At 31.0% G+C, this 118,752-nt stretch overlaps 11 protein-coding genes and 2 long non-coding RNA genes across 34 annotated transcripts; 7 read left to right on the top strand and 6 right to left on the bottom strand.

The window, feature by feature from the left end:
* Positions 1-6,102: 6,102 nt before the first annotated feature.
* LOC118038790 (ABC transporter F family member 1) lies at positions 6,103-10,750 on the bottom strand. Its single transcript, XM_035045205.2, has 5 exons — positions 10,384-10,750; positions 9,741-9,814; positions 9,427-9,637; positions 9,067-9,301; positions 6,103-7,501 (listed from the first exon to the last, which is right to left on the bottom strand). The coding sequence occupies exons 1-5, from the start codon at positions 10,612-10,614 to the stop codon at positions 6,444-6,446; spliced, it is 1,809 nt and encodes a 602-aa protein (XP_034901096.1). The 5' UTR covers positions 10,615-10,750; the 3' UTR covers positions 6,103-6,443.
* Positions 10,751-14,385: 3,635 nt separating this feature from the next.
* LOC118038792 (uncharacterized) lies at positions 14,386-17,431 on the top strand. Of its 5 annotated transcripts, none has more exons than XM_035045207.2 (3): positions 14,386-14,642; positions 16,474-16,595; positions 16,838-17,431. In XM_035045207.2, exon 3 carries the CDS (start codon positions 16,850-16,852, stop codon positions 17,234-17,236), a length of 387 nt encoding a protein of 128 aa, XP_034901098.1. In that variant the 5' UTR covers positions 14,386-14,642; positions 16,474-16,595; positions 16,838-16,849; the 3' UTR covers positions 17,237-17,431. The 5 variants fall into 5 exon arrangements, with proteins under 5 accessions (XP_034901098.1, XP_034901099.1, XP_034901100.1 ...); XM_035045208.2 differs by having other exon boundaries at positions 16,843-17,431; XM_035045209.2 differs by lacking the exon at positions 16,474-16,595 and having other exon boundaries at positions 16,843-17,431.
* A 6,899-nt stretch (positions 17,432-24,330) lies between these two features.
* LOC118038789 (heavy metal-associated isoprenylated plant protein 3) lies at positions 24,331-26,243 on the bottom strand. The gene is made up of 5 exons (XM_035045204.2): positions 26,063-26,243; positions 25,758-25,941; positions 25,397-25,620; positions 25,176-25,263; positions 24,331-25,058 (listed from the first exon to the last, which is right to left on the bottom strand). The coding sequence occupies exons 1-5, from the start codon at positions 26,069-26,071 to the stop codon at positions 24,556-24,558; spliced, it is 1,008 nt and encodes a 335-aa protein (XP_034901095.1). The 5' UTR covers positions 26,072-26,243; the 3' UTR covers positions 24,331-24,555.
* Positions 26,244-32,846: 6,603 nt separating this feature from the next.
* Positions 32,847-34,682, top strand: LOC140955488 (uncharacterized). The gene is made up of 2 exons (XR_012169644.1): positions 32,847-34,217; positions 34,307-34,682. It is a non-coding gene; the product is annotated as an uncharacterized lncRNA (long non-coding RNA).
* A 4,989-nt stretch (positions 34,683-39,671) lies between these two features.
* Positions 39,672-43,746, top strand: LOC118038788 (lactoylglutathione lyase-like). Of its 18 annotated transcripts, none has more exons than XM_073408470.1 (6): positions 39,672-39,764; positions 40,163-40,230; positions 40,927-41,243; positions 41,414-41,491; positions 41,620-41,686; positions 42,331-43,746. In XM_073408470.1, exons 3-6 carry the CDS (start codon positions 41,183-41,185, stop codon positions 42,365-42,367), a joined length of 243 nt encoding a protein of 80 aa, XP_073264571.1. In that variant the 5' UTR covers positions 39,672-39,764; positions 40,163-40,230; positions 40,927-41,182; the 3' UTR covers positions 42,368-43,746. The 18 variants fall into 18 exon arrangements, 6 of the variants coding, with proteins under 6 accessions (XP_073264571.1, XP_073264572.1, XP_073264567.1 ...); XM_073408471.1 differs by having other exon boundaries at positions 41,183-41,243; XR_012169554.1 differs by having other exon boundaries at positions 39,706-40,043; positions 40,163-41,243; positions 42,331-42,436; positions 42,591-43,746.
* Positions 43,747-53,468: 9,722 nt separating this feature from the next.
* Positions 53,469-55,272, bottom strand: LOC118038787 (transcription factor MYB35). The gene is made up of 3 exons (XM_035045203.2): positions 55,043-55,272; positions 54,825-54,954; positions 53,469-54,413 (listed from the first exon to the last, which is right to left on the bottom strand). Exons 1-3 carry the CDS (start codon positions 55,176-55,178, stop codon positions 53,657-53,659), a joined length of 1,023 nt encoding a protein of 340 aa, XP_034901094.1. The 5' UTR covers positions 55,179-55,272; the 3' UTR covers positions 53,469-53,656.
* An 11,210-nt stretch (positions 55,273-66,482) lies between these two features.
* On the top strand, positions 66,483-67,909 carry LOC118038786 (uncharacterized). Its single transcript, XM_035045202.2, has 4 exons — positions 66,483-66,619; positions 66,731-66,837; positions 67,513-67,591; positions 67,691-67,909. The coding sequence occupies exons 1-4, from the start codon at positions 66,617-66,619 to the stop codon at positions 67,736-67,738; spliced, it is 237 nt and encodes a 78-aa protein (XP_034901093.1). The 5' UTR covers positions 66,483-66,616; the 3' UTR covers positions 67,739-67,909.
* Positions 67,910-69,505: 1,596 nt separating this feature from the next.
* Positions 69,506-70,716, top strand: LOC118038785 (uncharacterized). Its single transcript, XM_035045201.2, has 3 exons — positions 69,506-69,784; positions 69,881-70,001; positions 70,097-70,716. The coding sequence occupies exons 1-3, from the start codon at positions 69,599-69,601 to the stop codon at positions 70,270-70,272; spliced, it is 483 nt and encodes a 160-aa protein (XP_034901092.1). The 5' UTR covers positions 69,506-69,598; the 3' UTR covers positions 70,273-70,716.
* Positions 70,717-70,863: 147 nt separating this feature from the next.
* LOC118038784 (serine carboxypeptidase-like) lies at positions 70,864-73,565 on the bottom strand. The gene is made up of 9 exons (XM_035045199.2): positions 73,097-73,565; positions 72,800-72,968; positions 72,566-72,685; positions 72,306-72,449; positions 72,056-72,206; positions 71,851-71,939; positions 71,460-71,718; positions 71,248-71,381; positions 70,864-71,149 (listed from the first exon to the last, which is right to left on the bottom strand). Exons 1-9 carry the CDS (start codon positions 73,432-73,434, stop codon positions 71,027-71,029), a joined length of 1,527 nt encoding a protein of 508 aa, XP_034901090.1. The 5' UTR covers positions 73,435-73,565; the 3' UTR covers positions 70,864-71,026.
* Positions 73,566-76,747: 3,182 nt separating this feature from the next.
* On the bottom strand, positions 76,748-80,661 carry LOC118038783 (vacuolar protein sorting-associated protein 24 homolog 1). Its single transcript, XM_035045198.2, has 6 exons — positions 80,442-80,661; positions 80,188-80,264; positions 79,846-79,948; positions 77,847-77,968; positions 77,283-77,465; positions 76,748-77,196 (listed from the first exon to the last, which is right to left on the bottom strand). The coding sequence occupies exons 1-6, from the start codon at positions 80,551-80,553 to the stop codon at positions 77,116-77,118; spliced, it is 678 nt and encodes a 225-aa protein (XP_034901089.1). The 5' UTR covers positions 80,554-80,661; the 3' UTR covers positions 76,748-77,115.
* An 8,368-nt stretch (positions 80,662-89,029) lies between these two features.
* LOC118038782 (protein NUCLEAR FUSION DEFECTIVE 4) lies at positions 89,030-91,389 on the top strand. The gene has a single exon (XM_035045197.2). The coding sequence runs from the start codon at positions 89,555-89,557 to the stop codon at positions 91,232-91,234; it is 1,680 nt and encodes a 559-aa protein (XP_034901088.1). The 5' UTR covers positions 89,030-89,554; the 3' UTR covers positions 91,235-91,389.
* Positions 91,390-95,514: 4,125 nt separating this feature from the next.
* On the bottom strand, positions 95,515-98,048 carry LOC118038780 (uncharacterized). Its single transcript, XR_004685824.2, has 2 exons — positions 97,880-98,048; positions 95,515-96,628 (listed from the first exon to the last, which is right to left on the bottom strand). It is a non-coding gene; the product is annotated as an uncharacterized lncRNA (long non-coding RNA).
* A 6,607-nt stretch (positions 98,049-104,655) lies between these two features.
* Positions 104,656-108,375, top strand: LOC118038779 (uncharacterized). The gene is made up of 9 exons (XM_035045196.2): positions 104,656-105,156; positions 105,404-105,450; positions 105,671-105,779; positions 105,873-105,896; positions 105,994-106,062; positions 107,195-107,233; positions 107,335-107,431; positions 107,530-107,590; positions 107,920-108,375. The coding sequence occupies exons 1-9, from the start codon at positions 104,992-104,994 to the stop codon at positions 108,218-108,220; spliced, it is 912 nt and encodes a 303-aa protein (XP_034901087.1). The 5' UTR covers positions 104,656-104,991; the 3' UTR covers positions 108,221-108,375.
* The last annotated feature ends 10,377 nt before the right edge of the window (positions 108,376-118,752 follow it).

A 118,752-nucleotide genomic window follows, 5' to 3' on the forward strand; every position in this document is an offset into this window, starting at 1 on the left:
GTAATTACGTGCACACAACGGTGTGTTTAAGTAATTTTTTAAATATTTTTATTTGAAGATATATTAAAATAATATATTTTTTTTATTTTTAAAATTATTTTTAATATTAACATATCAAAACTATCTAGAAATGTAAAAATTTAATTTTAAATAAAAAAAAACACAATTTCAAATGCATGCGTTTCAAATGCATATTTAAAATTTAATTTTTCCACTGTGCTTGTAAGGAAAAAACTCAACAATTTATAATGATCGTTAGGATTAGTCATAATAGTCATTTATGGCGACGGAGACATCTCGGTGGAGGTTTGTATGCATTCGCGCCAATAATGGCAGGTCATAGGGTGACCCTATTAACTTTAATTAGTTTTTTTTTTTTTTTTTTTTCAAATCGACCAGTTTAATTTAGTTTTTCAGTTTCAGTGCAGTTTTAAAATTATTTTATTCGGTTTTAATCGAAAACTAAATAATGTGTGTGTTTATGTATACAAGTAAGTATGTATGTATGTATGTATGTATGTATGTATGTATGTATGTATGTATATGATTTAACATTAGAAAACCATAAACTACCACCTTTTTAGTTAATCGTTTCTTCTTCTTTTTTCATTCTTTTTTCTTTTAAGCTGACTGCTAAATAAGTTATTATATTATTTCAGTACCGGAAAATTTTCAATACCAAAAAAATCATTGACGAAAGTTTTTATCAAAAAATTTCCAATTATTATAGCAGCAAAATAATTTGGTCAGAGATTTTTAATTATAATAGCAGTGAAATTATTTTTGTCAGTAAATACTAACATAATCATCAATATAAAAAAAAAAAAAAAATAAAAAGATTTTATATGGGTGAATTCATCGCCAAAATGACTTGTTATCAATAATCAATGAAATTATTGATAATATATTTCGTTGCTATATTCCATTGACAAGTCTGTCGATAAATCTAAAAATTTTATAATCGACCACATCTTTATTCTCTCCTCCTTCTTCCTCTCTTTCTTTCTTTGCAAATCAAAATAACAGTCTCTCACTTCTATTTTGGCACAAATCTAAGTTCTATCATTATAAATTTCAGCCACCCAAATGTTCTATAGTGTGTCAACATCATTTTTTGATATAATTTTCTATAAATACTTCGTACATCAAGTAAGTTATTGTTTTAAGTTAATGTATTATTGTTTTTTAGTATTTATAGTGTTGTTCGCTTATATATTTTAGTGTTTTACAATTTTTTCATAGAGAATTAAAGTTTGATCTATATTTTAGGCTTCGCTTGTGATTTGAAAAAAAAATTGAATTTGTTAGTAACTTTATGTGATTAATTTTGATTTTATAACTTAAGGGTGTTATATTGAAATAAATTATGGGTTATTTAATGGGTAAGAATCATATTTTGTCAATTTTATTGTGAAGTTGAGAATTTTAGAGAAATTTTTTTTTTTTGGAATTGATAGTAATTAAATGATATTAATTTAGATTTAATAACTTTGAATTGAACAAATGAAACATAATTAGTTGGGTTAACGATTACTTACCATTAATTGAATTTATTTATTTATTTGACATTTTTACACATCTTTATATTTTTTGTATAAAAATAATATTTTATTACAAAAGTTAAATTTTGAATTGATTGTTACATTTACCTCAAGGGTTATATAGGGAAGATTATTCTAGAAGGGTTGAGGGTTTTATTGATTTTTCAGTTTCAAATCTGAAGAATATTAGTGAAGGAAAAATTGGATGTTTATATGTGAAGTGTAAAAACAAAAAGTTTCTCCAATCAGATGTTGTGATGATGAATCTTTAAAAAAAAAATTCATTGAGAAATATTTGTGTTGGTTTGCATATGAAGAACTTTATGCTCTTTACGAGACCATGATAGAAAGAATTGTTGGCTCAACATCTAGTTCTAGCAACATGTATGAAGTTGTTGATGAAAATACTAGTCATCATAGGAGTATGATGATGGATGCAATGAGAATAAATCATAGTTATTTAGGTGAAAGTTTATGTATAAATGAAGAACCTCATGTAGATGCAACTAGGGTTTTTTTTTTTTTTATCTTTTAAAAGATTTTGATAACCATTATAGGATGAGTGCACAAATCATAATAAATTATGAGTCATTATATGAGTGTTTACCATAAAGTCAGATTATGGTATGAGTGAAGTCGATTTTGATAGCGTAATCGAATGGGGAAAAAATATTTTACTTGAAAGGAATATGCTAAAAAAAAAACTTATATGCTGCAAAACCCATGATAAAACCCCTTGGCCTACGATAGCAAAAAATTGATATATGTCTAAATCTTTGCATGTTGTACTATGGTGGAAATGCAAATTTAATCGAGTGCAAAACTTTTGGGCATACTTGGTATAAACCTAATATAGATAGAGGAATGACATTTGTGGTATACAAAAAACTAAGATGCTTTCCAATCATTTCTAGGTTGCAAAGGTTATTTATGCCTTCAAAGAAAGCCAAACACATGATACGACATCATTCTCATGATACGGAGGATGGAGTAATGATACATTATTCTGACAGTGAAGCTTGTAAGCAGTTTAATAGGGTGCTTTCTTAGTTTTCAATGGAACCACATAACGTGCATCTTAGTTTGTGTAAAAATGGATTCAATCTATTTAGATAATTTGATACAGCCTATTCATGCTGGTCGGTCATACTAATAGTTTATTAATTTCCCTCGGGGTGTGTATGAGACTGAAATTCATGTTCTTATATATATATTAATACTTGGTCTTTACAATCTAGGTAGGAATATAGATGTTTGTCTTCAACTGTTGATTAATTAGATGAAACAATTATGGTTATTCGAGGATTTGGCGTATGATGTCTTAAGAAAACATAATCTTCAAATGAAAATAACTTTGATGTGGACTATAAATGATTTTTTTACTTATAGGATAGTCTTGGGATGAAGCACGCATGAAAAATTAGCATGTCCATGTTGTATAAAAAACAATAAGGCCTTCACCTAAATGAATAGTGGTAAATATTCTCTTTTTTTATTGCCACCAGAGGTTTTTTCCAAGTTATCATCAATAATAATAATAATAATAATAATAATAATAATAATAATAATAATAAAAACAAAAAGAACTTTTTGAAAGGGATAAAGTTGAAAGGGATATTGCACCACCGGTATTGTCGAGTAAAAAATTATATGACATAGTATTCGCATTACGAGAACATTGTATTTGATTTTCAATTTGGTAAGCACATTTTTTTTTGTTTTGGTGAGACTCATAATTACATAAAGTGAATTCTTTTTCAAGAGTTTATTTATTGGAAGACTAATGTCTTTTGCCATAATTTAGATGCCATATATGTATCAAGAAAAATATGTTTGAAAATATTTTTAACACGATCATGGATACCAAAGGAAAAAAAAAAAAGATAACATAAAAGTTAGAATGAATATAACTTTATTTTGTGAGCATCAAAATATGGAGTTGTTTAATGATAAGGTACATATCGCAAAGCTCAAAGCCACTTATGTCTTAGATGAAAAAAATCACAATTTATTGTCTATGAATAAATTAATAGTCTGTGATTTCTTGATGAATATGCTTCAAATATAGCTAGATTGGTGAATTTGAAGAAATACAGATTGTATGTAATGAAGTGTCATGATTGTTATGTGTTTATGCAAATACTCATTCTAATTGCATATAAAGATTTACTGTCAAAAAAGATATAAGGTGTACTAACAAAGTTAATCATCATTTTAAGGATGTTTACTCGAACAAGTTGTGTTCACAACACCTGGAACAACTTGAAAGGAACATCATTAAGACAATCTATATATTTAATGTGATTTTCCCTCCCTTCTTCTTCAATCCAATAAAGTATTTAAATATACATTTAGCATATGAAGCAAAATTTAAAAGGCCTGCACACTACATATAGGTGTATCATTTCAAGAGGTTAGGATATACACCATTTTGTTTAAAGTAAATTATCAAAATTTTCATCGAAGAATTATAGATAATTATTATTTGTTTTGGTGCACACCAATGGAAATTCCATCGACAAATGATCAACCTTTTTATCAAAGAGAGTTATTAACTTTTTGATCCATATTGATAGGATTTTTTGGTAAATGAGAGTTATTAACTTTTTGATCCATATTGATAGGATTTTTTGGTAAATGATCACCATTTTTCTTAGAGAATTATAGAGAGTTGTTAACTGTTTCAATATGCACCCCAATTGAATCACAAACAAAATATGTTGTTATTGATTATATCGATGAACTCGTTGGTGAGATAGATATATTGCTAATGGATGTATCCATTAGAAATCTATTTATTATATTCACCAATGAATTTGGTGACATATATTTGTCGACCCCTTTTTTAAGGATCAATGACAGTATGCAGTCACTGTATCCGTCGATATAAAAATTATTGATAAATATGACATCAGTGATGGCATGCTCTTTAGAGATATGTTTCCATCGATGACTTTTATGTTGACAAAATTAGTGTGTTTACACTGATGTAATATTATGTCAGTATTTTACTATTTTTTGGTTGTGTTTGACTTGGATGTTTAGTTCCTTAATGTTATTTAATAATTGATTGAGACTTTGAAATAATTTTTTGTTTTCCTTTATGCAACAAATTGATGAAGAAAAAATAAAAATGTCTTTAATATATAAATTATTATAGATAGTTTAACTCATGAAAAAATGATGTTAAAGGAACCAAAATCATAAATTATTTTCTATTTTATTAAAAAAAAAATTCAACTTGTCACCCAAAAATCAAATCACATTTCGGTTTGAATTTGATTTTTATTTTTGGAGGTTCAGTTAATTAAAAAATACATTAAATCTATCAAAATCAAAACTAAATAACCGAATACTCACCTCCTAGATATAGAGAAAGATTATTTTCCACGGAGATTGGTATAGAGGAAATTATATACCCATGCATAAATTCTGTATCGAGATGGGAACATGATCCTCTTACTCAATCAACCTTCATAACAACGTACATTAATTTATAATAAATTTACTTATTCCACTAAATATATGTCAAGACTTAGTTAAGTCCTTTTTTCCCATCATTTTCACTTGTCAGCCCAGTATAATATAAATCATATTTTTAATATTCATCTAATAATTCTTTAATATAATATTAGAGCTTTAATAACTAAATGATCATCAATTTAAATTTTATTTTTTTTTATTTTTTTTCTAATTAAAATTAATTAATTATACAGAATAGTAAGAGATTGTACTTAAAGGGCATGTATTAAAAGTATTGATGGTTTGCATTAATAATTGTTCATGTGGACAATTATGTATATGTTTTTGTTATTATCTTATGATTATGATTACATGAAAAACAAATTTTAAGAAGTTTTAGTCAATTATTTTTATATTTTTAACGTGTTCACGACATTATCATAAAAATATTATTTATTGTTATTGAAATTTACATTTATGATTTGCTAATTGTTTTTCTTCAAAAAGTTATTTTGATGAAAAAATTTCCAAAAAATGAAGCAAATTAATAGGATATCCAAAAGATCTTCCATAGTGTTTTGGATTTTTATTTTAATCACCTTTGGTTTTTATGAAATGAACTACATTGATAAAATTAAAAAAAAAAAGATTAAGAAAATTAGATCAAGCGCTTTCACTGTTTACCATAAGAAATCCTAGTTTTTTTTTTTTTTTTTGAGTTGTAGGTAATTCTCGGCGTACTATTTCTACAATTGTGCGAAAGTTGGGATTTTTGTATGGCTGTTATTGCACAATCAGAATATTTATTGATTTGAAAACTTTTTTGCGGGCAATGTGCCGAGACAGGGTGCCATGCTCCCAGGGGTTGGTGTTTTTTAAGGACAAGTCAGGGTTTGCGATTCGAGGAACTAGATTATAAGATGTTGGATGACTGGGTGCTTTCCAAGATCCAGGGGAGATCCAACTCTTCTGTTTCTAGGGAGAGTACTGGCTTAAGTTTGATATCTGATTTGTAATCTGGCTGTTCCCTGTCTTTCTTTAGGGTTTTTCCTGCTTTGATGCCGAGTGTTTCATCATGGAGATGCTGCAGACCATAAGAAACACTTTTAAGATTGAGATTTATTTAAGTAACTTAAGAAACAAGGTACCATATAATAAGCAATTCCTCGAGTACATACATACATATATATATATATAACAAAGGCACGGACAAGGGGATCAGGATCACATTGGCATCACCTCTAAACTATGTAAGTATCTTCTTGGTGAAAAACCAAGTCTACTAGGTCGTGGCGCCAATCGTAATCAAGGAAAACAAATATACTACCTGGTAATGTGTCGTCATCACCAGTCCTCCTCTACAAGCTTTCATCACGATTCATCCAGAAAACCCTACGTTGCGAATATGCAGCTGTTGGGACAGACAAAGTGATACAAGCTTTATTCAGACAAACCGGCCTTCATCTTGAGGTGCTTCTTGAAGTCCATAATGTCACCCTCCCACCGGGTAACAGCTTGATTTTCACATACCCAAATCTCCTCTGCTACCTGATTTATGAGCCTGAAATCATGGCTAACAAGAACAAGACCCCCATCCCACTCATTCAACGCCTCAGCCAGAGAGTCAATCGTCTCAATATCCAAATGGTTTGTTGGCTCATCCAGCAGTAGCAGGTGGGGCTGCCTATACGCCAGCCAAGCAAATATCACCCTGCTCCTCTGCCCATCTGACAAGTTCTTCATGGGCATCACCTGGGCCTTGCCTGTCAGCCCAAACTTCCCAATAGCTGCCCTCATTCTCTCCTCCTCATTCCCTGGATACTCTTTAATCATATACTGGAGGGCAGACATTTCCAAGTCAAGCTTCTCAGCCAAGTGCTGGTGAAATTGTGCAATCCTCAAGTGATTGTGCCGCCGAACCATACCATCTAAAGGAACCAAATCACCAGTCATAAGCTTCAGTAGGGTACTCTTCCCAGCACCGTTTGGCCCAACCAGCGCAATCCTAGAGTCCAGATCAACACCGAAGTCAATACTCCTATAGATGAGATTATCCGGTGTGTAGCCAAAGGTTACTTCCACAAACTGAAGCACTGGTGGTGGGAGCTTTCCAACATTGACAAAGCGAAAGACCAGAATCTTGTCTCTTGCAACCTTTTCTGTAAGCCCACCTCGCTCCATTTTTGCAAGAGTTTTCTCCTTGCTCTGTGCCTGGCGAGCTAATTTTGCTGACCCATGCCCAAATCGGGCGATATACTCCTTCATGGAAGCAATTTGATCCTGCTCCCACTTGTATTGTTTCATCTGATTTTCTTCCAGTTCAGAACGGGTCTGAACATACTGATCAAAGTTACCAGTGTAGATTTTCAATTTCCTGTTTTGCATATGGATAATGTTTGTGCAGACACCATTCAAGAAATCCTGGGAATGTGAGACCACAACTAGAATTCGGTCAAACTTCTTCAAAGTTTCCTCCAACCAGACACAGGCTTCTAGATCTGTCACAACAAAAGAAGATTAATCATTAATATCAAACCAACACTCCTCCCAAGTCATTCTTTTCTCCAATCTATGACTGAACTTTAAAGAGTTAAATACACTCATATACCAACCAACAAGAAAAAAAGACTTCAACAGATAATAATACCATCCAAACGTTATAGGGCCATAATTTTCAATATTTGATTTGGTAATAATAAAAAAACTCAGAATAGTATAGTGGTTGCTACAAGCTAATAAACAAAGTCCCCATGCTAACAAGCATCTGTGAATGAGAACTCCAAAAAGGCTTTTTATTATCTTAGAACGGAGGAATTTTCTTCTTTTTTTAGTCAAGGCCCTTGTACTCCATTTTTTAACCACAACAAAAGTCTAACTTAGAAGATCTCTAATAACCTGTATGGAACAAATTCAAGTGAATTGGTTAATTCAAATCAACTGGTAGAATTGAATTAAGATAAACATTCATATATTTGTTGAAAATAAATTGTTGTTCAATTTGATGTTCAAATTTCCCTTTTTTTTCCCTATAGATCTGGAAGCGAAGGGATAAAACTTGCAAAACAAAACACTAGTTTTCATGAATATATGACCACTGCATGGTGCAGGACCCATCCAGCAGTAATCCACCCTTTTCAGCACAGTTATAAGACCCGGCCCGCCGATCAGTCCACTTACCTAGAGCCTAGTCCATGTCAAGTTTTATTCGAACTAGTCTTCTTTACCAAAACAACATTGTTTTGGGGTTTTTGCTGTTTTTGTTTTTTTAAAAAAAATAAAAAATAAATAGTTTGAGTTGACTGGCCAATATGCGAGTCAACCCACCCAACCCAATACCAGGACTTGAGCGGGTTGTCTCCCAGGTTGGGTCTTATAACTATGGTTTTATGTGGAATTTTAAAAGTTGTTAACATGTAGAATTGAAGTTCTTAACAAATCCACCATTCCAAGCACATTCTACTTCACATAAAATTGCAGTTAGCATGTAAGGAGAAGTGGTAGTGATTAGGTAAAAATACAAACAAACCAATATATGATTAAAAATGTGCCAGCTGTTACAAAGCTTATGTTTTGGATGGATCCCAACTCAACTAATAAATTGAATAGAATCGAATTGAAATCAACAACACAACCAAATTTCCAAACAAGCAGTGACTAATTCTGATTACGCTAGATATATATGTCAAACAATGGGCGATCTTGATGATCCATCACTAATTTAATACTATGTTTTGAAAGGAAAAAAAATTGAAGATCTTATGAGGACATTTGAAGTTTATGCTTAAAAGTTCCTAGAAGCGTCATTGAGAGACTCTTGAAAACCTTCCACAAGTCAGCATGAATTGAGGAATTTTTTCTTCTTTTTTTCCCCTTAAATTTGATGTGTTTTTATGGCTTCTTATGATATAATGTGTCAAGGACTTCAAGAGTACTCATCCAATCTCATATTCAACAAAACAAGCCATGGCAGTCTTTTCTTATCTACAGTTTTGCTTCTTCTTCTTTCCATCAACAGATGGGAATGTTAGAAAACATTATGTGCTAGAGTGCAAGTACAACTTACCAAGATGATTGGTTGGCTCATCAAGCAAGAGGATAGTTGGGTTCATGAACAAAGCCCGAGCTAATGCAATTCTCATTCTCCAGCCACCAGAAAAATCTCGAGTTTTCTTTTCTTGCATTTTCTTGTTAAACCCAAGACCATACAAAATTTCAGCAGCACGTTTCTCAGCAGTTGATGCATCCATGGCCTCCAAACGCTCATAAATACGATCAAGAGCTTCTCCACCTCCATCATCCTATCTTATATCCAAACCAAAAATAAATAATCAATTATAGATGGAAGTCACAAAAACATCCATCATGTACAAGCTCTGGAAAAAAAAAAAAAAAAAAAAAAAACAATTTAGTCACAAGGATATACCTTTGCTGCCAAGACTTCGGCTTCCTTCTCCAATTTCAACCTCTCCTCATCACAGCTTATCACAGCCTCAAGTGAAGACATGTCAGAGGCTTCGATCTCCCTGGTGAGGTGATATATGTCCATGTGGTCTGGAATTGGAAGTTCCCGACACCCTATGGCAGCTAGGAGGGTTGATTTCCCACATCCATTTAAACCAAGTAATCCGTATCGTCTGAAGTGCAAAACAATGAACAGAAGAAAAAAAGAACAGAATGAATTTCATTTTCACAATGAAGTACTATAATACCTGAATCAAATAGGTATGAGTATCAAACCTGCCATAGTTAAGCTCCAGCTCAGAATCTACAATGAGATCATGTCCATGAAAAGTAACTGACAATGACTCGATCTGCAAGGAACAGCTAAGTTGGTTAATTACTAATACCACTCCCATTGTACCAAGATCCCACTCTACACAATAAGCAAAGAAAAGAAAACCCTTATCACTTGATATTACCTCTTCCAAAGAATCCCAGAAGGATGAGCTGAACAATTGCTTATATTCATTCAGAAGTGAAAATTTTTAAGTCTATACATTGCATGTTCACAGTTGTCAGAATGCCCTGGTGACAGGCCCAGCCGCTCGCCTAGGCACTTGTCTAGTAGTGGGTGCACCAAGCTAGCAACAATAAGCTAGTAGCGAGACTACCTTGTAACTTTTATATGATGTGTGAGAGACTAGCAATCATATAATACAAGTTGCAAGTGCGGTCCTAGATTATGTGAATTAATTCTAACTAAGCAAAAAATAGCCCAGATGAAAATAATTATCATCAAATTTCGACAGCATGTGATTAAAAACTCTTAGCATCTAAAAATCTAATGGAAATCAAATTAATTAATTATTAATTAATTAAAAAATAAGAAAAATAATCTATATTATTTGAAAAGAAAATACAGAAACATCGAGAAACTCACTCGAATATCTCTGGAAAGAGGATGGGAACAGAGGACGCCTGTACAAGTCCGATCGGATATCTGAAGGGCTCCAACTCCATTCGACAACTTATCAACGCCTTCATTCTGCGAATCAGACGCCGCCGTCGCCGCTGCCGTTTTTGAGGAGGTTGCTGCTGCTTTGCCACCTCGCTTGGCCGCCGCGGCCGCCTTCTTTTGAGCAGCCTTCTTCTTGCTGGCTTCCGAAACCATCTTTATATTAAACAATTAGAGAGATCGGAGGAGGGGAGATGGAGGTATCTAGGGTTTGATGTAGCTTCACGGATGGTTGTATCGGTGGTGTGATAGAAACTGTGTAAAGATGGGTTACGCTGAGAGAGTGTTTGGGAAATGTTGAGGATCAAGTATTTATAAGCCATTGGAATGACACGTGTACGGATATAGTTAGCCAACGTGTGTGGTCTTTTTAATAAATTATTCTCAAATTTATAAATAAATAGCATTGTCCCTGTCCGTATATGTTGACTCAAACTCTCGGATTATTCCATCTTACGAGATAATTTCGTACATCAGTCACAGTGAATGAGCAATGTGATTATTCTATTTAAGTGAGTTTGATGTCTTTGGGAAAAAAAAAAAAAACTTGTGAGAATCGGATTGTTATTTTCTTGAAAACAGAGTAGTACTGCAAAAATTATTGGATAAAAAATTACTTCATTAAACTAAACTTTGAATCTAAGCCATTGATCATGAAAATACATATATTTTGATTATTACTAGTTTATATGTATGCGATGATATGTTGGGTGAATAAAAAAAAATTAAATGTATAAAAAATATATTTTAAAGGAATTTTTTATATATTGTTATTAAATCTAAAATATAGAGTTGTTTTGAAAAAAAATATTTCTATTAAGATAAAAAAAATTTATTAACATATAACTTATTTATCTTAGTATTCATGGATGAGTGGAGTTGTGTTAATGTAGCTAGCACTGCTCTCGTAGAAATATTAAATATACTTACTAAAAAACATCATAAACACATGAGTTGTAGTTGTTGAATTAGTGTAGAAAAGTTAAAGGTGAATAAATAGATATTGGTCTCCTTTTCAATAGAGAGGATAGTGATAAGGTGTTTTGTGATGCTATTATCATGCATACAGGTCACATACTATTAGGCGAATCATGGCAATTTGATGGGAAGATTATTCATGATGGGTTTAAGAATAATTACTCTTTTGTAAAAATTAATAAATCTATGACCCTTATATCTTTAACCCAAGAGAGAGAGAGACTAAAGGCGAGAGGAGTGAAAAGAAAGAGATGACCGATAGGAGAGAAAAGAGGGGCACATGAAAAGAAATAAAAAAAGATTGTTGAGTGAAAAAAAAAGATGTTTGTGAGTTTTTTTAATGCAAAAAAAGGATGATGTTCAAGAGTGTTTTTAATATTAATCAACCTATTCTTATACTTTTGTATAAAGAGGCATGTTTTAATACTAATGATCTTGATCAATCTCTTTTTAATTTTGTTATTTCTTTATTACATGAATATGAAGATGAATCCTTGATGATGTTACTAATGGCTTACTGTTAATCAAGGAAATAAAACATTGAATTAATCTCGTATATAGAGCTACAATTCTTAACCGACCAATTTATAAAACTAATCTAGAGAAGATGAATGAGCTTCAAATGCAAATTGAGGAGTTGATGGTTAAAGGATACTTGAGGGAGAGCATGAGTCCATATATAGTGGCGGAGATAAGGGAGGGTTGGCAGGGGCCCCGGCCCCTACAAGAAAATTGTTTTTCCAACCCCTCCCTTAACAATATTTATAGCCCAAATAATAAAACAAATTGTAACCCCTTTTAATTTTATTTTCTGGCTCCGCCCTTGTATATGTGGTACTATTGCTTTTCATGCTGAAAAATGATGGGTCTTAAAGGATTAGTGTGGATTGATGGGTTGTCAATAACATTATAGTAAAATATAAACATCTAATTTCTAGGCTAGATGATATATTAGATGACTTACATGGTTCATGTATTTTTATGAAAAATTGATTTGGAAAGTAGTTATCGTTAAATTAGAATGAAAGAAGATTATGAATGAAAAAATACATTTAAGACTAAACATTAGTTATATGAATTGTTGGTTATGTTGTTTAGTCTCACTAATGCACTATGCATATTTATGAGATTGATGAATCAAATATTACATGTATTTTATAAATAGGTTTATGATAGCCTATTTTGATGATATCTTGGTTTATAGTAAAAGTGTTTGATGTTTTAAGAAATGAAAAATTACATGCTAACTTAAAAACATATACTTTTACATAGATTTTTTTTTCTTTTGTCAATGTTGTTAGTGCAAAATGCATAAAAATAGTGAAGAAACTTCATGAAAGTGTTTGACAACAAATAAAAAAGAAGAACGAATAATATGCATTTAAAGCCAACAAAGGTAGTAGATGTGTTATCTTTAAACCTGGTAATTGAGTTTGAGTGCATATGAGGAAGAAAATATTTCTAGCCTACAGACAATCTAAGTTGCAACCTAGAAGGGATGGTCTGCTCCAAGTCCTTTAACGGATTAACAGCAATGCATTCAAGTTGGAACTTCCATGTAAGTATAATGTTAGTGCTACATTTAGTATTTATGATCTTTCTCCTTTTGATGTAGGTCAAGATTAGAGATTGAATCCTTTTTTAGATAGGAGGAATGATGAGAATCAATAAGTAATACAACAGGATCCATTACATGTGCTGATTAAACTAATTACAAAGAAAAAATCTAAGAGGATAAATAAGGCCTTTAATAGATTGATTCATGACATTCAAGTCAAGCAAACTTCAAGAATTCTTTCTACAATGGCGTTAAACACAAAGTTGATTTATAAGAAGGATCAAGTCTTGATTAATATGATATAAGCAAGAGATGAGGTTGCTTACTATGTACAAGAGCTTGACTACATAACTTTATATTAATGGTCAAGCCTTTCAATTTAATCGTTGGATCAAGCTGAAAGTTTGTTAGAAGATTTTAATGGCTTTGTTTTCTATAGGGCTGAATTTTCATAGCAATCAGATATTGAGAAGATCTTTTGATAAGGTCCAGAAGTTACTATTTAAGAATATGTGCATTGGGATTTTATTTATACATGGCTTTGACTTTGTGTTTCATTTTACTCATTCTTTTAATTTAGTTATTTATTTGGATTTAATTTTCATTCCATAATTAGTTAGGGTTTATTTTTATTTAAGTCAAACATATAAACACCTTTTTTTTTATGTGAAAACATATTGGATTTTGAATTAAAAATTATATAAACACTCTTGTTTTTAGTTTTTCATTAAACTTTTTTCAGAACTAATCAAAGATATTATCTTTGTAGCGTTCTAACCATATACTTCTAGCTCTTGATTCAAATAATCAAAAGAGTTAAGGTTTTTTGGTTTAACTTTATAGGATAAGTATTCAGATTTTTTTTTTATTATGGGCTTTAAGGTTCTATCCTCCAAGTTCATATCATTCATGTTAATCTAATATGTCATTATTTCAATATTAAAAAAAATATATCATTTTAAATTTATATTAAAAGTTAAATCATGTTTTTTATTTTCTCAAGTTGAACCACCTTAGATTTTAAACTGAAATTCAAAAAAAAAATTGTTATTATTTCTTCTTTTTTAAAAAAAAAAAGAAAAAGAAAAAGAAAAGAAAGAGATGGGACTTCATTGTAAGAACATGATATGCAATGGTATTTCCATTTCTAAACGTGCTTATAAATAAATTAGTTAAAAGTTTTTTAGTGATTATCATTCTTAAGAGCTCCTGTACACTCTATTAAGTATTGAATAATGAAACGCTATTTAATTTTTTTTATTTCAATGTAGTTAAAATCTGTTTGTATGTTTTGAAATCAAACAAAATAATTTATTTATAAATGATCATGTCTTGCTCACACGTTTATGAAGAAAACTAGTTTTATAAAAAACCTAAGACCCCAGAAACAGCCGAACTTGAAAGCCTATCCAACTAAGGCGGATCAGGCCCAAATAAGAGAACCCACTGCTCTGCTATGCTCTTCCCCTCCCTTCCCTCTCTCCTCTGCAAGTGCAACCTTAAATAAACCAGAAGACACGGTCTGTCCTGTTTTCAACCGAATTTACAATTAGAGTTTTAGGATAAGAGAGATTCTGGGTATTGGGCTTAGTTCTAAACGGTGAAGCACCTATCCATTGGTGGGCAGACGGCTGGCTGACAACTTGAGGTATGCTAATAATTTGCCCATGTTCTTAGATGTATCAGTAAAAAAAATCTTGACTTATTAATTTTGATGTTAAAAACTGCTACTTTCCTTGTTTTTTATTAAAGCAGTGTTGGTTACATTTTGATTTTTGTTTTGTTCAAATATAGCATATGAATGTTCCGTTGAGCCCGCCAGTTAGCAATATTATAGTAGTTAAAGAGTTTTGTTATAATTTGGATACAAAAATTCATGGGGTTCTTGCAAGTGCAGGCCCAGTTTATGTTCCACTTAGAAAGGGCATTGATAATTGGTGAAAAGATGCTTAATTTGACATTGGTTCAAGGTGTTGCTTTTCATTGCTCTGAGAGTTTGCTTTGCTGCTCTCTAAAATAATTACTTTTATTTATTTATTTTACCTGTTTTGACGGAGATTTTCCTTAGTTTTCATCTGAAAATAAGGTAGCTATTCCCAAAATAAGATTTTCTAATTTGATCCCGAGTTAGAGATCAGTTCATGCTCCACTTATGTAATATGTTGTTTTTTCTATGATGCTTCACTGTCTCCATTCTTGAAGGGGAAAAAATGTTGAAGGCTGATTTGAGATAACTTGTTCCGTATGGAGGGAAAGCTGATACGGGTTATGTTCTTTTCTAGCCTATCTGAACATAGGACTTCATTTGTTAGTTTTAGTTTCGGACATCAATTTTGGCAGGTGATTATTATTACAAGACTTAATTTTGTTAGTATGAAAAGCATTTCTTCAATTGCTTCACAAGACTCCTCTCAATCTTCCCATATTCCTTGAGAAACTTATGTGATACCTAGCATATCAGGATCCATGACAGTTCTCAGGTTCTCAAAAATACTTAGATATCCTATATCAATGACTGGCAAGAAGCCTGGCAAATTTCCGATCACTCCTTCCCTCATTCTGATAACTTGGAGGAATTGATTCAATTGGAAAATACACTTTGTTGCTCCTTGTTTCTGGCTTCCAGTGATATTGTTTGTTTCTCATGCCTCTGCATTATGATTTCTCTCTTTTTTTTTATTTGACAACAAATTCTGAATCTAAATACACTGTTGCCACTGTGAAAAGTCTAGATGTACAGAGTTGGAAAACTTGTCAAATTATCTAATTAATCTGAGATTCAAGCTTCATGTCTTACCTTCTTATGTAGTCAAGCTATATCTCATACAGTTGTAATTTATTACCAGGACCAAGTATTTTTGGTACATGTATGCTTTGTTTGCTTGTTGTAATTGCAGTCGATGACTATTTGCCTCTGCAATGGATATTTGCTTTGAAGTCTGACTTCAATCATGTCCTGATCGTGAAGGTCAACAGTTGAATAGGGCATAAACAGGAAAAAAAAGTGACCTTGCATGAATTTTACACAAAGTTATATTACCTACTTGCATCATGTCTTGTTTGTCGCAATTCAATAATACTGAGTGTTTGACCATTAAGGAGCTTCATAATTAAGAACTACATGTTGCAGAAGATGCATTGAAGTTTCTCTTCTGCTTAATGTATAACGGGAAGTCTGCTGCTACAATACTCAATGCACTATATAGCTGTGGATAACAATCATAGAAATCCACTAAAAGCCACCCTAGTTCTTTATCTTCTGTTTATTGGCATGGTCTATAGGCTGCCACTTGTAGTTAGCATGTTCGTGCTTGAGCGTGTTTTTGTCTGGCATTTAATGTTTTCTTTTTGTTTGGATTTCTTAGAAATGTCTGTTGCCTTTCCAGTAGGAGCATAAAACAGATTTTTTATAATGACCACTATTAAATTAGCAATTATATAACTCTGCAATTGGTATGTTTTTTACTCTTATCTGGCAGAGAAAGTTGAGCTCTAAAACTGGAAAGTGAATTTGTAAGATAATAGGAATACAAATTTCTGCTAGTTGGCGGGGCTGAAGAAATAGACAAAGTGCTGCAAAAACAATACCTATATAGAAGAGGTATTAAACTGCTCAAGTTAAAATTTTGTTCCTCTACTTCCCTCCAAATCAAGTTTGAGATCTAAGAAAATGTTGTAAGTTTTTTCCAGGGGCTGAAATAAGAACACTAGTGGTAGTGTAGCTTAGTTAGGCTAATGCTTAGCTTCTGTGATGATATGGGCTGTGTTTGGTCGTCTCTATGTCAATTGACAATTAATTTTCCAAAGCTTATGAAGTCTTTTTGCTGTTAACCAAAATGTCAGCATAGTCAAAGAATGACGCTCTTGAAGAGATATGTCCTTAGGCTGTTTATATCATTGAAATACATCACAGCAAATGTTGTGGACAGAAACAATGGGAGAATTGTTGCAACAGCATCAACGGTTGAGCATTCCATCAAGAACACCCTTGAGTGTGGTCGATCTTGCAATGCAAAATCAGCTACAGTTGTTGGAGAGGTGTTGGCAATGCGACTCAAGGTGGAGGGTCTAGAACAGGGACAAGGAAGAGGGATTCATGTCGATATGGAGAAAGAGGTTGAGAAAAAAGGCTTCAAGAACCGCACCAAGATTTGGGCTATTGTTAATGCCCTAAAAAACAATGGAGTAAAAATAATTCTTGATGAGGATAATGCGAACACATCCCGTCCTGATTTCCGGTGAATAACCTTTCCAATTTCTAGTGTTTTGTTTTGTATTGTTGAGCGTGGAAGATAGTTTGCATGCATTTTACAAGGGAAACAGCAGAAATGGCTGCCGAGAAATACACGACAATAATGCTTATGAATTCAAATAAAAATGTGTTGATCTTTAGCCATGTATTCCTGTTGCAAAGGGCAAACATGGATGTTCTGAAAATGAGGCTCAACTTGAAAGAATGGAGGGACGCTAACTGGGCAGCAAATATTTCAAAGTTTTTTCTCCATATTTTCTGGTCCCCCGTCTTCTGGTATCCATGGAGCTACAAGATGGTAGCCTTCCAGCTACAGAGTCATCAATAGAATATATGCCCAAAATACAGGATATATTGGGACTTAAAGTATCCACATCCATACTCTTTATTTTTTTTATTTAAGTAACTAGAAAGTCATTTTAACTTGTTTTTGTTAGAGAATAATATAAATTATATTTTAAAACTTTACCTAATATCTTAAGCTTTTAAGTTGAGATGGTTCTCTGACATGGTTTCAAATCCTTGATGATCTAGTGGTCACGAGTTCGAATCTCATCATTCCTATTTATTTGATAAAATTAAGCACAAGGTAATGTAGTTATATGCAAGTTTCAAGCTCAAAAAGTTTTTATTTGAGGGAGTGTGTTAAAGAATAATATAAACCATGTTCTAAAACCTTGTCTAATAGCTTAAATTTTTGGATTGAGATGGTTTCTAACATTCTCCAACAAATGCTATCACATTCATGCTCTTTGAATGCGTTCACCAATCCTTTTATCACCAAAATCTTGTATAGATTTTGAAGGTCACGACTTCATCTTGCTTATTTCTTAAAACGTACACTAAAATAAACAAGTACAGGGCACAAGAGATTTATTATGGAGCCAAAATGAAATTAAGTAGTGGAATTACATGGAATTAATAATGTTTCGTTGTCATGCATACCCTATCGATTTATCGTCAACAACACTTGTGTAGAGGGGGGCTCGCCTTTCATAATTATGTCTGCTCGCTGATCTACATTGAAGGAGAAATTCTTGCCCTAGGTCTCTATCAACTAAATATCACCTTAGGACTTTTCTATAAAGTGATTATCAACTTTGAAAATTTACCTTTTAATAAAGACCTAATTCATTGTTTCGCTTTTCCTCTACTCATAGCACTAACACCTCCCACACCATATCTATCTCTCATTCAATCCTTCACAAAAAAAAAAAAAAAAAAAAAGATGATTTAAAAAAAAAACTTTAATAAATATTAATTTTTTTATGAAATCTAAATAAACCCAGATAAATTATCATGTTTTGGGGATGTTTGATTTTATTTTTTTTAGTATTTTAAGGATTCATGAAATTATAATGTATAATTCTAACATGGTAAACTTGTTTAAGTTAAAAAGTTTAAAGAAAATACTTCACAAATCTTAAGGTTATTGGAGATTTATATAATTTTTAATTTTAAAATTTATAAAATTAATTAAAATATGTGTAAACTGGTTTGAATATTGATATTAATCTTTAAAAAAAAAAAAGTTGAAAGGAAATAATTAGAATTTTGCCTCCAAAATGGAAATATGCTTTCTGTTTTCTTTGCAATCGGCTTATGAGATAAGCTAAAGAGAAAATCCCAAACAGCAATATCGACTCAAGAATCCAAATTATTTCATCTCCGTGCAAAAAATTATGATTTCAGACAGTCTTCGTTCAACATTTTGACGTACCATGAAGTCTGTGCCTTGTTTTCGAACAATCATTACAAATAAGTGGAAAAAAAGAAGAAAAGAGAAAAGAAGTATGCATAGCATGATGGGTCTCACTCACACGATTAGTGTCATTAGAAGAATCACAAGAACTGTGTTTTGTATACATGTACCCGTGTAATATTAAGATAACTTTTGTTTTTATATATATATATATATGTGTGTGTGTTTGCCTTGAAAAATATTATTTTAATTATTTTTTATAATTTTAATATACTGAAAATAAAAAAATAATTTTAACATATTTTTAAAAGAAAAACATTTTTAAAACACGTCATCTACATCGTAATATCAAATAACACGTTACACAATCTATTAGTCTTGTATAATTAATAAGTTATACTTATTTTTCAAAACTTATCGGGATTGAGAGAGTGATTAAACATTTACTAGTTATAAAACACGAATCGGTCTAGTTGGTTAATTTAAGATTTAGTTGACCCCAATCTGAACCAGTTAGGTAGAAAAAGTCCTATTAACATAGTCGGTCATGTCCTTAATCTATTAATTTTTTTTCTAGAATTGTTTTAATCAAAACTATATTATTTTAGTTTTTTTCAAAAATAAAATTAAAATCAATATAGACTAACTCTTTCTACTCGTATCTCAGGCCTTTTACAATATCTGCAACAAATCTGGTTTTACAGCTATATCATAAAGTTTAAAGTACTCTTTGGATGTAAAAATGAAAAGGACTTCTCCATCAAAACAAAGCTTTTCCTTTTTTATTTTTTTTTTCTTTTTAACCCTCTTTATTATCCACTTTTTTTTTTTTTTACACAGCCTGCATCTACGCTCACATGGAATGGAACTCATGCAATCATCACGGTTAAAGGAAAAGGATTTAAAAGAACTCCTTCATCACATGGGTATTGGAATCTACTTTTGTAATTTCTTTCAGTATAATATATATAATTCAAATATACAAAAGCATACTTTAATTTCATAGCGCGTAAATGCAAAGCATACGTTTAAAAAAATATATTATAATCTCTGATCAGGAAGACAGAGATTCAAGAAGGTGTTGCTCACTTTTTAGTCCACTGCGTAGAGTTGACAATTAGTTGGGTTTTTTTAATAGATCCTTTGTTTCTTATTTGCTTAATTTCCTTTTCTTTATATAATTATATATAATTTAATAAGTTAATCTTGTTATAGATCATTTACTCAAAATCTAGCACAAACTAGATCAGTCAAGAACTATTCTTTTTAACAATCTAGTAAATGATTTAGTGATAAGATTTTAAAATTAAAAGATTTACTTTTCCTGCGGTCTCAGGTTCGAGTTTTGTAGTTGCTAATTTTGATTACCGAAAGTTTATATGGTCATTAATTTAGGCTCGTTGGATTAGTCGAGGTATTTAAAAGTTAGCTTAAATATACACGTTAATAAAAAATATATATGGAAAGATAAAAAAAAAAAAAAAAGAAGAAATTATGTAATAAAAGATTTGGCAATGCTATACCTAAAAAATCAAGATGATTTATAAAAGTGTTTGAAACTGCTTTTCCCCATCTTTATGGAAGTTTCCTTTACCCTTCACAAAAGCAGACAGAGTGAGAGCATGCAATTCTCAATTAAGATAATTTTTAAAAAAAAAAAAAATAAAATATAAAAAAAAAACATGGAGCAGTGCATCATGATAATCACATCACCATGTATTTGCCACTCACGTAGATGATTGTTGCACGTCCTCTGTTTTTATAGGGTCACCATGTGATGCACGTGTAAGCCATAGACTAGTTAATGATGGGTAGTGGGGGCACCCCTTTCTCTACCTCTGGAGGTAATGTTTTATATAATGTATTAAAATAATATTTTTTTTTATTTCATCAAAATAATTAACAGAATAATGGATATTCATTGGTTAGATTAATTAGAATTTAGAATCAGATTTTAGTCCTATGGAATTATGCGGTAAATTTTATGATTGCAGTTTTAAAAAACATTTAAAAAAAGATATAAATTTAAAATATTCAGTAGAATTTATAAAAAAAAATATAATATATATATTAACTAAAAAATTTCAAAAAAAGAAGAACGATGGAAGTAAAATACAATTTTAACCACGCGGCGCTATACGGAGAGACAGGCACACAAGTTCCGGCTAGTCGCCGCCGCGCACAGCAAAGGAAGAGGCACAAAGATTGCCGTGCCCCCACAGATGCTTTTGATCGACATGCCAAAGGGGAGCCAATTAATTGCCGATTACTCAGAGTCAATCAGTGACACGCTCTGCATCAGGTTAGCACTTGATCATGACACCTGTACGTATAGCATAGAACCACTACCAACCTTTTATGGTGATGCCGTGATGGTGATGTGAAAAAATCTCATGTACATGCATGCATGCATGCATGTTTCGACTTGTATAAACTGGGGCATACGAGGAAGAGAGTCGAACCGGGGGGGTATGTGATTGGCCAGGAAGATGCCTTTGCTCAATGCCTAGGGGCAAAAGGACAAATAACACAACAATTTAGAAGTGGTGCTACCCTGTATCCTCCTACTCTCTCTCTCTCGCACGCGCGCGAATATATTTCTGTTTGTTAACCTATCGGCCTACTATATGTTCTTCTTTTTTGTCAACTTAGTAGAGCAAACTTTAAAATTAAAGAAATCATAATGTTCGAAAAAGATTTGTTAAAATAATTGATTTTATCATGTTTTTTGAAATATAACGATTATTTAAATATTATGTTTTTAAACGCGACAACTACATGCCACGCTTCTGAAGAACGACATTAACTAAATGTCATGCTTTTGAAGCTCGACATTAATAAAAATTAAACAGATTGAAGATATAATGTTATCTATCTCTCAGGAAAAAAACCACCGCCACCCTCACTTCTATTTTAAAAAACTCGTTAAACACTTAGATTTTGTCCTTAAATCAACCAAAAATCAAAACATTCTAGTTTCTAGGCATTCTTTGATGTTTTTGTTTTGAAAATCAGTTGTTCCCTTTGTTGCCACCACTACTGCTACCCTAGCCATTCTTATAGTCCTACAAGTAAGGTAAATATACATTGATATTAATTTATATTTGGTTTGGTTGAAATTAAATAATTATTTAGGTTAGGTTGAATTTAAGATTTATGGTGAAATTATGGTTTGTTGAATCAATGATAAATTAGTTAAAAACATATTCAATTGGAGTTTATTTGATATAGTTGAACATGAAAATAAGTTGAGTGAATGATGGATTAATTATTTCAATTAATTATGTGTTGTGTTTAATTTGGGTTAAGTTGTCAAATTAGAGATTTTGTGTATTTTGGTGGAATCGGCTAATAATATAATTCAATACACACACATGTTCATGCAATAGAGCATAAATGTGGTTGGATTATAACGAATTGCATGTTTCATTTAATTGTTGATAAGTTGACAAATTTAGTATTTTCTTGGAATTAAATTAATCTGCATTTGAATTAATGCAATTGAGCATGAAAAATATCAATTGATAATGTATCATGAATTATGTTTAATTTTTTGTTAAGTTTGCTTTAACGTTAAATTTTAAGAATACGATTGAATTTGCTATGAATTTTTTCAATTAGAGTTGAGTAATAAAATTTAGTTTAAATTACGTTAAATTGACTAGAATTCGATTTTTTTTTAAAAAAATATATCTAATAACATGTGGTGGACAATATTGTTCTTGAAGTGAACAATAATATCACATATAATGGCAAAAGTAGTTTGTTGTTAACTAGTAATTTAGGCATGTCGTATGTAGAAATGAAAGAAATCATTTGTCATGAACTTGAGTGGAATTATAATGATATTAATGTTGAAATGACTTGGAGGTGTCAAATTGATGAACAAAAATGTTACCATGTATCGATTGTGTTTAATGGTAGTTTTAAGACTTGATTCTTTTCATTCAAAATGCTTTGAGCATGATGATATTGTATGTGAGTAGTTTATCAAATTACATGTGTCTCAACTTCTATTGGTCATTCAAATTCAATTGGTAAAGGTAAAAATAGTTTATTATTGGATGATTTGCTGCAAGTGATTAATGATACTATGTTTGACAATACTTTCGTTGATCAACATAGATTTGACTATTTTAAACCTAGTGGAATATGTTTTGATATGATCTAGCTACATTGCCCAGATTGGTTAATGTGATGGTTTGGCTACGAACAACACATTCCAATTGATATCAATATAAGTGATACTTTGCATGCCATTACTTGTAGGGGTAAAAATAATGAATAAACTGGTTAGGTCAACATAGTACTTATGTATCATAATGGGATGCATGAAGGAATGTGATATTTATAGAGATGCATCCTATGATTACTGATGAGGAGTATATAATTTAGTACATGAGTATAACACGATAAATCATTACTCCGGATCTCGAGCAAGTTCCTCTACCTAGATATATGCAGTATGAGGAACATGCCTAGTGGATTCAACATCATGTAAGTAATAAAGTTTCTTTATGATTAATATATGTTAATCGTGGAGTTTTATGTATTTATTTTTTAATTTAACATTAGTATTTTATTAAAATTAGGTTGACTTCTTGTTATGAGAGGGTTAATAAACCGTATCTTATCTTAGTAGTATTGATGAAGAAAGTGAAGTTCACATCGTAATGTCCATGTAGTTAAATGTTTGCATCAAGTAAAGATGTATACGTAGATAAGATAAATATTTCAGGATTACTTATATTATATAGGTATAATTATATTTTGAATGCTAATCACCCCATTTATCGAATATGTTTGCACTTTGCAGTCCTGTAGTCCGCCCTCCTCCCCGAGGCTCTCCAGGACAACAGATAAGGACCCTTGGAGAGGGCGTGTTTCGCAGGCTGTTCACTTCTCAGTCCAAATTTTTTTAAAATAAGCCCTCAGATACAAGAGAAGAGACAGATGAGATGACTGATCTTACAGAATTTGGAGCATTAATCTGGTTGGTTGTTGTTCCATAAATACACAAAACTCAGTGCCATCTAATCTAACAACTGACATTTACATGAAAAGATGAGACCACCCACGTTTGTCTGTGTTCAATGCCACGGTCCAATTCTAGGTGTGATTGGTGGGTGCAGCAAAGCATGATTCCTTTTAGCTGGGAACCTTCCTCACTGTGCATGCATTATTTCTCTCCATTTCTCTTTGACTCTCTAGTCCATCATTAATTACAGGTCCACATCTTGGTGGTTATGCCTCGCCTGTCCATTTTTTAATGTCACAAGTGAAATTAAAAAGATTGTCATTTTAATAAACTTACGACCATAAATTTCTTTTATCATATGGTAATTCTAGGTAACATTCATTTTGTTAGCGACAAAACACATAGAGAGAGTAAAGTAGCAGTCATAAAATTAATCCTCAAAACCTTACAATATTCGAAACCGTCCACGCATCCCAAGAAACCAACCAACTAGATGGATTATCATAGTAATTGACATCTGTCACCACCCATCGACCCAAAATACCCCTCCCTGCTTGTTCTATTCATTATATACATTTTCACTTCTTTTTTTTTATTTTAACTAATGACTGCTCTAAAACACCTTGACCTCACATTATAGAGCAGGCATTCGGGTTCTCATCGTTGAACCGCAAATGATCCGGGTAACCCTGAACCGGTCCATGCCCGTATCCATACCCATACCCATAGCCCGGTCCATATGGAGCATAAACAGGGTGACCCACATACCCATTTCCATGGATTGGCTGAACCACATACCCATTTCCATGGATTGGCTGACCCACGTACCCATATCCAGACCCAAACCCAGGTTGCACCATGTACTCCATCCGATTCTCTTCCATTTTTGCAGCAGGAGCCGCAGCAGCAGCAGCAGCATCTTGCCCACCGTTTCCTCCGCCACCTTTCTTCTTCCCACCACCTCCTCCCGCGACGTTTTCCCCATCCTTGCCACCTTCCTTCTTCTTAGGTGGCACAATGTCCACTGGCCTCTTAAGCCTGGACTTCAAGGTCTCGGTCAAAGCCTTAACATCCATTGTACCTTTGACCGTCACCAACTCCTTCTGCTTGTCAATTACTATCTCATGCACACCTATAAGAATTAATCGTAATTACAAAGTTGATTAATTAATTAATTACCCAGCATTAAAAAGATAAGAAATTAACGCCGTTAATTAAACGGAAGGGAAGATTTTGAAAACGTGTATACCCTTGGTTTTGGTGACGATCTTGTCAATCTTCTCGATGCAACCCTGGCAGTGAAGTCCCAGCTTGAGTACCGCCGTTATCACCGGAGCCTGTTACCATTTAAATAATAACGGTAAGTCATTAATTAATTAATTAATCAGCAATCATTAAAATTAATAACAAAAGAATCCCCAGCATTAACCCCCAGAAAACAAAGCTCAGGCTGTGTTCTTTAAGCAATACCTCTTTTGGCTTGGCATCAGAGTCCGGTTTTTTGTCGTTGGACTTCTTGTCCTCTTTGTTGTTTTTGTTGGCGGTGGTTGTGTCTTGTTTTTGGGGCTGTGGAGAGATGAGTTCGACTTTCTTCTTGGTTTTATAGTGGAGATAGTCTCGGATTTTCAAGGGATCCACCTTCCCCATAACAGTAAGCTTGTTTGAAGTTGCCTCTGCTTCCACTGACTCCACGCCTAGAAAAAGAAACATCCAACAGAACCCATTAAAAACCCAGTAGCAAAACGGGAACAGCAATAAAATATTGACTAGAAACCAGAGAATTTTGCATCAAAAGGGGGGAAAGCCATAAATATCAAAGAAAAAGGGGTACCTTCAAAAGCGCGAGCATGTTTGAGGATCGTAGAAACACAGCCTTCGCAATGCATTTCGACTTTCAAAACCACAGGGTTTGGGCTATTTTCTTGTTTTTTTCCTCCCCCATCACCACCTTTCTTGTTTTCTCCTCCCTCTTTCTGCTCTACTACGTTGCTGCTATTGTTGTTGTTGTTTTTCTTCTGCAGAATAGAAAAGCAAATACCCATGATAACTGAACCTTAATTGGATTAGAGAGAAAATGAAAAGCAAGCAAGCAAGCAAACAAAAACACATTTTATTTTCTAGAGTTGGTTAACTCACCTTAGCCATTGTGATTCAGAGAGCGGTTTCTGAGTTGAAATCGAAGAGACTGAGGGAGGGAGTTGTGTAGAGAATGTGGAACTAAATTTATAGGAAGAGAATGGAGATGGCATTTGTTATATAAGTTGATGATGATAAATCAACCATATGCATGTTATGTTACCATACCAAACCATACCATACCATACCATAAGATATCGTACATGTTGGATTTATGTGGTTTTAAGGTTTTGGGTATTTTACATGGTGGGAAAGAAGAAACATCTGTGTAATTTCGTGGGAGGCGGAAGGAAATGTTGTAAATTCCATGGATCTGTTGGGTCGTGTGTTTCTCTCTCCGCGTCCGTCGCTTTCTGCGTATATGAACCGAATGCTTTCTAAGTGTCGGTTGTATTTTTTTCCTAACTTATTCGAAGTATTTTTTATTTTTAAATATATTTAAAAAAATTTATTTCTGATAATATTATATTAAGACAATTTTAAAAATAAAAAAATTGAATTGAAAATAAAGAAATTCAAGATTTTAAAAAAGCACAGCCCATGCATAAAAACAATCCCCCCGTGGTCATATACATTGCTGCATTTGTTGCTAATCAATAAAATTACCAAGTGATCTTTGTGTTTTCTAGCATGCATTATCAATATACGAATTTAATTTTAGAAATCTTAAGGGATTGAACAGTAATTAAGAAAGTTTGTTACTTTTCTTTCCTATATTTCTTTGTTTCCAACCTTAAAAGACAAGTCGTTTTTCCTATATTGGGTTTTAATTTGGTTAACCCCTAAAAAATAACAAGACTTGATGGATCCTCCGGTCCCTAGGGGGTGGGGGGGTTCTTAACGTGGAAGTGTCATAAAATTGCATTGATGGATTCCTCGAGTTGCAACTTGCAACCTTGACCTTGACCAGCATAGGTAGATTAGCAAACAAGACGTGGTTACCTTCGGTGGTCAATTATAAATAATACTTAGCCTCTTATAAATATAGTTATAGTTGTTTTTTAAATAATTTTTTATATAAAATTATTTTTGACATTAGTATATTAAAATAATTTGAAAATATAAAAAATATATTAATTTGAATTAAATATAAAAAAAATTTTAATTTTTTTAAAACGTTTTTGAAATGAAAAACAAACATGCAAATAAATTCATTGATTGAATATTTTGAAGTCTCCATACATAATACTTAAGAACGAAGAACAACGACATTATTATCTTAATTTGATGCTTAATATATAGACCGCCTTTGAATATATTTAACAAGAAGTGGCAATATTATTTATGCCCAACACCTTCAACTTGAGAGATGGATCTCTTGCTTGCATATCCAATTAGATTTAAGGTTCTTTTGTACTGTGCCGAAATCCAGATAAAAAGAAATCGCAACCAAAGGCAATTAGCCTATAAGTTGTCTAGTGATCATTACAAGTATCCAAGAGTGAAGAGTTTATGCATTTCAAGAAACTTAATCTGTTTTCCATGAGAGAAAAAGGTTTGAGATTATAAATTCTGGATACAAAATCAAATGAAGGATTTATAAAATTGATAGAAATTAGCTAACTTTCACCCTAAAAATGGTTGAGAGTACTAGGATATATATAGTTTCTTGAACACCAAATTCATCCCAACTAATACTTTGAGGTGATAATTCCATGGTCACTTATTTTTTTTAAGAAAAGTAATTTTGGCATACAACTGATGATGTTTGTCTAGAAATAGAACTCTCAATTAGATAATTGATTAATTAATTAATTCTAACAATCTCATTTATTTTTAATAATCATGGTAGTTAATAGCTTATAATCGATGTTTATAGACCAAAGTAATTTGTGGTTAGTACTTGTAAAAAAATATCTTTTGGTGGAGATAGTTTTTGATGCTTAAATAAGTATTTTTTTTGAGAAAAAAAATAAATAATATTCTACAAAAAAATGCTCTAAAATATATATGCAGTAGAGAATAAAGATTGTAAACCTTTATTCTGAACGTCTCAATAGTGTATTTATACCCATGAGTTTTGTTATTTTGTAAAGAAAATGGGCTAAATGTAACTTTATTTCTGTGATATTTTGAATTTTATTGTAAGCTATATTTCATTCATTTTATCCGGTTAAAAAAATAAAAAAATAACTTGTTATGAAAGACTTTAATATATGTAATGATCTTGATGGAGTATAAACTTGTATAATTAAGTATATTTGTTGAGAGAAAACATCCTCTATAATTTTATATAAAAATCTATAAAATTGATATAGACCCAATCATCTCTTAAATATGAAGACTAACAAAAAATTTCTATATTGTTAGACCCAAAACCTTTTGCCCATTTGAAGACTAACAAGACATTTCTCCTAAAAAAAAAAAGAAACGAAAAGAAAAATTGATTACCTTTGAAATTTCTACATTTTTCTTTATTTTTCAAATCATTGTAAGACCACTTGGAGTGGATGGCATTGGCTACCCAGTACATGAAGAGAGTCCATCATTATTCAATTACACTAAGTCAGCAAGTCAATTACCCCATTTGTACTTAAATATTGAAAAAAATATATATATAATAAGAAAAAACTTTAACAATAGGCGTATAATGCTAGATCATGCTATTAAAATGAAATCTATTTACAGGTCTCACAAGTTCAATAATTAGTAATCAATAGTGCTTTTGTATTTTTTTAATATTTAACATGACTCTAAAAAGAAATTTAAAATTAAATCCTCTTTAAGTGAATGTCTCAATCGGTTCAAGAAGAAAAAGGAGAGAAAAGAAAAAAAAGAAAAAAGAAGAGAGTAGCAATCTCTAAACAAATATTTAAAAAGGAAAAAATCACTCTATTAGATTCACAACATCCCTATCTCATCCAACCTAAATTTTGCCATCGGAATGGCCATCACTTTTAGACACAAAATGCCAATTTTTATCAATATCCTGCTGAATTTTGTGTACATTAACAACCTTTACTTTAGTCTCTAGGATCCCACTAACACATATCTCATTCTTTTTAATGAAACATTTGATTTTTTTTTTTTTTAAAAGGGTCATTAAGACCTCTAATATTCCAGCAAACATAAAACGTGTTTGGCAGTGTGGTAGCGGTTGTTTTTCAAATAGTTTTTCGTGCCGAAAAGCATACCAATGATTTTTTTTATTTTTTAAAAATTATTTTTAACATTAGCACATCAAAACGATCCAAAAAGTACAAACCGAACTTAATTTTAACAAAAAAAAAAATTCAAATTTAGGCAAAATACAGGTGCAAACGCAGCACCAAACGCTGCCTTGCAGCACTTGCTTGCATCTTCCCCTTCACTCTAATTTGATCTTAATTTACACCTCTCAAGAATATCTTCCTTTTTTATATGTCTTGCAGGCAAAGTAATTAAGGACAGATAAGACATAACATTGGACACCAACCCTATAATTGTAGCTTTACCTTCTTCAAATCATAGCCCAACCAAACTGAACCTGTCACCACTCCCCCATTGACCCAAGCCCATGATACGGCTCTAGTAAGTCAGATAGCTAACCCAAATAAGCAGACCACCTCTAGCTCTTATGGCCCGTGGCAGGCAACGTTCTGGCTCTAGATCGTTCATGTTTTCTTCTTTTAAAAAAAAAGAAATAAATAAAATTGCCTGCTCCCTGTATTTCTTGCTTCCAGCATGGAAAAAGGAACCAAAAATAGGTGATACCTTCCCATTATTTTTTCACCCAATCCTCTTTCAGGTTTCACAGTGCCTCTCACTCATCTCTCCTAGCTTTATTACTCTCCTCTTCCCTCTGTTTTTTCATCTGCAAAAAAATAAAAATAAAAAAGAAACAAAAGAAGAAATGTGATTTCAGAGAGAGAACAGAGAAAACTCAGAATGGGTTTTGTCATGAAAAACCTCAGCACAACACAAAACAACACATCCTTCAGAAAGTTTAAGGGAAAAACCGCGAGAGCCATCACATTAACCGAGTGTGTGTCCACAGTACACCACACAGCCACACATTTTAGTGTTTTTGGTAATTGAGAATATTAAAATTAAAATTAAAAAAAAAAACAAGAGTTATCGCATGTTAAAATAATTTGAAAATAATAATAAAAAATATTAATTTAAAATTAATAAAAAATAAAAATAATTATAATTTTTTAAAAATAATTTTAAAACACAAAAATAAATAGACTTGCTAGTTTTAAATGCAGACACTCTTGCACTGTGGCTACGGTGTAAAATTAATTATTCATGACTGTATTTTGGTTCTTAGCAGGATTTATATAAGTCTTTACAATATTTTTGTTTTAGGAAATTTATTTTTATTTGTTTTAGCCTTTAAATATTGTAAAATAAAAGAAAGTCATAAGAGATATAGATGAGAGAGAAAGATTCACAGTCAAACTTAAAAAAAACACGTTGTTTCCAACTTTATTATGAAAGGAAATTTTCTTTTCTGTTAACTAACAGATTATATGAAATATATATTTTTATAATTTTATAAATATATTATTTATCTTTAATATTCATTTAAGTTTAATTATTGAATTTGGAGTAAAAATAAAGTTCTTGGAACAAAATATTTTACAAAAAAAAATTACAAAGTTGTTATAATTATGAGGATTCATTTTGCATCAAAGCATTATTTTTAAATATTTATGGTCAATACTTTATTAAAACTAAAAATTAATTTGTTGAGATCAATACATATTATTCTTTCTCTTATTCAATTGTTTTTATAATTTAATTTGAAAGATACTTAGAACTAATTGTAGGTGTTTGTAAAAACTTATATGAGGCATATAATTAGATTCATCACTTTGATAAATTATAAAAAAAATATTTTATATGTTCTCTGATTATAAAATATTTTTTAGATTATATTCATGTAATCAATACCTATCATATTGAGAACAGATATGATTTAATAGAGTAATCACATTCCTTGTTCAAATGTCTAGATTAGAACATTCAAAATGAAAAGATAATAGTTACAACATGAATCTTGTCGTTAAAAAATTAATCATATATGAAAAAAACATGTTATTAGATGTTGTACTTAATCTTCAAATATAAATCATTGAAAATAAATTTTTTAATTGATCTAATCCAATTATAATTATGATCTATTAAACAGAAACCTATTGAGTCACACAAATGAATCATTGGTAAAAAACTAAACTGTGATGATCAAGCATAACTTAATAAATAAGAGAAATTAAAGACTAGAGAGTAATTAAATAGGAGGTTATAATTTTTTACCTAGAAAAATCAAGAATAGACTTGATTAGATAAATTTTTAATAATTGTTAAAATAAAATAGGTAATGTTTTTAACAGGGCGATATTCTATCATTAACAGAGAGAGGTTTACTATATATCTACAATGTCATGTATAACATATTTTTCTTAAGAATGATGTTATTATAGTATTAAAAATATGTAATACAAAGCATAAAAAAAAAAAAAAAAAGAGCTAGCAATTTAGAAAAAAGTTTATGAAATTTCATGGGATGGGGAATAAGATAATTTAGAAACCTGTTTGGAGGGAAAGTGGGAATAAGCATGTTAAAACAATCTAAAAAAAAAAATTTAAAGTTTGAAAAAAATAAAAATGAGAACAGTAAAAATAAATATATTGGGGAATAAAAGTTAATCAAATGAATTGTTTTCTTATAAAAATCCGGTTAAATAATGGATGAATATAAAAAAATTAAAAATTATAAAGCTGCGTTATGTTCATTCAAAAAACCGAGAGGGGCAGCTTGGATAATTTAGAATGTTTAGGATAGAATTATTTCAAAGTGTTTTTTGTTTGAAATTATATCAAAATAATATATATTTTTTATTTTTTAAAAATTTATTTTTAATATTAGCATGTTAAAACAATCTAAATACATAAAAAAAATTAAAATATAAAAAATTAAAAATTAAATTAATTATAAAAAAATATTTTTAAAAAAAAAAAAATATGCTATTAATTTTTAAAAGTTAATAAAAAACCCTTAAAAATTTAATCAAATCTAAAAAAAAAAAATTGTTTTCTTATAATCTTTCTCCAAATCCTAAATATTCATGATCTGTCTACTAGGATTCATAAAAATTACAAAAAATTATAATTATAATTTTAACTACGTTATGTTCTTTCAAAAAACCGATTGGGACATAAATAAATATCATGTAGTTTGTTTTTTTTTTTTTTTCCTTCTTTCTATTTCAAATTTGAAAATTGAAAGGGCAGACCGGCCCCTACTGCTATCCCTTTCACATTCGCCTATGATCACGAGGTTAGCAGTCAATTCAAGTGGACTGTCAGATGAAAATCGCCAGATGGCAGTCTGTAATTGGTGTAGACATCAAATCCCACGTGCTTGGGCGGTTTCCATCACGTGGCCTTGTGGGCATCACAGATTTTTTTAATGTTTTGTGCTATTGGACAGATATATATCTCCAAAGGTTCCTTCCTCCGCAGTCACTTTTACACTGTTGGATGCCATGGTGGTGCCTGTCAAATCCGCAGATAATGGCTTTTTACTTGATAAAATGCGGAAAAAATTAACATATCAGAAAAAATCCAAATAACATATATTTTTCAAATGATATGATTTTGAATCGACATATTTAATTTAAATTTATATTTTTAAATTATGATATTAATTAAATATTTGGGTTAGTAACTGGATTAAAATTCACATCATACTTCATTATCATAATATTAATTAAATTCAAAATCAACTGATTAATTAGTTTGTAAAGATCGTGACACTTAAATAATAAAATTTATAATTTTTATATAAAATAAAAATAACTTGATTAACAAAGCAACCAATTGCACCAAATAATTGATAATGAAGCTATATATTAAATTATATATGTTTATCTATGAAAATTTTTAACTTACTATACAATTTTTTATATAGAAAAAAAAAACCCCAAAATGCATGCCCTCTTCCCTCCGTGTTGTGGATCTCTCCCCCGACCCCTATAAATATCTCACGGTACTCGGGAAGATCGTCAAGGAAGAGCAAGAGATACCAATATGCTGCCTTTATCTGCATTTGCACCTGCATCTTATTGCTTTTGTTTTGTTCTTGACTCCACAAACAAAATCAAGCTCTGTCGATACAGTATGTGGGACAATTAGCTATGGAAACTCATAAGCTTAGTTGAGGTGCAGGTGCAAGTGCAGGTGAATGCCATTTTGGTAATGTTTTCCACTCAAATATATATACAGCAGTGCTGCCTCTTTTCTTTTCTTCTGTCTGTGGTTAATTTGCAGCTTCATGGTGGCAGAAATGTACCGGGAATCATCAAGGAGAAAGGGCAATAAATTCTTGTTCTTATTAATTAACTATGAGAGCAAATTAATGTGTTTTCAACAACGACAGGCCATGTGTAAAATTCTTTATGCAGGTGCTTGGTGTTTATAGAGGTGATGATGAATTGAAGTGATTGTGCAGCCACAATTCAATGGATGTGGAAGAATATTACAAGGGTTTTCCAGTAATCTTTGAATTAAGTACTTTGAGGACAGATCTTCCATGATCAATATGCAAGGCGCCTGTGCTAGATATGTAGCTCGATCTCTTGATCTTCCATTTGAAGCTAGGGTTTTCAAGGTAATAGGAAGTACATTCCCTCTCTCTCTCTCTCCCTCCCTCTCTCTCACACACAGGCAGTACCATTGCCAAATAGGGATTAAACAATGTAGTGTTAAATAGTAGAGTCGACTCAGCAAGCTAGATCGAACTAAGCACAGAAAACTAATCGGCTAATAAATTTCATCTCGAATCTAATTAGAATAGCATAGAAATGATAGAAAAGGACAGTTTGGATTAAATGATTCATATTTATCAAGTTTCAGATATTATTTATTATTCAACGTAAAATAATATATATTTCAGATAAAGTTTGGATTTCACAAATCCTACGAGAACAGCAAGCAGTGAATGATTGGATGATATCGAATATTTTTATCAAGTGATTGCATAACTCCAAAAACTAGGGTGCAGTTCTGTCCATGCTGCCTCTTAAAAAAGCGAGTAGAAGACTTGATGAAATTAATTAAACACCTTAACAGGAGGGCAAGGTACAAGTATTAGTCGGCAATGGCGAGCTTTAATGATTTGAATATCAGTTTACAAGTAAGAACAAAGAGGGATTAGACATAAATGATGGTACTTAATTAGCTGATTAATTACCCACAATTAATATTTCAATATCTACCATCGAGGAATAAAAACAATACTAAATTTTATGATCACAGACAGCTCATGTAGACACCCTGTTGCTCTTGCTGTCCTCTTTGCATCCGAGAAACTTCTAATTGCCTCTGCACTCTACCATCTGGTAAAAAGTTAAGAGAATAATATTCTCAGCTGCTTTCCTACATTGCTCATTCAAGCTAGTCGCCTAAGCGAAACATTTGACTTACTGATGTATCATTTCATGTTCTTTATATAGTTAATGTGGATCGAATGTATTGTAACTTGAAAGCAGTATGTGGAAGATGCAGGTGGAGAAAATATTTACAACTCTATCAATAAGATCTCCTGTAACAAATTTTAAATAAACTTGAATGAGAGCTTATCTGATGTGAGTCATCTCACAGATCAACATGTAACTTGAAAAAAAAAAAACAATTAAAATAACTGTTTTGTTCATCATTTTTGAAAGCAATTGAAGAATCCAAGCTTTCTGTGATTGTTTTCTCTGAAAACTATGGATCGTCCAAATGGTGTTTGGACGAGCTTGTAAGGATCCTGGAATGCAAGGAAATTAATGGACAGACGGTTATACTGGTATTCTACCAGGTCAATCCATCTCATGTAAGAAATCAAATTGAAATTGTTGGGGATTCAATCGGCGAACATGAACTGTTAACAGAAAATATAGAAAAGGTGAAGAAATGGAGAGCTGCCTTAAAGGAAATGGCTTCTCGTAACTGGGTGGGATTCGCGGAACATTAGACAAGACAAATACTAGGATAAGTAAGATAGGAATGCTAAATGAGCCACATACATGTTCGCTGTGATTTTTTTATATATAAAAATACATTAATTCTGTGGATTCGTATTCTCAATCGGAATAGCCAGGCCTTAAATCTGGAACCGAGTCCGAAAGAGACGCAGCAGCAAGAGCTCCTGAATCAAATAGAGCAAGCAAGTCCGTATTCTGTTCGGCTTACGGCTTCATTCCCAGAGTAAGGTGAAAGAAGACAGCGCCGGGGAATAGCTCCGAGAGGAACTTATGTTATATACACTTATAGTTGTCCAACTAATAACTAGAGTATATTAATTAATCGAGGTATATGTAAGCTGGTTTAATATTTATATTAATAAAAAAATAAAAAAATTAACTAGAGGACATCAATTAATACTTGCTGCTCGTTAAAACTTAGGGATTCTGCTTATCAATGCGATCAAAACAGTTAGTATGCAGATGTATCTAACCCATAATAAAAATATAAAAATAATAAAGGATACAATACGATATCTTGAGTTGGAAAAAATTTGCCTTAAAGACAACAAACTTTGAACTAATATACACATGATTGGTTTTAGTTCACAAGGTACAAAAAAAATGAAACATAAGAATCAAAATAGGTCTCAGTATAAGCAAGGTAAAGGAAAAGCTACTAAGAAGCAAATGTTTAACCAACCTATAAAATAAAAATGTTTTTTTAAGAAGAAAATGAAGAATATTGTAAAAGTCAAGTGTTTTAACTATGCAAATAAAGGATGTTTTGCTTGTGATTATAGCAAGCCCAAAAAGATAAAAATAACTCATTGTATTTATGAGTATAATAAATGCTTATAGTTATATTATTTTTAATTAGATCCAATCTTTTATAGAGTTTAGACTCCAGAACCATTGACCATGTAATAAAAGATAAGGGAGCTTTTGTTTTATTTGGGGAGTCCTATATATATAGAATACAATTGATATATATAAGAAACAAATATAGGATAAAGGTGAAAGAGATTGGTACACGTAAATTATGCACGAAGGACAAATCTTATTCCTATATGAAGTATTATATGTTTATGATATTCATTAAAATTTAGTTTTTATGTTGGTTTTACTAAAAATTATGTTAACTTGTCACCAAGAATAAACTTTTATGATACTGGATATTTATTGAATGGTTTTATTGTATTGAATGTTTATTTTAATGCTAGTAATATATGTTTTTTTTTCTTATTTGCAACTTTTATTAATTATGAGAATGATGTGACTTTGCGGCATGCAAAGCTAGACTATATAAACCAATAATGAATGAACAACCTAGACAAATAAGGCTTATTGAGAAACATTGAAAAAATTGATTTATCTACTTATGAATATTGCCTAACTAGAAAAACAACAAGAAAATCATTTGGAAAATGTACTAGAGTTAAATTCACATTAGAATTAATTAAATAATTATGACATTTATAATCAAATGAGAGGGCAAGGCATGATGATGTCTATTCATCACATTTATATATGATTTTACTTGATATGATTATGTTTTTTGATATCTAATAAGTTAAAAGCTTTAAATTGCTTTATAAAATACACATAATAAAGATTTTGAAAACCAATTAAGAATGCAAGTATTTATCATGATTATGTGATAAAAAAGGAATAGAATGATAATTGATCATTCCTAGAATTTCATAACAAAATATAGTTGATAAAAAAAGAAACGAAACCCTACTTGAAATGATTAAGTTAATGATGGCACAAATAAATTTTTTTATCATTTATTTGGGTGATGCAATATTAACTGCCATATATGTACTTAATCATGCACCCTTTAAGCCAGTTAAACTATGTCATATGAATTATGAGAAAAATGTAAAAGTAACTAAAGTACTCTTCTAATAAATATGAAAAACTAGGTTCAAGAAAGAAAATTTTTATCTTTATAAGATATTTTGAATAGTCAAAAGGACATGTGTTAATAGTTGAACAAGAAAGTAAAAATGTAACTAAATTTGAATCACGAGATGTAACATTCTTGGAGAATGATTTTGTTAAATAGAGTTAAGACTTGTCTCTTTATGAAACTCGAGACACCATAATGCTTTTTCTATAAAAATACAAACAGGTTCATTTCCTAGTAGGAGATATTTGAGGGATGATGAATTAGTTTCAGCTTAAACTTAATTGCTACCATGGTGAATTCATCGATGATTGTTAGTCTGATTGAGAGTAAACTGTTAGTCAAAGTGATTAATTTGAATGAAACTTTACTTTTTATTTCTTATCAATATTAAGAATTAACAAAATAATATTACCAATGATTTATTAATGAATCAATCTTAGTTATGATGAATTTGTTGTCATAACATTCATTATAGTTTCGAGATTGAAAGGGAAGCACTTATTGTTATTGCACATGATAAAGAGGAGCTAAGAAATATAAATAAAGTTGTGACATGTCCTACTAAGGAAAAACATATTAAATCTATGGAGAAAGATTTGATATCTATAAAATCAAACCAATTTTAAAAATTGGTTAATTTCCTAAAAGAATGCAAAGCCATTGGAAACAAATAGGTTCTTAAAATAAAGCAAAATATTAATAGTGATATAAAAAAATATAAGGTTTGGTTAGTGGTTAAAGGATACACTTAACAAATAAGAATTGAATATAAAAAAATATTTTCATTTATTGCGAAGTTTTCCTTAATAAGATTGATTCTAACTATAGTGGCTAACCTGGATATTGATTTATATCAAATGTGTATAAATACTATTTTTTTTAATAGAGAATTAGAAAAATAAAAAGATATATATGGAACAACCTCTAGATTTTGTTAATAAAGGCCAATAACATAAAATTTGTATTCTTTTAAAGTCAATTTATGGTCTAAACTAGTCTATGAGACAATAGCATACTTAGTTTCATAATGCAACCATATCATATGATCTTATTATGATTAATGAAGACTATTATGTATACACTAAAAAGTCTAATTTTTTTTCTTTGTTCTTATTATTATGTGTGGATGACATACTACTAGCTAGAAATAATGAGTATATTAATACAATTAAAAAAATGGTTATCATCTAATTTTAAGATGAAATACATGGGTAAAGTTGCATACATCCTTAGAGTTAAGATTTTAAGGAACTATTCAAAAAAGATATTATTTCTTTTATAAGTGTCGAACATCAATAAAATTCATAAGTGATTTAATATGCAAAAGTGCAAACCCATAAATACTTCTATTTTAAAAGTTAAAGCCTTAAACAAGAAATTATATCCTAAAGCTCCACAACAAAAGGAACAAATGCACAATTTATTATGCTAGTGTAGTTGGGAGTTTGATACATGTTATGATATATACAAGACCCGATATAGAAATCAAAAGAAAAAAAAATAATTTCAAACAAAAAAATAGCAATCAAAAGAATAAGGATGAAATTTGAAAAAAAAAATCAAGAGGGATGAAATTGAAAAAGCATATCAATTTTATAAATTATTCAAATAAAAAAAATCATCCTTATTATTGAGCATGTGTATGGTGGAAAAATTTGTTACGCCATGTCATTTGATGTGTCTTAGCATTTTCTTCTTTCCTGAGTTGTATGTGTATTGTGATTATATATGGTTTGATATCAATTTGATTTTTTTTCCCCTTCATTTCTCTATTATATGCCTCAGGATGCACCCTGCCAATGGAAAAAAATCATAGCAACCCTTGAACTTCTTTTCCCTTAAGATTTAGTCTAAGTTTTATTTCAAAAAATTACTTTAAATTGGAAAGTTTTTTCAATTTTATCATCTTCAGTTTTTCATCTCTCAAATTTGATCCTTATTATTTTGATTTTTTTTTAGTTTAAGATGATTCATAAATCTTATTTGTTTATTGCGATTTCATCCTCATTTATTTTTTTCCATGTTTGGTCCTTATTTTTTATTTTTCCTTAAATCTGTCCTTTAAACTTAAATTGGTTGGGGACTGGGCCTTTTGTTTTAACCTAAATCTTGGATTTCACGAGTTGTAATTTTTAAAGATTAACCTTTGTTTAGAGGACTTTTCTGGGTTTGCTTAGTTTTTCATGTTATTAAATTGAGGTTTTTTTTTTATATTTATTATTAGATTAACTAAATTTATTAAACTCAATCAACTCAATGACCTAGGCCTCGAAATTCTTTTACTTATTTAAAAATCTTGGCACCATCTTAACTTTGTTTTTTTTATGCTGAAAAATTTGTCATGAACCAAAGCGTTGTGCCAACCACCGATACAAGTTTACTCAAGTAATTTTTTTTTTTTTTTACCTTTAATATTTAATTTATTATAATTGAACTTCTTATTTTATTTTAGGATATAGGTTGCATAGTTTTATACCATCACATGCCATGTTCTGGGTTTTCAGAATAACTATAATTGGTCCAAGTCAATATAGCATGCTACTGTTTCATTATTTTTTTTTAAAAAAAAAATATGTTGTGCAATGTATTACTTTTTAAGTTTTTTAAAAATATTTCAATTATTATAAATCAAATTTTTAACTTTCTAATATTTTTAGTTTTTTAAAATTTTTGAAAAATGGACCCATGACATAAGCACCAGCCAAAAAAAAATTAGTAAGAAAAATCATTACTATTAGGTGATTAGAAAAGAAAAATCACCTGAGCTGCATTGATACCTTAATTAATAAGAAACTAATAGCTAATAGCTAATGCCAAACGGCAGAGCTTCATTTTCAAGCTTGAATTGAAGGTAATCTGTCAATCTCGCATGGCTACCGCTTGTTCACTAACCACCGCTACAGCATTGTTAGCCCGCCTCCCCTTTCTTGAATTCACACCTCGTACCTCATCCTCTTCACATCGAAAACCGAACCGTTTATGTTTCCATTCCAGAACCAAGGTTTTGTTTTATTATTTATGACTCTCAACTAGAAGAACACCCTCAAGCAACAAAATCTTGTAAGACCGTCACCGTTTCATGCTTTAAACAACAATCCCATATCCGTAATCTTTAATTCTCCTGAACCGAGTAAGAATGATTGATGCAGATCATTTTCTTTCCTGTTTCTTGAAACATATTAGTTCTCTTTTTTCCTTATTAGCGCCCATTGTCTCCTATCTGATCTGACAATTAAATGCTTCTAACAGTAATTGGGGCACTGAAAGTGATCCTGAGTTCAAATATCACAACGGAAATTCAGAACCTCGTGGCTTTGGTATGTAAGATCTTATGATTCAGGTGGAATTTGTCAATATATGTAATACATGTAATTTCCAACTTCAATACTGTTTTCATCCATAATATAGTGTTGACTGATGATTTTGATTTGCCGCTTTCTGGGACTGTGTACTACTTGAATGCAATTTAGCTGGTAAAACTTTCTGCGAATGCATTTATTTTTACCACCATCCTCCTATGATCTTGATTGTTTAAAGGAAAAGTACATTTTAATTGATGAATGCATAGTAAGGCATGCTATAATTGTGAAATTCAATGCGCTGTGACTTTGGATACACCTTTATTATACGAGACCAGTGAGACATAGATATATGGAGTTTACTTGAGAAAGCTATCAGTGCATTTTGGGTTTCTGTCGGGACTGGTTTTTTATGTTGTTATTGGTGGTTTTTTAATAGGAATGGAACACAAGATGTGAACCAGATATTTATCGGTGGCTTATAAGGCGTCTTAGGATCACAAAATCAATGTCATTTTAGCAAAATGCTTTTAAGTTGGATGAATATGTTTGGCAACAATGCTATAATATATGCTTTGAAATTCATATTCTTCGTGTCTCTTTGATAATTGATTCCATTAAATTTGAGTCATCGATAGCCTTAAGTTTAAAAGCTTTTCACTTTTCCTTGAAGAAATGTTAAAACATAAACTGATAAACTTAAATGAAGAGTAGGTGAATGCAATCCTGCACTCTAAAGCGTCATAATGAAGCCCTGGAACAGAAAGGATTACTTTCCTGTCAATACAGGTTGTGACAAGAGCTTTTGATTGCTTCAAGTAGGCATGGCTCAAATTAAGCTGTTACGTTCTTACAGTTTAGTTTCTATATGATATAAAAGAGTGTGCAAATCCTCAGAACACACTGCTCTTTGTGTCAATATTTATTTGACTCTCCTAATTAGATATCATACAAGATCTGTTTTCTTTAGATGTATGTTGCTGTATTTGTAGAGGATGATTATCCCAAGCAAGAAGTAATTTTTATATCAGGTGCAAATCTTCAAAACACACTGCTCTTTGTGTAAAGATTTATTTGACTGTCCTAATTAGATATCACACAAGATTAGTTTTTTGTTTTCTTTATATGTATGTTACTGTATTTGTAAAGGATGATTGTCCCAAGCAAGAAGTAACATTTACAGTTTCTGTTCGCATTTCAGGAAATATTGGTGTTACTGTTGATGATACATACAAGGCATGCGACCTAGGTATGGAGTTTGTGAAAAAACCTAACGATGGTAAGACACCTCTTTTAGATAATAAAATAGTTTAGCCGTTAATTAATACGAGCATCTCATTTGCACATTGTTGGTGGTAGTTTATGTTCAATGGAGTGATCAGGTTAAATTGTTTGCTATTTGGCTAGATAAAATCAATGTTAATCTTGGGCATGGGTTATGTCCTATACATGACATCAATCAATGGTTTAACCTGTAAGTTGTTCTGTGCAAACTTTCTCTATATTAATTTGAAATAAAATGTAACATTCTGGATGATGCACCCATCTGGTTCTTGTGCTGACGCACATATTGGTGGCTGTTACTTCTGCCCTCATACCTCTGCAGTTGTCTTTATATGTGTCTGTTGACTAATCCATAGTCCAAGGAAGGGAATTGATATAAATATTTTCTCTTTGAATCTAACTGATAAGTGTTATGATTGCTTGGCTGGAGCAGGACCATCTCCAAAACACTACCTTAGTTTAGTAATGTGGTTGGAAGTGCTTTTTGGTGTGCTTTTCATGGTTTTGACATCCTCAACTTAAAACCATCTATAAGGTACCCAAAAAAGCATTAATATGGTGCCTTTTTAACTGATAAGCACTTCCGATGGCATCGCCAAATACAAATTTACTGATGTTTAACCAAATTTATCTTTGCTTGTCCAGTTGTTTTTTATTTTCCTCTTTTCCTTATCATAGGCCAAAAAATTTATTGTGTCAATGACTTAAAATGATTAGGAAAATAGTTGTTTTATTTGGGTTTATGGTGCAACATAGGCATTTATATTACCATCGATTCATCATTTAATTTATATGTTATAATTACTTGCCTCAGATCTGTGAGTCTGGTTGCAGGAAAAATGAAAGGGATAGCATTCATCAAGGATCCTGATGGCTATTGGATTGAGATCTTGATCTCAAGACTATTGGAAAAATAACTGAAACTGCTGCTTGAAATCATGTGAGTCACTACAGCTTTTATTGTTGTTGTTGTTGATTTATTCTTATTTGTCTTCCATCTTCATTAGATTGGAAACCTAATCAAATTTTTACTATTACTGTTCAAGATGCAAAATTGTGTTCATATATACTCACAGACATCCATTTTTATCTCGACATTAGATCGGGGAAAGACATCTTTATAGTTAGTATGGAAGTCCCAGTTCAAGACCGTATCACCTCTGACTTATTTGGACTTGTAAAGAATCGAGTGTACTGGTTAAGAGTTTGTGTGATGGAAGAAGTGGTGAAATGTTCTCTGGCTAATTGTCAAAGATGTAAATGTTGCGGGTGTAGGAATTAAGGGTACAAATTGTTAGGTTGTTTGGTTGTATTACCATATAAATTTTATGAAATATTATTGTGATGGTGGGTGGCCATTGCTTTATTCATTTTAACCTCCATATAATCTTACCCTGCTAGGCAACACTGAATCCCTTTTGGGAATCAAGTGTCAACCTCCTTAACAATTTATAGGAGGTTGACACTTGATATGGAATGTATAGCAGGGCTAAAAAGCTATGTGGCTTGCATGACTACACTGACCATCCTTTACCATCCAGGCATGCCTCTTGGCGTCTTCCATACCTCATTATTCTTGCATATATGTTGCATGTGTTGCTTACGCATTATTTCGTGTCCCTTTTTGATGCTCCATATATTTTGAGAAGCTTCAACACTGGTACATGTTATACATGTCTTGTTTCTAATATTCATGTATAATCTAGAGGGGGAGCCCCCATGGAAGTATGATGATTGTGCAGTCACATATCTGGTCTCCAACAATTTATACTCCCCATGGTATCAAGTCTTGTATCTAGGTAATCTGTAAAGCAATACACTCTGAACTGCCTCCTCCTTAATGCACACTCTTGGCCCAAGGCTCCCAAGCGGTGAGATCCTAGCTAGATTTAACTGAAACCTCTGCTGTGTGATCCATCTCTTTTTTTCCCTTTTCTTCTCTCTTTTGAGTGTTGGGTGTAAGGGTGGCCTGGCAGCAGTTCATTTTGTTATCCATGTTTTCGGCGTTGATCATTTTGTGCAGGAAAGGGGGCATTTTGCAGTCTTCAAGATTTCTTTCTTCAAAAGATGCTGCAGAGTAAGACTAAAGTTTTGTTTTCAATGCACGCATCTCTTGTGATGGAGATGACCCATATTTTTGTTCAACATTTTTTTTATTGCCTACTCTCTATGTAGTTGAATTTGGGGTTTGGCACCCCGAAATGTACTAGGAATTGTGAATAAATGGCAAGGTTTTTGTGGCTTTTTTTATACTTCTTTAATATTTCTTAGGCGAGAGAGTGTATGTGTGAATTGGGGTTTTGGAGGAAATATCATTTATTACTAGTGCGAGGTAGAAGTAGATGATGCATGTAAAGAAAATTTTTTTTTTTTGGATGAAAGAATGCGGGATTGTTATATTATCAAGCTCAGCATTCCGTGTAAGCAATTAGCATTCTTCTGTAGGTTTTTTTTTTTTTTTTTTTTTTTTTTGTGGCAGTTGTAGTTTTAAAAAATAATTTATGTAAAATTATGAATTAAATTAATTAATAAGATATTTCTAAAAAATAAAATGTTATTTTTATTACATTTCATCACACTATCAGACACGTAACTAAACAAGCTCTTCATATGTTCTATTTGAATGTTGAGAAGGACAAGATTTTGAGTTTATTTGTTGTATTTGAAAATAATTATGAATTTTTTTATTTTAAATTTTTTTTTTATTTTTAAATTATTTTATTTTAATATATTTGAAAACAAAAAATATTTTAAAAAATACTGTTATTGTAACCTAAAATATCATCCTAAATGTCGGTCACGCCATTGTTTCAACGGAACTCGTCCAGGCCCCAACAAGAAGTTAATATGCACGAAACATTGTTTTGCAGCGGCACCCATCCATGTTTTCTATTCAGTTTCTGTATCTTCAACCTTCTTTAGTTTTAGCTTAATCTAATTCTAGACTAAGTAATTTTGGAGGATTACCTGCCACCAGCATATAGATGTACATTAATATCATGTTTGAGATTATGGTAGATATTATTTTTTAAAATATTTTTTTATTAATAAATACATTAAAATAATATTTTTTTATATATTTTATATTAGCATATCAAAACAATTCAAAAACTACTCTAACAAATTTAATTTAAAACTAAAAAAAAATTACCTTTTTTTTTAAATTAATCCAACTGCCTAAACAAACATTATATCTCTTAAATATAGAAATAGGGGGTTTTTTGTTTGTTGGTGGGGGTGGAACCAAGAGGAGGCAAGCAAGGGCCAAGCCGTTGCAAAACATTATAATTTTTTTTTAATTTAGTATTTAAATATGGAATAATATGATATTTTAATTTTAAATAAACAAGCTTTTTAATAATATATCATGTTATATTGATTTTAGCCTCTTCTATCAAATACTACCAGCTCCGTCCCTGTTTGTTGGCACGATAACTTTTAAGATTTTTGTGGTACAGTAATATTTATACCAAGGTATGTGCAATCTTAGTTAAGACATGCTCAAGATTGTCATTAGAAAGCGGATAGGTAATGAGCCATTTTCAGTAGCTTCAAGAACATGGCTAATTTAATTATGAGAAGTGTAGTTTAATGGATCAGGTTTTAGATTTATTTTCTAGAAATCACTAATTCGGGTCTCACAAATCTTAAAACTATTAGAGACTTGTATAGCTGTTAACTTCAAAATTTATAAAATTAGTTAAGATACATATAAGTTGGTCCAAATATTTATGTTAATAAAAAAAAAATGATGGATTCTCCGCAATTTGTTTTGGTCTTATTGAGCAACATGTATTTTGTTATGAGTTTTTATTTTTTGTAAACTTGCAATGATTAATGAAATTTTACCCTTTTGTCAGAAAATAAGATTTAAATCTCACGGTTTCCTTCATAAATTTGATTTTGACCTTTGCTTGTTCAAGTTGTCAATTGTGAGGCAAAATCATTGAAGGTGTGACCATTCTCAAATCTTAGGCTTCAAAGTTTGGTAGACGAAGAATAAACTGTGTATCCTATTTCCTGATGCGGCTGAGATTTGTGAAGCCATTTCCATGTGGGAATAGTACTACCCCTTTACAATGATTTTCAATGATGGCACGAGGAGTCCTTCTTTCCTTTTACGTTACCCTCTTACAAAAATTCTCTTCAAGACTTTGCATACCCTGGCCCCTGGCAACTTTTATTATCGCGGTATTTGGAAGTGTAATTATAGTTGTTTTTTAAAATGTTTTTTATTTAAAAATATATTTTTTTAATTTTTTAAAAATTATTTTTGATATCTGAGATCAAAATAATCTGAAAATATCAAAAAAATATTAATTGAAAATAAAAAATAAATTAATTAATTAAAAAAAAATGTAAAAACAAACAAATTTTAAGTGTAATTGATCATACTTGTAGAAAGATCCGTGAACAAAAAGATACAAATTAGTCAAATTAGGGTACTTCTTATCCCTAAAGTCCAACCTACCTTTTATCCAGATTGTATTTTGCCCATTGTCAAATTAAGAATTGCTTACTTTGAATAACATAGACATTAAACCTAACCTAGCCTATAAAGTTAATTCAATGATTTGTTAATCTATAATCTAGTTCAAGTCAGATTTTACTTCAAATGTCATTTTATTTTTCATAAAAAAAAATTAATATTTTTTTATGAGTACTTTTTATTATTTACGAGTCAAATTGTTTAGTCTGTAAGGCGAATTTTGACACGAGTCGGCTCTATATTTGCTTTTATCATTATATTTATGCTAAGTGAATATATTATGGTTGCGGTTGGAAACACAGGCAAACTCGTGTTTCCAACAAATTTATTTTTTTATAAAAAATTAATTTTTTTGTATTTTTAGATTTTTTTAATATGTTGATCTCAAAAATAATTTTTTAAAAATAAAAAAATATTATTTTAATACATTTCAGGATGAAAGATACTTTAAAAATCAATCATAATCACACTCCAAAAAATACCCGGCAACTTTTTCGAGTTTGTTTTATTATTATTGATCATAGAATATTTCTGTATAAACTAATCTAATTTGTTGTTTGTCCCATATGATTAATAAGTGGTTACTTGTGGTCACAAACAATAGTCAACCAAAGTACCAATTATGACTTTTGAGGCTCACACGCAAGTGTTTGTATCAAAAGATAGAAAAGGCCTCATCGCTGGATGCACATAATTCCTTGCTCTCCTGGAAAAAATACACTATATGCTACAGTTCTTTTCGCAAGCTTCCAAAATTTATAACAGTTCTTAAAGGCATTGGTAAAAAACTAAGGCTCAAGTGGTAAGCATAAAATACTTATTTCAGAGTTTTAAATTTGAATTTCGTTACTAACTCTCTTAAAAGATATAATATTTATTATTGAATATACAATTAATTCCTTGTACAATTATTTTATATACAAATTTAGTTTTTAACCATAAAAAATATAAATTAACCAGTCAGGTTCTAGATTTATTTTCTAAAAATCATTAATTTGAGTCTCACAAATCTTAAGATCACTAAAGACTTACATGGTTGTTAACTTCAAGACCTGTAAGATTAGTTAAGATGTGCGCTAGTTTAAATAATTATATTAACTAAAAAATAATTTTGTTAATACCATATGTGTTGACATCAAATCACATTCTTAAAATAAGAAGAGAAAGAAAAACTGATTCTTTATAATTAGTAAATTTCTTAATGTGGCAGAATTGTCAGTAGGTGACACACCTTTTGACCTTACACTTCACTAGAAAAGGCATTCTAGGGGAAAAAAAAAAAAAAAAAAAGATTTCCGGGGCATGGCCACCTGCTTTCTAACAATAAAACATGGAAAAATTATTTGATTATAGAAAATCATGGTAGTCTAATTAATAATTAATAGAGGAGAGGTTTTTTTTCTTCTCGTATATTAGATTTTCTTTCATTTTTTTATGTTTGACATTTTGTTTCTAACTTTCAAATTGTTTTATCTGAAAAAAACATTAATATTTTTTAAGTATTTTTTTTTTATAATTTTAATACACTAACATAGAAAAATATAAAAAGATCCTATCCATACAAGTTTAACTAGCACCTAGGGCAATGTGGTGACCAGCCTACAAGATCTTTAGGATATGCAAATATGGGCCTGGTTGGGAGTACTGCCCGATGGGGATTTCTTGTCATTATACGGTTTTTTGCCATAAAATTTGCAAAACCAAATATTTTGGTTTGTGCACGACATTTTGGTATGGATTTTAATAATTTATTTAAGTTATTTTTAATTTTAATTTTAAGTATCAGTTATAAATATGTTGGTTCAAAATAAATCCTTAATTCAAATCAAAAGTTAAGAAATTGTATAAATGTTTTTCTTTAATTAAGACTTTTTTTGAACTTTTAATTTATATATTTTTATTTTTATTTTTTAAAATGTATTTAAATTATTTCTCAATAAAAAAATACTTATAATTTAACTTACTTTTTCATAAATTATCTTAGAAATATCATTTTCAATTTATAACTCGAAATCTAAAATTATCTCTTTTAAATCTTGCAAACAGACTCTAAGTGTATTTTTTTAAAAATAAAAATAAAAATAAAAATTTAATTATTATTATTATTATTATTATAATTATAGGTGAATATTTAAATCATTTTAAAGAAATTACGTGTAAACTGATGCAACTATACCTAGTAAAAAACACATTGTAAGACAATTGAAATTATTGGATATTAATCAAGTCAACTTGAACTATATAAATGATTAATGTTGGTAACATTTTAAAAAGAAATGGAGGAATACTTGTATAAAAAAACCACAATAAAAAAAATCCAAGCTATTTTTTTTCTAGATAAGCTTTTTACACGATCCATTAGTTTTATGCTGGATGGCTATAATTACACAATCTTATTCTTTCCATATGCTCTAGAATCTGATTGGCTCAAGGAAGCAGAGTAAAAAATTATACTATCTTATATCACAATCAGAGTTGCATCCACTTTCACCAATATGTTATCGAGTCTCTTTCCCATTAAAAGTTATTTGACATAAAAGACTAAGACATCCATTCAAATTGTCTTCTCAATCTCTGTCAAAACTAATTCTATATTTTGTTTATGATTCTCAACATTCATATGATGTTTGTCCTTTGATAAAACAAACAAAGTTATCTTTTCCTATAAGTTCTATTGAGAGTACTTATTCTTTTGATCTTATACACTGTGATATTTAGGGTCTAAATAAAATTAAAACATACTCTAGTGCACATTATTTTTTAACTATTATGGATGACTGCATTTGTTTTACCTGTATTTCTCTTTATGATTTTACCACTTGACAATTATTCATTGGTTATGATGTTATTTTTCATGAAAATACATTTTCTTTTTGCATTCTCACTCTATCCAATTTTCACCTTCAACCTCTCTATTAACTATATCTCTTGACTTCAATGTTATTCCAATTCCATCATCTACCTCTCACTCATCACCCAATACACCTAATTCTCTTTCATCTCCCTCTTCTCATGATTTCTCACCATCATCATCAAACTCAACACACATTTTCTATTCATTATCTTCTCATTCTCCTACCTCAAACACACTTGCTCATATTTTTCATCACATCGATCAACCTTAACAACCCTATGTTCTTCTTCGTGACTTTCATTGTGGCTAGGTTGGTACGTTAGTGTACTCGACAACCATGAGCAAGTCATCATCCTCTCGGTCAGGTACCAAATATCAGTTATCTAACTTTATCTCATACCAGTCATTATCTTCTTCTTATTAATTATTTCTTAACATAATTTCTAGCACTATTGAACCTACAATATATGAACAGACACTATATGATCCAAAGTGACATATAGCAATGAAAATTAAGCTCACCACTTTTGAAAATTAAAATACATGGTCCCTAGTTTCATTTTCTCCCAATTATCATTTCATAGGTAACAAATGGTTTTTTTGAATCAATTATAAATCAGATGGCTCAGTGGAATGATACAAAGCACATTTAGTAGTAAAGAGATTCATAAAAAAAGAAGGCTTGGACTATCATGAGACTTTTGCTCCATTTGCTAAGTTAACCATAGTTTGTTGTCTTCTTACCTTGATAACTATTTAAAATTGGCATATTTTTTTTTCAAATAGATATCAATAATGCTTTCCTTTATGGTGACTTACATGAAAAAGTGTACATGATTCCACCACCAGGACTTTATCGACCAGGGGTTAAATTTTTATGTCAATTTCACAAATCCTTTTATGGACTCAAACAAGCACCTAGAAATTGGTTCTCTAAGTTCTAAAGAGCCTTTAAAATGATTGATTTCTCTTAGTCATACTCAGACCACTTTTTTTTATGTAAGAAAAAAGCTCTAATCTAACCATGGTTCTTATTTACGTGGATGATATTATCATTATTGGAAACAAGAACAAAGCTATTCAAGATCTCAAGTTTTTTCTTCAAAAACAGTTTCACATAAAAGAGCTTGGTAATCTCAAATATTTTCTTGGTCTGGAAGTGACAATATCAAAAGCCGAGATTATCATATCTCAGCCAAAATACACATTGAAAATTCTTGATGATGTTGGATTTCTTGGAGCTAAACCTGTTGACTTTTCCATGGAACAAAATCTAAGGCTTACAAATGATCAAGGTGAATTATTGAATGATGTTTCACTCTATAAAATATTAGTGGGATGATTAATCTATCTTACAATTACTAAATTAGATATCATGTATTTTGTGATCTTAAATCAATTTATGCATGCACCAAGGAAACCTCATTGAGATGCTATTCTTTATATTGGGAGATATTTAAAGAACAATTAAGGACTTGGTTTATTATTTTTTTCCAACAACTCTCTATAACTAAAAGCTTATTGTGATGTAAATTAGGCAAATTGTCTCATGACACGATAATTTACATTAGATTATTGTGTATTTCTTAGAGACTCTAATTTCATAGAAGACAAGAAAACAAAAAAAATAAAATCTTCAGGTCATCCATTGAAGCTGAGTGCAAGTATATGGTTACTGCAACATGTGAACTTACCTGGCTTAAATACTTGTTTAAAGATTTGCATATTTGTTTGAAACCAATTATATTATTCTACGATAATCAAGCATCATTCAATATTGCTTCCAATCCTATATATCATGACCATACAAAGTATACTGAAATTGATTACCATGTTGAAAGAAAAAAGATCCCAACAAGTCAAATTGTTACAAGATTTGTTCCCTCCTATCTTCAACTGCTGATATCTTCACTAAGGTATCATGAGGAAACATTTTTAAAAAATTAATGAGCAAGTTGAACATTCTCGATATTTATGCTTTAACTTGAAAGAGAGTTTTTTTTCATAAGATATTTTGAATTGATCTCAATATCTTGTAATCCTACTTTTATAGGCACAAGATATTCACCATTTAATATACGGCTTCTTAGGTCTATACATGTATATATAATCATTGTAACATTGAATGAAATATACATTCTTTCATGTTTTAGTTTTTTGTCACTGCTCAAGTAAACATATAAATTATCATCTGAGCAATTTGCTGCTTTTTCTACTTTTCCTTTCAAGTTCTTTAATATATACACAAAATCTTTATTCCATGCTTCCTATTATGATCGTATTCTATGGAACAACGCCAGAACATATCCTACAAGAAACTCTCAACAACTATTCCTCAAAATATAAATATATATACAACAAGAGCTGGAACATATTCTATAAGAAACTCTCAACAACTATTCCACAATAATATATATATAAAAGATACTAGGTCCAAATCTTGGCACCTCTGCTATACGCATTAGAATATTAAGGACGTTCAATTGTCAGAATGCTTTCCTTCAACTCTAACAAGCTGTACATAATGCATATGAGCATTGCGAGTGTGATTAACTTTCGTCCATGTAAAAGCCGGGGTCTACAGGAAACATTAAAATGACATAGAGACGTTTATTCAACTTGTAGTCTAAAATTTGTCAGATTTTCTATTAAATTAAATAAAAAATAATAATGCACATATTGAAAATAAATGTTATTTATCAATGCAAATTAAATGTATTAGTATAAAATAAAGAGACGGGACCATGGGAAGATAAATAAAGGATACTGCATGTATAATAAATCATGGGATTGTGTCCGGAGAGACTGAGATTATGATAATTTATCACTCCATTTTTAAAAGCGTTTGCCTCCACAAAAATCCAAAATTTCCACCATCATCTCTCCTGTTTTAAAAAACTATAGGAGGCCAGTTCCAACCTTCAGTCAGACCTAGCTAGCTTGCTTTTTTTATATACTAAAAGATTCTGGGCTCGCTCTTCAATCAAAGTCCCTGGAAAAGAAGTGAACAATCTAAGTTGAGAATAATAGGAGTGAGTTAGCCAAATCTTTTCTATTTATGTATATTAAGCCTATCAACCTTTTCTATTTATATACATCCTACACAATTTCCTCTCATAATCTATATTGGCCACAATTACCCCTTCATACAGCATCAATGAAAATCCAATTTGATGGACAGAATAACCCTATCCATGAAGTGCGTGTGTGTATTATACACAGCATGACGGTCACCCTATATGTAAATCAAAACCAGAGGACGCTCAAGAACTCTGTCAATATTCTTTGAAGTAGGAATATAAAAAGCTTTTAAGAAGGGAGAAGAATGATGCATGGTTGGTTTTCAGGTCTGTTCAATACCGTTTAGTTAATATTCATAATTGTGTAATGGATCATATTAAGAAAATCTATAACTAATAGCTTTATACTTTCGTAAAATCTATTTTTTTATCCTGTAATCACAAAAGCTTTCGCCCTACTTACACTTGCGCATCAAATTCTTTTTTTCTTTTTTCTTTTTTTTGGGGGGGGGGGTGGGGGCATAGTTTTAAAACCCGGCCCGGCCCGGTGGGTCGACCCGGGACCCGGCCGACCCGGGCCTGTGGCCGGGCCGGGTCTAAGGAAAAAACAGGCTGGGAATTGGCCCGGCCAGACCCGGTCGACCCGGAGGGTCGACCCGTGACCCGGCCGACCCGGCCAAACCCGGCTGAGATCCAAGTTTATTTTCTTTTATATTCTCCTGCATGAAACGACGTCGTTTTGACTTTTACAATTAAAAGGTCAAAACGACGTACAGAACTGAGAAGACTACAGCTGTGAGCAACTAATTGCTCTAAAAAATACCAAAGCAGCCTCATTAGATTATTATTTCATAGGATTTGATGCAGACAAAATAATTAATTAATGGGTCACGACAAGAAGTGTTTTGGTAACAACACTTGCAGACTTAGCTATACATTTAGCGCGCTAAAAACTTTAGTTTCTCCAACTGAAAACATATAAAATGGCAGCAAAAGCAGGAGCAATAGCTTCTTTCATGTTCATGTGTGTTCTTGCTGAACATAGCATGCCAAGCACAACTCTCCCCTGCATTTTACGACAGCTCCTGTTCTAATACGCTGAAGTTGAGAAGATCTGTCCTGGAGTAGTATCTTGTGCAGATATCATTGCTGTTGCAGCGAGAGATGCGTCTGTTTATGTGAGTATCTAAATCCATCTCTTTATTGTTGTTGGTATTGCGAGCTGCAAAATCAGGACTTGTTACTTATGATTCTTATGAAAAAAATGTCACAGGTCGGTGGACCATCCTACGCGGTGAAGCTTGGAAGAAGAGATTCAATTACAGCAAGTCGAAGTTTAGCCAACGCAGAGTTATGTGTTTTTTTTTTTTAGGTTTTTTTGAGTTGACCCGGGTTAACCCGGGTCAACCCAGCTGACCCGGGTTAACCCGGGTCAACCCAGCTGACCCGTGACCTGGAGGGTTGACCGGGTCAATGACCGGGTCGGGTTTCAAAACTATGGGTGGGGGGTTTGCAAGTGAGCGAGGACCGTACATACACATAACTACATCATCACAATCATCATCATCTATATCCTAGATCTATCACCTATCCCAAAAAAGAATGCACAGAACAAGGAAAGAAAAGAGAGGTCTTTACAAACCCATGTACTGTCAAAAGAAGAAATGTTTCATATATTTCATCAGATAAAACAACACAATCCCCCAGGAATTCGAAGTCTTGTCTGAAATCTCTCCACCTTACCCCGTCAAATCTTTCTTGATTTTACAGTCAGTCAGTCCATATATATCATTTCATTCAGTAGTAGTAGTGGTACATGACCGTCTCCGGCGTCTTGTTTTCTTCAATGAGCAGGTTGCCATTGTTATAGTTATTACTCCCATTAACATCGTTATGATTACAGCTACTGCTAACCTGTTGCTTAACGTCCTCAATGAAATCATAGTCTGATGGGGTTTCTCCAATATTCCCATTTGGCTTCTCTACCCATTGGTTCAAAATTTCAACTCCATTGTTACCATTACCAAGCATGACCTTCTGGTTCTGATCTCCATACCCATTTGACGACATGAAGCTGGGAAATCCCATGTCTTCTTGTTTGATCTCTCTTCCATAGCTTATCAGGCTGCAACTCCCGTCAGAATTAGAACTGCAACTTGCTTCACTACCAAACACCATGTAATTATCTTTCACTGGATGATAGTATTGCATGGGACTGAACAAGCCCTCTTGGGTGTTTTGGAAAAGTAAAGAGTTTGTGGCTAGAGAAACACTGTTGGTGCCTAAAGGACTAGACGGAATTTGAGAAAGGGGCTCAAAGCCAGTGAAAGATCTGTTTTGGGAGTAATAAGAGAAAGAACCACCAGAGTCCTTATACATGGATGGCAGTGAATGAGATGGTAATGGTGGAGTTTGATGAGGAGATTGGAATGTTGGGGGTTTTCTTTGAGATTCAGGAGCCATGGCCATGAGTTTCTTCTTGAGCTTGGTGTTCCAGTAGTTCTTAATATCATTGTCTGTCCTTCCTGGTAGCTGAGCAGCTATTATTGACCATCTGCAATTTGCATGTTAAGGGAAAATAGGTTGCATAAGAACGAAACTCTAAGTACGCATTTTGCAGCTGTAAGTAGGTCTTGATGTAGACTCCTAACTTGGCATGCATGCATAGAAATTATCCAAAAAATAGGCAGATTCTTTATTTATGCAGGATGTTTTCTGAAGTTAAAAGGAAAAAAAACCTAGAATTTTCTGTCTTTCAACCTTTTTCTTCCCGAGCTGTTTTTAGATAAATTGCCTCAACATAATTTCACAGATGATACTTGTGGAAAATAAAAAAACCAAAAAACACATTTACTAAGAGATATAAGCAAGGAAATTGTGTGATTTGAGTAGAAATTATGGATCAAATTAAGAGAAAGACACAAAATAAGGATCAAGAAGTCCTTTCAAGTGAAAATCAATGCACCTGCTTCCAATGCTTGCAAATAGGCTGCAGATTACCCTATCCTCCTCATCAGAGAATTCACCATGTTTAAGATTGGGTCTCAGATAGTTTAGCCATCTCAGTCTACAACTCTTGCCGCATCTCTTAAGCCCTGATCATCAAAAACCGTGTAAAAACAACCATTAGAAAGGGAAAGAAAGAGGAAACGGTTTGATCCTAATTGTTAGTGGTGATCTTACCAGCTTTTTGAGGTAGAGCAATCCAATTGCCACCAGTCCCATATTTCTCTATGTACTCTTTAAGCTTCGAGTCTTCTTCTGGTGACCATGGCCCCTTCTTCACATTCGCCTTGTCACAACAAGGAGCCCTTCCCATCTCTCTCTCTCTCTCGCTCTCTCTCTCTCAAGATCTCGTCTTGGATATCCTCTCTACACTGTGAGGAACCCCAAAAGGTCTCAATTCCTACAAAAACTGGTGGAGGTCTGCTTGAGCCTTTTAATTATAGACTTGGAGTGGGGTATAGACAAGTAAAACAAAAAAATAATAGTCCTCCTCTTTTCGAACATATACACACAAGTCAAAATGATAGACAAGTTCAACCAGTTTCCAACTAGTGCTCTAAAATATAAGCAAGGCTAATAGAACTTTCCATCTTCAAATTTTTAGGTGCCCTAAATAAAACATCCTCCTCTCTCTCCCTCTCCCTCTCTACATTTTTCAAAGGCATCCTAGCTAAGTCTTATTACTAGAAATTCAACAGGAAATGAATTGATAGCTACAGGCCTTTGAATTGTGACATTTTCCAAACCCTAGACTAATTATTGGTAGATAAATATAACTACCTGGCTTCAACTTGCTAGTTAACAAGTCATACATGCATACATAAATCAACTCTTCTTATATACACACCATTCTAGATCTTCATATCATTTATTCCTGTACATGCTCTGATTTTGAAACAAGTTCCAATGTTAACTCATTGTTGAAAACAATTAATTAGCCAATGCACCCTAGTTAACATTTTTCAGTAATCTTTATGTTAACCATCGATCCCAGCTAGTTCAGTATAGTAACTAATTAGTTACCTTAAAAAGAATGGTTTGCTGACTCAAAAAATATTTTTTACAGTTGAACCTATATGTTGTTGGGCCATCCAAGCATGATATTCAATTTATCTGATCAGGTTCTTGGAACTGACTCATCAATGCCATTCTTTTGACTTGATGACTCATTGTAGCTATTGCCACAGTTTGTCATGAATGCAAAAATAGGCAACCAAATGTCACAGAGTTTGCTATAGTAAATTGCAACATTTCTTTACAGGGACGGATGAAAACTAGTGGCCCAGAAACCAGTTTGGAGGGACACTTCTCGATTTTGTAGGACATAAAAATGAAAAAGTAAAAATAAAAATATATAAATCCTTCTAAAAGTCCCAGTGTTCCTAAGCTTTCTTAGAAGACATACCAGAAAGAGAAACGTTCCATGTTTTTAGTGAACATTATATATGTTTTTGTTGATGCTAGCTGGCTAGATAGGGTCATTTAGGCAGCCACATGAAAATCCACAAATAGAGGATGGAATAATCAAAGCCGACCTATATACGATGATGTTTTTATCCATGTAAGAAAACTAACCTGGACAGCTACAGTATATATTTGATGATAAAGAGCTTGGAGTCTTCCAACTCAAAATTTGAGATGAAAATCTGTTGAAGATTAGATTTTGTCACTTTTGAAAGGACAGTGCCTTGATGGAGTTAATTACGTTCTGCTCTAATATTTCTTTCTTTTTCCAAAAAAGTGCTCTTTTTACTATTTTTTATTTTATATATATAAATAAAGGGGTGACATTTTTTAAGCTGGATTTCTTAAATCTTCTTAAAGTGGTGATGTTTGTTTATATATATATATATATATATAAAATTTCTTCCAACATTTCTTCTTAAATCTTCTTAACGTCATATAATTTCTCTGCAATATTTTGGGTTTAAGTTTCTTCCAACAACTCCTTGGAGAAGAACTCCTTGGCCTTAATTTCTTGACAGGTAAAAAAAGAAGAAGCAATGCCTCTCAAAGGAAGTACTAGTGGACATGAAGCTGATCGATTCGTTATTATAATTAGACAAAAGTCTTAAAAGTTAGAAATGATCATGATTTCCAATGTCATATTTGCAACTTGAATTCTTTATTATAGAGCAAGAAAAATCTAGTGGAGTTTTCTTATGCGGAGGAGAGGGTCCTCTTTAATTTCAAACTTAATATTGATTTTTTATCTCTTAAAATTCCACAAAAACAATGACACCCCGTTTTAGTCACATAATATATATTTAACATGGTAATTGAGGATAATAGATGGTTTTTCAACTTCATGGAAGCTGGACGGGATTGAAGCTTCTTGGAAGCATCAGACTTCTAGGAATTATAATTTTCTTTAATATGGTGATAAGGGGGAGATAAACACAGATGATTTTGAGATGATTAAATACAATTAAACAGAGACTAGCGTGGCAAAGCCCACGACTCTAGTTCTTTAGTATTTTCTCATTCATATTGTTGATGATGATTTTTGCTTTGTGATTCTCAAGAAAGATGAGCATGTAAGAGATTGCGGAAAGACAGAAATATATATCTATATATGTTGAAATTTCTGTCCAGCGACACCAAAAGGGATGAATATAAATAGTTTTAATTGCATACAACTGTTTTACATCATTAAGAGATATATATAAGGGGTCCCATTTGCCCATTTTTTTTATCTAATTAAGAAATTGATTATAGTCATCGCCAACGTGAAACAGCGCATTTTTTTTTCCTGAAATCATCAACTTTTCATTAATATTTCTTCAAGCCTTTGGACATTTTAATTACCAACATTTTCTTTTTATTTTGTTTTTTTTTTTCATAGATAAGATCATAAACCCACAGTCATAAGTTAATTATATAATATTAGTAGTTTAATGGTTAGCAAGACATAAAAAATAATGTTATTACTACAACAAAAACTCAGTTGGCCGCCATTGCATGTACAAGGATATATTTTGAGCTCCTCTTGTGATGCATTTTTAAAAACTAAAATACTTAAAAAAAAATAAGGAATTTATTGTTCCAGAATCTGAGACCTATTGATCTTCTATTGATATTTATCCCTTTTAAAAAAATAAACATGCCCATAATTAATTTGATGTAATCGATTTATAATCATGTATTGGAGTTGAGCCGTGAGAATAAGATATCAAAATATCAAGTCAATTAAAAAGTTTGTACTATTATATAGACCAAAAACGTGAACTTTTGGTTTAATATGCAAATTGCTCTTGTTTTCTAACAATTCACTAAACAACTCTTCTACTTTGAAAAATATTTTATTGCTACTCACTTTTCACCTAAACAATCTAAACTCCAAACTACTTAAATCTTGAATAAATCTCACTATAGCATAAAAAAATCCATCAAAGTCGGACAAATACTAATAACTAAAATAAAATCCTAAAAAGTAAGTACAAGCACTAGATAAACTAAATGAAAACCATCAAATCTAGTAATATAGCAATCAAATTTAGGATATTCTAGATTATTACTCCGCGTTGCATTGCCAATTAGATAAAAATTAATGTAAAAAGAAATAACAAGATGTAGCCAACATTTTCCTAGAAGAAAAAAAATTTAAGCGGAGTGGAAGTTGACCCGATGTTATCCAATAGACTTGACGAGTTTAAAAATAACATAGATAATTGATAAAAATATAATTTGACTAAAAACAATTAAAGATGACATTCTTTTTTAACATATTCAGACAACAACATAAATATAATTATCGTTGAACATGTGCTCTCATATAAGATTTTTTCCATTAACTATAAAGTTAAAGAAAATTATTGCAGATTCATTAATCAAAGGTTTATTGAGAAAGTTTATGTATAATTTATCAAGAGGAATGAGTTTAAATCCTTTAAAGATGAAAAAAATATCATAATGGTAACCATACATTTGGTTGATTTAAGATTTCAAGATCTATGTTCTAATGAAAAACTAAATCATATAACATTCTCTATAGCATTTATAAATTATTGTTTCCTACCTATTATTATGATAAAAAGGTATTAGTCACATCATGATAAAAAAATGACTTATACTCTTAATGATTTTTATATCTTGATATACCAAGTGGAATATAGCAAAATATGTTTAATGAAAGAGCACTTATATGAGTAAGAAATGTGATTATTTCTTTAAAAATTTTAAAAAGATTAAATTCTTTAAAGCACTCATGAATGCAAGAGTTACTCAGAATTAAAATGAACACAATAGTAGGAACAAAAAATAATCTCCAGGGTAAAGAATTATATGAATACTACTTTCTTGGTTTACATAAAAGGTTGTATAATTCAAGATATCATGTTCACTATTTAGCTTAATAAAATTGATAGTATTTCACTAAGAAAAGTTCGAAATTAAAAGCTATTTATCTTAATATAGTGATCCATTAAATTAGTATTTCTCTATAAATTTTTTAGTCTTTTATATTGGTTAGATAATTTTCATTCATGTGGAGGGTTGTTGGAAATTTGTTATAAAACATGGTTATTATGCATATTTGAGATCAAATTAAAAGTGGGATCCAATCATTTTTAGATTAAAACTTTGTTGAAATTTATTTTTCAATAAAATCTATTTAACATAAAATATTAGTATGCTTAAAATCAAGGTTGTCAATTTCATTTTATTTTAGGTGGAATGACTAATATACCTTGTATTGTTTTACAAAATAAAAAAAATAGAATAAATTTCTTCTCATTCAGGATCTTAGGTCATTTTAAATTTCTCACTCAAATTTTAGCCAATGTATTGTGAGTTCACTTCGTCCGTTCTATTCTAGATAAAAGTTTGATAAAACTAAAAATTCATAAAATTATTGAATTATTGGGCAAATAAAAAAGAAAAGATTATGAAAGAAAAGAAAACAAAAACAAAATAATAATACAAGTGATCCATGTTACCTAGTTGATTGATGTAATATCCACTGTCTACCAATTTTTTAGCTGTAAGTGTGTAATATGAGAGTGGAAAAGGAAAATCTTTCATAAATCTTGTCAATGTTATATACTCTTCATGATATAATTATTTCTTTTTGTATAATGATAATTGTTAGTTGAATGGACATAAAATGAAAAATGATAACAGGTGCCATAAAGTTTATAATTAAAGGAAAATTTCACATTGCATACACCATGTACAAACGTATTGTTCTCGTAAAAAATGATGGAGAGCTTATAAAGGCTTGAACACGCCCTCCAGTAAGCAAACCTCTTTCTTTTACTAAATGATTTATATATGCTTCTTTTGTATAAAATCTTTTAATTTCTCAATATTTCGCTATTTTATTTGTGTTGAATTAGTTTAAATTAAAGTTTTTTTTAGTATTGACTTTTGACTATTTAGAAGCATTTTAAATTTTAAAACTATATTTAGATACTTGACATTGTATTTGTATTGTATGATTTGAAGTTAATTTATCTTTAAATTTGAATTGAAATCATATATGTTAAATTAATATATTTTTATTATATATATATAGTACATGACCACATAATAGAACTCCAATTAAAACAAAATTGACAACCCTAATTAAAATAAATTATGGGGGTGAATAAAAAATTGATTTCAAAAAATACTTGATTGATATGCTTATGTGAAATCCTTCTTCATCTCAATTTTCAGCTTATTTTTCTTATTTTTTAAGCTTTGTCTCCTCTTCTCTTTTTTTTATACTAAAGCTTAGGATCAATCTTTATAAAGAGATATTTGAGTCAAATTTTTTTCAATTTATAGACCTTGCTTAAAAATATATCTAAATAAATTATGAAAAGTTTGCTTTGACATATAAATTGTATGCTTATATGCTAAACTTGTATGAATACAAGTCTATAATTGGATAGATAATTTAATTAGTAAGCATCGGTAAAGATAAACTATTCAATATATGCTCACCAGCCTAATAATTTTGAACAGCAAGTTTGATCATTAATTTTAAATGGATGAAAATATTTAAGAATATAAATAAATTAAAGATTATGATTAATTGGTTTTTAATGGTAGTGTAATATATAAAGATATATTTTTCTCAAATATTTTTCCTATTTTTCTATGCCTGATAATGTTAGAAAAATCTTGTAAGGAAAATGAATTATAATTAAGGAAGATTATCCAAATTTCCGGTAAGAAAAACAAGCTCTTTTCGAAATAAATGGCTTAAGTTTAATAATATTTAAAGAAAGTTTTGAGCAAAGTTAAGAATCCTTCTTCTATCCATTCTTCAACTTATGATATCATTGATTTGAAAGGGATAGAGGCTATAATTAAAACTACAGTAAGAATATAATTAACTAATTAATTTTAAATATTATAGAACATAAAAGACAAGTGTCATCATCAACATTGACTCTTTTACAAGAAAGATTCTTGCTAGCAATCTTCTCTATTTCTCAACGGTTGGCAAGCCAAGGAAGAAAAATGTTGCAGGCTGTGTGCCCATTTGATAATTATTATATTGTTAAAACATATTATTATATTATTAGTTCTACGTTGTTAAAATGTAAACGATGTCGTTAATTGCCATCAATTTCTTTACAGGCTGCACTTGACTCTAGTGTTTCGACCTCTTCTTTCGTGCTTGCTAGTCACTATATTAACCAATTAATACTGTGATTAATTAATTTTTGAGACTGCAAAAGAATAAGAACAAATTGCAATTACAAGTAAGCGAGTAAAAACCCACCTGACTTATTTCTTTCTTTTTTCTCCATTTTTTCTTCTTCTTTCGATTTCTCCTCTCCCCACCTCGTCTAACAAAACCAAATAAGTAAAACCCCATGCACCTTGCTTCTTTCTTTTGTCTTTTTAGTGGGGCTTAATTGATAACGTTGTTAGGTTTTAACTGATTGTGGTTGATGATGAAAGAAAAGGAGAACACCTCAAATGATTTAAAAACCAAACATTTGCATAAACTTGGCCGATATTTTGTTCTATCCAATGGCATGTGGCGTGGCTCATCAGGTGTTCGGGTATGATTCAATCTCGAGGTTGTTTTGGTTAGCTCACCATAAGTGATTGAAGTAAGTCACACTCTTTATCAAAAAAACAAGTGAATAATTACAATGAAAAGAAAGAAAATAAATAAAAAGATAAAAATACTTTAAAAGCATATTAAAACTCCAATTATAACATTAAATATACTATCAGAAATATTTTTATAAGATAAATCCAACAACAAAAAAAAAAAAAAACTAATACTGACTAGAGTGCACTACACTCTTTTTTTGAAGAAAAGTGAGTCACTTGTAACGTGTAACTTATTTTGCTTACCGTTGATGACCTTTCTTGATTTTATTAGATTCATTTTGTCTAGATTTTTTTTTCTAATTTTTTTTAAACCAATAATAATTTTTAAATTAAATGATTTTAAATTTTATAGGCTAATCATGTCACAAATCATCATCACATTACATCAAATGACCAAAGGCATAGTTTAATTAACTTTTGTCAACAAATCATATGACTTAGTAAGAGTAAGCTTCACATCTCATTTTTCGGATTCAATCTTTTCATTTTCCATGATGAGATTTCCAAAATTAAAACCTAAAGTAATACAGTACATGTCAAATTCAAACAAAAAAAAAAAGACAACTAAAAAACACAAGATAGGTTTTTTGACATGTTAATTATGTTAATATATCTATGGTAACATCAATTTATAGAGTTTTATATCATGAGAACTATTATGGACTTGATGAAGTATTCAGGTCATGCTGAAGAACAGTAACTAGAACCTCTTCCAATCATCATTATCGAATATATATAAAAACAAAATGGGGAAAAAATCTTTGGAAAAGGTCGTCGCTAGCCTAGAGAAAACCAGAACAGATGAGGACCAAAAGGCAATTTCAGAAAAAAGAGGGGCTTCTCCATGCAACAAACAAGAACAAAAGTCAAACAAGTCTCGACTGGGATTCGAGGAGGGACTGAAGACGGACAAACATCAGTCTCGCTGTTGCTGTCTTGATGATGATGCAGCAGATGGCGAAAGTCTATCAGACAAAATAAGAGCAAGACAATCAACCTTAGGATGATTCGCGCTTTGTTTTTTATATTAATTAATTATTATATTAAAAAGAAAAAAGAAAAAAGAGGAGAGTTGTGCAATGTGGTGCACCGTGGATGGTAAGGAAAACACCCGGATATGTAGTCTTTTAACTTCTTTTCCTTTTTCTACAGAAAAATAATTATCTTATTTGCGAGGATATAAATATTATTTGCAAATTGATTTGGACAATTTAGTAAGTTTATAATTTTTTTTACAGTCAAATTACATAAATACCATTGAAATACAAAAAAAAATAAAAAAAAATAAAAGATAAGTCAAAATCAAAAGATGTTTTTGTATTTTCATCATGTTTGTTTTATTATACTCTGTTTGGATTACGGGAAAATTAGTATTTTTATAAATATAAATAATAAAAAATAAATAAAAATTGATGGCAAGTGTCCTTCATATACTAACAGTGGTTGAGTTCTTTTCTCTCCCCTCTCTTTGCTCTCTTTGAAATTTATATTAGATCAACTAAAAAATAGTATTGTTCTCCCATTTATTTTGTCTTTCAATTATGGTCCTTTTTTTTATTGGTATTGATCTCTTTTGGATTCTTTTAAAAAAAATCAATTTCATCCTTTTTTTTATTTGATTTTTTTAGTTTTTATATAAAATAAGGTACTAATTTTTTTAATGTTGTTTTTTTTTTTTTATCATTTTCTTGATTTTTTTTCCTTTAAATTTTGGTCCTTAATATTTTATTTCATTTCTTATATATATATATATATATATATATATATATATATAGTTCACATTCTTTTAATTTCTCTTTTTTATTTGTTTCTTAATTTGTTTTTAATTTTGTCCCTCAATATTTTATTGCATATGTTAAGTATCCAATTTTGATCCTCATTCTTTTATTTCTTTTTTTCTTACCCTTTTCTTAGTTTTTTAATTTAGCCCCTCATTATTTTCTTTCATTAGTTTTTATACCATATTTGATCATTATTATTTTGATTGTTATTTAGTTTATTTTTTATTTTTTAATGGTTAAGAATTTTGTTCGAGATTTTTTTGTTTTTTTCTTTTACAGGGTCATCTCGGTCTTATGACTCGGGTTATTGGGTCGTTAGAAAAACATCTTGAAAAAAAAAAATTGAACAAAACAAAATGAAGTGAGCATTTGTCTATATTCAATAAACCAATTCTATTTAATTCAAGAATAAAATTTATTTTAAAAATAAATTTAACAAAGAATAACAAATAAAAATGCATGAGGTAACCCAATTAAATAAAAAAAATGATAAAACCAAAGTTATAAAGAGCATGGAAAAAAAAAAACAAACAAGGTCCAATCTCCAATTAAATGAATATTGAATGATGAAATAAAAAAAAAACACTAATTTAAAAAAATTATAAGAAAAACAAAAGCAATATTAGGCAAACCTCATGAAGCTAAGTTAATTTTCAAAGCTTGCAACTCGTGAAATTTAAGACACAAGCTTAACCAAGCTCTAATTCAAACCAAATATATATTGAAGAATTAAATCGTGTAAAAAAATACCACTTTTGAAAATTTTGCAAAGAAAAACAAAATAATGAAAAGAATGAAAATAAAATCTATCATGAAAAAAGTTACGGAAGGTGGAATTAAAAAAAAAAAAGCAACTCTAAAAATTATCTTAAACTACAAGAAAATAACAATAAAAAAAATAAGGATCAAATTCAACAAGATAAAAGATTGAATAAGGATGAAATTGAAAGAAAAATCTAATTCAATGAATTATTTCAAAAAAAAAATATAACCAAAAAATAGGTACTAAATAAAAAAGAAATAAAAATTTAGGGGATGACTTGAAAAATCAAGTGGCAGGGCGTTGAGAAAGAGAGAGGAAAAAAAAAATGATCGTTGGTGACAAACTAGACATCCTATTGATGCACGCACCACATATCCTAGGAGAAGATGCAGAGATGAGCATAAAGCCACCCTGGAATAGCCTTTTTGGCCGCTACAATCAACTACACGTGTTGTTTAAAGATAGCAAAGCAGCTGACATGTTGACGCTTGCATAGTACACGCTAGCTTTTTTTTAATCCTTTTTTAATTATTAAAATACTCAAATAACCCCACCCAACCAATTAATTACAAGAAAAACCAACAACAAAATGACACAAATACCCTTTAATCCAAGAGTTAAATTATTTGACATCAAGGGCACCAAGGTCCTTTTATTATGCAACAATATTGAAAATAATGAAAAGGCACTCCATTTTCCCATTAGTTTTTTTTTATTCTAAGGGTAAAAATGTTATTTATTGTGTATTTTTAATTGAAAATACAAAACTATCCCCGAGTAGAAATTCAAAAATTAATTTCTTTTAAGAGTAATGTTGTAATTTCACTATATAATCCAAACACAAAATATTCATCATGTCCCTGATCAATATTAAAACACCAAAATTTTCTTCCAATTGTATCCAGGTGAACAATGATTTTTTTATTATTATTTTTGTGTACTTTATTAAAATTCTTTGAATTGCATGTTCAATGTTGTTTTCAATCAAAGAAAAGAAACAGTCATCACTTTTTAAAAGAATTCAATCAAAAAACGACATCTTCAAATTCTTTTAAAAGGTGAAGACTATTTCTAACACCGAGCATGCAGTTGATTACGAATGATGCTCTCCATATGCAATGGAATTGAAGCAGCCGCACCCATTTGCAAAAGCATCAAACGTGGAGTTTTCATTATACACAAAGGCCTTCAGCTCATAGCCCATCTCAGTTCTCAGCTTTGCTTCAAACATTTCGAGCCCACTACTTTTAGGCTTTATTCATTTATTTATATAATATTCAAAATTATTATAAAAAAATCTGGAGATTTTCAGTCCATGGCATACTTACATAGAATATTGAATTGACCATGGATAAATTTTTAATAATTATTCTTTTAATCGCTGTGGGTTGGGTTGGAAAATCAATGGACATATACATTTCTAAAGCCTCACAATAGAAAGAAAGAAAAGTGTTTTTAACCTAAATTTCTAGCAATATGTTTTTCTTTTGCCCTTGTTTTAGTTAAATTAAAATTACTTTAATAAGTTTGCATAAATATTTAGAGGAAAAATTTGATAAAAAGGGTTTTTAATGTTCTTGCAATATATTTTTATAAGATTTTAATTATAAATTAACCCGATTCAAGATTTAAGTTATGAATAATAGGATAATCTAAATTAATTCAATTAATTTTTATAAATTATTTTCTAAACTTTTACATATTGGTGAATTTAAAAAAAGTTAATCAATCAGAAAGTGATTTCTAGTAAATTTAAAAAATAAAAATTTTTGCTAGGAAAACATTTGCCTCTTCTTTCCATTAAATTCACTTTTCATGAAATAAATACTTTCCGATAAATAAATAAGCCATAGTAAAAATTTAAAAAAAAAAATAGTATCCCAATTCATAGTGCTAATCTCTTCTCCAATATTAAAACGGGCTGGGCTAAGGAAGCACGTCCAACTATCCTGGGCCATCGCGTTAAAAAGAAAGGGTTACGCCCAACTGAATATCGGCCCAAAACCGAAGTCCGCAGTCCCTCCCTTTATTACTACTTTTAATTTTATGATTCCAAGCATTCAAGCAGAGCAGAGAAGTCTGGGTGTGTCGTCAAGTGAACAACGAGATTAAAACATCTCTCAAAACAAACAGCACTGATACAAGTCAATGGTAGAAGATCAATTGCTTCTTCTTCTTCTTCTTTTTAATAGCTGAGAATTGGATTGATTTACGTATTTGTTCTGCTTCTTGATTTTTTTTTTTTTTCTTATTGAATTGAAGGATTCAAAGGCAGCAGCAATATCCAGTCCAGTCCCGGTGGCATGGTACCCAACCCTAGCAGTCTTCATGCTGGCCATCGGCCTTATTGTCACTGCTTCCTTCTTCATGTAAGCTAAGCTATGCTTAAATGAATTGTTGCTGGAATTATTGTTGTGCTTTTGCTTCATTAGCAGTTCCTTTCCTCCACTAGATCAGATCTACATGTGATGTAATTTACTCAAAAAAATTCAATTGCCAGTCAAGGTGATTTGTGATTTTAATTTAGGGCTTTTTTGTATTTGTTTTTCGTAGAATGGTTTCTGGAAACCACTTTCTAGATTTTCCCACGTTGAATTTTAGGAAAGTTAGTCAATGGAAATGGTTCCTAGTCACAGCTTAAAAATTAAGGCTTTTTGTTATTATTAGGAAAACGTTTTCCTCCATGTAACTTTTCGGCAAGCAAACAAACGAGGCCTTAATTTGATTTGTTCCTCACATTTTAATCTTCTATTTATGTTTTCCATGAGATAAAACCATCAAATTTGCTTCAGATTAATTATTACAAACATCATCGGCATACTTAATATACTGTAATAATAAAGATTAACACTCTATGGAGCAGGCATTTCGTTTTCTTTTCTAGAACAAAGAGTAATATATTTAAATTCAAACATGTTGTTGATGAATTATGAAAAGATCTGCTATTTTGTTTAATCATGTTGTTGATGAACTATGAAAAGATCTGTTTGTGTACCGACATGTGCCATCTTGTTTCTTATATTATACAAGCGTGGTTTATGCAGTTACGAAGCGACCTCTTCTAGGAGAAATCGCAGTTTGGCAAAGGAGCTTACAACAGGAGCAATTGCCTCTTTATTTCTGGTATGATTTGTTATGCTTGTTACTCCCCCATCACCTTCTGATTTGTTATTGTTAATTGTGGTTCATTGCTCAATCTGATCTCTGATGTCGCTGGTGCAGGGTTTTGGGTCCTTGTTCCTGTTACTTGCTTCCGGTGTTTATGTCTAAGTTGGTCAATTTTGAACCAAAATTATGTTCAGCAGGATTGGCTGCATATGATGAGATGTTTAACTCTGTGAATTTAGTTGAGAACTTTGGTGATCAATGATTTATGGACTATGATGTTTACACCATTAATCTTTTTGAGTGATTTATGGATTCAGGAGGCTGTCCTCTTCATTTTCGCTGTTACTAATTTTCAAGGTTGCTACTACTCATCTGCTAGGATGCTCTAAGCTTCCCTTTCCTCTTCCCCATTTAAGATCCCTAGGCAGAGCCTTGATCCATTAGTGGAGACTTTAAGCTTTACAATTGATAACCAGCCGTTTAATTAAGGATATCACGATGGATAGAGAGAATAACGTGTGTTACTGCTTTGTGTTAGAGGGATGGATGGCAGCTTGTGATTTATCATTAATTTTTTTAGTTGTTCACATCTTTTCCACCTTGTGTTAGAGGGATGGATGGCAAGCTCATGATTTATCAAATCAGATGAAACTGTTTGGGTTTACAAGTTCCCCTTCCCATGAACTTCAGTTTTCGAAAAATGGAGATGAGACGTTACATCTTCTAAATAATCAAGGAGATCTAACATGCTCCATTTAAATTAATGCACAGAGAAACCCTACACTACAGTAGTGAACTTTTAGTCTCCAAAACATCTATTTCTAAATTAAATAAAGTATCCCTAGATCATAAGAACCCTATATCATCATATTAATGGTACATCTCACAAATCAAAGAACAAACATGCCTCCTAATTAAAACATGAATTGAAAACACCAAGGGTTGATTTTTATAGGATTCAAGGGCTTTACCACACCAAATATTCTCTCTAACATCTTCTCATGGATTTCGTAATCAAAACAACAAAACTTCGTACTTAAAAGAAGATGTCATGTTAACATGAGCAGCTCTTATTGTATTAATTTTTAAATAGTAGCCTGAAAAATCTTGTTTTCTGTTGTGTATAATCATACAATATAATTTATCAATGAAAAGACTAAGTCTTTAAAGCTCATTGATATGATCTAACATGGTGTTAGAGCAGAGATCCTGCAATATATCTTAAAAATATCTCAAATCTTTCTATAATGAAGATTATAGAAACACCATAAACCTTAGATAATATCACCTTAAAAATAGACTAAATCCTTCCCCAAATACAAACTCAAACACCAAACTACTTTATTGCCTATATTGGTATTAAACTAAACGATATCATCTATGCTTTTATGATTCTAAATTGTGGAAATGTACATCTCCGGAAAATATAAATTGAGTTATATTAATGAGGATTTACCCCGACCAGCACCTACAAACCCAACTTGTAGATGATGGAGAATCGAAAACTCCACTGTTAAGAGTTGGTTGATCAATTCCATGGACCGATGGATCGAAATACAAATTCATAAATAAGATGGAATTTCAGGAGTTATTATCAAATTTAACCCTTACAAAATCTCAAAAAAAATTTAGTTGATGTCTTCGTTAGATATTGTGAAAAAACAATTTGTATCTCATCAATATAGATCTTTAATTGATTGAATTTATATTGTTTTTTTTTTTTATGAAAAATTATTTTTAGTTTATGTCTTAAAATAGAATGATGTGAAAATTTTATTTAAAAAGTCAAATCGATAACTATCTATACTTTTGGAAGAAATTGAAGGGTAGGTGATTTAAAAAAAAAAAAAAAAAAAAAAAAGCCTTTTGAAAGAGCTTGATAAAATCCATAAATTTAGGGGGTAAAATGAAAGTTATCCTTCTTTTTTTCCCCTCAAGAACGGCACACGATGGAGAACGGAAAACAAATAAAGAAAGACAAAAAGGAAGGAAGAAAATAGCTATCTTTGAGGAAGCGAATCAATGGAGGGTTATGAGAAGGCAACAACAGTAATGTGTACAGTGATAGGCATGGACTACGCTAACAGTCTCTCTTACAGAGCCTGCTCACTCTGCGAGAGAACTCTTCCTGATACTCTCAATGCCCTTTGCAAATTCTGCCACAACAATACGGCCTCCTCCTCTTCCAAGCGCCTCTTTCGTGTCCTTGTAAGTTTCTACTACCCCACCATTTAGTTTGCCAAAACTTTCATAATGGAATAAAGGGTCGCTAGAGTCTGTTTATGATTTCTGTTTTATGGGCAGGTTTCCATAGCCACGGATACCAAGGTGCTTAATGTCATGTGCTTTGATAGGGCTGCTAGAGTCTTGTTTGGCTGCTCTGCTGATGACTTCTTTCACTTTTCCAAGCTTCACCCTTTCGCTGGTAAAAGAAAAAAAGAAAACAAAATTTTCTTGTAATTTTTGTCTTTTTTTTTAATGCAAATTCCAATGATGGGATGTATGCCTGGCTTTATGCAGCTTCCAATGCTGCTAAAATTTTGGAAGGAGAGATGTTTAGAATGACTTTGTCCAAACCAAAGAATGGTAATGCACAACACTTGCGAGCTGTCTCTATTGTACCTTTGAGGTCTGGTTTCAAGCCAGCAATTGAATCATTGAAGGAATTCTATGGGGTAAAACCAGCAACTTCTTGATTCTTTTATCCATTCATCATTGGATTGACAATGCCATCTGTTTGCTGTAAACATTCTAGCCAAATTTTCCTTAAAAGAGTAGTTTGTGGCAAGGAGGTCTTGTGGGTTGGATACATGGTTTAACATGATAATTTGTTTTGCTTCTGAGTTCTGTTTACGACACTTGAGAAATCAAAGGCACGCACCTTTCTACTGAAGAAAATAATTGCTTATTGTTAGTGGTAAATTGGCTGCGGGGTATGTATAAGAGACACTACAGTCTTAAGCTATGCATTCCAGGTCTTAAGCATTCAAGGATATCTTTTTAGAGTATCAATTGTTTGAGTAATAAACTGGGTAGAGCTCAGCCTAACTTACTTGAAATCGTCATTCTCTGGGAGAAGGGCCTGCCAATCACTTATGTAACAGACTATATTTCTCTTTACATACAGTAATGCTTATATTTCCCGGTCTCGTATATCATAAATGGGTGATATCAATTCTGTCAAGTTGTTCAAATTGGTTTCTTTTAAATTGGTTTTGATTTGATATGATTCATGGTCTGTAAATGATTACCAGTACCAAACCCATTGAGCTCACACTGAAGACATATAAGTGAAAATTGTATGTGTCTTTTATTTTGTATATGTTCTGGAGTTGAGAACATGAATATTGAGATTAGCAGAATCTATCATTTGAGAAATGCACAAAACATCATTGCTGAAAACCATTGGTGTGAGACAATGCTTGAGAATGCCAAGACAGTGGAGGCAAATTACTGGGGAGCAATCCAATCTTTAGTGCCAGTCACGGCAAGCTTTCCTTGCATCCAGCTCTTCAGCATTTGTAATGCAGCTTTTGGCTGATCCATTGGAACCATGTGACCAGCATTGTGAACCTGGTAGTTATAGGAGATCAAAGTTTCTTGAGTAAGAATTAAATATCATCACAGCATACACAGAAACAACAGAGAAAAACAATGGGGGAGAGAATGACCTTTAGGAAACTGAGAGGACCGTGACTTTTCAGCTGTCCTGCTTCTCTGCCTTCAACAATGAATGGAACTGTTGGAGCTGCCCCGAAGTCTTTCTGGCCAGACCATGCCAAGCCGTTTACCCACCTTGAATTTCCTGGAAAAATACAAGCACAATACTGCTGTCACTGATCAAAAACAGGGTTAATTAGTTTGTTATACCATGTAGACTTACCCAGCCAGTTGCATATCAAATCCTCCTCTCCAGCATAAATAAGCACCTTGATACCATCCTCTAGGAGAGCAGGAACTCCTACTGCAAGATTTCTCATCCAGTCCCTTGTCATGGCATCATACACCACGCTGCTGCAGGAAACAAATTCAATATCTCCTACCCCTAGAGCATCCCTTACTGTTTTCTGGTTCAGGAATGTCTCCATGTTTGAGAAATCGTAGCATAGACTGCCCTCGCATGTCTTTCTAATATCATAGTACTGCAGACAACAGAGTTCACAAACTCACATTTACATAAAAAATGCTTTCGTGTTCTCTTGATCCACCATTAGTGTTGCTAGGTTGTTTGTTTAGAGAAAAAAAGATGTATAGTGGAGGTTGTGCTTCCTTACGTTTATATTGCCAGCAACTTGCAAGATGCTCTGAAATATGTTGTTGCAAACCTCAAATGCATCCTCACAAGTAGATACACCATCAGTTCCTGGAAAGGGAGTTTTCAGTTCAATATATAATAAAACCAAGTACTGGTAATTCGGGTGCCAGTTCGGTTTGTTAAATCACTACTAGGTGAAATGAAACCAAAGCAAGAAAAGATACCACAAACTTTGATTGCTCGTTCGCAGTCTGGGATCATCTCGTTAATGCTATCGTAATCAGGTTTTTCGATTAACTTGTTGTCCAAAGCATAATCAGTGTATGCTTTATACTGAACGTCAGGTTGAGTTAGACCATTGCCAATGGCAAAACCCTATCAAACAAGTTTTAGCGGTTAGAAACAGTACAAACCAATTCAGCAGTTATGAAACAGCTATAAAACAAGCAAGATTTTAGGGCATTGGGTGCATACCTTGAGGTTTATATGAATTCCTTCTTTCTTTTTGTTTCCTTGGTGAACCCGAGAAGCTAATGCTGGAATGTAGTGCCCAGCATAAGATTCTCCAGTTATGTAAAAATCATTTTTCGTCAACTGAGGATGCTCTTTGAAAAATGCCTACAGAATCAGAGAGAGAGAGAGAGATCATGTGAATATCAAATCATTAACGTAAAACTTCATATGTTGACAAATAATGAAACGAAAAGGAGGACAGTAAATGAAAGTAATCTGACCTGCAAGAAGTCATACAAGTCATTGCTGACTCCAGTTTCGTCGTGGCGAATGTCAGTCTCCTCTGTCGTATAACTAAAGCCAGTTCCAGTAGGCTGGTCAACGAATATAATATTTGATGCCTGCCAAAGATCAATGGTTACAGAAACTTGTCTATGCTGGAGGCATAATTATCATGTATCAGAGGAAATTTGAAATCAAGGTCATCAGAAAAGTAAAAGCAGTACTGCAATTACCTTGTCCCAACCATAGTCATTCCATGAAAGAGACAGGTTGTTTGCAATATTGAAAGGACCATTTTCATAAAACAATGCCAATTCACTGCTACATCCTGGCCCTCCTGTCAACCATATGACAACAGGATCGTTCTTGTTAGTCCGCGATTCGAAGAAGTAGTAGAACATCCTGCAAATAACAAGCAGCACATGATTACATAACTTGGCTAAAATCTCCGTGCATATGCATCAATTCTTCATTAATTTACTGCATCAGGCATAATAACGATAAAAAAAATACATGCAGGTCTGAATTACCTTGCAGCTTTAGTATGGGAAAGGCGGTAGTACCCAGCATAATGGCCAAACTCTTGAACAGAGGGCCCTGGGTTACCAAGAAGATGGAATTGGAATTGTTTCTCAACAATACTTGGAGAAGAAGTGCCTAAAAGTTCATTATCATCAAAGGCAGGTACGTTGATGGCATGCTTAGGGAACAAATTAAGCCCTCTTATCTGCGTTTCTGCTCGAAGTCTTGGCAGGAAGCTGGCAGACAAGTCAAGGTGGCCCTTGGGATATCTAGCATATGAGAATTGTGAAGTGATGAAGAGAAAAAGAAAAAAAGAAAAAAACATGTAAGAATAAGTCGATGCCATGGCTAACAAGAACAATGGAACATGAATGAATTTGGTATCAAACCATGAGGATTTAAATAGTTAATTCGGACCAAACTACGAAGGGTTTGTGTGTGAAAGACCAGAGAGTTAATGTCATAATTTTTTGCCCTTTTTCTAGTTATATTAATAGAATCTTGTATTGTAGGCACGCCTCCTCTGTTTCTATTATTTTCTTCTTTTGTTTTCCCCTTTCCTTTACTTGAAGCATCAATTGTATATCTTATGGGATACGTCCATAGAATGTATCAGAGAAATATGAAGTCATTAATGATGCAATTTTATCATTCAGAATTTATGGGATGTATCAAAAATATTAAGTTATTCATGCTGTAATTTATCAATATATATATAATGTGGCTTGCAGTACATGAACTAATTATAGTAAACGCATCAATGAGTTAAACCTTTTTGACTCCCATGTGCTCTATTGCATTTATAATAATTAATCTTAATACCAAGTTCGTGTATAATAATGTATCTTATAATACCATATTTTGGGTGATGCGATCTGTTACCTTGAATCCAGTTTGTCTCTTATTCAATCTTCAATGTGAATATATTAAAGTAAATTGGTTAAAAAAGCAGCACAGGATACTTATCAAAACACAAATTAAATAGAATATACTTTGTTGTGCTTTGTCGGTCCATATTGATTAATGGCATATGTTAATTGTCACATATATCAACACAGAAAGCATAGTTATAAAATTTGGTTCAAATATCAATTTACAATTGGGTCAGGATCTTGAATTGAGAGGGTCAACTTAAATTAACTAAAAAAAAATATTTTTCTATTCTGTACTATTATGCTTTTCTAGTTTTTTTCTATTTGAAAATAATAGTTTTTGTTTTGTTTTTTTATTTGGAATTATTAGGGTTTTCTAGTTTTTTTATATATATATATATATATAAAGAGTTGTAATAGTATTTTAGTACTGATACATGATTGAATAAAATTAAGTATTTTGAGAGTTTTACCATAGTTATAGTTTTTTTTGTATTTGAGGTTTTGACTTGTAACAAACTTGATTATTCTTCGTTGTATTTATATTAATTTTATCTTAAGTTTTACCTTGAATTTACCACATTGTTGATCAACCTGAGTTTTTTATTAGATCAAACTGGATCAATTCTTTACTTTATTTTTTTTTTCAAACCAAACTAATCCAAAACTCGAATAAGTTAAGTCCCAACTCAACCAACTAGAACAGAGCAAGCTAGCACAACTGGAACAGATAATTCATGCCTTAACCCTAATCATAATCATATAATTTCCCAATGTCTAAGCAGTACTAAATTAGCCATACATGGCTTAGGCTGCTCAACACTTTATTCTTATTTAGGATTTGATATGTTTGGAAATTAGATTAAATAGCAACTTCAATCTAATTTAGATTTATTTTAATTAGCATTACTAATAAAAATATTTTTAATTATTTTTTTATGGAATGCTAAATTGCTATATTTGCAGTTCAAATTATTTGAGTAAGTGTTCTCAAGGAGGTTTTTAAGATCTGGGACTTTCGCTAAAATGTTAGCCCAACACTCATTAGGCCTTGTGTTAAAGAAAGAAAAAAAAATTACTTGTGCAGTACGCAAATTTTACTACTATTCACTAAGGAATAATTAAAATTGGACGTTTATTTACTGTGCTCCTCCCATGTAGAGTTTTAAGTAGGCTACATGTGAAATTGGATGTGTATTTCACAGGTAGAGTTTGTGAAAATATATGGCTTGCAATCGCATGCCTAACTTGAAAGGAAAGCCACATCTCTAGTGGTTTATCTAGATCGTGTCTGTCAGCCCAACTAAGAATGCATGTCTTAACCTTAAAATGTCTGCTTATCGTCATCATGCCAAAAACAGAGGAAGAAAGCAAGGAAGTTATTGTCCTTATTCCAAGGAGCACGTTGTAACTCAAGCAATTGTTCCTTTCGCGGTTAAGTTGCTTTACTAAAAAGAAAGCGGGGTTGGTTGCAGAAGAGGGATGAGAGGAGCTTGAGGGATTATCTTGCGTGCAAGATATCATCAGTAACCTGGAAAGTTAATGAATTAAGTTGGTGTCGTGGTCCTAGTCTCTGCAGAAGGCAACAAGCATCTATACAGATATTAATGAAAAGCATTAGACTTCACTCAACGTCCAAGATCTTATCTTTTTTATAAGGACAGTGTTGTGACCTGAAATGAGTCGGGAATGACATCTTCTGATAGAGTTTTGAACCTATTTTAATACCAACATATATGCTTAACTCTAAAGACAAGACAGATATGTAAAGAGTTTATGGTGCATGGAGTCCAGTGATTCAAGCCCCTCTTTCAGACGGATGAGCTCCATCTTTTATATTCAATCAATTTATGCTATAAGAGTTCTGCAGTTTACAGATGGCTGGAGCCTAAATTCCATTACAAAATAGTGTAGATATGAAAATTTGACAAACCTTACATGCTTATAAGCATATGCAAGCATGAGATAAGTATTCCATTCAAGGCGGCATGAGATTCTACGGTTTTTGAAAATAAAATATCAATTGCTTTTTAAAGTGATTTTCATTCAAAAAACATTAAAATAATATATTTTTTTATTTTTTTTAAAATCATTTTTAACATTAGCACATCAAAATAATCCAAAAATATTTTTTAAAATAATTTTTAAACAAAAAAAAATCAATTTTTTTAGAAGTTCCAAATGGCCCCTTAACTGAGAAAAGCAGTCAGCTGATGACTGAAAAACTTCGGAACCATGGATGTAACAACAAAAATATTAGATTGTGTCCTCAGCAAACAAAGATGACAAAAACGAAAGGTAGTTGTGCAGATGAGGTAACAAAAGGTTCTTTGCTTTCTTATGTAATTTCTGAGAGGACTCAGCTTCTTTTCCTAACAGTTTCCAACACAAACATGAGCACCGTACTTGCGTTTGCAAAACTGTAGGCAATTTTGAAAGCTCACATGGGTTGCAGATTGGCTTCTTTCACGCAAGTTACTAATATTTTCAATGCACATCAATTAGGCAGGCACATGCACGACTGCATATTTTCAATTCACATCAACTAGGCAGGCACATGCATAACAATGCTTGCGTACACATATAGAGACCCTTTACAAACAGTTTGACTGTAGATCATGTAAATTGAAAATAGGAAGTGGAAAACAAACTACATGAAATGGCAGAAATAAAAATCATAGGTCCATAGTGGGCACATGGAATGATGGAAGGTGACACTCTGGCATCTTTACTGAAGAAAACAGGTACCAAATATATGATCATTGCTAAAATTTGACATCAAACCAGTTCAAATACCAACTCTTATCTATTGTAAGCTTTGAATAAAAAAGATTGTGTGGGCTAATTCCATAACATGATTTATTTCCATCCCACAGCATGACTCTTTTATCTTCTGTACAAGTAAGGCGTATGAATGGCACTACAAACAGTGCCTTCAGTTCAATATGGTACAAATACATTTGATAGCTTAAGTAGATAGAAAAGGGCTGCTTTTAAGATAAAAACATGCATTTTATCCCATGTACCATTTTCAAAGTAAAACTGTGTTGCACCAACTGCAATTTCTTTCTGACTTACGGCAGCCTTCAAGTTAATGAGTGCACCATCCTTCTCTAATAATACCAGGGAAAGATGAAGGGGTGTAACACTTGGATTTATGATCTAACGTTGGCAAGTCGCGCCCTTATTTCTTCCAGTTCTCCCTCATCATCAACACCCTCGGCTATAGCTTCTTCCTAAAAACAACCCGGAAGGATATTTTATATTCTTGTGCTTCAAGGCATCAAACAAAAGAAAATAAAGAATAATATGCCACACAAACCTCTTCCTTCTGAGCAGATTGCTTCACTCTCTCCTTCCTGACTGCTGCTGGTAGCTCTGCAGCAGTCTCGCCAGCTATAGCAGTCAATACCTTGTCAACTTCTTCTTCAATCTCCTCTTCCATATCCTCCGAATCCAGCGCACTGTCAAGGGCATCGTCCACAAACTCCTCAATCACCCCTGCCTGCAAACCACAAACAAGAACAAGAGCTCTTATTTTAAAAGTATAGCACAAAATACAAATATCTATTAGTTGTTAGGTAGTTTAGTTTGTATGGAGGCAACCAATGATAACATCAATTTAGAAAGATTTTCTTCAGTTGGCAACATCCATACATATATATTAAGCTCAAGTGCGTAAAGAAGGCACAACATATTAAACGAAGATTATCCCAATTTTCCTGCCATATTAGATCAAAAATGCCTAGAATGAAGGCAAGAAATGTTGATGCACTCCTTGAAGATCTGCAGTAAATGCAATGCATGATAAATTTCCACTTTCTTCCAAGATTCACATTTCTTAGATTATCAGTTCATATAGCAGAACAATCAAAATCAAATGAACCTTGGTCATTTCTTTGCTGAACTCTTGCATCGTAACAGCCACATCTGGAGCCTTCATGAGATCATTGACAAGCTTCATAACCTCAGCACTCTTGGACAAATGGCCCACTGTACGGGCAATCGCTGCAAAATCAACCAATAAAGAATGACACCAGGAAATTCAAATAAACTATCAAAGCTCATTCCAACTGAAACAAAGGAAATGAACAAGAAAATAAATCAGAAAGTAGACAACATACACACACATTCATCCTCCTCAACATGGCAATCAACTGCGCATACATTTTTCCAAGTATTATATAACTTGCTTCAATAACACACTTGATGAATAGCCAGCTGATGAAAACCATCATCTTCTTACTTGAAATTGAAGTGTTGTTTGAAAACCTGAATTTATTTATGGGAAAAAGGATCGATTGGTCCCCTTACATCTTGGACAGATGGTTAACTCTGTTTTGCCAAACATACTTCTGTTACTTTGAGCCAAAGTACAAATATCTCACTCACAATAATTATGGTTTCTTTTTGGTTCTTAAGGCAACAAGGGTAGGGTTCAAATCACATACAGCCTTAACTCCCCAGCAAAGTGAGAATAACAATGGGGAGGCACCTCTGAACTCATAATCAGAAGTTCACACTACCAACAATCACTCTCAGTGGCTGTATTTGCGCTCCATTGTAAGAAATACATACTTCTACAAGTTTCTTACAAGCAAACGTGAATTAAAAGAGAATTCACTCCCAGAATTCTCTTATATATTTCATCTAGTTTCTTCCTAAGCTATATTTACACCAAGTAACCTAACCGGTGTCTCATATCATACCACTTGAGAAATATCAGACTGACAGCACACAAAAAAAAAACGCCACATGGTTTGATCAATTGTACTTCACAAGAAAATCAAAATTCAGGAACTTATACGACAAACTGTGTATATAAAGTACTTATGAAGACAGAACAACATCTTTGAGATACAGGAATAGCAGTAAGTCCAGATTGTATTTGACGTGTTGAACCATATTTTATGTGCTTGTTTGTGTTATGAATAGATCACAATAGGATTTCAAACCATAGTCTTATTATCACCATCAATTAATTTCATTATTAATGATGGATTTGATTATTTGTGATCATTCCCTTTTTTCTTTTTGTTTATTAGTGTAAGAGAAATTGTAGATGCGGATGGAAACAGGGAAAAAAACAAGAGGAAAATTTCAAATTCAAGGAACAACTAGCTGCTTTATCATGGTTCATATAGGTTTCAATGAAATAGAAGGCCTCCACAGTGCAACTCCACTTAAATGAACAAATCCACAACCCAGCTGTCAAAATTTGTCTCCCAATCAGCTCAACAGCCATTATTCTCATTTCACGATAAATTAATACATCATTTCTCAACAATGACTACCTCCAAAAATTTATTTAGGACCTTGCAGATCCTTCAATCTATAAATCAATGAAATATGTACTACTTTTTCACACGGATAACATTTTTGGAAATGTCATACTTACTCCCCAAAGATAAAATATAGGATTGCATGCTGATGACCATCGTCGCATTTATTTACTAGTGAATACATTCAACTTTTCTTCTGATATTCGTTTCTTCACAGTTATGATTCATCCGCCTTAACATCCAAACAAAAGCCAGATTATTCAAAAATACATTTATTGTTCTGTCCATAAAACTTTGCAACAAAAGGTATGAAATTTTTTCTTCAAGTTATGATTTCTAAGGAATTCTAAACCGTTATGAACTCTAAGTTAACACAAACTATCTGAAAGGCACCTCCTCGCTTAACCATCCCTCTCGTCGATTGTGTCTGAATCTGTGTCAAAGTTGTTTCTATAATCGAGATAACTTGTAGAGATAAATATAAGCAATGACGCTGCCTAAATTCAGAGACTTATGGCAGTACATAAACAACACAAAGCAATGGTTATCCACATTTGCAAAGTACAAAGTAAAAAAGAATAAGTAAATAATGAATAATCATACCGACACTTTCCCCAAGATGCATTGATATTGAATTCATCTGTGCCTTATTTTCATAAAGACGGTTTACTGTTCTTCTAGACATCACAATTTCCTTGGCAAGTGCCTGGATAGAATAAAACACAAAACATGATATCATTCATAACAATAATTCTTACTTACATTAACAGCAGAAGAATAGCAATTAAAGTGGAAAGGTAACATCAAGTTATATACTAAATCAATCAAAGAAAACTCCAATAAAAATTATAACTTTGTCAAATAAATAAATAAATGTTGAAAAATCCAAAGAGTGCTTAGCAATTGATCAATAAAAAGGAATTTATTTGATAACAAAAGTAATACCTTGGCTGAGACCATATCATTTCTTTTAGCAGCATCTCTAATTGCTTTTTGTACAGTTTTCTCTTCTCTCTGTATATCTAAAAAATATCCATCAAAAAAAGAAAAGAAAAAAACATACCCATTAAAGTTAGGCCAAAATAAAGAATACCCATTAGCATAAAAATAAAAACCCAGATCCATCGGACGAAAATCAAAACAGAAATCTTAAAAAAAAAAAAAATTGACCTAAAAAATAGAAGAAAAGAAAAGATTGCCTCGGATTTGACGCTCGATGTTGCGGCACTCTTGGCGTAGCCTGCGCTGCCAATCTTTGAGTTGTTGCTGTGGATTTGGCTTTGGCTTTATTATGTTCATTACTTTCTCCATTTTTTTCCCTCTGTTTCTTAACCGTTGATCAACTCAATAGCTTCATTTTTCTCTGTTCTCCTGTTCTTGACTTCGTTTTTTTTTTTTTTGTTAACACGCAGGATGTTTTTGGAGATCATTGATACTTAATTTCGGTACGAGCTTCTAACTCAGTCCTTCATTATTAAACTCCTTTCTGTTAGGACCTTGATTAAAGGAGCGAGGGATTTTATAGGATTTTCTTTGGTTTTATAATAATATATTTGTGTGCACGTATAGTGATAACGATATAATTTTAGTTATTTCATTATTTATATTATCATAATCTTTTCTGTTTGTAATCATAATCATTATAGTTATATGCATCAGAATAAACATATTTCGTACATATAAAATACTTATTCCATATCTTTTATAATTTTATTTTCTTACAACTTTGTATCAAGTTTTTAAATAATTTAATCATTTAAATTAGATTTAGAAGATTTTATCCTAAAACTAAAATAAAAATATAATAATTTATTTTATCACTTGAATTTATGATTTTTTTTAACAAAATAAACTTAATTGAAAAATAATAATTGAAATCAGATAATTTTTTGAATAATTTAAAAGACCTTGATATGGATTGATCTAGCATAAAAGATTGGTTTCTTGATTTCCTTTTTCTTTTACATCTTATCCAAAAATATTAAATACACATCGTAAACTAAAGTTTATAATTTCAGAATTTTATTGGTTTAAAAACAAATAATTTATGATAAACTTATATCAAAATTATAGGAGGGAAAGAACCATCCAACCAGCCTATATTTTCTAATACTCAACAACTTTATTCTATATTAATTTAAAACAAAGAAAAAAAAAATAAATTTAAATTTAAATTTTTTAAAAAACACTTTTGAAAGAAAAAAAAAAATAGGGTTAATTAATATCATTAATGAACTAAAACGACACTCACTTTCTTCACTCCATCCAATTGCTCTATATGCTTTAATTTTTTATTTTCGCTTTCAATTTATGATTTGGATTGTTGTCACGCTCTACAGATTATATTATTTTTTTTAATGTTAAAAAAAAATTAGAAATTACTAATTTTTTTTAATAAAAAACTTTAATTATATAAAGATTAATTTGGATGCAAAAACTACTATACACAAAACATAGTTTCTACAAGAACTATGGAGGTCCATTTGCCCTATCTATTTTTATTATATTTCTTGGGCTAAGAATCACCTAAAGTGCTAGAGCTATATCTAAGGGCAGTGACCAGGCCCAGAAGAAACTTAAAACCTACGGGCGTCTAGATTGCAAGCCCAAAACAACATGAAACTCAAGGTTAATGCATGGCAAAGTGCTTTTCAAGGAGCCTGGCAGATAAAATTGGTATTGACTCTGTAATTATTGACATAATAGTAAAATTGAGAAATTTTGACTAATATACAGGTGAGATTTTGAATTAAGCCATTCAAAATGACAATAATATTTATATGAATAATGAACATAAATTTTAGAAGTGATTATTCAGTTCAGTTTTTATGAAAACAAAATAAACAAACTAAATTTTAAACTAAAATCAGTTTAAACCAATCAATTTTGATTCGGTTTTTCAAAGATAAAACTTGTTTAAACTGGTTTGACTCGATTCAGTCTTTTAAGGACAAAAACTGATTTAGCTTAGTTTTGAATCGGTTTTTTCTGGTTTGGCTCGTTTTTTTTTCAGTTTGGTTTCGGTCATGTTTTTTCAGTTTCAGGTTTATAAAACCGAACCGGTTGGTTTTTTTAAAATTTTAATCTATTTTTTTTATGATTTGGTTTTTTCAGTTATTTTTTTTTGTTTTCTTGATTTAATCAGTTTTTCAGTTTTTTTCACACCCTGATAAATTTTATTGAATTAAGAAATCACAGCTATGTTTTTGAAGAATGATCACTCTTATTTATTTTATTTTTTAAAAAAGAATTGTGGAAGATGTTTTTATTGAAAATAAATTGCCAGGTATTTAGAAGAGTTATTATCGAATTAAATGTTGCTAAACAAATAATATAGTGAGATCCTCAATCCTCAATAATGGCCTCCAATACATTTATGTAAGTGATTGACAGCCGAACCATCATTATTGTGGAGTGGCTGTCGGTTTTTTTTTTTTTTTTTTTTTTTTTTTTTTTGTGGCTGTCGTTTTTGCAATGACTGTATATGACCTTTGATTCCACGATCCACGTGGTTGTTGCTTGTAAGTGCAAGTGCAAACACTGTACATAAAATATGTACATGATTGATACTTTTTAGTGCAGACATTGTATACATATTAACAATATTAATTAACAATACTCTAAAATATGAGATTTCTACTGTAGAGTGAATAATGTAGACTATGAGTATTTTTATTGTAAATTGTATTATTTAAAAGTATTGTGAATTATAAGTACTTTTACTGTAAATTGCACTGTTTGATATAAAAACTGAAAGAGATTAGTGAATTATTGTAGACTCGCTCATAGTTTGCAAACCCACTTGCTTGGGTATGCAGATATGCTTTTTCAAAATACGTGGGAGTGGACACAAACACATTGCATTGTGGATGACACTGTATGCATAAACTACTTTCACTGTGGACCGTACTGTAGCACCCTAGGGTGCGTTCATCAACTGTTTTTTGGTTAAAAAATATGGTTGGGGGCATTACCTTCTCTACCAAAAGTTGTTGGGTCTGGCTTGCAACTGGATCTAATGTTGTTAGGGCTGGCTTTGCAACTGGATCTAATGTTGTTGGGTCTGACTGCCAGCCAAGCTCAAAACCTTCTAAAAAATGCCAAATAAAAAAAGTTAGGCCTGGCAATCCAACCAGACCTATCAATTTTGGGTATGACTAAGCAGTTGGACCCAATATCCTTGGATCTGGTTACAAGGCCATACCCAAAGTCTAATGGATCCAGATTGCAGTCAAACCCAAGGCTCTTGAATCTGTTATTTAAAGCTCTTTGAACTTGGTGTTGCAGTTAGACCCATTTAAGCTTGGGTAAGTTTAACATTAATATTATTATTAATATTAAAAATATTATTATTTGTATTATAAATTTTATTATTTGTATTATTATTAATATCTTAATTAATTAATTTGAAAAAATATATTGAAAAACAACCATAGATTTGATTTGAAGGATAAACTTAAAAATTATTATTATTTGAAAAAAATTATTGCCATGTAATAAAAACCATAATTTATTTTTAATAGATTAAAAAATATATGAACTAGAAGCAGACAAGTTTTATATTATTATTAATATTATAAATATTACTATTGAGTCTGGCGTTATAGCCGTACCCAAGGCTCTTAGATCTCCTTTTGCAGATAGACACAATGCTATTAGGTTTTAGAGATGGGGCAGGGGCTAATCTTTCCTTTTTTGTTATGCGGAAAGAACAAGATAGATGAAGCAAAAGTGACTTGGCCGACGAGAGGAGGGACCTTTCTAAGCAACTCGACCATGATTAGTCGAGTACCAAACATTTTCTTACCACTCACTTGAAAAACTTATCTAAGTACTTGACCGAGAAGAATGATGAGGAATGAAGGCATTAGACTATGTTTTATGACAAAAAAGAAATTTAAATCCTGCCCTTAACAAGACCTATTAGTGTTGGATGTGACTTCACAGTCAGACCCAAGTGTATTGGGTGCAACTATGCAGCTGAACCCAAAGGTCTAGCTGCATAGGCACACCCATATTTATTAGATGTGGCTTCATAGTTACACCCTAAGTTTACACCCAATAGAAGGATCCAATACTTTAATTTTTTTCTTTTCTTTAAAATTTGACTTCAATATTTGTGAGTTATAGATATTATTAAATACATAAATAAATTATGCATTAGATCCTGCCCCTTGAGGACCCAATAGCTTTAAGTCGAGCTACCCAGCAAGACTCAATAGCTTTAAGTCCGGCCACAACTGGATCTAGCAGAGTTGAGTCCTACTACTCAATAGGGCTTAGATGTTTCGGGCATGGCTGTCAAACCCAATTGAATTTATCTTGCGCCAGATCCAAAAGATTTATATATATATATATATATATATATATATATATATATATATATATATATAATTGGGTTATACTGATTTGAAAAAGAAAGAGATATGTAATGATTATTTTTAAAATATTATTTTTATTTTTTAAAATATATTTTTAATATTAAAAAAATTAATTTTTTTTTATAAATATTTTAAAACTCAAAATAAAAAACTCAAGTCATGATACCATATAATATTTTGCATAACTATATTATAATATATCTTGATTAACATATGTCAACGAGTTGATCAACAGGTCGCATAAAATAATAAAATTTGAAGTATAGTGCGTGGCTCAAACGTGAATTTCTTAATGGTATGCGTTCACATGTTCGAATCCTTATCCAAGCAAGTTTTATATTTCTTTCAAGGGTAAATGCATTGTCATTATAAAATCAGACCAAAACAATGACTTTTTATGTTTTTAATTTTATCTAAAAATAATATTATCCACTTAATAAACTTGAGTCAGTCCATTAATTTACAAATTAACTCGTTCAATTCTTAACCCGAGCTTGAGGACAGGTCATGAGCCAGGCACTACAAGTAAATAAAATGACGTGTCCTCATTTGATGCAACCGGATTCAACCTGTTTCATCAATCTCAGTTGGGCTTGAGCATTCCAAAACAATTTAATTCATGTTGAATTCATACCAATTTGATGGTCGGTTTATGAATGGAATAGGTTTTTCTAATCTGATTTTAATAAAAATAATTACTAATTAAATATCAAAGTCAACATCTTTTAACTTTGAAGGAGTTTCTGTTATTAATGGTTAGATGGTACCATAGATATATAAAAGCTCATTGATACATGTTTGGTTGTGGAAAAAATATTCAAGTGTTGTTAATTTATTTTTTTAATAAAATAAATCTAATTATAAACCCAAAATAAAATGTATATTGAACAATATCTTATTTAAATATTGATATGATGACATATAATTACTATTTAAAAAAAAAATATTGAGGCAATGTCGATATATTAGATCGACTTGAGTTAATCTATCAAACATGTGATTCAAGTTATGAAACCACGATAACCCTATAAAAAGCAAATCAAAATAAATTATGAAAGTCAATTCCTAATCAACCTTATATTAGATGATGAAATTGAAAAAAAATATATTAAATTTAAAAAAATAACAAAAAATATTCGAGTTAACCCAAGTTAACTTGTTAAACCTGCAATCTAGGTCATGAGATAGGGGTAGTCCCATAAAAAACAAATAAAAAAAATTATAAAGCTCAATTTCTAACCAACCCATTATTAAAGGATAAAATCAGAAAAAAAATCAATTAAAAATAAGATTAAAAAACAATTCAAGCCAACTTAGGCTAACATATTAAAATTATGACTTGAGTTATAAGATTATAATAAATTCATAAAAAGAAAATAAAAACAATATTGTGATCTCTATTCCAACAGATCTAGTGTTGAAGGTTAAAATTACAAATAAAAGAAAACTAAATCCATAAAATTGAAATATCTCTACAAAAAGTAAATCGAAAAGAAAAATCATGAAGACCAATTCTCAAATAACTTAATACTGAAAGATGAAATTGAAAAAAAAAATTAAAAAATGAGTCGTCGGATGGTGAAATTGGGAAAAAGTTATTCGATGAAAAAAGAACCTAAAAACATTAATTAAGTCAACTTGGATCAATCTATCAAACTTACGACCTGAGTCATGAGATTGAGATAACTTCATAGAAAATAAAATAAAAATATTATGAAGTCCAACTAAAAAAGATATAAAAAAGTGAATATAATCAACTCAAGTCAACTTGTCAAACCTGTTATTCAAGTTATGAGATCAAGATAACTTTATAGAAGTAAATCTAAAAAACAATTATGAAGCTTAATTTTCAACCAATCTACTGTTGAAAGATAAAATTAAAAAATATTTAATTGAAAAAAAAAAGGGGGAAAAAACCCAACTCGAGCCAATGTAACCTGGGTAATGAAATCAAGAAAAATTCATAAAAAAAAAAAATCAATAAAAATTTTGAAACCACGCTTCCAACATATTTAATGTTGAAAGTTGATATTAAGAAAAAAAAATTAAATTCATAAGACTAATATATGTAAGTCAATAAAAAAAATTAAAAAATTATGAAGCATAATACTCAAAACAATATAATATTGAACAATGAAAAAAAAGAATGGATATTTTAAGAGTGAAATTAAAAAAAAAAACTAAAAAACATAAATAACAAAACACTATTCAAATGTATAATGTTTTATATGTATGGCTACAAACATATTTATGAAACCTAGCATGATCGGTTGATGTAGGATCCAAGCGATCTAGAGCCTTGACCAAGTTTCAAATAGGTAAAACTCAGGTTTGTAATTTGTTCGATCAAACCCGGGTCTAAGTGAGACCCAACTCTTATATATATATATATATATATATATATATATATATATATATATATATGTTTTAATAAATAAAAAAGATATAAAATTAATTTATGAATATTTAGTCTTATATATATTTTTATAACATACAACAACATGAAATGTTTCTTAAGTTTTCGATGTGATAACTATATAAAGTCTATATCTATATATGATGTTTTTAAGTTTTTCATATGATATAACTATATATAGCATAAATTTATATAAATTATTTTTTAAATTTTTATATAAAATATTAAAATCTCAAATATTTTTTAATATTTTCTTAGATTAACACATGTGACTCAAATCTAGCATTTTAACTGGGGTTGTCCGCATTTAGTACCTACAAGCTACAACTACAATAATTTAACTACAACTTTCAGTATTTTGATAATTAATTAATTAATATTATTACACAATCACACGCAAAAAGCAACCCACCCGTTCATGTTTACACTAAAGGAGTGCGTGGCGAATTATGACAAAAAGGAAACAAATTTCACATGTCAAAAATGCTAGATACTTTTCTAACATGAAGTGGCCTCAATCACAGGAACCACTAACGAGGGACTGTTAGATTAATTTAGAAACAATAGTTTCTATACATAAAAATTGATCTAATAATACTCTTTAGGTATTCTTTTTACTAAAAATGGAAGATTCATAATAAAATAAAGAAATCAAAATAATAGTTTTGGATTGAGGAAATATCTTAGGTTTCTTTTTTTCTTTTTATCTCTCCTTTCTCCTCATTTTAGTTTTTCACTTGTCTTTTGGATGGAGAGTGTGATTCACTTTTATCAATGTTGATGATCTTTATTGGTATCATTAAATTCATCTCGTTGATATCTTTCCGATGATATTAGTTAGGTTATAATTAGAGTTTCGATGTGCATTTAGAGTCTCCTTATTCTAATTCGTGCCATCCTATTTAATAGTTTTTTTAAATGCCATGTTTTTTATTAATAATATTTTAAGATGTTTTGTTTTCTAGATATGATATATATTAAACCCCCCTATTTCATCAAAAAAAAAATTCTATTTGTATTGTTTGGAAAATAATTTTTTAAATGATGTTAATAAGTGAAAATACCCACAAGTAGGAGCGAGCAAAAAAAAACTAAAAACCAAGAAAATCAAAAAAAAATAATTGAAAAAACCGAACCGTGAAAAAAAACCGATTAGAATTTTGAAAGAACCAACCGATTTGGTTTTGGTTTTATAAGCCTGAAATTGAAAAAACCAAACCAAGAAAAACCATAAAAAAACTAAGCCAAATCAGAAAAAACCGAGCCAAACTGGAAAAACAAGCCAAACCGATTTGAACCGTTTTTTGTTCTAAAAAAACAAATTGAACTGAAATCAGTTGGTTTGAACCGATTTCGATTTTTTTTTAATTTCAGTTTGTTTTTTTTTCTTTATAAAAACTAAATTAGACTGAAAATAATCATCTTTATCAACAAGTAGAATATAAATAGGGGGGGGGGGATGATCAGCAACAACAACAATTTCTTTCATAAGATCTGGGTACTCTGAAATACTCCAGAACTATAATGAAAATGGTTTTTTTTTTTTTTTAGATTAAATTCATAGAAGTGTTCTTTATATCCAAGTGGAGGGGCTACTTTTTGGTCCGTGAGCTATATCCCATACAAGGTTAGGTTAAATTCAGTGCACTCTTGCCTAACAAGGAGATCTGCTACGCCTATACATGACAAATTTGAGTTCAAACTTCAGCGATCTGTTGTCTCCTAGTCATCTCCTCCCTTAAAACTGTCAAACCAATTCAAGGGGGCCGACAAAGAAAGGCTTGAGAGTTGAGCCCGTTGATTTGCACTCTGCGAAGCTACTTTTCCATGGCGAAAGAAAATTACTTTACCTAATGAGCCGTTGCATTCTTAAAATAATAAATAAAACCACCAATTAATAATAAAAACCTCATCCTCAAGGGCCACAGCTAATTTTCTGTTCAAGAAGTCTTTAGATGACGTTTGAGAAAATCATGATGGGGAAAATGACAACGATGAGATGACCCAGAATAAATATTACCTTGAAAAGAAAAGAAAGGCGATCAAAAGTTGTGGGCAATGAAAGCGAGAAAACCAGTTGAAATATCACCTTCAAAATTGTATCTTCTTTACTTATTTCCTCCACTAATTCTTCATGAACTGGGAACTCCAAATTTTACTTCATCTTTATAAGAAAAAGATAAAAATACAATATAAATAGCCCCTTCCATCAACAAAGCAAATTAGTATAGCAAATAGGGGGGGTGAAAGCAGAGGAAACACCATCTTGCCTTCTCCGAGTATTTTATTTTTCTCTTCTTGTTTCCTTTCTTCTATCCCTCTTTCCATGCTCCCTCCCTCCCTGTCATTCAGAAAGTAAAAACAATCTCTTAGATTCTACTATATGTTTATTTGAGTGCTCATCACCATCACCATCCTTCATTTCTTGCAGAACTGCCCCATCTTTTTTTTTAGGAAGAATCCAAGATCAATCCTTTGTGTCTTCTTGCCTGAAAAAATTTGGAGGGGAGGAAAAATGGGTGACCCGTGGGAATTCGCTGTACATGCGATAAATGGGAGGTGGTTCTCTGTTTTTGCCTCTTTTTTAATCATGGCTGGAGCTGGTGCTACATATCTGTTTGGCACCTACTCAAAAGACATAAAAGCCACACTTGGTTATGACCAAACTACTCTCAATCTCTTAGGATTCTTTAAGGATCTGGGTGCCAATGTCGGGGTCTTTTCTGGGCTTCTAGCTGAAGTGACACCAACATGGTTTGTGCTTCTGGTAGGTTCTGCCATGAACTTCGCAGGGTACTTCATGATTTGGCTAGCTGTGACTCAGAAGATAGCCAGGCCTGCTGTTTGGCAGATGTGTTTGTATATTTGTATAGGAGCCAATTCCCAAAATTTTGCAAACACAGGAGCTCTTGTCACTTGTGTGAAGAATTTCCCAGAAAGTAGAGGGGTGATGTTGGGTCTGTTGAAGGGTTTTGTTGGGTTAAGTGGAGCTATCCTGACACAGTTTTACCTGGCCATCTATGGAACTGATTCAAAGTCTCTCATTCTTCTCATTGGGTGGCTCCCAGCGGCTTTATCTGTGATCTTTGTGTACACAGTTCGGGAAAGGAAGCCTGAGAGGCAACCTAATGAGCTCAGGGTCTTTTACCATTTTCTCTACGTGTCAATTGTGCTAGCTTTGTTTCTCATGGCTATGAACATAGTTGAAAAACAGGTTGATTTCTCTAAAGCAGCCTATGCTGGAAGTGCCGCTGTAGTTTGTGCCATGCTTTTTATACCTCTCATTATTGCCATTAGAGAGGATTGGGTCCAATGGAACCTCAAGAATCAAGATGGAATGAAGCCTGCTACAGAGACAACCGTTGACAGGGCACTAGATATTGCACCAGAAGTGAAGTCTGAAGTCTCAAAAGAGAAAGAGGAGAAGGCCAGAGAATCTTGTTTCGTCAGCATTTGTCACAAGCCAGAGAGAGGTGAAGACTACACAATCTTACAAGCACTTTTGAGCATGGATATGTTAATCTTGTTTGCTGCAACCTTTTGTGGCCTTGGTGGAAGCTTAACAGCAGTGGACAACTTGGGTCAGATTGGTGAATCCCTAGGATACCCAACTAAAACCATCAAATCCTTCGTTTCACTAGTGAGCATATGGAATTATTTTGGAAGGGTGTTTTCTGGATTTGTTTCTGAAAGCTTGTTAGTGAAGTACAGGATGCCTCGGCCCCTGATGATGACATTTGTTCTCCTTTTGGCATGCGTAGGCCACCTCCTCATTGCCTTCCCCTTCCCGGGTTCAGTCTATGTAGCATCGGTGATTATGGGGTTCGCATTTGGTGCACAATTGCCATTGCTGTTCGCTATAATCTCCGAGCTCTTTGGCCTAAAGTACTACTCTACATTGTTCAATTGTGGACAGTTAGCTAGTCCTCTCGGGTCATATATACTTAATGTGAAGATCACTGGACATTTATATGATCATGAAGCACTGAAGGAGCTAGCAAAGAAGGGTATAAGTAGATCATCAGTGAAGGAACTGATCTGCATGGGGGTCCAGTGTTACAGGGTACCCTTTATAATTCTGTCTTCTGTGACATTGTTTGGTGCTCTTATTTCACTGGTTTTGGTGATGAGGACAAGGAAATTTTACAGCAGCGATATATACAAGAAGTTTAGAGAGATTCATGGAGTGAGCTGAGATCGAGAACAAGCTCAAATAAGATTGAGAGAAGGTGATCACAAGAAGGCCACTGTACTTGCCAAATTGATTGTATTACCATTATTTATCTAATTGGGAACTTTCATGTTCGTTGTCTCATAAAAAAAGTTTAAAGTTGTGATATTTTCAACATAGATGCAGTGATATCAAGCAGCGGTCAAAAAGCGGGAAAAAATCCCTTCCACAGTTGCAGCGTGCCAACACCCACGATAAATTTTTTTTTTTTTTGGGGGCGCTCGAGATCTTGGCCTAGCGATTGACCTAGCGATGATAAGAGCTTGTTTCTTTTCTCTGCACCAGGATTTAAACTTTATTGTGCATGATTGTCACCCTCGTAGTACCTTACATACTTACTGGGTTTGCAAGATGTTCAGTGGACCGTAGGATTAGTTGTAGTACGCGCAAGCTGGCCCGAATATTTGTAGAGGAAATAAAAAACATGGATTATGTGGTTTCACGGGTGGATTGGCATCCCATCAGCCTGGAATAAGTTGATAAAAATAGGTGAAAGTTCTAGATATGATTGCTTGGAAGAAGAACATAAGAAATTGATGCTTTCATTATCAAGATTAAAGAAATCACGGTGTGTTCTTTTGCGGGCTTCACGGGTGGATTGGCATCCCATAAGCCTGTGATTGCCTGCTTGTAAGTTTCCATATCTTGTAAAATATAAACAGCGAATTCAATCATTCAACGATGGTCATGTCTGCCTCTCTCCACACGGGAGCAATCAAGCACGGCAAAAACACCAGTAATATTCCCGGGTTTTATTTTGGTTTATAGTATGATCCATTGAATCTTAAGCTAGATATGGAGATATGATTCTTTTATGTTATATCATAATCAAGAGTCACATATTTCACTAAATAAAATTATCTATATGGAGGTCACATGTATTCTTATTGTTACTAGATTGTTTGTCCGTGCTTTACTGCTCATATCAATTTTCTTGAAACAAAATAATATCAAGCGTTGCTAATTTAATTTTTTAGTAGAAATTTTTTAATCATAATAGAAAAGATAGATTAAAATTCTATAAATTTATTTTGATTTGGTTTAATTTTGATTTTTTATAATACTGATTAAAGTGTATTATAAGACTAGAAATAAAATTATTTAAGTTTCTAAGATATTTTAAGGTAAATTCAAGTTGAAATTTTGCTTTTTAAATGTTTTAAAACTAGACTCTCAATTTTTTGATCAATGAAAGGGATTTAATCATAGTTTTGAAACTCGATCCGATTCAGCGGGTCGACCTAGAACCCAACTGATCCAGGGCTAAAACTAGGCCGGGTTGAAGAAAAAACAAGGAAAGAAAAAACCCGGTGTGACCCGGTTGACCTGATGAGTTGTACTAAAACAACATCATTTTAATTTAAAAATAAATCGACTCGAGCAACCTGGTAACCCGGTCAAAACCTAGAAACCAGGTCGTGGACCAGGTTGGCCACCAGACCAGGTCTAAAAACTATGGTTTCAATAAACAAACACATCAACAAAGATAACTAGAAAATAAGATCGTAGTATTTAAGCCTCTAGGAACCAAATTCCAACCTAATATCACTTTCTAATTTTTATGCATATAAACTTTTTAAATTAGGTAAAATGGTTTATGTATATATACTTTTTATTGCTAATTTATAATTTCAATTTTTCATTAACTAGCCATCTTTAGAGTTTTTAAATTGGGTAAAAACTTGTTTGGGAGTATAGTTGTGATTGCTTTTTAAAGTACTTTTTACTCAAAAATGTATTAAAATAATGTTTTTTTTTTTAAAAAAATTATTTTTTATATTAGCACATCAAAAATAATATAAAAACATCAAAAATATTAATTTGAAGCAAAGAAAAAAAATAAAACTTAAATTTTTTTAAAAACACTTATAAAACCTTGTTAAACGATCATTTCTCTTGGCTATGTAAAGAAAAAAACGACGAGTATCATGATAGCCGAGTACGTTAATGTCTTTGGTTTGTAGCTTACTTCTCAAAATTTGGTTGATTAGCACTAAAAGGAAATGAGATTTAATTGTGATAAATTAATAAACTATTATATATATATATATATGTATATATATTACTTATTTTTGAATGAATCAAAATCTTGATTTTCTCTTCTTAAAATATAGAGGTTAATGCATAAATTCATTTATATATTTTTAGATCAAGGAAAGTTTTAAACTATCTTTTCAAAGTGTATGAACAATGTCATATCAGACATCACGACAACCCATCCTCTTTCTTAAGAGAAAAAAGCTTATATGTTTAATAGGGAAAAAGGTCTTATGTTATGAAAAGGAGTTGCCACCAAGTATTATAATTATTAGAAACCCTAACTAATTTTCATAGTTCTAAGGTAAAGTATTGGTTATGCTAGAGAAAGTATATTATCATCCTAAATCATCTTACCTAAAATAAGTTATATTTTTACATCTCTTTTATTCCTAATGGTATGTCGTGCCTAATACTAGTGGTCTATCTACATGGGTAAAGATTAGTTTACTGCAATGAGTTAGACCTTGAGAGGATATGTGAGTTGAAGCCTATTCATTCTAAAGTCGAAGTCATCTTTGTCACTCTTAATTGTTTGGTGAATTAACATATCTATAAACTATTTACTCTAATTGTAACTAATGATCTATTAGACAATCTCAATAAATAATCATGTGGGTCTTTAACTGGCTCATTGAACCCTTTAATTTAATGAATTTTATTTTATTTTTTAATTTTACCTTTTAATTCAAAGTTTGATGATATTAAATATTAGACGGTTAATGCTTTTATTTTAAATTTTGATTCTTAACCCTTTTATCAATTTTTTTATTTTATTTTTTTACAATTGCATCCTTGAATCCATAATCTTAGTTTTTTTTTTTTTCAAACTTGATCCTCATTCTCTTGATTTTTATTTTTTTGTTTTGGATTCTTTTGTTAATTTCATTTTTCTTTTCAATTTTACCCTACAATTCAAATTTTTTATGATATTTAAGGTTACACCCTCAATATTTTGATTTTAAATTTTGACTCTTAACCCTTATATCAAAATTTAATTTGTTTCCAATTTAATACATGGATCCATAATCTTGATTTTTTTTTTTATTTCTTCAAGTTTGATCCTCTTTCTTTTGATTTTTATTTTTAATTTGGATTCTTTTGTTAATTTAATTTTTCCTCTTCAATTTTTCCATTTAATTCAAAATTTTAGGTTGTACTCTTATTTTTCGAGAGTTGATTCGGGATAAGTATCGATTACGTTTCAGATGGGTTGACCTGAGTTAATTCAAGTGAAATGATTTTTTTAACCTACCATCAAGAATCATTAGGTTTTGATAGTAACTATTATAAAAGAAAACAATATAGCAAAGACAACAAAAACAAGTAATACAAAATTTTAAAAAATAGAGATCACACAAAAATCATAATTCAAAATTTTATTATTAAATATCTTCTCTTCAATTAGTTTGTCTTTCTAGTAAGTTTACCCCTCCTTAAATAAATCTAAAAACCAAAAAAACTAACAAGGAAACCTTAGAATAAAAGAAAAGCAAAAAAAATCCTAAACAAGAAAAACATCCTAAATAATAATAAAAAGTTATAAAATAAATTAAAAAAATTATAAACCAACTAAAAAATATAGAAAATCTTGAATAATTACTTTTAGACTTTATTTGAAGACCTTCTCAATCTCTAGTTGCTATAAAATTTTTACCTAAGATATAAGGCTTCTAAAATTTTCTTATGAAAAGATCACATTTCTCTTGTTATAAAGGTATATATTAAAAGAAAAAAAAAACTCTTTAATCAATGTCATTATCTTCGTTTTTTGAACGATACATTTTTTTTCCTTGGTAGTCAACACTGACAGGATTGATGCATTGCAGGACCAATTGCTCCCAGGATGGCTGGGCTGCTAAAACATAAATGTTTTCTTCTCTGCTGGAACCGATTAAGTAGGTTTTTTTTTTAGTCCAGAATTTAAGAACATTCTTATGAGCCGTGATTAGGCCTTTTGTGTTCAAACCTTGCAGGTTCAACCATGGATCTAAGAAAAAAAAGGGTTTAAGCTATAGCATCCCCTGAACAAACCATTTCCATCTTGAACATTTACACAGGATGCTTGTCCATGCAAAAAATGTCACACGAACATTCAGTATGATAAAAATGTCACACAAACATTCAGATCCATAAAGTGGCGCAGCTAACAGATCAAATAATAAACTACACCATTTTTTATGCTAAAGGTACCAAGAGAGGTGCGATTGTTAAAACCAAGTTACAATCATTCTTGTCAAAATAGTATTTGTAATTTCATTTACACCACGCAACTATATCCATAGATATTACATAATATTTTGGTAGCGGCCCATGTCTTTGGTATTTTTATTACCACCCACCATACATAGATATGAGATTTCGAAAAAAGGACTTGTAACCACAAAAAAGGTTTACATAGTCTAATTTCATGTGTACATCTATAGCATTCAATTCCTGCCCGGACTAATTGTCTTGCCAGCTAATCATATTCCTTGAACCAACAATTAGGTGGTTACTTTTTTTCTTATTGGTCTTGTTGTTTATACTTTACATGAGGAATTGTCACAATTGTGTGAATTGTTGTACAAGGCAGTTCTCCAAGCTTATGGGGTCTTTACAATGCAGTCTGCCAAGCTTATGGGGTCTTTACAATGCAGTTCTAGCATATAGGGATCTTTGCAATGTAGTTCTCCAAGCATATGGTCTTTACAATGCAGTTATTCAGGTCATGGCATGGCAGAAGCGATAAATGCTGAGCCAACTAGGTCGCTTGTGTAACCTGACCGAGCCATTGAAGAGAATCATTTGTTGGATAAACACTGTCAGGTAACAAATCCAATGAGACACCAACAAATGATTCTCTTCAATGGCTCGATCAGATTACACAAGTGACCTAGCTGACTCAACATTTAACTCTTCTGTCATGCCATGATCTGCATATGCTTGCAGAACTACATTACATTGGATAAGCCCCTGTATGCTTGCAGAACTGCATTATACAACAATTCACACAATTGTGACAATTCCTCACATAAACCCATATAAACAACAAGACTCATAAGAAAAAAGTGACCACCCAATTGTTGGGTCAAGGATTATGATTAGAATAACAAGGGCAAGAATTCTAGACAAGTGGTGCGGGCAGCAATTGATTTGAAGTGAGCAGCTTCAAGTTTAACTTCACATGCACTCCATGCAACATGGACGATCACAGTAACACAGAATATGGTTATGATAGCATCGGGTGTTCTAAATGGAGAGAGTTCCATATGTCAATTGGATAAAGGTAGCCAGCACCGCAACGAGAGAGAGAGAAATCTGGCATGTTTGTCCATTCCCCTACAAAGTTAAAAAATGAAACTGCTTTAGATCCAGAAACAAGTAATAAATCTAGAAAGTTAAAACTAAAAGAATTATCAGCATGAAACAAATGCCCAACTACTTGCAGTGTTTTTTTTAGGAGGGAATGAAGGAAGGGGTGGGGTTCCCCTTCATCATACATGCCACATGACCTATAACAATCAAAAGCCCATAAACCAACTTAGTTGATTCAAAAAAATGAAAGCCACTTATTCTGGTTTTGTCCTAAATGCCACTGCAACTTAAGGATGTTGCAGAGCATGCATGAAGCATCTACCATGCCATGGTACTGCCAAACTCAGATACACATCTAACATCCCAAATGTAAAGTTAGGGCATCATGTTTCAAGCAAAAGATCAAAAAATCATTCTAGAGATCCATCTACCAGAGGATCTGTGGGCATGAGTTGAAGAGAGGAGCTGTGGCTTGCTGAAACTCATTGATCACAACAGAAGAGGCAGAAAAGAGATGGGCTTGTGAAAGCGCCTATAGGTGATGGGTTGTTTAAGGATAAAAAATTTTACGTTTGTAAGTCAAAGAATTCTTGACCAAATTGCACCTATTTGTAGCCATTTCAAGATTTGATTTCAAGCTTCTCTTTTATATTTCTTCTTTCCTTCTCTTTCTGGACTGAATCCATTCTTGGATCAGTCTTTTCTCCAAACACTACACCTACCTCACCCAAACACCTTACATATTCCATCAAACACTTGAATTCTATTTTGTATTGCAAAATTTATATTCAGGGAAGCTTCCCATCTGAATAAATTTTGAGAGGGATACCCATGGATTTATTTACAGGGGAAGGCTTGAGCTACAGACAATTTATCACTTACTCACTTATAAAAATGTAAAGAAAGAAACAGAGTGGATCTTGATTGTTCTAATTCCTTCTCTCCTCTCCTAGATCTGCATGGTTCAACTAATGAACTTAAGTCCTATCCCTGTACCAGAAGTTTCATCATCCGTAACTTTGTATTCTAAACATTACCCATATACCCATGAATTCAACCCAAATTAATTAACAAACTCTAGATTCTTTTGAGCCCTACACCCTAAAACCTGGGAAAAAGACTAAGATCTACCCTTTTCACATGTATCTATACAAGAAATCTCAGCAAATCTCAACCAGAAAGAGACTACAGACAAGAACCCATGAATAACAAACAAATTCACTTAGCAATTGAGCTTCATGGCTTAAAATACAAATTCAAAAGCAAAATACTTACTTGTGAGATTCTTCTAATACAGCAATCCTCTCTCGCAATCTCTTTACTGGAGCAGAAGGGAGAGAATGGGAGGAGGAGATCTGTAATTTTGTTGATAATGTTAGGAAAAAAAAGACTATAAAGTCTTAATCAAAACCAACCAATAATGTAACCTTTTACCTACCTAACATGTTCTTTGTCTTTGTATGGGTGGAGTAAAGATTTTTTTTTTTAAAAAAATCTTAATTTAAAAATATATTAAATTAATTTTTTTAAAAAATTATGTTTGATATTAACATACTAATTTAAAATAAAAAAAATTAAAATTTAATAAAAAATCAGTTCAATTAGCATCCCAAATAGAAACTTAAAAAAACATGGTATTTGATGATGCTTCACTAAGTATGAACAGTAAAGCAACTTTTTTTTTTTCTTTTTTCATCTTTTCTTCTTTTAATTACAACCTTCAATTACTTAATTAAATGGAATTAGAGTTGCAATTATTGTAGAATTACTAAATTAAAAAAAAAAGGACTAAACCATAAAACATGAAAAATAATAACTCTGATCTAAATTTTTTGTTAATACTTATTTTGAACTACAAATTTTATTTTTTTGTCTTAAATAAAAGTAAGACTTGCTGGAATACAGGGTTAGAAAGAAAAGCTACTTGGTTGTTGCCATTCTAACCATAAAAATGATTAATTTTGGTGCTCAATTATTCCACTTGACTAGGAGAGTTGAACAATTGTGGCTATTCACTTCCAATTTGCTTAAAAAAATAGATCAAGCTTGGAAAGATTTAGGATCTCGGGTTGATTGTTTTTCTTTGATAGATTTTTGGCAATTTTAAAGGCACAAATGGGTTTATTATAGGGGTGAGCAAAAAAACCGATAAACCGAAAAAACTGATAAAAAATTAACAGAAAAAAAATGATTAAACTTATTAGAATATTTTGAAAAAATTCCGGTTCGGTTCGGTTTTCGATTTTGTAATACAAAAACCGGTTAACCCGGACCGAACCGAACCGGTTAAAAAAAAAGGTCCCTAACCACCACTGGTATAAATAGAAACTTTTACCCCCCCTCTCGCCTAACCCTAACAGACTACCAGAGGCTAAAAAAAAAGGTCCCTCATCAAAGCAGCCGCCCCAATACTCTCGCCTCTCCAAAATATTTTAGTCTGTGGGACATGTTCCTAAGAGAACTCAAACAAGTTCTTTTGTCAGTACGAGTACATCACATAAGCATCAATGGGTAGGCATCAATTTCCTCTCCTCTCCTTTTGTTTTTAGGTGATAGGTTTTTGTTGATAAGGTGATAGAAACAAGGTTATTGGAGAGATCTGTTGGTTTTTGTTTATGAGGTGATGAACTGACGGATGATGGGTTTTTGTTTTTGGATTATTTGGTTTTATCTCCAGTCTCTAAGGCCAGAATCCTGCTTTACAACCAGCAACTGTAATGCAAGTAACTGATGAGGAAACTAGGCATAAAAAATTTGAATATAGGTTTTTTCAGTTTTGGGCATTAAAAACCGACTCGAAACCGAACCGAAACTGGTCAGTTTGGGCCGGTTTCGGTTCGGTTTTGGTTTTTTTTTTTTCCGGTTTGGTTGTTTTTTAAGGGTAAAAACCGAACCGAACCGAAAATGATCACCCCTAGTTTATTGAGTTATATATGTTATTTTTCATATGTTTTCAGGTCAAAATTGGTTTAAAAAGAGGTTGTTTGATTCAAAAATCAAAAGTCCATTTTCTACCCAGTTTTTGGCCAATTTGAACAACCAAAAACTAAGCAAGCAAACAACATGTTATTTATCTCAACAGATAACACTTTGTGTGCTTTATTTTTTTTTTCAAAAAAAAATAAGGGGCGGATGTCCCCTAAATAATAATAATAATAAAAAGAAGCAAGTTTAGGCATATGGGTCAGGCACCGAGTTTTGCTTTTTTTTCTTTTTATTTTTTTATTATTTGGTTTTGACATGATTTTTAAAAAATATTATAAATTTTTATTTGAGTTTTAATAAAAAAAAATTTCAATTATTATATATATAATATGAAAATAATAATAATATTAATAATAAATTGTTCATTAAAATTCAATTTAACTTTTTTTGTTTTTTAAATTTCTAAATAGATTTTGAACATGATTCTAGCACATTTATGATTTTTTTCAACTTTCAATCACACATAAAATATGGACATAATATTTTAATTTTTTAAATTTGCTTTAGCAATCATAATTATTTTTTAACAGAAACAATGATAAACAAGAACGATGTTAATAAAAAAATTGATTTTAGACTTGAGAAATATACGTGTTGTGATTATTTAAAATGACTCGCTTTAAAAAAAACTATTATTCTATAATTAGATAATTTTTTTTTTTTGAAAATTCACATGTGACATGAGATTAAATATCTTAATATACATCTTTATTTTAGCTTCATGACTCAATCTTAGATTTATGTTAACAAATTTATTATTATTTATTAATACATATAATTCTTGATTTATTTTATTGAACACATACATTAGCTTTATTTTGCAATGAAAAATTATATTGATGATTCTTTTTTTCAAAATGATTGTTTTTTTAGGTTTAATAACAATGCCAAATAATTCTGTAGGATCTGGACTTTTTTTTTCAAAAAAAGTTTTAGTCCTTTCATTGCGTAGCACGAACATGCAAACTAGTAACATACTAAACAAAATGACCAACAAAATAACATTAATTATTTATAATAAAAAACTTAAATAGAACTCAATAATATAGGGGTTGAATTATTTTTTGTCATCTTTGACCACACGCATGTGTGATCCATATCTCGAGTTTAGTGCCCCTTAAATAGACTTAATTGTTATGCATTTGAAAGGTCTTAAAAGACATAAAAGAAATTTTGGTAAAGATAAGACTTTTAAAATATTTAAATATTATAAGAATGAAGATGAAAATCAACTTAATAATAAAATAAAGAAAATAAAAAGTGATAAAGATGGAGAATAGAAAACACCTTTTGATAAATTTTGTTTTTAAAATGGTATTATTTATCAAATCATTGCTCATTATTCACTACATTAAAATGATATTATTAGACATAAAAACCAAACACTTATAGAAATAATGCATGCTATATTGATAAGTTATAGAGCCCCTCGAAACTTGTAGGGGAAGGCAATTATGGTTGTTAATTATATGCTTAACAAAGTATCGTATAAAAAGTTTAACAAAAACACCTTATGAATTGTCAAAAGAAAGAAAAACTTCCTACATATAACTCAAAGTGTGGGGGTGTCTTGTAAAGGTGCTAGTACATAATCCTGAAAAGCTCAAGGTAGGATCTAAAACTATAGATTATGTTTTTATCGATTATGTTTATAATAGTAATGCATATCAATTTATTATACCCAAGTCAAGTATAAAGAATATTCATCTTAATATTATAATGAAATCAATGAATGTTATATACTTTGAAGATGTGTTTCCATTTAAAAAAACATAAGAAAATTGTTCACTTATGAGAATAATAAAGGCGTTAGTTCAAGTGGTTATATTCAACTAAAAGATGATGAAGTTGAGCATAAAAGGAGTAAAAGGAAGAAAAACAATCAAAAAATTTATTTTAAAATTTCTAACATACTTGCTAGAAAATAAACATCAGACCTACTCCAAGGCAATGTCTTGTCCTAAAGCTTACTAATGGAATGAGGTATTTAATATTGAAATTTAATACATTATAAATAATCATACATGGAAACTAATAGATTTTCTACTTGAAAGCAAACTATCAGGCCATAAATGAATGTTTAAAATAAAGATGAAAGCTAAGAAAACTATTAACAAAATATAAAACAAGACTTGTTGTTAAAGAATTCAAACAATATAAAGATGTGGACTATTTTAACATATATTTACCTACGTCAAAAATAACTTCCATACGAATTCTAATAACCATTTTATCTATTAACAAGCTTGATATACATCAAATTGATATAAAAATAACTTTTTTAAATGATGACTTTAAAAAAGATGTTTACATAGAATAACTCAAGAGATTTGTTATTAATAGATAAGAAAAAAAATCTTGTAAGGTTCTCGAATCATTATGTAATTTGAAATAAACATCCAAACAACGACATGAAAAATTTGACAAAGTTATATTGTCAAATGAATTCAAAATCAATGAAGTTGATAAATATATTTATGTAAAAAATATAAATAAAGATTATGACATTGTATGTCTTTATATAGATAATATGCTTAATTAATCTTTAGTTGCTTGTCATTTTTTGCTCATTTAACTCGTGATTATTTGATTTATGTACAATATTTACTAGAGATATTAATTAATTTGAGTAAAAACTAAAATAAAATTAACACTAATGTTAATAAGGATCTGTGCTAAAAATTTGCCAAGAACAATTTCACAAATAAACACCCCATGTCTTATAGACCACTAGTTTGATTTTGAACATTGGTTGGACAAGAGCCATTTTTTAGTCAAAACCAGGTAAATGTATATATGAAAAAGATCACAGCTTATGTCTTTCACATTTACAAAGATGAGCAAACCTGATGAATATTTTCATGAATATTTACGAGAGAAAACCCTAACTCTTGTAAAAAACAACATCACTTCTATACATGTATTTCTATTAAGACTTTATGCTCATCATCCTCTATGTAATAAAACACATTGAATACTATTAGAATATAATCCAAAATTAATTATGAGTGTCCAACATATATTAAACTTGGAGATAAGCTTCTTGTTAATCCAAAGTAGGGTTCTCATTACCAATATCTTTAATTACATGTTTCAGCTTCATTCAACTTGTTGTTTCATGTTTTTAAATAGTCTTTTTATGAGTAGATCCGCTAAATTATTTACAGACTTCACATAGAAAATGATGATTATCTCATTTGTAATCAATTTTTTGAACATATTCATGTTAAATACTTATATATATCTTGATTTACCATTATAAATATTTCTGTAATCTCACGACATAAATCCTATACATATTCTAATTGTGCTATTGTTTTATTATAATTATCATTAAACTTCACACTAAAGTCAAATGAGGTATTAACCTCTTTTATATTAAGATGCTTATACTTATTAAGAATTTTTTCAATATATTATGACCGATTAAATGCATAATCACTACCATGTTTGTTAACTTCGATACCTAAAACTGTATCCACTTCATTGAGATCTTTCATTTTAAAAATAAAAGTGAGATACCTTTTAGTTTTAACTATTCCAATCATATTAGTGATAAATATTAACATATCATTTATGTAGACACAAATAATTACACCGAACTCTTATGTAAATTTAAAATAAATACATTTAGTTATTCACTTGAAAAACTACACCAACACGCTACGCTGCGAGGCAAATAAAAAAAAAGAACGTAACAAAAGATATCCAAGCTGTAGAGAATTACTTGACTTTGTTATTGAATTCGGCTTAGTAGGTCAACCTTAAAACCTCTCAGTTTGACTCCTTTGGCTTAGATTTAAAATCAAACCATGTAAGAGTTGTCCCGATATAATCCAGTCAACTTGGTTGGTCGAAAAGCAACCTGACCATCATAAGTTTTGTGGATGAAATTGACATATAAAAGAAAACTCTTGATCCGACTTATTGCCTAGCTTAGGTTTAAATTTAAATCATGTGGGAGTTATCCCAATGTGACTTTTTCGACTTGATAGGTCCAAAGATAACCTGACTGACCCATGTATGTGGATGAAATTGAGAAAAATAGATGAAATTGAGAAAAATAGATGAAATTAACATAAAATATAAAACTCCCGGCCTAATTCATTGCCTAGCGCGAGTTTAAAATTAAATTATATGGGAGTTGTTCCAATTTAATACAATCAACTTGGTAGGTCTAAAAACAACTTGGCTAACCTAAGTTTGTGGTGAAATTAGGGGGGGGAATAAATGAAATTGACATAAAAAAAATCTCGACCTGACTTATTGTCTAGTCTGAGTTTAGAATTAAACCAAATGTAAGTTACCTCGATGTAATTCGGTTGACCTGATTGGTCTAAAAATAACCTGAATAATTATTTTAAAAAGTCGGAAGATGAAATTGAGGAAAAAAACAAAATTAAAAGAAAAAATAGAGAAAATAAAAGGTAAAATATGGGTTTAAACTATTTATAAAATCCCAGTTTATTTATTATAAAACATAATATGATATAAATTAATTGTCATGAGGGTTACTGGCCAATGGATTGATGCTAACGTTCAAGATTAATTACTTCTTTGGTTCGATATCAAAAGCAAAATGAATTATCCTTATTTGAATAATTTTAATTATTTTTCATAACCTGATATTTTATATTTTAATTTCAAGACTTTGAATATATAATAACCAAGAAATATTAAAAAAAAACATCTTCGAAGAAACTAAAGAAGTCTTAAGACTATTATTTATTTTGAATAAATAAACAAAGAGGAACAAATGAGCTACTTGAAATTGAATTCATTAAAGATAAAAGGATTAAATTTAAATGAAGCATAATAAATATAAACGAATGTGTTAGTATATTAAATAGAAAAACAATTATAATAATGGTTAGACAAGGGGAAAAAAGGTTGTTAATTTGAAAAGGAAAATTCAAGAAAAAATACCTATAAAAAGAAAAAGGAAAAGGAAAAAAGAAAAAGAAGAGATTCTGAAGAAGGTTCGGAAATTCAAAAAAGAGGTTCGGGTAGATATTGGCGCTTAGCTTCAGGAAGCCGTTAGAGCTCCAAACCTGCTCTCCATACATACGGTAATGTTTTCCTTCTATTGGCCCTCTCTCCTTCTTTATTTCTCTTTCGTTTTCTTTGGACCAAACCAAAAACTTGATTCCACTCCCAAATTAAACACTTTCCCTTTTCGTTTATCCATTCCCTTATCTCTTTATCTCTTACTCTAATACTTTGAAACCATTTGATTTCTTGTATCAACTCTGTCTTGAAGATTTTTGGTTTCCTTTTCTTTTGCTCTAGAAACCAGTTTTGGACCCAAAAACACCATCCGCTTCACTTGCTTTTAATTTCTGTAGAAATCGCATTTTCTTCCATATCCTTTTATTGGGGTGTCAAAGAGGAGTTAGAAAAGCATGAAGGGAGAAAGAATGGAAAAAAGATCATCATTTGGTAACATAATGAGGAGAAGGCTCTCTGATATTACCAACACTCAGTCACAATCCAAATTTGTTGGCCTCATAGAAGAACAGCCAAGGATTCCTGAATGTACTCAAGACTTAATTGATCAGCTTCTTCTGGTACGCATATCATTTTCTTTTTTCTTTTGGGTCATTTACTATAAATGCACATGCATATATGGGGATATGTCCTTAAGATTATACGGGAAGGATTAGTCTGGTTGATTCGCAATCTAGTACTAGAATGTCCCTTGTCGGCGAGAAAATGAAAGAAATGAAATGGGTTGATTTCTTTTAGTGGTGCGGTAATCCTTTTTGTGGTATGAACCTTGCATTGATTTGGCTTTTGTGTCTTTATTTTTTTTAGGTGAAACAGGAAAAGGCAATGCTGCTGAAACTGGTAGAAGAGAGAAAGTATCCTTTGATTGCTTTATTTATTCTTTTGTTTGTTTAATTGCCTTTGTGTGTTTCTTTGTTTGTTTGGTTGTAGAGAAAGTAAATATGGGAAATTGGACAGGTAAGAAACCTTACTCATTTCACTATTTGGGATTTGGGATCTAAGAAAAAGATTTCACGTCTAACACAAACAACCAAATTTTGATGGATTTGGATTTTCTTAACTATGATTGAACAGTAAAATTATAGAATTGAGTGGAAATAAATTGCGGGATCTGCGAATGAATTATCAGAATTTGCAGCTGCAGAACTGGAATCTTGCTCAATCAAACAGCCAGATGTTAGCAGTATGTTTCTTCCACAACAATATTTAAAGCTAATCTCATTTGCAGTAGTATAATTTTGAGTGATATTTGACTGTATTCTTTCTTATTTAACAGGAGCTTAATTTAGGAAGAGAAAAGGTGAGTTTGTTTAAAACACCAACTGCTTGCCTTGAATTCTAGTCTTTTTTTTTCCTTTGGTATGAGCCTGATTCAGGAACTGGTATTGTCATTTCAGCTGAAGGCACTGCAGCATGAAGTTGTATGTAAGGATGCCTTACATAAAGCTAGAAATCTAGAAGCTCAGGTTAGTTTCACTTTTCATTCTGCTATTCATCGTCAGAGTCCATTAAAATGGTTGAGTTTGAGATGCAGCAGAACACAACAACTCTGCATATTCTGTTTCATGGCATTGCATTATCGAGTGATACAGAAAGTGAAAACGAGTAGAATACTGTTTTAGGACTTTAATTAATTCAGGATAAAACCAATCTCATTGATAAATTCCGTAAATGCTTGTAACCCAAGAGTGGGCTGGATACTATCCATCACAAGCTGTGGTTTAGAAATGCCTCGATGCTTGGCAAGAGTCATGCCTTCCCTGGTTGACTGCAATGTCTTCTGTTAATGTATATAATGTATATATTTGTTCCACATCGATTAGAATGAGATAGACTAGACTATAAATAGAATACCTCTCTTGTAAACGAATCATACAATGCTTCGATTGTTACTTTAAGAGATGGGTGTCACTCATTTTACTTCCACTATCATCAGCTGTGATTATCAGAGTGCTATCTAGATTGTTCACAATGATATATTTCATTAACGCACAAAACACATTGAGATTAATTGTCACTCTGTGCATCACCATCTCACTTATAGCAACATTGGACTATTATCAGTTTCGTTTGCTGGTTAAACAACTGATATCTTCACTAAGGTGCGTACTCCTGAATGTCTTCAGAATTTAGTTTCAAACTCAAGCTGGTCTCCATTTTACCACCTTGAGTTTGTCCCATATCAGTTAGAACGAGAAACCTTCCCCTCAGGCTAGACTACTCTTTTGTAAACAAATCACACCATTTAATAAAATTCTCTTCTCTTTATATTGTCTCACTCCCTCTCTTAAATTCAACTTCTTCTATGCAATTTCATGAGGGATTTTAATGTTTTTCAGCCACGCGCTTCTTCTTCCGGTATGATAAACTTTGGCTTTATAGAAAAATTAATCTCTTCCTCCAATCATAGTCGCGTTGAACGGTTTTAAATCAACATGGACATGTGCATTTGGAGCAAGTTTGACTCCAATTCAGTGACATTTCGAAACATATAGGAAAGGGATCAAGGGAACATATTTTAGTGCCAGACCTGAACAGGTTTTAATTGGATGAATGTGTCCCTTAATGTCATTGACAATGAATCTTGTTGTTATGCAGGGAAAAGCAGACGTGAACTGTCAAAATGCTGTCTCCCAGGTGAGTCTATTCAACTTTATGTGTGTCAACAAAATGGTTAAAACCATTCATAGCTTCTTACTTTTTTATCACTTGAGCATATTATACATTGCTGGTTCAAGGAAGTGGAAAAGATAGAAGAAGCAGAATGCTTGCCAGAAGCTAGCAATGATATCAAACCTTGTGGTCGCAGCGGAAGGCGCACAGGAAGAAGTCGATGTAAGCATTTTGACCTAAAATGGCTTCTGAATGCCAAGTAGTTTCTTTTGTTTCTCAATTGCTGACGCAAGGTACTCCAATGACCTGCTGTTTTGCAGCCATGGGCCCTTCTACAACAAATCGAAAAACTGCAGAAAAAGAGAAGACTGAAACCAAAAGGTTAGTTCACTTCCACCAGTTTCTCAACAATCAAGTCTTAAATACTAAATGGAAATGGGTCTTGAACGCAGTATTCCATTCTCCATGGGTCTAAAACTTTGCAAGTTAATGTAGAAAACCATTTTGTTAGGTCAAAATAAGAGGCTTGCTCCCTATATTAGAGATTAAGAACATTGAGAACATCAGAAGCAAGTTAACAAGAAAATGAGCACTGTGCCAAGTTCTTGAGCATTTTTTGGTGTTTCACCGTTCTTTATCACGCCACAATCGCTGTAATTGTACATTTTCGAAAGTGCATTAACCTTGAAACCTGCATTTCCCCTGTGCAGGCGTTGTGTGCGAAGGCAATCTGCTAGGTTTAAATCCCAAGAGCGGGAACCTGCCGAGAAGTTGTTCGAGATTGAGGTCGCCAAGTTTCCAGTTTCAAGAGATAAGTCAAAGAAAGAAAATGGTCTAACTTCATCTATCACGAAGGAAGAAACTTGTGGAGCAGGAAATGAAGCACAGGTATCGCTTAGATCTTCTATCGGAAGGCCATTGCGAAGAGCAGCTGAGAAGGTGCAATCCTACAAAGAAGTTCCGGTTAATGCAAAAATGCGCAGAGAATTCACGAATGTACCACAACTTTGAGTATTCGAAGAGTTATTTTTATCTATGGATGATTGTGGTTTGTGTTGTTGTCCTATATTTTTATCATCATAGGTTGTTGTAAGTTGTTCATGATTTTATTTTACTGTAAAAGGGTTCCAGAGATGACCAACCGTCCATGAGCACAACTCTTTGAATGGCATTGTGTTAGTTTTTGCACGGTTTAAAAAAATACGTTCCAGTTTCCACTAAGAATACAAGAGAGATCTTATTGAGCATCATGTATTATATTGTTAGAAGAATTATTTCAATCCAATAACTTAAATTATTAAGTAAGGTTAGATATATGATTTATATGTTTTTTTTTAATACATCCTTTCAAACAAAAACTATTTGAGCTTGAAACTTAAAACAGATTCACGTTACCTTATATTTAATTTTTTATCAAATAAATAAAGATAGTGAGATTTGAATTCATGACCGCTTAGTCATTAAGATTTGATACTATATCAAAAAACCATCTTAACCTAATAGTTTAAATTATTAGATAAAATTTCAAAATACAATTTATATTTTTCTCAACTTAAGCTATTAAGTGAAGTTTTAAGATATAATTTATATTTTTTAATATATATTGATTAGGATAGAACATAAACCTTGAGGAAAAATGAATTAATTTATAATTTCCTTGGCGTTTATGAAGCAAAATTCTTTTAAATTCATGATATGCAGTGCAAACACTACATGGATGAATCTACGATGGTCAGGGCCGTCACTTGGGTTTTAGGAAGTCCCCAAGTTGTATCAATGAAGACCAGATAAGAGGACAAGAAGCCCATCCAATGAAATTAGACACCACACTGGATCCAACTCTTCTTCACGCATGATTGCATTATCTGTTCATGTTCATAAACTTCGAGGTATACTCATATTAACCTTTTGTATACCTGAAACAAATATGGACTTTTATATTTAATATTAGGGATAATTACACTAGCGATAATCCAATTTTACAGCTTTTTTTCAACCAAATACATAGACTTCAATTTTATTTTATTTTTGGGTTTTAGAACCAAGTTTTTCAAAAATTCTAATAAGTATTTTCGTCTACCCTTCATCTATTACTGTGTTTTTTATTTATTAACACGAATGTTTGGGCCAGCTTCCGCGCGTATCGACTAATCTCATGAACCTTGAAGTTAACGACTATATAAATCTTTAGTAGCTATCATATTAGCAACTATAAAATTTGTCAATTAAGCACTTTCTTTAATCTTTCATTTTCTAATATGGTTTTATTTTTTAGTAAAAGTGCCCTCCAAATCAGTAATAAACAAAGATATCTTAAATTAAAATAAGTTTTTTTACTAAGAAAAAAGGCTTTTAGTTAATGTATGCTGCCTAAGTATTGCAGCGAGATTATAAAATATAGTATGATTAATCAAGATTAATAAATAAATTATTAAAATAATTTATTATTATTATTATTATTATTATTATTATTATTTTAATAGAAGAAATGGGAAAACATGTGATGGAAAAATAAACAGAGGTTTTTTATAGATGTGCACGATTGGAACAATCGAGAATTTAGTGTACTATAATAAAAAAAAAGATTATACTTCCATGTATTTGATTGAGAAAAAAAAATATTAAGTTGATATACTAAAAAAAATAAATCACAAGAAGTGATTTTTTAAATTATTATGCTGTAAAGATTAATGTATAATTTAATTTAAAATTGAATCGATGACAGTGAGGGATATAGAGGGTGTTTGGGAGTGTGGTAACGGTTGCTTTTCAAATAGCTTTTCGTGCCGAAAAGCATGCCAATAATGTTTTTTTATTTTTTAAAAATCATTTTTGACATCAACACAGCAAAACGATCCAAAAAGTACAAACCGCACTCAATTTTAACCAAAAAAAAAAATTTGAATTTCGGTGAAAAGCCGGTTTGGCCGCAATGCCAAACGGGCTCATAGTAGTGAGCTTGAAACCATAAGAGCAATGACCTCATGCCATAAATGGTCTCAACTCTCAACATTCTTCACTTTAATCACCGAAATTCTTCTAGTAACTAACTGTATTAGATTGGACGAGCTCTTACCAAATTCTTCGTAGTAAATTAAACCGCGTGGGTCCCCTCTTCTTCCTACTTTCCTTCCCCTGTATTTTCAACCTTTTTTCACTATATTTTATATTAGTTATACTTGGGTTGAGGGGAGTTGTTTATGTTGTTTTTTTAAATATTTTTTATTTAAAATATATTAAAATAATATATTTTTTATTTTTAATATCAACGTATTAAAATAATTTAAAAATATATTAAAATAATATATTTTTTATTTTTAATATCAACGTATTAAAATAATTTAAAAATATTAATTTAAAATAAAAAAATTTAAAATTTGATAAAAAAAATCGATTCAACTATAGCTCCAAACAAGCCCTTAAAATCTGGCATAAGACAAGACTCGAGTCATAGATCAAGAGAATCATTAAGAGTCAATCCGGTTGCTCTAGAAGTTTTTTTTTTGTTAAAAAAAAAACAAAACAATATTACTTTTTTTTTAAAAAAAAAGAGTTCAAAAATTAATAGGTAAATTTTGCCCAAATCATCTGATAAACCCTATATTTTAGACTAGGCCAATCAAGTTTGTTTTTAACCTAAACCAGCTCAAACCCTAAAATGACCTGGTTTTAAAATGATTTATTAGATCAAAGTAGGTTTAAAAAAAATGGATTGTATGTTAGATATTTTTTATATATTTTTGAATCTAGTCTTAGTTTGTCAACTCAGTATAATGGAGTTAGAAAAATCTAGTAACTATGCATAAGTTAGAAAAAGAAGGATGCAATTGAATATAGATATTGACTACTTAACTTCTAATAGCCAAATATTCGTTTCTTGCAATTGAAAATAACTTCTTCTATTAACTTTCTGTTATGTGATACATGCCACCAACATTATAGCCCCCCAGGACCACACCCTTCCCGGTCTGCAATAAATTTAATATAAAGTTGGATTTTGCTACGTGTCACTCTCTTTCTCCCACCGAATGCTGCCTCCAAATCCCCATAAAAATGGGGAAGAATATCCGGGTGTATTTTGAAATGTAGTTATAGTTATTTTTTAAAATGTTTTTTATATCAAAAATATTAATATTTTTTTATTTTTTTAAAATTATTTTTAAGATTAGCACATCAAAATAATTCAAAACATAAAAAAATAAATTACATTTTCACAAAAAAAATTGAATTTAAAAAGGTATCTTTTATTTTTTTTCTATGTCATAAGTAATAAATTTAAAATTATAATGTATTCTGATAAGATTATTTTTTAAAGTGTTATTTATTTAAAAATATATTAAAATAATATATATTTTTTATTTTTTAAAATTTATTTTTGATATCAGTATATCAAAACTATCCAAAAACACTAAAAAAATTAATTTAAAATAAAAAATTATTTTTTTAAATTAAAACACAAAAATAAATAGACTTTTATTATTTTTCTGAGCAGTGTGATTTACTCTATCTGTTTTATCCATGAAAATACTAAAATCATTGTTTTTATTGCGATGCACTACCTTAATATTATCATATGTATCAAATAAATTTAGTAAAACAGTTAATGTGAATTGTTTAGATGAACAATTTATCAACAATTAAGTAAAATTCGAGAGGAAAAATGAATGAATAATTATTTGTTTTAATTCGACGATTTGACAACTTTGAAAGACGAGTGTGGAAATTTCAAACGGTGACCATGGGTCCAAGTAGCTGTATAGAGGAATAAGAGGAGGGAGGGACGTGGCAGAGCCTAAATAATATATAATTAAGTAGTAGAACACAAGTAATCAACCATCCTCACATGCTTCGAAGGAATAAAAGATGAAACGGACAAAGTAGTGCGTCGTTTTATCAGACTTCGAGACCCCAAAACCGCGTCAAGTCATAATCACGGGTTATTAGCTAAGACTTTTTAGTTTCTTTTAAATTTAAGATTTTAAATCCAAGGGAGGAGGAAGTCTACTACATTGTTCTAGGATTGAGCTTCTTATCCTGATCATGTGCAAGCCTCAATACAATACCAGGTAGTAATGATTATTTGATTTATCGAGTTCAAATAAACGAGTATTTAAAATATATATATATATATATATATATATATATATATATATATTTTAAGTGCATATGATGATATGAAAGACTTGCTTTAAAAATATATGATTTAAATGATATTTAGGAGTGTATAATAGTGATTGTTTTTCAAAAAAAAAATTTATTTTTTTTTATTTTTTTTTTTTTTATAAAACAATATTTAACAGTGTTCCAAGACAACACTTGAATGAGTCGAAGGTTCTAATTTTAATTTTTGTTTTTTGAATAAAAAATAAGGATACAACTGGATGATTTTTGCTTTATGACCTCTTTTTACACATCAATATTTAATACTTTTTTTTAATCAAAATTTAAATAAATTATCATACTTTTGAATTGATGCATTTAAAACAATTAGTTTATATATTTTTATTTCAAATTAATTTATTTGTTGTCTATTTCATCTCAATGTTGATAGATTTTTCACTTTTTGTCATAAAAAACCATTCTAAACGTTTTTGGTTATTAATAACTAAATGTGGACTCTACATAGCATCTATCTTAAGAAACTCTAAATCTAATTTCCCTTTTTCTTTTCCAAATTATAAGCAATTTCTTCTCTAGGAGGTTTGTCATCAATAATCCTATAGAAACCCTAAATCTAATTTCTTTTCTTTCTTTCTATATTATTTGCAATTTATGTTCAAATAACCTAGTTTGTGTTTAATACCGTAGTATCTTTTATAGTTACAGTTTTTTAAAAAATAGGTTTAAAAAAAATATTTTTAGTTGCATGTTTAAAAAAATACATGTTTAGTTAAAAGTATAGTAAGATAAATTTTTGCATGCAAAATAAATAAATAATACGTTATCATGTATGAAAAATGATTATATTAGCTTTTACAAAACCAACGTACATAATGCGATTATAGATGGAACCAAAAAAATATAAAACCTAAAATATATGTTTGATTAAAATTACAATAAGATAAATCTTTATATGCAAAATAAATAAAAAGTACGTTTCCATGAATGAAAAACGATTATATTAGCTTTTACAAAATCAACGTACAGAAGGCAACTATAAATGGAGCCCAGTGCAAAAAAAAACAAGATCTATTTAGCTAACCAAGCAGTTTTTTTCTTGATAGTTAGGTAAAAAACAGAAGTCGCTACAGTATGAAATGGTATCGTAATTAGCACTACTCTTATAGCTACAAAAAGACATTTACGACCTAATCTCTTGCCCCAAATTAACTGCTTAAAAGAGCACCTAAAGAGTAGAGGGAATAAATAAATATATAATAAATGTGTAGGAAATGTTATAATGATAAAGATAGTAGTAGTGTGATTAAAATATAAACTTGGGTTGGAGAAAGCTTTAACTTTAGTGGAGCGACCGATTGGTGCTTGGGATTCCAAAGATCTCTAAGAACATGATATGATTAAGGATGGAATTGACGACTCACCTAAAGACTTAAAAGGAGAGAGCCCCTACATTTGATTCTCTTTTCTCCATTTATTTGTTTTCTTGGGCCCCACACGCTTAATCAAAGTTGGCATCCATGATTCTCTTCTAGGTCCCTCCCGACAGTTATTAGCCGTTAAGACCCCACCCCGCAATCGATCCGGCGACCAAACCACTCCTCCAAGCTAGCTCTATGCCTCCATGTATGCATCTAAGAGAATATATTTTTTATTTATTTGGTTTCTGTATTTTTATGAAAAATAATTAGTAGATATTAAATTACTATCTACCTGTGAAATAATCCAGGGACATTCTGGCCTTGATGTGACCTATAATGATAAGTAGATCGTGTTCATTCCAAATTGTTTGTATGTTACGAGCAATCAAATTGATTTGATTTGCAATTAGTTTTATATATGGTTAGCTTGTTAAATCTTGATCTGCTATCAGATTTGCAAAATCTGTTCCATCACATTCACACAGCATTATTTAATCGGTGGCCGAGTGTGTGAAATCACCTTTGTTTTTACTTTATATATATATATGTTCATTATGCAAGTTAAATTTATTTACTTCTAACCTCCCTCGCCAACCCTAGAATTTAATATCAAGTAATGAGCTCTCTTTTATGGCATCAAGATTGTTCGAAAATATTGTAACATTTACTTTATCAAAGTATTTTTTGTTTAAATATATATTAAAATATAGTTTTTAAAATTATTTTTAATATCAATATAAATATAAAAACATTAAAAAGTTAATTTTAAAAAGAAAAAAAAAATTAAATTTTTTAAAAACACAGTTTTTACCACGTTTCTAAACATTAGTTATATCAATCAACGAATGGTACTAGCTTGCCATCATCTTGAGCTTAAAAGAGTAGGATCATACAAAGCAAGAGCCTAATTAATTAAGATATCTAACAAATTCTATATAGCTTTTGAAAGAATCAATTCTCTCAACTGTCTCAAAAGAAATTCGTTATTTCTTTTCAGAAAACTCCATTGTTTCTTTACGAAGTTCGTTATAGCTTTAAGACTCCCCTGAGATGCAAATGCCTGTAACACCATGAGTGTGTTCTATCTAAGATTCTAGACATAAAACCTTTACCTAAGATATTGCAAGGGCCATCTTTGAATTATTTTTTTTAAGCCATAAAGTAGCTAGAATCGTTAAACATTTGATAAAACAAACTATTGAGTGACCCAATATGCTTAGTTATATAATTATGGAAGCGACCACGTATGTCTTCGTAAGTTTTTTTTTTTTCTTTTTTCCAATTAATGCAGATCTTATCCACGCCGGGAAAAGTCCTGTTAAACCTAGTCTTGGCCGACCAGATATTTCAAGAGCACTCTGAATTTGCAACCTTAATGGAGAACCATATTCATTTGCATCATTTTTGTTCATGCAGTTGCCTACATATAGTGGTGCCTCGGAGGCTTATGTTGGGTTCAACTTATAATTAGTAGTATAGCTCAAGATAGAATTTTGTTGTCCATCTTGCCAACCAGATCATGGTCTCTTGGATATGACTTGCTGAACGTTTAATGTTGGCCTACATTATATTATATATCGGTAACATAGGGATAATATGTCCCACAAAAATGCCAAGACTTTAAGTTTGTTTGGGAACACGGTTGAAATCGCGTTCTCTTAAGTTTTAATTTTTTTTTTTGCTATTTTTTTATGTTTTTAAATTGTTTTAATATGCTGATCTCGAAAATAATTTTTTAAAAATAAAAATTATCATTTTGATGTATTTCTAAACAAAAAACACTTTGAATCACAATCGTTACTAGAATCCCAAACAGTCCGTTCATTATATATAAGTATAAACTAGTTTACATCTCGATGTTGTGATGTGGGTCTAGATAAAAAAAAAAAAAAAAAATTGTAATACAAGATATATAGTTAGTAGAAAACTTCGCTTGTCTGCTTGGCAAACCTAACCTCAAAGCTAGAACTTGATTTTTTTCAATTTGGTATTTTTATTAAACTCGACTCAGTAGGTTAAGTTTAAAATCTTTTTATCCGATTCTTTATTTAATTTGAGCTTAAAATTAAATTATATGAAAGTTGTTTTGATGTGACCTAGATAACTTGATCAGCTTAAAAGCATCCTGGTTAATTGGTAAAAAAAAAATCAGACAATGAGATTGAAATAAAAACAACCTCTCAACTCAATTTCTCGTCTAACCCGAGTTCAAAATTAAATTATGTAGAAGTTGCCTTAACGTGACTGGTCAACTTGATTGATTCAAAAATAATCTAATCGACCAATAAAAAAAATATAAGGATGAAATTGACAAAAAAAACCTACCAACCCAACTCATTGTTTAGCTTTGTTTTAAAATTAAACCATATAGAATTATTATGATGTTATTTGGTTCACCTCACCATCTAAAAAAACATAACTACTTTAAAAGTTGTTAAGGATGAAATTAAAGAAAACAATGAAATTAAAAATAAAATACAAAACTGAAATACAAAAGAAAAACTCCACTGATTGTACAACAGTGAAACTCCATGATCACTCTCAAGTTTTTTTTCACTAAAGAAGTAATCGCACTTAAATATATTCATTAGTATAGTGGATGGATATGCTAGATAAAGATGATCCTACAATGATGTATCTTGTCTCCTCTTTTTGTATGTTGAGGTTACTTTCTTAAAGACTTCTACACTCTTCAGGGACTAGCTAGGAGCAAACTATAAGAGAGGATCGTGGTTATGTAGAGCTAGGCATGTTATATATAATATTCATTTATTAAAGTAATGATTATAATAATTAACAAGTATCATGGCATGTTTACTATCATTATGACCATCATCATGATTATGATTATTATTAATAATATTAATATTATCATCTTATAACATGTTCGAGAGTTGAGACACCGCCCTGCCATGGCATATTCTCTTAGGTTTAACTTTTTTGACTTTTATTGATCAAGAAGGGTTTGGGTATTTAGATAAACATCTAAACCTCACCATCTTTTTTGGATTTATAGACGCAATTAAAATAATATCAAGCAAATGCATTGCTTCCATTTTAATATATATTAGGATCAATTAATTTAATTTTGAATTTAAGAGTTTAAATTTAACAAATATGGTCCAATATGAAAAGACATTGATTCAATTAGGAGAGAGAATTTAAATAATTTAAATAAATAAAATACTATATTACTATATTGCTAGACATTGATTCAATTAGGAGATAATTTAAATGATAAAAACACTTCACAAAGCTTAACATTTGCCAGTCTATGTGTATATTTTAATTATTTCCACAATTAGTACCAGTTTACAACTCCCTTTGTGGGTCACAAATTACTTACAGTATATATTTTAAAAAAAATTATTATGTTGATTATATTATACTTTCAAACAACAATGTTCATTGTGAATTAGTTGAGTACGAATTCTCATAATAAAATTTCAAATTCTACCTCTAATTTCACAATTATTTTTATCAATTTAAATTTTCTGGTTTTTTAATTGTGAGAGTAGTAAATCGATCACAAATGTCTGCCAAAAAGTTTTTTTAATTTTCTCTCCAACTTCTCGAATTGAACTTTTATTTATTTTTTAAATTATTAAAAACAGATGTTGGTGGTTGCATATGACGATTAAACGAATTAATTAAAAAAATAATAAATAAATAAATTGAGTCAACACAACTAAATTGCAAAACTCTTGACTCGGGTAATAAGACCAAGATAGTCATATAATAAAAATAAATTATAAAGTCTAATACCCAATAAACCTAATATTGAATTATAAAATTAAAGTAAACAAAATCTAAGTTTAAAATAAAAAAAAAAGTTGAAAAATTTGAGTATCAAAATGTAAAATTCTCTTTTTTAGGATCAAAGTGTAGAAGACTTTGGCATTTTACTATTCATTGCTACAATGAAATACCAAGAACTTTTAGTATATGTTAATATATATATCTTGAGTCTCAAACTCATTCATGACTATTAGAAACATAAATCATTAATTTTTATATTTGACATGATAACTTCAATTTTTAAGTTGAGATAATTTTTTGATAAGATATCAGAATTTAAATAAAAAAATGGATATGAGCTTAAATTTTATTAACTCCATTCTCTGTAATTAAATTAATTAAACTATGTAAAAGGTGATGTAAATTTGAACTTTAAAAGATTTTTACTTGAAAAGATATATTAAAAAATAACATAAGATTACTCATTGAGTTTACTTAACACTTTAAATTTTTAAATTAAGATGATTATTTGATAATAACAAAAGAATTTTAGTTTTTATTACAGTGAATCATATATATGAAAGTTCTTTTATATTTATAAGCAATCCTTTAAATATGTCAGAAAAATAAAATAAAAATATCTTTAAAATTATTTAAAGAAAGATTTAATATTGATAGATGTACTGAGTGACCAAAAAATACCATGTATTATTAAATAAAAACAACTTTCTAGGCACAAATGTTTTGAATGCTCTAAAATTGTAACTAGCTAGCCTCAATTACTATAATGACTATTTTGCCCAAAGATGCACATTCATTATTGTTTTTCGGAACTATCAAATTATCTCACAAGCAGAAGCATGTGTCTTTAACAATTTCGTCACATTTTATTTGTAAGAGTGCTTCCTTTGACAAAATTGAAGTATCAATACCAACTGGATTCAAAATTGAGGACTTTTTAAACTGATTTGATAAGTGGAAAGTAATATGTAATTATAAATAAAAGATACATCACATGGAAATGGAAACTCCCATGATGATAACTTAGAATATAATCTAAGAATATAGCTTAATTAGCCAGGTTTTAAATTTGTTCTTCAAAAATCACCAGTTTAATGCCACAAACCTCAAAGCCACTGAAAGCTTACATGGTCATTAATTTTAAAATACCGAGAAATTAATCAAGATGCGTGTAAACTGGTTCGGACACCTATAGTTAAAATAAAAAAAATCTTAAAATACACATAATCCTTGTTCTTAGATCGA

The sequence above is a fragment of the Populus alba genome, chromosome 4, assembly GCF_005239225.2.
Source record: "Populus alba chromosome 4, ASM523922v2, whole genome shotgun sequence".
Taxonomy (NCBI): domain Eukaryota; kingdom Viridiplantae; phylum Streptophyta; class Magnoliopsida; order Malpighiales; family Salicaceae; genus Populus; species Populus alba.

Coding starts and splice junctions, on each gene's coding strand:
- LOC118038790 (XM_035045205.2), bottom strand. CDS start 10,614: ATGGTTTCGGAAGCCAGCAAGAAGAAGGCTGCTCAAAAGAAGGCGGCC. Junction 9,815..10,383: donor CTCTTTCCAGAGATATTCGA/GTGAGTTTCTCG, acceptor TGTTCCTTGCAG/ATCGAGTCATTGTCAGTTAC. Junction 9,302..9,426: donor CCGAAGTCTTGGCAGCAAAG/GTATATCCTTGT, acceptor GATATAAGATAG/GATGATGGAGGTGGAGAAGC.
- LOC118038792 (XM_035045207.2), top strand. CDS start 16,850: ATGACGCTCTTGAAGAGATATGTCCTTAGGCTGTTTATATCATTGAAA.
- LOC118038789 (XM_035045204.2), bottom strand. Junction 25,621..25,757: donor ACATGCTCGCGCTTTTGAAG/GTACCCCTTTTT, acceptor TTCTTTTTCTAG/GCGTGGAGTCAGTGGAAGCA. Junction 25,264..25,396: donor CTGATGCCAAGCCAAAAGAG/GTATTGCTTAAA, acceptor AAATGGTAACAG/GCTCCGGTGATAACGGCGGT.
- LOC118038788 (XM_073408470.1), top strand. CDS start 41,183: ATGTATGTTGCTGTATTTGTAGAGGATGATTATCCCAAGCAAGAAGTA. Junction 41,492..41,619: donor TGTGAAAAAACCTAACGATG/GTAAGACACCTC, acceptor CTATTTGGCTAG/ATAAAATCAATGTTAATCTT. Junction 41,687..42,330: donor ATCAATCAATGGTTTAACCT/GTAAGTTGTTCT, acceptor GTCTGGTTGCAG/GAAAAATGAAAGGGATAGCA.
- LOC118038787 (XM_035045203.2), bottom strand. CDS start 55,178: ATGGGAAGGGCTCCTTGTTGTGACAAGGCGAATGTGAAGAAGGGGCCA. Junction 54,955..55,042: donor TGCTCTACCTCAAAAAGCTG/GTAAGATCACCA, acceptor TTTGATGATCAG/GGCTTAAGAGATGCGGCAAG. Junction 54,414..54,824: donor TTTGCAAGCATTGGAAGCAG/GTGCATTGATTT, acceptor TGCAAATTGCAG/ATGGTCAATAATAGCTGCTC.
- LOC118038786 (XM_035045202.2), top strand. Junction 66,838..67,512: donor GTCACTGCTTCCTTCTTCAT/GTAAGCTAAGCT, acceptor TGGTTTATGCAG/TTACGAAGCGACCTCTTCTA. Junction 67,592..67,690: donor CAATTGCCTCTTTATTTCTG/GTATGATTTGTT, acceptor TCGCTGGTGCAG/GGTTTTGGGTCCTTGTTCCT.
- LOC118038785 (XM_035045201.2), top strand. CDS start 69,599: ATGGAGGGTTATGAGAAGGCAACAACAGTAATGTGTACAGTGATAGGC. Junction 69,785..69,880: donor AGCGCCTCTTTCGTGTCCTT/GTAAGTTTCTAC, acceptor TTTTATGGGCAG/GTTTCCATAGCCACGGATAC. Junction 70,002..70,096: donor CAAGCTTCACCCTTTCGCTG/GTAAAAGAAAAA, acceptor GGCTTTATGCAG/CTTCCAATGCTGCTAAAATT.
- LOC118038784 (XM_035045199.2), bottom strand. CDS start 73,434: ATGGCATCGACTTATTCTTACATGTTTTTTTCTTTTTTTCTTTTTCTC. Junction 72,686..72,799: donor ATGACTATGGTTGGGACAAG/GTAATTGCAGTA, acceptor GATCTTTGGCAG/GCATCAAATATTATATTCGT. Junction 72,207..72,305: donor GAATTCATATAAACCTCAAG/GTATGCACCCAA, acceptor CTTGTTTGATAG/GGTTTTGCCATTGGCAATGG.
- LOC118038783 (XM_035045198.2), bottom strand. CDS start 80,553: ATGGAGAAAGTAATGAACATAATAAAGCCAAAGCCAAATCCACAGCAA. Junction 80,265..80,441: donor CATCGAGCGTCAAATCCGAG/GCAATCTTTTCT, acceptor GATATTTTTTAG/ATATACAGAGAGAAGAGAAA. Junction 77,969..79,845: donor GCATCTTGGGGAAAGTGTCG/GTATGATTATTC, acceptor TTGATTTTGCAG/CGATTGCCCGTACAGTGGGC.
- LOC118038782 (XM_035045197.2), top strand. CDS start 89,555: ATGGGTGACCCGTGGGAATTCGCTGTACATGCGATAAATGGGAGGTGG.
- LOC118038779 (XM_035045196.2), top strand. CDS start 104,992: ATGAAGGGAGAAAGAATGGAAAAAAGATCATCATTTGGTAACATAATG. Junction 107,234..107,334: donor GTCAAAATGCTGTCTCCCAG/GTGAGTCTATTC, acceptor TGCTGGTTCAAG/GAAGTGGAAAAGATAGAAGA. Junction 107,432..107,529: donor GCGCACAGGAAGAAGTCGAT/GTAAGCATTTTG, acceptor GCTGTTTTGCAG/CCATGGGCCCTTCTACAACA.